Here is a 144,179-nt window from a genome sequence, read left to right on the forward strand (position 1 = left end):
CAGCAGGTTTGTCCCCAGCTCCTCTTGTTTTAAAAGCTCAGAGTTGTTCTGCTCCCAGATTCCACACTTTATTAACCCATCTTCATGTGAGTCTTCACATGTACAGAAGTGTCAGCAAAGCATGTTTGACTCATTATGGTGTCGCCAACATTCAATACTCAGACTTTTAAATTTGGTAATAAAAACCAAAGACATAGCCAACACTGTTGAAATGCATCTTAGACCCGTGCAGCATGAAATTAAAGCCCCTGGGAAGTTTATGAAACTGAAATTGTCTTGACAGGATAAATCATGGATGTAGCGCAAAGCATCAAGAGAGGCAAGGCTAGGGTTTTGGGATTTTTTTGTTATTATGCTAATTTTCGTCAAGATCATCGTTATGAAACCGTTCCAACCATTTCTAAAATGCAGTGTCATTTAGCAGCCCTGGAGTTTCGTCGAGTGGTTTCTTTTCCCTGTTCTCTTTCCATCCTTGCTCTTCAACAGTATTGTTGGTCTCTGCTTGTGTCATGTGGGTGCGCTGCTAATTGGCTCCTCAGATGTCAGGCTCAATAAGTCTCATTGGGGATGCTCCATACAAAACAAAGCCCACCTAGAAACTCAATCCCTTTGTTTTTCTCATTCTCAGTCCACTCCAGCTTGTGTTGCAGATATTTTGGAAACTTCAACCTACAACAGTAAAAAGGAAAAAAATAAAACAACAAGATTGTACTCTGCACATAGATGATCATTCTAGCCAGATCTCAGGCCGCCTTGTGGTTGAAAACATTTTGAAGTCATAGTGTTTCAGGGTAAACACACCGAAAAACCATGCTATTTGATATTAGAGGTGGAGGCAAAAGGTATAAAAGAGTTAATGAGTTTAAACTAAACTCTTTTTGCATGCATATTGTAGAATAACTATAACTTAGTTGATATTTGAAAATCACATCGTAATATCTGACTGCATTGGAGAACTCCAATTTCCTTCCTCTTCAAAATCTATTGTTTGAACCCCACTTTCACGTGCATCTGGCTCAATTACAGGTTGTGAATTGGAGTAAGGCACTAGTGGTGCCAAGCCTGTACGGCTGCGGCGTCCACTTACAATTCAGCTCAGCCTCCTCACTCAGGACAGCGGTCTCTGCAGGGACATCACAGTATTAAAGGCTTTTAAAATTCCATAGAAGTCTCAGCGCTTGACGCAGAGTGAGACAGAGCACGCAATGAGAGGGGGAAGAGAAAAAAAAACACCATCAGGGAACAATAGTAAAAGCAGATAGAAGGGTACGAATGAAACAGTGGATGATTTCTGAATGGTGGTGACAGATTGCGGCTATGTTTTTTGTTTGCGTTAAACACAGCAAAGCAATCCTCCTCGCTCCCGCCTGGATCCTCGAGCCGTCACCCCACACAATTAGAGGGTAAAGAAGATTTTTAAGAGGAAGAAAATAGTTGTGGAGTGCAGACTGAATGCACGGGTGAACATGAAGAATGTGCTTTCTGTCTTTATCCTGCCAGTACCACATTTCTTTTCAAGCAAGTTAAGTGTCGTGAATGACAAATGGCATAGCGGAGTACAGATAGTCAAACACGTCTTCATCCAGATCTGATACACATTCAAATTCTTGAACGTGACTATCTGACTGTGTTTGTGGGAAGCATGATATAGCTACACAAATTTATAAAATACACTTTAAGAAATCCAAGAAAGGACCGATGTTAGCATCACATAATTGTGAAATTTTGAATATCAACAATTATTTAAAGTGGCATTTGAAATGCTTTCTCTCTTTGAGACCATTTCTTGAAATACTTAAACTGCAGTCAGAAAATGTTGCCAAATAAATAAGCACACCGGAGCCGTTAGCAGCTAAAGAGCCAGATGTTTCTGCAATTAACTTCAAAAATCGCAGCGTTAAACCAAATTTCACAGCAACCTGATGTGTAGGTGAAAGCACAAGGAAGCAATCTGTTGTTGAGGTTTGTCATATAGGGTTAGTCGAGTCTGCTTTTTCTGCAACGCAGACATCACAGAGCATTCCCCTCACTAAAATGACGTGGGCAGCCCTACAATTGTTCTCTGTTCTACTTTTAGATCTGTTTTGCTGCTGCTTTTGCCTTTGACTGATATCTAAAATGCATTGCTTTGCTTCTTTTAACCCCGTTTCCTATCCAAAACGGCCTTTTACAGGGTGCGTTAACCCTAATGTGGCTCTGCATTTGCGTCACAGATACGGGCCAGCAGCCAGACTAAATCCCCTCCGGTCATCAGTGTCTATCAGCTGTGGTCACCTCGCTTTCGTGCAGACAAAACTCTGTTGGGATATTTTCTCTGAGATCTTTGGCCTGGGGAGCAGCAGCAGGCTCCAAGCACACACTGTATCAGTATTTAAAATCATATTAAACGCCTAATATAGGCTTATCGGCTGGCCAGAGGCAACAATGGCTCAGGCAAAGTGATTGTATACTGGCCTTTCCCCAGTCCCAACTGGCTGATTAGCATTTCCTCAGGGCCACAGTGTGTTCAGGACCTGGGATGAGGCCACATACAGTACAAAGGGACGGCTGTTTATTTTCAAAGGTCAGCACTCACTAGGAAGAGAAATCTATTCATTACAATCGAGAGAAAGGGGAAGTAAGCATTTCCTTTCCAGGTGAATTATGAACAACAAAAAGAGTTGTTTTGAATTTAACTGTGTTAATAGGTTATATTAGCTAAAATCCAGGAATCATTGCTTGCCTCATTATTTCAATTGTTTCTTTTCTGTGTCTGTCTCCCAGTTGTCCCTGCCTCGCCATAGACCCCTGAGTTTTACCTCTCTATCTTCCCATTTCCACATTTCCTTCCCTCTCAAGAGACAAAAATCAGCCTCAATGTGTCTGAGCCTAAATTTGCATGAACAAATCACACCAGCTGCTGCGACTTGGGCGGCGGCAATGCTTTCTGGATGATTCAGCTTCGGCTGGGGGTGTGCGTGTGGCTCTGTCACATTTGTAAGGGTGTTGTCATCTTCACTTTATTGGGGTCCTATTTCGCAGCCGCCAGACATACCCACACATTCTTACGCATCCCCAATGTGCTTGAAATATTAATGTTTTTGGAAATATTAGCAAGGTTGCTGCCGCATCTGCCAAGGATTAATCCATCCGCAAGCCGGGTCCTAATGAGAATTCATGTTACATTTGGAAACAGCTGAGGAGCTGCTGAATGCCTCGCTATCATCCCTTTTCACTCCTTTCAGCTGCCTGTTTCTATTCAACTCAGAGGTACTAAATTTAAATTCTGTAATGGGAAACGTACATTTAAAAAAAGAGAGAAAAAAAACACCTACAAAGCAAGAGAATGCACTTAATCCAGCTGTGTTAGCATTGCAGTTTAATAGAGCACCTGCATTATTTAGATAGGCCGGTCTCAGGGTTGCCACTAATGAGAACCGGCAAATGAGCATAAAGCATGGGCAAGTCGCATGACAACTTAAAAGTCCCCTCTGCTTTGCAAAAGAAAGCCATGAGAGGCTTTGATTATGAATATTAGTTTGGGAGCGCGTGCACTAAATGTGCAATATATGCACTGACTTAATGAATAGTAAGTGCTCTTGAATTCCCGGTGAATGTGACGAATATTAAGCCACAGAAGCAAATGTGAGCATACATTTCTGTGTCATAGTAATATATGCGTGTATGGTTCTTTTAGAACTTCGAATCTTTCAGGATTATCTGGATATCGACATGGCACGACATCAAAATCTGAGTTTGCAAAGTCATCTTCTACATATTAATGGTGGATATAAAACAAATTCAACTTTTCCTCTTCCCTCTGAGGCCATGTTTTCATCATTCTTTTCCTTTATGTTGCAAAGTCACTGGCAAATTGCCAGCCAAATTGCTCAGCAAGACAGCAAAAAGGACATCTCATTTACCCGATAGGGTATTTTATGCTTTTGAACCCTGCTGGTTTGGATTTTGCTCTGCTAATGTCACGAAAAAAGTACTGCCTATCATATTATGCCTTTCTGTGCCAGTAGTCATGGATCCTTGTGAATCCAATTGTTGAAATTACTATACAGATTAATTTAGCTTGAGAACATCACAAAGGTCCTGGTGTCCCTTCTTTTATTCTGGTACTCCTCCAAGCTCGCCATTAGTTGCTTTCACAAGAAATTCACCACCTCTGTTTTGTTTCTTTTTGTCACAGCTCAGTCTCACACTGAGCACTCTAGAGATTGACAGATTTATGTTCGGCCTATGGCCACAAGGTATACTCCAGATGTGCAAACGGTTTAATGCGCCAGTCTTTGAACAATGTTGATTTCAGTTCACCAAATCACGAATATAATTGTCTGTTTGAACGCCTGTCTTCTGGTGGTTTCAGTGTAGTTTTAAGTTACAAACAAATGGGCCCACCAAAACTAAAATAATGGGTGTTGGGTTAGCACAAATGATATATATGGATGGGTGCCTTTATAATGTTTTCTCACTATACACGGAAAACCTTTACCGCCTATTGCTAAAGTTAGATCTATGGATCAGAACCAGATGCATTTAAACAAGTTTAGTGTCAGCAAACTGCTGTCAGTGTAGACACGTCAGGCACAGCTACACTGTCTGATCACACTTGCATCTCCTCAAACACTTAAGCTTGGTCAGGGATCACATTATGATGTGCATAAATATCTGTAAATGTATGGAGGTTTAACTTTATAGTTAGGTTCAGGGCATTCAAAACTCATCACCATGCACACATTATGCAATAAAATTCACACGGCTAAACTTATAGACCCATGCTGATTTCTACCAACATATTGAGATTTAAATGGGGACCTGTGTAATCACTATGAAACACACTGTGACAAACCTTTATCGACATTAAAAAACAATGCGATGCCACAAGATTGAACATGTGCAAAAGTTACATAAAAAGACGGATTAGCATTGTTGTCAAAAATCAATAGGAATCTTGGTCAAATACATAAGCGCCATGAGAAAATGTTTCTGACAGTGTTCAATTCAAAACAGATTTTATAGTATAGAATCAAAGCAAACCACATAAGAATAAAGAAAAAAAATCATTCCAAAAGGGCACCCATTGCCTGGGAAAAATACTGTATATTCATGAGGCAAAGAGCATGCAGGCCTCTCATTAAATCACATTAAAAAGGCATTAAAAAGTAAAATAAATGCATCCCTTTGACGTTATGCAAGTCTTCACCATAAATATCCAACACAAGTGCCCTTCATTGACTTTTCCAACTGATCTTCAATTCAGCCAATTTCCTCTGATCATCGTTAAAATGAATTTCCCTGCGCTACACTTGGGACAAATCTAATTACCGAACGTGGTTTAGGAATGCACATGGTCGTCTATACACAAAGGCCACTGTGTACGAAAAAATAAACAGCCTCAAAACCCCCACGATAGCATCCTTTGAGGGTATGGTTAAAAGGAGAGATAGAAAGATTTCCTCTTGCAGCATTCCCATCATCGCTGCCTCTATTGTGTGGACACAGAGGCTGGGAAAAGCACTGTGATTCAGATTGTGGAGGTGATGAAAAACATAATGAAACCTTTAACCGAGCTTCAGAGGCCTTCTTTCTGCAGAGATGGAAGAATCTGCTGGAGGGAAACCCATTGTTATAGCTCTATCCATCAGAACTTAATGGCACAGTGACCAAATAGAAGCAACTCATGAGTGAAAGGCATTGCTCAAAGCCCATAAAGCATCTTCACGTGGGAGACAGTGACATTTTTTGCAGCTATTTCCAATTTATTTATCTGCACAATGCATGCTCTGAATACCTTTCTTGGATAGTAGAAGTTAATTACAGACTTTTTTGTGCACATGTGACACGAATATTGGGAGGTGTTAGTTTTGCCGCATTATGTTGCCTGAAAGTTTTCATGTTCGTCTCCTGACAGGAAGACACTTATTTTTTCAGGTTTTACATGCTCCGGTGCACCCACGACCTCAGCTGGTCTTCCAGAATAGGATCAGTCTGACTAAATGCTGGTGGTCTGTCATAGTCGCCTGCAGCTGATCCCAGGTGTTCTGGGGTCACCACATCAACAGTTAACTACTTGCATATGTTTGCTTTTGCACGTCTGTCACACTACCATACTTCTGGGTACATATGTCTGCAAATTTGGACACTTAAATGAGAAGACGGACAGTGAAATAAGCAACATAAGGCATTACTGCAATGAAAGAAAGAAGAAAACAGCATTTATTTTTTGAGCTACATCAATTCTGAAGATTTGGTTCAAAGCCGTCAATAACAGGAGAGGGTTCAAGAGAAAAGGAGGGCGCACACACACTGGTTTCTTTAGGATTTACATCCCTTTGCTGGCTGGGCTCGTTGATACACCTGAAGAACACAGTAGATTTCTCCTGCCTACATCAGAGAGAGGAGAGATCCTCTTTTCTCACAGGTCCTGCTTATTTAGTTTGAAACAAGTTGGATTCAAACTTAAAACAAGGCAAATCTCATTAGTGCAAACATTCTTGACAATGTCTGCCACTTCAAAATGGCTGTGAACAAACTTTTAGTGCTGTTATCAAGAGAATAAAAGAGTCCTGTGCTGATTATACAGAAAATGGGATTATTTACAACATCAAAAGCAATAAATATATATGCCCTTGAAATATCCCCACAGTAATCTACATATAGGGCGTCTGTGTGGCCCCGGCTCCAAGGTTGATAAACTGCCTTTTGTTTTTTCCAGCTCTACTCCAACTTTTGTTTCACATAAATTAATTAATGACAAACTCCCAGAGGAGACCTCCTGCAGAAACAGGAGAATCAAGACGGAGAAAAAACAAAAACAGTCTTTTCAAAGCCGTGGCTTTTGACAGCTAGAGATGAGAATGGCCCCCCTTATTTCATTCACCTCGACTACTCAGCCTCCCCAATTGGACTTCTTTCTGATCTGTCTCTTTTCCGCCATCTCCTTTTCTTCTCTTCACAGCATAAATGACCCTGGAGGCTTGGCAGGGTTTGAGCGGAGCCCAGTCAGTCAAGATTGGAGATGCGAGAGAGGATCCAAGACCATCATGCTGGATCTCAGGCCGGCAAGCCGGCACGTTTGTGTGTACGTGTGTGTACTCTAGCAGGGGGTTGTCAGCGCAGGGTGGACTGACACAGGAGTCGGTTTCAGAGGTTGTTTCGGAAATGAGGCGGAAATGAAGACGCCTGAAGACAGCCGGTTAGAGTGACTGCAGGGTGGATAACCAACAGGCTTGCAAACAAAAGAAGTATTTTTAAAATAAAAAAACAAGGTGTCCATGATTTATTTGTTGCTCTTCTGTGAGAAGCAGTCTAGGTTTTAACATGATATTGTAATTACCATTAAAATTTGGTGTTTATCCCTTTAAACCACTGACTGCACTATACATCCTGGAGATAAGGCAAATTAAAAATACGTTTTCGGTCTTGAAACAGTTACGCTTAGTTGAAAGCCAAAGGAAACTTTAAATAGGAAATAGGGACTCTCGAAGTTATTGAAGGAGAAAAGATGTCCAGGTTTACTCCACCGACATGAAAGAGTCTTAATCAAATGAGAGTAACAGCTAATTAAACACACCATTAAATCTGCAATGGATATGCTAGATATGCGTACAACAAGGTTCATACATCACAACTGGGCTTCAGTCGGGAGGCCCTACGTTCACTGAGGCGTACCTTCATCATTCTCTGGAATACTTTGACCCACTTTTTATTTATCTGGTTTGCCAATGCAACACAAAAAGACACAAATTTACCCCAACAAATCGGTTTGAACTCTACATGTGCTCAAATGTGGCACCCCCAGCATTTCCCAGGAAAATTCCTTTCACCGGCTGCTTTAGAAAAAAGTTCTTTGACTGCCTCCAGAAAGAAAAAAAAATCAAATAGAAGCTTACCAATTCACATGAGTTGCGGTGCTACATACAAGTGTTCGGAGGTGGTGGGGCTTTTGTCTTCAGAGAAATATCTGAGTGGAATTCCTACCTGCCTCTGCTGTGCAGGGAGTCTTGACAGGTGCCTTTTATAATGTAAAGCGCACAGCATGCTGGCTTTTTAAAAAATTAATAAGATACAGTGCAAGCTGTTCTGTACTGCTCTTTTCATGCAACAATAAAGAGGCTCTTTTAGATGTCACCATTCAACAAAACTGTATATTTGATCATGTTTCTTGGTGTATATTTCATGTACTGTAAAGTGTAACCAAACCAAGATCAATTATTCAACAAACAAACCGGGGTGTACATTATCATGGGAGGTGTCCCCAATCTCAACCACTTGCATTTTTATTTAAATGTACCTTAGTTAATATTATAGAAGCAACAAATGAGTGAAAGACACTTAATATTTAGGTTTTCAACAGTGGATTTCAAACATTTTCAAGTCTATTAGGTTATATTAAATGCACAGATCAAAAGCATTTACCAGCATATCTTTTTTTTCTTGTTCTAATGTGCACTTAGGAAAAATCAGGGGCAAAAGTATCATTAAAAGGTCCTATTGTACTTGTTGGGCTTTTTTGTGAACAATCTTTGATTTCAGTGTTTAAGACGTTTGTTACAATATAGGCTTCTCGTGTTCACTATTTCTGCTTTATCATGCAGAACTTTCTTTCAAAATAATGCACCTTTATGCTAAAAAAACAGCTTTTATTATCTATCCAATTTAGAGTTTGAACATGTCAGTATCAGTGCCAGAAATTAGGTTATAGAGCTTGTTAAAGTAGTGTAATTCCCTGTTCCACCAAATGGCGGCACATGTGCTGTGGCTACCCTGAGAGCATACAATCATCCAACTGACAACTCCTGGGTGAAACACTAAAAGTTGATGTGGTTTGAGAAGCACCTGTCAGCAGGCCTTGGCTCCACTTAAAATGCTAACGTCATGGTGACTCTGCTGATGTGATTTTTTTTTTAAAAAAAGGGGGGGGGGGGTATCGAAGCTGTGTTAGTGTTACTAAAGATCTGACACTATGTCAGTAGAGATCTTTCTGGAAGAATAGTTGGAAAAGTTTGATTTTCATGCCACTATTACTTGTGTTAAGCTACTTACACTTTTAGAGCTCTAAACTGCACATCAATAGGTACATTATACTTGTGCTGCATTTCTACTGACTGTATTCAAAAGTCTTTACACTAAAAAAAAAAAATCTGGTATGTGGTGTCACATTTTGGTACCTTCTTTTTAGGGTTCCAAAAAAAAAAAAAAAACAGCCGGGTACTTTTAGATACAAAAGGAATGTATGCTGATTGCAGATGTTTTAATTGCCAGGGGATTTACATCATTGGGGAGTCAAGAGAGCAACGGGATTCAGAAAAACTTATTCCCGCTATTTTAAAAAGCCCACTGTGGCAACATGAATGTTTTTAATTTTACAAAAAAAATAAAAATTAAAGGCTGCAAGTAAGGCGATACCATGGTCCAACAGCGAGGTACAGTTGCTTTTGAGCAGTATGGAAGACAAGAGAAGATGGAGCTACATGAGGACACCAGAAATGAGCTCTCTGAGAGTCTCTGATGGGTGCTCAGAGGAACCAGCAGAGACAAACGTTGTATTGAAAAAAGCTAAAGCCAATGATGATTATCACCTAAGGAATGAAGTGGAAAAATTGGATTTTTCTTTTGTTTGTTTTAGGAGAAATTAGTGTTTTGGTATTTTTAATCTCTTTTTTTGGCCCCATTTATTGAGATGTTATGAACGCTAGGAACCTGGCTTAGTTAGACGGAGTCTATGATTTCATTTTTACAATGTTGTGTACAATACATCCAACATACCATCCCATTGGATATGTGCCTGATTTCTCTGTGATTTCTCTATGCTTACAATATGATAATGTGCTGTATGTATTGAAATATTATACAGGAAAAAAAATAGCATATCACTTGGACCCTGTGTAATTAGTATGCAAGAATCTTGCAAGAAGTAAATCTATTTTTAGTTTACAGTTTTTATATTTAAGACAATAATCACTTCCTTCTGGCAAATGTCTGCTAAATCCTCAATTCTATATTTTTTTATGGACAACCCAAACTCACTCAGAGGAAAACCACCACTTCTTATTCAATTTTGTTTGGGAATGTATGATGACATTCCATGTGTTACTATTTGATCAGTAGAAATTAACAACTTTCTTTATGTCACAGCAGCTCCTAAATTTGAGCAGAAACACACATTTTGATACAAATATTATTTCAGATTAGAGAATCTCCTGTAACATCATATGTTAAATAACAGGAATTTTAGACCCAACAAAGAAACCTGTAAGTGTTGCTTTGTGAGTCATTGCTCATATCTGTGTGGATGGTGGATTCCACCATGTTTGCACCTACCGATTTATCTTTACATCACCATGATTTTTGTTTATCTATACATCCGGACAGAGCAATCAGTCATGGAGCATCATTCAAACAGTCGAAAGGTAAGATGTGTCTTTCATGCTGCGGGGCAGAGTGGTGAGTGTGATGGAGACAAACTGACCTGCTTTGTTCCAAAACCAATATTTTCATTTTCAAAAGATGCTCATTCATCTATAATATAATAAATAGCTATTTGTGTCTCGACACTGTTATTGTCAAGTACAGAAGTACAGAACTTTTGCTACAAAACTGAATGTCAAACAAGAATTATAATAGAATAATTGAAGTTTAAATGTATACCAACAGGACTGATAATTTAAAAAATATATATCTGGAATGCAAAATATAAGTCATTTTGGAGTCCAGAAGTTGTATTTAAACAAGCTAATTGGCAATGACAGGTGGGACAGAAGTCCAAAACCCTACTCACATTTCTTTTATTAAATCACAAAAAAGGAAAATGCCTGGGAATGTACCGCCATGGTAGAGGTACAAGATAAATGCCAATATCAGCACGGTTACATGCACACAATAACACTTTGCAGTGGAGTGGCAGAGTGTGGCCCATAAAATTGCTTCTGAGCCCATTACTTGCACGGGTGTGACGTTTACATCAAATTCAGAGCCGTCCATCCACGACTGAAAACACATTTCAACATGTCAGCGACTGAACTTGTCTGTTATGATGGAGGACCCAAGCAAGCGTTGTGCTTACATAGCATGAACTTAGACAAGATTCAACTCCATTCGTCTGCTTTCTCGGCTCGGAAGAAAGTACCAGCTTAACTTTTTTTCCCCCACCAAAAATAATTTCTTATGCATCCAAGTATTGTGCAAAGTCAATAAAACAATTGACTTCCATAGATGCTTCTGCTTTAAAGCAGCTGTATATTAACAAGATGCAATTAGAACAATCATCAAAGAGTTCTACTCAACCTTTTGACCATGTCCTTGGTGTGAAAGGGTTACAGAAATCCCTCTGTTCATTAACAGCATTGGAACATCCTTTGTGCATGCTTTGGCCACTTCGCTCTCTGCTGTTATTTTGGAATTCCCTCTGGCAAAGAAAGCCCACACAAATCCGAATTTTAAAAGGACTGCGTCCACACATGTGCCTAATTACCCCAATTATGACACTGTTATGCATCTGAAAGCAAACTTTTGTTCTATGCTTGAAAAGATACATAATGTATGAGTGCAGCTAAAGCTAATTAAGTCTTTTTTTATGTGTGTTTTTATGGAACTTGATTAAACTTGACGGTGCTGAATCTTTACTTACACGTACCAATCTTGGACATTATGCATGCTATTAATTGTTTTAGGGTGTTTTGTTTGTGTGGCTCTGAGGGACCCTATAATTCACAGGACAATGCTGAATAGCAAGCACTAGTTCTCTTCGATTGTGTTGTAAGGTCTTTTATCCCCTTGGTAGCCATGAAAGATCATGAGAGGGAGACGGAGGCGGCAGGAAGCGAAGGCAAATAATATCAAGCCCCAAAGAACTACAAAGAGCTATTTAAGACCACAAACAAATAATGTTGGTGTAAGCGTAATGCAAGCAACACATCCCTAAAGATAATGGCCTTGGACACACCTCCCTGTCAAGAAAGATAAAAGTACTGCTTCATCAGGTTGTTCTTTCCATTATCAGTTCTTGGCATCGAGGCGGGTGTACAAGACAGCTCCTTATTGTATTTCCTGATCTTATCCTTTGCCCCCTTTCATTTCCGCTTGGCACCTTTCATTTAGACTCCAGCACCTCACTTTGCCAGGCTTCGTCAAAGCCTGAGCTAAATATGCAGCGGCCGCAAAGGTGGTCTTACCCCCCCTTCCCTTATCTCTGTATTGCTCCCTCATTTTCACCCACTCAGTTTCTGCCCATCTTCTTTTTCCCATCTTTTCACTCAAAGCTCAAGAGCAACTGGTGCTCTCAGTGGAAATGCAGGGCCTTGCCAAAGAATTCATTGAATTTGTTGTACAATTGATCCCTTGGAGGCAAGCTGGGATTTAGAGTGGGATAAGGGGACGTAGAGGACCTGGAGGTAAGGAAGGGTCAGGAGAACAGGGATGGAAGGTTAATGTGAAGGGCTGGCAGACTGCACTTGGGGGACATGATTGAAAAGAACACGGAAAAGTCTCAATTGGAAAAGATCCTGTTCAAATCTGTCCACCCAAATACTGTGGAGTTATGAAAACAGGAGACTGCAAACATTTAGGCCTTTCTCCCAGGTTAAACTATATTCAATAGGTGTGGTATTGTATGACATGACAACATCAATTGTTAAGTAGCAACCCATTTTACTGTATGTCACTGTGTTTTCGCAGCTGCTTCCTACAATATATCAGATGACTTTTGCAAATAAAACACTAAAATGGAAGCATTTTGGCAACTTGTCAGGGAAGAGGCCTGTTTTGCACAGCTAACACCCAGAAAAAGTAATACACACATTTATTTCCTCCAAACATGACCATTGTAATGACTTTTATTGCAGCAAAGACTCCAGTTAGTGTAGAATGTGGCCACAAGACTATTAAAGGAATAGAATAATCACCAGCCTCAGCTCCCTCCTCAGCTTTCCGAGGAGTTTTACAGGTTTAATTTCAAGATTTTATTGCTTGTTTGTGAAGATTGAAATGGCCAGTCTCGGTCTGTATTTTTCAACAGGGGGTTTTCTAACTTTACAAGTTATTAATATTTCATTTTTAATTCTCCTTCTGTTGCAGAACTTGCCGGTAGATTTCAGGCACACAAACTTTTTTTGCTGGCTGTTGTATGTACTGAAAAAAAGCCAATGGTTAACCAGACGAGGCATTTTTGGTGCATTTATGTTAATTTACTTAGACATGATGCTGACAACAGAATCAAAGCACCCGTAAAGGAACACATCAAACCTGTGAAAGCAAGAGACAAAAACGAAACTGCAATCCAACGTCAAACTTATTCATTACTTATTAATTTTACACCGTCACAAGTCTTCCCTGGTTATCAAACATACCTAGTTTGGTATGGGTCAATGCAGTGATGAAGTTTGTTTTATATAACAGTTTTCTTCCTCCAGCTGCATCAAAAACTCACAAATAAGAAATTGCAAGTCAAAGCACAGCTGTTAATATCAATGGTTAGCATTTTTGTCTTCCTTTAATTTGTCTATTTATTACGGATGTACTTTGTAATGAATCTTTGTAATGCTTACTTTGTAAAAAGTTCTCATTTTATCCAATCAGCTGGCTATTATACTTACTGTTGAAATCATTAAATTATGTTCAAGTCTTTATTTCATGTACAATACAGCAAAACCATCTTCCTGCATCCATGGACCCAGCTCCAGCACAACTGGATCGAGAACAAAACTACAATTTATAGTACTTTGGTGTCTTGGACGGGATATTTTAGGAGTTGAGGAATAGCAGCATAATGGCCATACCAATTTGATCATTAGAGGCTGAAAGCTATGGTTGCATTTGGAGGACACTGGTGATTACCGGCTGTTCCATTTTGATTTCAAGAAAAAACAGAAATGGGCTTGTAATTTGTATGAAAGGGGCACAATGTCCTCAAGGAGTGTGAAGTGGTACTTATTTTGGTGTGACGACACTCAAACCACATTGGTGGACAATGCAAAATGAGGGCAACTGATAATTACACAATTTATACAGGGTTTTTGAAAATAATCTCCACATTTTGGGCAATGCATTTGGTCCTTTTATATACTTGACAATTTTTAACAAGTAATTACTTACCATAATTGTAAAGCATTACTTTTTACCAAATGTTAAACCTACTGTCCACTTTTTCTTTTATGTCCTTTCCTGGCCATACTCTTTGAGCAAAGAGCTGTTTTCCTAAAATCCAGAGTTCTTTGTGTTTTGGAGGGGAGATAAAGGAAAGGATAGATGATCCATTTCATCAAGGAGGGGATTCCACAACTTACATCCTAAGGCTTCTAAACTCAGCATATTTGGAGAACAACCACTAAGAGCAGCGGCATCCAGCCTTTACGAATTTCAGAATTCAGGAGACAATAGCCCAGAAAGGTCTTTCTGGCCTACATACTTGCATTTCTATAAGGTTAGATTTACATTATTCTGATAAAAACCAATCTGGCCATCAGCAAACAGAAGCATTTTATTGGTGCATTTGCAACCAGAGTGATGATCGTCGTTTTAACTGTACTCCAGTAACTAATCTTACTTATCTCTATCTAGTGCTCTTTATTTGCCAGTTTGTTCAACTCCTTGAGACAGAACTCTGCTTATCAGTCCCCCAGACTTTCCATTTATACGTCACTTACAACATGCATTTCTTTTCAAAAATTTAATGTGGGACATAAAATGGTGAATCCTACTGGCAACTCAATCAACTCTTGCAATCAGCATGGAACTTAATAGTTCAAATAATAGATAAAAGATGAAATAATTCACTGTAAAATTCCCTTTTAGAGCTTTTGAATTGCTGGAAATTAGTTTAACATCTTGCTGTGCTTTGAAATCTACACAGACTATCTTGAAGTTTTACTTCCAGCCCGCTGCTGCAATTTATCCTCACTTCCCCTCAGTAATATTACTGTCATTACACAGATGACTATTCCTTCCACTTTTCAGCCTCTAATGCTCCTGAAATTCCCCAAATCTCTACCTTGAAATATACTTCCTCCGTGCTATGAACCCTACGCTGCCTAACCACAATCCCTCCAGGCAATAATTTCATTACCATAAGGAGCATAGCATATAAGGGCATTGCTTCTGCTTCAAAACATGCGTCTCACTGCGTGCATTACTCCCACAGCCATCAATCCCATGGCAGCATCTCAATGCATTAGCTGCCACACTTGCATTTCAGAAACGTTTGGGGTTGTTTTTTTCCGTTATTCTACAGATACATTTGTGAAAATGTATCTGTAGAATAATTTTAGATGATTTACTATTTTTTGAAGGAATCCCTTCTTTTTATGACCTGCTAAAGCTGTAATAACAGATTAAGAATCTCAGATAAATCTCAGTCTCCATTGATTTACACATCTGAGGTTTTGGGTTTTTTTTCCCCGTTTGATTTATCTTTGACCTATAACATCCATTGTCTTTGTGGATGGACTCCAAATACTTAATAGAAACATAGATGCACAAGCCATTAAGTCTGTAAGAATCAGAACAAGGGGGATGTTTTTTATAAACATAATCAAATTCACAAAGTGAAAAACCACCTCCATTTTAAGATCTTTTGCATGACATCCTGGAATTGCGGTATCATGTGTGGTTCTTTTGCAGTTATTCACAGTCTGACGTTGCAAAAGTGTTGTGTAGGCTGTATTGAATACAGGATGAAGCTGTATAGTCATTGTGGGTGACATTGTTAGCCGCTACTACCTGAAAGCTCCATGTTATGTGTCATATGGGATTGTGTTTTTCAAAAATAAAGTAACAAAGAACTGGTTGAAAATCGGCAACATTTTCCCATCCTGTCATGCAGCAAGTTAAACATGGTTGGAAGCAATTTCTTTGAATTTCTTTGCTTGCCACTGAGCTGTTACACTGACTGTGCATATTTGCTCATATTTTGTAGAAATTAACTGGAAGACTTCTGAATTCCACTGCAAAATGGCTACAACAGCCACTCTATGTACTGCTCTCTAATAAATAGACCGTAATTAAATGGTCGAAACACCGGAGTTCCTTTTACAGGCCTCGCCTGGCAAGAAATGCAACACTCCTGCTGTAACATGTGCCCACCTTCAATTACCCATGAACACACGACATCCAGCACTTAAAAGGTGTTGCCAGAGCATTTATGTCCTTCCTCTGGTGCACAGTTGACTAAGTCAAATGGATATTTGACTCAAACGACACCCGGGGATGTTAATGCTGCACTCTAAAATGGCAAACAGGTTCAAAATTGCCCTGAAGTAATTACAGGCATATCCAAAAACTGCTGCAGCATAACCATGTCGGATCTTTGAGATACAGAGGCATATCTGGGATGATTTGGAAAAAGGACGGCTGGCAAGGAATCTCCATGGTTACACAAATCTGCTCCTAGAGCAGTGTCTTAGGCTGGAGCAGTGGGTGGAAGAGGCTTTTTCAAGTTGTTACACACAGGCACAGGGAAATGATCTCAGGCATCCTGTTTGCATTGTTTGGAGTGGCCTCCATTGTTGGTGAATGTCAGCGTGAAACTTCCAGTTCTCCAGCATGTGTGGAGAGGGCTAAAGCTTAACGCTATCAGATACACACGCGGACATGCTGGACACACACGTGCATGCAGATGAAGTTTCAATTCTATTGTTTATGGTTGGAGATGAAGTACTAGACAATTCCCTCACAATCCCCAGTCTGGAAGGAATCCAATATAGTGTGTCTATTACTCTCTCCTGGTGAAATGAGTGAACTGCACCTACACTTCTTAATTTTATGACTGTTCTAAAAGGTTCATTGTCATCATTATTATTAATCTCTTTTTTTAGTGTCGTCAATTGAAATCATTGTCAGTGTTTTTATTAGCCATGAATTTTTGAGATCAACGATTTAACGATTTGCTAATCTTTATTTTACAAGTGCTGACAAAGAGGTTTCAGGAAGCATGGGGTTGGATGAATTTGGTTTTATGATGTATGGTATCTGTACTTTTTGTTGAAGTTATAGCATTTTGTGAGACTTTATTCTGACCTCTTCATTAATTTATATCCAATTTTACTTTCAGACGAGACCCACCCTGCCAGTGATACAGTTCAGTTTAGTGCACAAACCAACAGAAAAAACTCACATGTATGAGTTGTACAGTGGATCTACACCCACCCAAATCATTGGCCACTGTGTTGACTCTTCTGAAGATGTGACAAATTCTACAGTATGGCGTGGGATCTTATAGATATTTAAATGTGTTTCGAGATAAATTTGAAAAGAAATCATGTATTAAAGCTGAAAGACAGAGGTCCTGCACTTCAGTTGGTAATTAGAAGAGCGCTTTTTGCAGCAGTAATCTTGGGTAAGCTGTCGTACTACACACAGAAAATTATTGATTCACTGGGTAAATCAGGAGCCTCCAGGGGAAGCCCTGCAAAATAGGACTTTTAAAGAATCAATTGCAGATTAAAGGACTTGAGTGAATTCACTATTGTTTCTTGTCTACAAGAAAAATGTGTGCATAGGAGCATTCAAGTCTCACATCTGAATCCATAAAAGGTGATTTAAAACTTTCAGTCGTCATTTATTACCCAAATTGACACTGCAAGCACAGACCGGTTTCCATCATGCACCCTGGAACCTGCAGAGGATAAGCCCTGGAAATACAAGGACCAGTGAGTTTTGAGCTTATCACTGTCACCCCTCATCTACTCCCAGGCCCACCATGGATCAGCACGCACTCTGTGTACAGAGGACTATAACTGAATGCTACCTTTAACTTTCACTGCTCACAGGTTCCCTGCAGACGCTGGAACATCATCACACACGACTCACAAACAACCTACCCAACCTATCTGTCTGCTTCTATCACCATTAGCGTCATTCTGTTTTAATCAGAGATGATTGCATTAGGTTTCGGGCTCACAAGATAACATCCTTGTGCATTTCTGGTCCTATTTCTGGGTCTATAATCTATTATGTATCCTGTCATGTAAACCAAAAAGATTGTTGCAAAACATTTTCACCCACTTTCTGCAGACGTTCCTGTTCAGCTTCTTTAATGGCTACATTGAGGTTTGCAGCACAGACTAAGTAAATGAGGGATGATGTTTTAATGCGGTGTGTGGACTTGAGGATAACCTCACTGGGAAATTACACATTGTCATTCACTTCCCTATCTCACCTCACAGTTAAGGGGGCATTTATTTAAGTCTAGTCAATTTGAAAAGAGCTAGTTTCAGCAGGCTATATTTCAGTGTCAAATCAATAAGTGTCTCAGTCAAAACACCTCCATTTCGCTCTTTCATAACAAGATGGATTGTGCTTTTGTTTTGGGGCTATTGTGCAAAATAGTTTTATTCAAATAAGGAGACTTACTTCTCAACTTTATACATGGGAATCTAGTGGGATATCCAAACTGCTCACATGGCCCTGCTGTGAGAGAACTGACAAATTTTGAAAATCCCAAAAAACTTTGATCAAAACAGATTTTTACTTTTTCCGAACAATAAATGACCGATGTAAGAAAATGCTTTTTCTTTTCTTTCTTTTCAAACAACCTAGACTTTGTAGGTAAGAAGGAAAAGTACAATTTTCTCCAGAGCTCTCTCAGCCTAAATCCCAAACTTGGTTTAAAACATCTTCACGTTTGATGCCATTGGCAGCTGTTAAACTTTCCAAATGCTCGAGTTGAACTGAGAAGTGATCAGTTTTTCAGTGATCAGCACAGTAAAATTTGGTATTCTTAGGTCGTGCTTGTTCCTTGCAGATTTGTACGACTGTTTCGTCCTTCTCTATTAGGTCAGAGTTTTCTATATGTTGCCAATAGAATATAACCATTTTTTTCTGGCCATCACATTTGAAATCTTACAACTAGAGGTCCGATTCAGCCATTGGACCCCTGGCTCTTCCATGATGCTGCTAGAACTCCATACATCCACTCCATAATATCACTGTCAGAGGTCAATGGCTGCCAGTCATCAGAAATATCCTTTATCACTCCAAACCCAACCAAAAGCAGATGAATGACATTCAATTGAAGTATCGTTATTTCATCACATTCCTCTCTCATCAATTTATGACTGTTTTAAAAGGCTGATGTAGCTGGAGTTTGTTTTTTTTTAAACTAGAGGAAAAGCTGTCTTGTTTGCAAAATGGGAAATTGCTTAACGACCACAGACACATCTAGCATTAAGTGGAGAAGTGGGCTTTGGCCTTCATAGCTGATTGTTTGGACCATTATCAATAGTGTAATCAGGTGTGCTAAAGCTGGCGTGTTGTGCAAGGAGAAGTGGGAATTTCCGATGTAGTTCTCCACACATGCAGTCAGACCTAATGTAGCATGTATACATCCCAACCGCTTCTCAAATACCCCCTAAATACAAATGACCTTTAGCAGCCATGGTAGAGGGGCCACTGCGCTCACACTGCCAGACATGATAGAGAAGCTCTCTGTAATGGAGCATCATCATTCTGGCTTTGATGGAGCAAAATGGAGTTGAGCGTTACTATGGAGTTAAGTTCATGCCAAAAGATTCTGAAATGAACTAAATGTGCTTTGCAAATATAAAACAAGTTTTTAATATATAAAAATACCATTTATACATTCTGAAAAACTAAATGTGAATCCAAAATCTGCAAGTGTACAAAAATCTCAAGTACAAAACAGCGCAATATTTGTACCAAATTTTGGTTTTGCAAGTGTCTTGTAGTCCAACCTTCACACCAGGTGGTGTCAAATACCAACTCCACATAAACGCTGCAAAAAAAGATGTAGATGTCCGAAGACGATCGGTCATTGAGCCACAATGAGCAACCCTCAGGTGAGAGAGTGGATTTTACATTCTGCTCATTTCTGGAGTTGGGTTAACAAGGCATTTTTCAGCACAAACAAACACTCACTTCCTCGTGAGCCGCTCATCATGGTTGACTGGTAATCGTTCAGCGACGTCTTTTATTGCCGTGTTCGTGTCCAGGCGTTATGCACCAGCGCGTGCGAACGCTAAACTTTTAGCAGAAATATTCCACTGTAGAGTGTTTGCTTCACATTTCCCTATTAAAACGTTGTATTTTGTGAAAGGAGTTTTACATTCGAAAACCACGTTTTATATCTGCAAAACACATTCAGTTTATGTGCATGAATTTAACTCCATAGTTACCGGCTGAAATTAGGCCGAGTCACTGATGATGGATTTAGAAGTGTGTGTTTGCGTGGTGTTTCAAGGGTCATGCGCAAGTCCCTTCGATGGAGACAGCATATCAGCCTGGATCACCACACAAATAAACACACACACAAATACAAGCAAAATAACACCCCAACCGGATATGAACATGATTCAGGGAGTCACCTGGGAGTGTCATTTCTTAGTATCTCCAGCGGGACTTGCCTCAGGTAATCCTTAAGCAATTATTCTGGGGAGACAAGAGACAGGCCTGTCATATCCGTTCTCCTCTGTGCAAGTGTGCTCAAGCAAGACCAAATGCAGTCAATACTGTATATATGCACACCCACACGCAGCAGGTTTTCATACCCAAAAGTGCATCTTTCTGTTTCTGTCACCTTCCCACACCTAATATCACACATATGTATACTCTCTGTTGCCTTCACCTTGTTCACATTTATGTTTGTTCCTGATATTTTCCCCATACTGTCACTTTCTCTTATTCAAACCAACACATTTTATACTCATACCTTCTTTGTATCATGAAAAAAAAAACCCTCAGTACTGTACACCCACCTCATCTAGAATGCTAAGCACCCCCTGTATCCAGTCAATGTTCTGCCCCTCCTCCACAGCTGTAGCTTACCAGATCTGCCAGTCCCCATCTAAAAATGTTAACTGAGGTTCTCAGAAAATGTGGCAAAGGCAGGACAATGCTATTTCCATGGCAACAGTGATGCCAAAAGACCAATATCTCAATAGGCTCTATGTGCAAATATGAAGGCACATTATTATGAGAGGTGAGACACATGAAGGTGTTATCTTTTTACATGCCTTTTAATTACCACCACAAAACTAGAGGGGTTACCAAGCTTGTTAAATGTAGATAGATCAATACGAAACACATAAAAAAATATATGGTGCATACCGTACAATGCACACGTCGTCAACAAAGTGGGACAACATGCTGACAAGTCAGGTCACACCACAGAAATCTTCCACTCAAAGGATTCAAAAATTTGCTTTGGTTGTTTCTGCAAAATTGCAAAAATTCAAGAGAGCACCAGCTGCACACACAAAGAAACACAGCTCTTTGTTCTGCCACCTTGATGGGTCAGACACCCTCTCTGGTTCTCTCCTTATAAAAAAAAAAAGGTGATGTGTTGCTGATACACCCGCTGCTGCCCTGAATTTCAAAAGCTGATACAAAAAAGTCTCCAAGTCCTCAGATCACCTGTGTTGCATTTTGCCCTCGAGGATTTCTTGGGAAACATTTAAAAATTAAAAAAAAGGTGTGGACTGGCTCAAAAGGAGAAAATGAAGAACACTCAGCTCCAGACAACAACTGTCGGCTACCTTTTAATTAATGCATTTATCATTTCTTGGTGGCTACCTTCTTTGTGGTTCTTAAATATATTTATTTAATTTCCCAATTACTTGAGTGCAAACTAGCTCTTGCCCATTTGGAGTGCAATAAATTACTGTCCCTTAATTAGGCTGCTGGATGATAAAAGCATGTCTGTCCAACTTTGTTTCAAACTGACTGAAGATTTTTTTTTCTCTTTTTTGATTGAGCGGTGCAGACTAATTGGATTCTTGACTGGCGGTTGGAATGAAATTATCAGTCAGAAAAAGGAGTTGATTGCTAAGATGGTGGGAGAGATTGTTTTTAGAATAGAAAACAATGAAATGGGGAAACACGCCAGACTGGAAAAGAAGAAGAAAAAATAGCCAGCATTGCTCACAAAAAGCTGGAAATAATATTTCATGATTTGAAAGTGATGCAAATAGTTGTGACTACCTTGTTTCACGAAATACGTTTCATAGTAGCATCTGCCCATTTCTGATTCTCCCTAAATTGTGCTCATTACTTGAACCGCTGACTGCGACTGTACAGCAGTACGAGGAGGCTGCTGTCATGGATAAACCAGTAAAGTTGTGGAAGGCAAGAGTCATGCGGAGCCTGCTGAAACATCTGAGGGAGGAATTCTGCTCTCGTCTGTGCTGAGGTGTGGCCTTGATTACGGTGCAGGCTGCAGCTTACAGCTAAATGCTGCAGTCCTGAGTGCACCCTGTAAGTCACATGACCAGAATATAATTACCTCTCTCAATTAAGTCTAACATTTTCTCCTTATATTGATAATACTGCCAATCGATAGTTGTGTTATAGACTTTAAGAGCCAAATTAAGATTTATAGTACTGAAATATGAAGTAGTTAAAGATACATGTTATGGTAGATAATGTAATGATTCTCACTGTATAATTGTTACATAAATGTGCCTATAAAAGAACAGACTTAATTCTTCTGTTGAAGCCAATTACAATTCAAGACGGGTGCCTGCAAGCGCCCTTAAAGTCCCACTATGTGGTTTTATTTTCAGAACTATCAAGATAGAGGGATGAAACAACATAAACCAGATCAAGCTTTACTATTCCTAAACCGTCAAAGTAGGACCTGCAATTTCCAAAATTATTGTTACTGAAAACAGGTTTTAAGCCCTTTTGCTTTTTCATGCTAATGATGCTGAGCTGCTAGCTGTACTTGAGAAGCTGAAAACCATGAAAGAAAGGAAAGAAATACCTTTTGTAATCTTGAAGCCTCCCAACAGCTATACCGTGTAATTAGCATAGCCTAATTGTTGGCTGAAGAAAACAATAGTATTTAAGCCTCCCACCATCAATATATGCAAGCCGGGGAAAAACTTCCGGGATTTTGTGCTTTGTGAGGTCATAGAGATGACAGTCATTAAGCCTCCGTGGCTATATTAGTCCCTTTCCCTGTAAGATTCACTGTTACAGATTAAAGCAGCAATGTCATGTGACCTTTCCTGACATCAACCAAATTGCCAACAGGCAGGAGGTGGATCTCCTTTAACCACTCCGAGTCGGAAACGCACGGTTGATAACCCCTTTGATTCGCTGTTAGGCTGGCATGCAGCTGATCCAATCACCTACAGTTAAGAATCTGAATCTGTTAGCCACGATAGCTAATGAAATCCCAATAATAATTGTAATTTCATCCTCACGCGACCAATTGTTTCATCACAGCGGGTGTATGATTTCTTCTGTGGTGGCTATGTTACATGCAGTGTGTGGCAATTATCTAATTCACCTGATGATAAAACGTATGAAATATCATCTCTGGGGGTAATTAGGCATCAGGGCTTTGCTCAAGGGTATTTGATTGTAAGATCACAAACAACTGATTTTGCAAATGGTGTTGTGTAATTATCTTCTTATAACCCTGTCCCGTGACATTTCAGTGTCTCAGTGTCAGTGTGACGCTTTATGAAGGATTTTCTTCAATACTAATAGTGACACCTGCTGGTTAGTTTGGGTATTTATCCTCAATACTCTGCACGACACTCCACACAAACCTAAATACATCTTTGGGTCAGACAGACACATCTAAATCAGTATGATATGCTTATAATATGATTTGGGATTATAAAATAGATGATTTGTGTATGTATTTTTTTAATAGACCCATGTGTGTTATGTATCAATACAGCATTACATTTTAGCCTAAAGGTATGTGAATAACTCTAGAAGGAAAAGGTCAGTGATTCAAATTTCAACTCAAAATATAGATCAATAAAACAGAGAAATAAAACAGGGAAAAATAAATGAAGGCTAATGTATCAGTGAGTCCATTTTACAGATCAATAAAATAGCCAGCCCTGAATGTTTGCAATACGTTTTGGTGAAGCTCAAACTCTCTAGACAGCACAAGTAACCATATTGATCGTTTAAAATGCTTCGTAAAGCCTTCAAAAAAAAGAAAACAGCAGAAGGGTCAATAACAACGTTTCAAGTGCTGATATTGGCTGAATTCACTCAGAGGAAAATGTCAAAGTTCATTATGGGACCACAGGTGTTTTATTCTTACGGTAGACAACACCTATAATAGCTGCTGGACTGGTGAAAATGTGAAGAAAATAGCATTTAAAGCAGCCTGTCGGTAGTTTCTGTCTCTGATGAAGCCTTTCAGATCACATACTAAACCAAAGGTTGCGAACAGCGCGGCAGCTGTTGTCAACACTTGTCATGTTGTCAACACTTGTCATGGCCAGCTTGTCAATGATTAGCACAATAACACGGTGCAGCCCTGCTATCTTCAACATCCCCTCTCTGGACCCGGTTGGATGATGGATAAACAGGCACATACCTCAGTTATTTACCAACAGTGACCTGCAAACTGCCTCTGTGTCCTTTCATTGTGTACCAATCGAAGCACTGAGTAAACTCATTTTTGTTCCCGCTTATGCCACTAAAACTTTTATTTATTTTTTTGAAACACCCAAAGCTCCCTCTCATGCTAGCAGTTTAGTGGCAAGACCGCCATCAAGGCCCATAAGCTGAAAGCAATTGCTCCTGGAAGCTCAGAAGGAGGCAACCATTTCCACGGGAACCTTTACAGAAAACTCAACTGTTTCCTCTTGTTGTGGGAAAATCCTAAACTGGCCTAGCGATGCTGCACTGAAGAAAAGGAACATTTAACACTGAACACAAAGCTAATGCACAGTCCCATCTTGAACTGACTTTGTGGCTGAAGTTTGGGTTATTATTTAAGGTTGGGAACCATTTATAAGCCAGACACATCCTGTCTCGCATACTGAAACTGCACTTCAGACAGAAATATTGAAAAATGAATGAATATAGTTTTGAAGGTTAGGTGTTTCATACCCTTGTTAGAAGCTTTTCCAATCGGTCCCTTTTGGTTTACACACCTGTTAGTGTGGATTTTCTTGATGCGGGCGAAGCTTTACCAAAAGATCTGATTATGGTGTGTTTTGGGGAATGGGAATTTAGAAAACACCTTCATAATGCCAAACCTTGAATCCTTGTCCATCTAAAAACATGTAGTTGAGTTGTTTCGTATTAAACTGCCAGAGTCCCGAGTAGCTAATCATATTCATGCCTGTAAAAAAGGCTGCAGCAAGGAGACTTCACTCTTAAACACATCAATATTTTACAGTTTCGATAACTGGACTTGGGTTCATGAACCCTCCTTAAACTGCTCTTGTGTTTATATTTCTCACAATGAAGCTCGGAAATGGCTGCAGGCACGACTTTGCCCTCTTGGGTAAAAGAAAGACAAAACCAAGGAAGAAAATATGGTTTCATGTGAAAAGGAATTTTTATTTTTGAACTTCTCATGAACACATCTCAGATGACAGTGAAACAAGTGCCCACATCCACAACAAAAAGGTCTGCAGACAGTACAAACAGTATTACACCATGGTCAGAAAGTTAGGATGGAAACGTTAAATTAAGAAGTGCACGTTCGCATTTGTGACACAATGAAAATGCACAGTTTGAATTGGAACAGATAACAGGTTATTCCTTCTGTTACTTTTAAGTGTACCAGGTATTGAAACAAAGCAACAATACAAAATACCAAACAGATTTTTATATTTACAGTAGGAAGCATCATATATGGTTACTTTAGTAACTATTTTATTTGTTTATCAAATCGCAAATGGACTATTCTGGCAGGTTTTTTTGTTGCTCTTTTTATGTTTTGTTTTGATTTTTTTAACTAGGAAAACATGAAATTAAGAGTCAGAAAAAGAATAGTGAGGTCCTCTGTGCTGAGCTGTTTTTTGATCCACTGAAGTGACTCTGAGTGACTTTTTTGTCAAATACCAGCTGCAAGTGTTTAAAAACCAATTTTTCAAGTAAATGAATCATTCTGGGATTTTAACAAGGAAATGTTTTACTCAACAGCTTGATTTATACAATAGTGATAAAACAAAACCAAAATGAGCCATTTACACCCCACATTTAATTATAACCTGGGGCCGCAGAAAGAGAAAAAACAAATCATCATGTACCACATGAAATTATAACGGCAGGCCCTGTCAAGCTGCCAAAAACAAAATCAACATGCTAACTCATTAAGAACACAACACCTTCTCAACATTGTTAATTGCACCAACATTATTTTACCCTTTTGGGCTAGAGAAACTCTGAATAACATATGACCAACATGTGCAAAAACAAGGTCTACCTTTTAAGGGAGTTTTGTATTTGATTCGCATCTCATTAGCTATTTCCTTTTTCACTTCCAAAATAATTCTGCAGCTCTATTATGTTTGTAAAGACACCAGGACAGACAATAATGGCTATTTTGGTGGCTTTGTCATCAGGGAAGTATAATCAGTAGGGTGAATTTACAAGATTTACATTGTCCGGCACTTTCCTGTGATTATATTTGTCCAAATTCCTGCAAAAATGTAATTCTTGCATCACATCTGCATCCTTGGCTAACCACAGATCAGGGCATTCAGAATGACATCAATTATTCATCATCAGAGAATCATTATTTGATGACTCAAGGGTAAGAAGGAACTTTCTGGACAAAATCCGAAGCTAGCATGTGCTAGCTGGGCTCAATCTAACCAATGCCTCGTGGCTGGCTGACCTGGTTCTGTGCAGAAGATGTGATTCAAAGGTTTTCAAAGTGCTATGTCTGATGAGATGAAAGTTAGAAACTGATTTTGTGCCCCTCCTGAAGTACTAATCCGACGCTTCACTGGCATCTCAATCGCATGACCCAGCCAAATGTTTTTGCTGTTGCTCCACTTTTGAGGCATAATTAACGATAACCGCTAAACATTAGCTCTTGTCTTTGTAATTTAAAGCTGCAGGAGGCAAACTTAAATAAAACTTCATGACCTAAGAAAGAGAAGGTAGGAAATATGCAGTATGGTATCATACAATTGTGCCTCATGCAGCTTTAGGATCGCTCGTCCTAGCTGGATTTATCCCTGATTCTCTGTACTCTCTAGTCTTGGGGGTCCAGTCCTTCTAGATGGTCAGGGATAGGAAGGCCAGTGAGGATTGTCAGACACCTGTTCCACACATTGAACACAGGGCAGATAGGTTGAGCAAAGGACACGTGGAATGTGTGCAGGTGCTGGGAACCCACTGCATCGTAGAAAGTGACGCAGCCGGCGTCATAGTCCAGCAGAACCCCCACGCGTCGCAAGTGGGGCAAGGGCTCGATAGCAAACTCTTTGCTGTTGTGGCGCACTGCCCAGGAGTTGTTGCAGCGGCACAGCACCCAGGAGGCCGAGTTTTTGCCGATCCACTCATGCTTGGGGCATGATTTGTAGGCTATGCCCACAGCGTACCTGAAGAGTACACAGCACATTTACACTTCTATTCTAGATATCAACATTTTTAAAGCCTAAAATAACCAAAACCCTCACCATGTGCTCCCGCCAATCAAAGCCTCCCAGTAGTGCCGACCACTGTCAATGTAGACATTTCCAACCACTCCATAGCTGCTCTGGCTGCTGAAACGCTCCTGGCTGTGGCCTTTTTTGGAAGTGGTCTCATCCCGCTCCACTGTCAGGTTGTCATGTGACACCTTCAATTTCTTGTGCGCAGATTTTGGATCCAGTTTAAAGGGTTGACCTGGTGAAACAGAAGAGCAATATACATTAAACAGGCATAACATGTAAAAAAGTCACGCTTTTAGTCCGTTTGTACTGACTGTTGGTCTTCAGAGTTGCAGGTTCGCTGCTTCTGCTTCCTGCTTGGTTGATGGCCTTGACAACAAAGATGTACTTGGTGCCGCTCTGCAGACCATGCACGGTGTAGTGGTTCTGCTTGATGTTGGGAACAATCATCCAGCTGTCCAACGAGTTACACAGACCTGGCAAGTCAATACAAAACAGGCCCAGATGAGTGGAAAATGAAAATCCAGTTCATCAGTTGTGTTGGACAGAAATTGGGGTTCCAAGCGTTCGTCTTGGCTTCTTCCAGCAGAGAAATTAGGTTAATTTAATAGGTTTCCTACATTTTATACAGCTGTATTTCCACTGTCCAGGCTGTATACTAAACCTTGTATACCCATGAGGAATAAGCAGTGGCTAACAGAAACCAGAAGGGTGAATATTTAAGACATCATAAGGTAGCAATTTTGAAAGACGTGTTTATTAAAAAGCATGTGCTTCAAAAGATGTGTTGAAGACATTGAGGACTTTGACGATGGCAAAAAGCCAAATAATGAATCCTTCAGAGGATGTGAAATACAGCCGTGTGAGATTATTATTTAATACTTATGGGTAAGCCTGTGTTGGAGAGCACAGATGAAAATGTGTGAAAAGGCATTTGCACCTTTGCTGGCTTCAAAGCGACAGTGTTTTGGCGTGTGCGTCTCTGTATAATCCTCAGGCGAGTCTGAATGCCCGCGTGCACGCATTTGCCTTTTGTAGCAAGGCATTTGTTGCTGCCGTCGCCCTGCCTGTGAAATCTATGCAAATTATCCACCGCCTATCATCATCAGCGATCAAAAATACAAACAAAATGAAAATAATCCTGGTTTAAACTTGAATGATTTTATGACATTTGCAAACCAAAGCCAAAGTCAATTTTCCCTGGAGGAGTTTTGTAAAGGCTGAGGTGAACAAGTTAAGGCTGTTGTCTTTGTGTTGACATTGGAAGACTTTGTGAACAGTGATTCATCTCTCCACGGGGGAAGCGTCCAACTCGTGACTTGCATGCAAACAGCAACACCTCTCTGACATTATCGTGCGTGGAAAACATGAGGTGAGAAAGCCCCGGGGTGTCTCGGTGAGGGGAAAGACAAGGGATCAGTCTCAAGTTAGTCTTTAAAGTGGTGAGATAGCGACAAGACACAAACAACAAGTGAAAAAGTACAGCTGAAGGAAAGTAGATTAAAGAGAACAAAAAGGCAATGATTTAGTGCTCTGATGTAAAAGTTGAAGAAACATCTGATACCCAGACCTCAGTTTTCATCCAGGCAGGTGTTGCTACATCTTATTATGAATCTAGGTTCGTGAATTTAGTGAAGTCTTGAGGCACCATTGTCAAATCTTCCCTCTGTCATAAGCTACTGTTGTTTGATGCTAGCATAAAGGCCTCCAGGTGTCCCTTCAAGAGATTCTGCTGCCGGAAATTTGTCATTTCTCAGAAGAAGCATGTCATAAATTCGAGACACCCAAAGGGAAGTGTTGGCCAGAGGAAAACGTCACGAAAGCTCTGAGAGGAACATCATAAGTTATTGTAGCCCTGAGTGACAAGAAAAGGTGGAGGAATAAAAGGAAGGCTGGTATGGTTTCTAATATTTGCTTCAAAAAGGTTGTATTGCCATGAGCGAGCATGTGTCATTTGGTTTGACCTTTGAGCTGCTTATATTGTCACGATCTCCAGTCGGAGCGTGACAGCATGCTAGCATGCCCATACTCTCTGCAAGGGGAATTCAAACCCATCAGCAATTTCTATGAAAATAATGGAATAATCTCCAGTGGTGCTGCATGTTGCTTCCACTGATTGGGAAAAGAAAGAACGTCGGTGTCAACAGTGTCAGACAACTCGAGCAGTCAGCTCCAGCAGCTGCACCAGAGGAGAGTGATGAGTTCATCAAACTACTCACTGGCGATGTTGGACTGTCCGGTGAAGATTGCGTACTGGAGTTCGTATGACACCACTGTGAATTCATCGTCCGATGTCCAGTGGACAGCGATGGTGTCGTAAGATGCCGTGCACAGCTCCTCCCTTATGGACGGAGCGTTGGGAGCTGCGGAGGGTGAAAAGTGTCGTCAGTCTCGGTTTCCAAAAGATATGAACATGTAATCATTTTAAAACTACACTGTCAATTATTTTGACAAACTGTTGCCCCAATTAACCTTGTTTTTGTTTATGCAGTTTGGTTTATGAAGTCAATGCTTCGTTACACAGGGGATTGAACATGTTCTTTCCAGTCGAGTGGTGCGTTGAGCAATTAAAGCAATACGGAGCAGATATGATAAAATATTCAGCTGAACACATTATCACAGCAGGAAGAGTAAATATCACAGTCCCTTTAGCAGTGACAAATGTGGGTCATTACGTAACCACAAGAGATGCCAAATCAGCGTTTTTGTACACTTTTTTAATAATAAGCTGCATTGCTTAAAGGGGGAAAAATAAGACAAACGCGTCTTTGCGTTCAAAGCATGTAGCCGTTAGCAAAGCGAAGGGGAAAAAAGACACAAAGGCACAGCTTGAATTGATTGTAAGGCCACTTCCTATTTTTTTCTGAGTCTGTCACTCTACCCCCCCCCATCTCAAGCCTTCTGCCATGAGTGGCTGCACATAGTGGAGTGATTCAGACTGATTCACTTAGTGAAAAGGCCCTCCAGCAAAGCCCTTGTCCATTACAGAGAATAAATATGAGCCAGCTATTTTTCACAGGCCTTCAGGTCCTCCTCACATGATGTTGTGATGCACTCATTGTTGATGACACCTTGTGATTGGCTCCCGTGAGAAATAGTGAGAAATAGTTTTCAGTAATAATTGGTTGAGTCGCTTATATGTTTCACTTTTAGGAGACAGCAAAAGTTTTACCAGTGAGATAATCCAGGTTTTCCAACAACTTCTTCTCTCTGCCAAAGTCCAGGGCAAACGTATCAAAAGTGTCTGTCAGGTGAATCTCAGGGATCAGTACTTGGGTTGATGCAGTTGCCATGGAAACCCTAGAATGATGGAAAAAGAGCAAAAAGAGGCATTAATGTTGCATTTGTTGGATTATTCTAACTGATTTTACACCTACAGATACAAAAATGTTAGAGCAAGAAACTTGCAAATGAAGGATGACGTCATTTTCTTGAATGATGGACTTTTCTTAAGCATTGATATTTTGGGATGGAGACGACACACCAACAAGCTAACGTGATGCACTAAGCAAAGTTGTTTCTCCTCTTACACATGACATGACCATTTCATTTAGCTTCTCTGCAATCATTAATAGTCTACATAGACAATTTGATAATTTACAAAAGATAAATCATTTTCAGTTATCAGCATTTAGGCCTTGAAAACTCTGTTATGTTCTAGAATCATCCAAGGAATTCTACACATTAAATAGGTTTGCATTTGATAAGTAATTGTCTTGATCACGATGATAATACAAATCTGTGTCTTTAAAAAGATTCTAATTATCATTTTGACACAAAAAAGATCTTGAAACATAGCGAAGGATAAAGTTCTCCAACAAATATTGAATAAAAAACACAGTTTACTTCCTGGTTTTGAGCTGGAATGTTCACTTAGACTGGCAGAAAATAATCCTGTCAACATAATTGTGGATTGGAATCAAAGTAATTAAATTTATTGTTGGAGGCTCTTTTCTTTTTCAATCACTGTGTTCTGTTTGTGCCTTGGCACACTGTAAATATCTCCATCATGTGTTTCCACAGCGTGATGTTGTGTGTGACCTCTCGTTGATGCTCTTGGCAGTCTGCAGGAAGCGGGCGTGATCAGTCTCTTTCAGGGTCTGGTCGGCCTGCGTGATGAGGGCCGACGACCTCTCGATGCACTGCTTGCAGTTGGCTATTTGCTGTGCGAGCTTCCGAAGACGCTGTGACTGAAGAGAATGACAAATGGGGAGAGAGAGGTTTCAGCTGAGAGTCGCTCAGACAGATCGAGCCCGGGATACCTGAAGATTATCAAATCGTGGTTAGCATAGTGGGGATTATTAGGGGTAAGAACGGAAAATATACTCCATATGGTGTTTCTGTGGTCCAAGAAGATGTGTTTCAACTGCATTTTTAGACACATCAGGGATTCTGTTTGAACAAAATCTTCCCTTAGTATCCCCCTTGGTTTCATGCCCTCTCCTAAAGGAATGAGCAGAGATTTTAGGAGACAGATTGAGGTCAGCTACTGAATTGAGGGCAAAGGACATTTCAACAGAAATTTGGCTTGGACATAATCCACTCATCTTCGCCTGAATCCATGTAAATTAGCAATGAACATAACAATAAAAAAAAAAACATGAAAGTGGTTGGAAACACTTGTGTTGTCTTTATCTGCTATGATAGCTCAATCTTTAGAAATCTGTTGGTCTAAATGTAAATGTAGCTTTACATTATTTGAGTCAATCCTCATTACAAAGAGGATCCCTTGTGGCTCATTAATTCAAGCTGGAAAAAGAAATCACTTGGTTTTAGAGTGCAAGTAAACATAAATAAACATAACCTCGTCCCATATGCTCGCAGGCCTACTGTACTACTGGCCAGTCTGGCTGTTTTCACTGTCCCTTCAGACTGGGCTGAGAACCAGGCTGTTCTCAGATCAAGAGGATGAATCAAGTTTTTAAGGGGAAAAAATGCTCAAATAATATGCAATGCACCAAAAATTCAAGCTCTAGAATGTGTCTCGCCATCAAGTGGCAGGGAAGCAGAGTGACATTAGCCTGTTTTTGTGGAGGAACGTCTATTTTTCAAGATTTTCAAAAACTTCAGCAGAGTTCTACTGAAATTACAGAGATGAAAACTTCACGCTAAAACTGCAAACAATGGAGCAAAAGAGGAGAATCTATGAGAAGCGGACGGACGATGAGGTCTGAGGACTTTGAGTCGGCTTCTTGAAATGGACCAAATCTATAAAAGAATAGCCAACAAGCTGGCTAAGCTAATTTGGAGCACACACTGAAGAAATTCCTCAAAAGGTGGAGCATCACAAGCAAAACTCTAAGAAGCTGAAGGACCACGGGAGTCGCAGTGGGTCTGAGTGTGGCACTAATCCCCATAATGACATCAGCCTGATACGCACATCACAAATTCCTTCTTTAAAACCAGTTAAATAAATAGCTGGAAGCAACAGTTCTGGAAACGTCTTTGGAAATGGGGCTTTTGACTGCAGCCACCCATATTTGAAAAATAGTTTTGACCTCATAAAACACATACATTAATCAAACCATCATTTGCAAGTCCATTTGTTTGCTCTTTACTCCTAAAACCAGTCTGGACCTCATGAGGGGGACCCATGTTAGTATTTATTTACCTCACATGAAATGATGCCTTCATTTCAGTGATGAAGGTTCACCACAAAAACTTTATAATTTATGTTTATATTTGATTTCTGACAAGAATATGTTAAAAACTCTGAACTTGAATACCGTAAGTTAAGTACAGCACTTGAGCAAATGTCTGTCGATTGTATCAAAACACCAGCAAATTCTTGCAGCAAGAAAAAAAATCTTCATTTAAATAGGAGGCAACCTTGAGCAGGACCAGGCTCGTATGGGGAGCTGATGGCGGGTAATCACGTAAAAACGGGATGAAAAAAGGAATTGACCTGACCTTCCCTTCCTTGATCTTGCTGCCGATGAGCTCCCTCCTCCTCTGAATGATGTCAATGAGGACGTCGCACTCCTCCATGAGCTTACCCTCCTGACGGGACGCATTCACCTGCGAATTCATTTGCAAACAGAAGATTGGATAAACATAAAGACTGATGGATGATGGTGCATGTGTGTGTGTGTGTGTGTGTGTGTGGTGGTGGTGGGGGGCTCCTTAGGGACATCCGGTATTGTCAGTGGTTTCATATCATGTTGACAAAGGGACAGGATGTCACATTCATCCATCAGCCTTCCCTGTCCCCACCAAACACTCGCGGAAGATGAAGCATGTTGTCCAGCCATTTTACCTTCCAGTGGTTTGGGAACAAGTGACAGTAGCATGAGCCTCTGACCGGGACCAGTGGATATTTCTGTTATATTTCTGTGGTGCAGTTGTTTGGCGGATGCAGGACTGCATAGACCGTTACACAACTTGTGACATCATCATTGATGGCAAACCAGAGACAATGTGGTTGATGACTGTTCTTAATCATCAGCCAACCTGAAATCAGACTCAGTAAAACTAATTTAAAAGGAAATTAAAGTCAGAGGATATTTTTGAGGATAATGACACCGTTCAGAGTCGCTCGAACACAACAGCCCAGATGAGATGTTGCTCGGGGGCTCTATTCACAAGGTTATTCTTTTTCTCCTTTTATTTTTCATCCTGGCTAAGTCTCTAAAATCCAATGGAGTCTAATTAAGAGACTTTTAGGCCTCGCAACAAGAATAATTCCGCCGAGTGTGTCGTGGTTCGGTTTCTGGACGGCATCCGGGGGCAGGCCAATCTCTGCAGAGCGCGGAGCCTCCAGCGCACCTGCGGCTCGTTGCGCACTAATTAAGGCCGCGTCTACTTAAGGCCGCCCCTCCTAGCGGCCGGTTCTGGATTGTTGCTTTTGTTCGCGCATCTAGCTCCAGCTCCCCGAGATCGCCCGTCCTTTGCCTCATTGTTCTCTAGTTTTGTGGGTTTTTTCCTGTGCTTTGTCACCTTTGTTCAGTTGGTTTCTTCCCGTCGTTTTTGTCCCATTTTGAATTGTGATTTTTCGTTCGCTCTTTCAGCTGATACTTTTCCTGAGTTTCGTTGTTACTTTATTCGATCTTCTTGGATATTGTGCCAATAAAGAACCTTTTGTTTGGACTCTGCGTCTGGGTCCTGGCCTGCCAAACCGTTCCGTAACAGAGTGGTCTCTTCCGTAGGGCCTGATTTAGCCAGTTGTAAAGTGTTTTGTTGCCGGTTGAAGAGGAAGCAATAAAAGGGAACGGTGCTATGCCTGCAGCACTCCCACACATGCACGGGTTCAATTTTGACATCACGAGGTCTTTTGCCAGTTGTTCTATTCTAAATCACACCGTCAAATCAAGAAAAAAGCCACACACTCAATAAGAGTGAAAGTTTTCAGTCAGTAAACTAGTATTAGAAGTTCCACAGAAGCTCTGATTCAGTCCCTGACATTTCTCAGTGGAAACAAAAGTGACGCTGTCTGATCTTGCTCATCTGAACAGAACCAAGTGCCCATGAGGCAGGCACACACACACACACACACTCCAATTTAGATTTCAACAGAATTAGATGGAATTTTGTAGGCAGAATGTTAACTATGCAGGCACGCACCATCACGGTTCACACACGCTCTGTGATTAAAGTCATGTGTAGATGGAGAACATCTAATAAGTGTGGGCAGAGCTCTTAGCATGACAGATTGTGCCCTTCTGGCGAAATGGAGTGAATCATTCAACCAGAGGAAAAAAACACGCAAACATCTCTATCCTCATTAGAGTGTGGCAAATTTGAAACAGCGGATGCAAACAACACTTTCATGCAAATTAATATGCGGATGATATTTTTCTGCATTAGCAACATCTTAGAATTGTGTCCAGTGCTCCAGATCCAACAGTTTCAGCATCGAATTCCAAGATGATCCAGAGTGACCCTTAGAAGTTCCAAGGTTTAACATGTTGTACAGACTTTGATGCAACGTGCTACATGTGAGCTGAACAGATCTCTGAATCTGAATCAAGAACAAATTGCCAAGAAACAGCTTCATTTCTAAAGTAAAATGTGTGCATCCTTTATCTGAGGAAGAGCTTTGGAACACAAGAACCTGACGTGAAATATTCAGCAAGCTGCCAGCTGGTTCTCTCAAGTGACCTTCCTGTTGTTTGGGGAGGTTTTTTTTGGTCATTTTCACACCTCCCATGTGCATCTGCACATCAAATAGCTTCATTTATGGAGGCATGCATTCACTCTGGCTCCAGATCACAAAGTTCCATCTATTGCTCAGGCAGCATTCTCACCTAAAATGTACCATTGCTGTGCACTCTGAAAGCTATTTCAGGGGTTGAGGATTTTTAAATCCCCTATTCCACATTGTTGTGACTTAAATGTGCGAGATGCGGGCAAAAAAGAAAAAAAACCCAGAAAAAAGAGTCACTTTTTATATGCTGTATTTAAAGTTTTCATTAATTTTCACTTGAAAACAAAATATCCCATAAAAGGAAGGGGGGAAAATGAATTAATCCAAAACCAAAAAGACAGTACGAGTGTTACAAACGTGACTCGGATACAGAGATTGTTATTCCCAAAGAAACATGAGTAAACTGCCTGTTCAACCCAATGGGGTCAAACGTTTAAAGCTTCTTAATGGACCAACACAACACGAGCTAGCAGAGGCTTAGCACCAGACCGCCTGGAGGATACGCAAATCCACGTAAACCTTCTCTGTATAGTAAAATTATTAAATGGCCCAGTAATGCTCTCAAAATATTTAACCAGAATTTCTGTACGTACGACCTAAAGCACAACAGCTGACACTAGAGTTCAGTGTTTAGCATTTATATTGCAACAAATCTCTGAGATAATATAATTACAATGATGGACAATACTCAATTCTATAGAAATGAAAATTCTAAATGTGATAATTTCCTAAATTTGAAAAAGCAGTATAGATGTTATATGATCAATATAGAACTATGTTCACTGTAATGGACAGAAAAATAGACAATATATGTCAGTATTGGAGGACTCACCTCAACGTGTTGACATGTCTGGATTAGTTTCCCCATCAGCGACTCCAGCTCGTTGTTGCGTTTGATCAAATTGCTCAGGTTGGAGTCCAGGGCTTGCTGTAGCAAACACAGAAAGATAATATGTATTTTCAGGATTTGAGAAGTACTCTGAACCATATCTGGAGGATGCAGGAGAACCCCATGAGCTCAACCACCCAGAAGCATAAAGTTCTAAAACAACTAACAAAACAAGACAGAAATGCTGCAACGCTTCCCCCTCCACCGGGCTGCGAGGCTTCCTCGCAAAAATCCTCAGGAGTCGGAGGTTTCTCATGAAAAAGAGAAAGCGTTTTAGCCACATACCTCGGTGCGAGGGTGATACCCCTCGTCTCTGTATTGCCTCCTCATCCTGGCCAGTCTGAGCCTCCAACAGCGGATCCTACTCTAGAAGAGGATGTGACTGGGACAGCCACTCCACTGAGCAGCAAGCCATGCGCAAACCCAGCCAAGCAGCAAATTAGGCATCAAAAGCTTTCCCTATGAAAGCGCACAGCAGCACTCTCGGCTAACGAACCGGCAAACAGGTGACGGCACGTCAGCTCCCCATCCCAGAACACTCCTCCCCACTTTTTCTTCCTCTCCTTCTGCTCCTTATTTTATCCTCTTTTGCTGCCTTTTATCTGCCCCTGCACAAGCTGTCTCCTTTACTCCCAAGACCGTCGTGTTATTGCCAAACCGAGCGTGTTTAAGCCGCTCTGACGCTGCGTCTCCTACAGGACCCTTATTCCCAGGTGGGTCTGAGCTCCTGAGATTTCCTGACCAGGCACAGAGACCAGAGCTAAATCCAAAAACAAGATTTGCTGCAACTCAACAATGACAATCCTCCAACAACTCCCAGCAGTGTGGTCGGAACACAGGATGTGGCCTCAAAAGAAGCCACCCTGGAGGAAATCTTGAAAATACACAACCAGTGGTGGGATTTCTGCATGGCTTGTGTGTGTGTGTGTGTGTGTGTGTGTGTGTGTGTGTATGTGTGTGCGCGCTCTGTAGTTGAACTGGAGGGGCTTAATGGATGACCTTAATACAGCGATGACACAAATGCTAATGCTGCATAAAGGCCTCCCCCCATCCCCAGGAGGAAAAACATAGGATGCTTCTGAAACTGTGGCATTAGAGGCAGTAAACTAAACTTTAAAAGGATGCAGGTAATTCAGCACCTGCATCGCATGCAGGCTCAGGGAACGCAGGGAAATCCGCGGAAGCTAACATGTGGACGGTATCCAAGCTGCCCAGCTAGCGGTGATTGCTCAAAGCTGAACATCACGGCCACCTGTCAGCTGTCAATTACACACCTTGTTTGTCTTTCTCTTTCAGCCAGTCTGAACTACGTTTGACCCCACCACCCTTCCCCAGACAGCCCAAAAATCTGCCATCGAGGCTAAGCCAGAGATTTGATATGCTTCTTCAGCTATGATATAAACCGATAGATCCAGATGGGCCCAAACTAGACGGGTGGAGACTGTTTTTACAGAATTAAGCTGAATTTTAAAGCCAGCTCTTCGCATGAACGCTGAGGCCCCTCAAACTTTCTTACGACAGCCTCTGAGAGTGGTGACAAGGCCATCAAAGCAAATCATAAGTGATTGACCCAGTTTAAAAGTACTAAAATGGATTATTCATGTCGCTTTGCTTGTGGGCCTTCATGACTCAGCAGATTCAGTCAAAAAACCAAAATTGCTGAGTCACTTGTGTTTTTCCTATTGATTACACAACCTTGCCCGAGAATGCCATCATTATAGAAATACGATTTTGTGACAATAAATACAGTTGCACATATCCTGCCAATATGTTTTATGGGACCTAAAAGGTCAAATTGTGTTAAACACGAGGTTTGTACAAGGAGGGCATCACTTTAGCATTGGCAGAAGATTTAAAATATCTAACAAGGTAGTGGAAAATGCACCAATTGCTCACAACATATTGTGTTTTATAGGTTTAAAGGTTAAATCTTTGTGTCATGTGTCAACATGAGACATCAGTAAAAGCTCTGAACCTGTCCTTTCAGTCTTTCTTAAAATCTTTTTTCAAATAATTAAAAAAAGACTTAAAGAAAACTAAAAGTTTCAAAAATATATATATATGCAGACATCATTTTGACATTTAAAAAAAAAAAAAACATAAATATACAAGTACTTACATTTCCACTGCAGGAGATTAGCGAGTCAGTGTCTTCACCCTGGAGGCAACATGTTTTTATATTTCACTTGTGTACTTTTCAGCAGATATTAATAATGTATTTTAAACTGTGCTGATGATTAATAATTCATCAGTGTAAACCAAAGTAGGCCTTTTTTTTGCTATCAACTGCACGTTAGGCCTTCTGGCCCAGACAACGTGCCGTTATGTTGCAGTGCAAGCTGTCTGAAAAGAAGACAGCAGCGTTCCCTCTTGGTGAGCTGACGCTGATTATGTGTCGTTGCGCTTGTAACCCAAAGCTACAGTGATAACCTGGTGCGGTGACACCCTAGAATGTCTACACTACTGCACAAGAACAGCGTTCAGCTGGTGTTGCAGAAACATAAGTGCAACAAAAGTAGAATAGCCGACCAAGACTGACTTTTACCTTAATGGAGAGGGTGTAAAACCACTAAGCTGGAGAGTCACCAGCAGTAAATCGAATACTTTAAACAAGGAGCGTTGGCAGAATTATTCAAATAATTATTAAAATAATCTATTTTGCCATAGCAGAGACTCGGAAACGTATGGAAATACGTGGCAAAGTCTGGTGGACGTGTGCCATTTCAAAATAAAAGCATGGCTTCAAAAGATGACAAGGTTGATCCGTTTGATTTGATTCTATTAATGTGTGAGGTAGTTTGAAACTTACTGCAACAGTAAGGTACGCTGCCTTGTACACTAGTCGAGGTTTTAATGACATTCAGTCACTGTGAGCAAGTAATGCAGAATTAGGATTAAATAAACGTTTTCCACAGAGGCAAACTTTTAATCAGCTGACATCTCTTTGTCACTTTGTAATTCCTACTTTTTTGAATTATACATCATGCACAGGTAAAAAACGAACTCGTTGCAAGAGGATCTCTGTCTTTTTGAAGATCTGGGCCACTGAGAGCAGGATTGTGTGCTGACAAATCCTCACCCAACTGTCAAACTGAGTATGACTTTTCCCCCTGTTGCTTCTCTATGGGAGAGCAGGAGAGGGAGATGAGCCGCATACATGACACGTACAAAGGAGCAGAAATGGAAGCCTGCACAGCAGAGGCAGACGCAGAGAGAGGGGAGTGGGCAGAGCAATGTTGAGACAGGAGCTGAGAACGAGATGAATCATTTATTTGTTTACCCCTCTGTGTTCAGCCGTCTTTGCAGACACAAGGCAGCATTTTATCTGCTCGGTCATCATTGGATTGGGATCTTCAGTTTTTGATGAAGAGGTACCGGTCTGTTTACCTGACATCTAATTTTGCGTGACAGGGGCATAAATAAGGTGGGAAAAGAAAATAAAAATGTAAAGAAGGAATACAAGGAATGTTGCTGCAATTGTTGCTGGAAGACGTGAGGGCCCCAAGCTAAAAGAAATGTTCTCAACAGATGGATACCTAGTCAGAGTACTTGTAATCTGCGTTTTCAGGAGGATTTCCTTTTACAACGGTGAATACAGACTTGATGACACTTCAGGGTCTGTCTTTCTGCTGTAGTCCAAATCATTTACTTCAAAAAATAACAGAATTTCCTGAAGAAACTACATATGAAACACCCTGAATAATTTCTTGATACACACAAGAGCACATATCCCACAATATTTCCTCTGTTAAATGAAATATGATCCAGAAACATCAGGGAAATATTACACACGACTAGATTACTCGAATGTATGTAAGAAACTGTGTGTAAGGTGCATTTAACAACCTGGATGCAGCTATAAATATCTTTTTAGATTAAAAAAAATAACAACACAGATTTCCATTTGTCTTGCATCTGATTGTTTTGTTCTCATTAATCCTTTTGTGTTGACACTCTTAAACCACATACATGTTATCTTAGCACATTCTAACATTCTAATCCCCTTTGCTCACCGCATGGGGTAAAAAGAAATCTCATAACTTGTGAAGGCTGCAGAAGGGTCATTCGTCAATAGATTTAACCATGTTTGAGCCACCACAGTGTGGTATTTATTACTATATAATAACAAAGGTCCTCAAGTCCTCCCACAAAACCAAATATATACCAAAACATGCTGAACTGGTGACGTCATTTGGAGGATCGTGACAATACTTTATCTGACCACCAGGGGACGCTTGAGATGCTTTAACATGTATTTCTCAGAAAACTCATATTCATCCATTATCTCATCAACATTCATTTTTGCTAACATGCACGTTAGCAAACCTTTAGGCATGTTTATGAATCTAAATCAACATTTTTCCTGCTTAAGGGTCTGTAATCAGACCTGCAGTCAAGGACTTTAAGAGCTATTTCCAGCTGTCTTCACAATCAATTTCCTGTGACAGGGGTAATTTTATCTGCAAAAATGGACGGGTGTTTCCACAATAACCTCCATGTTTCTTATCAGATGCACCACCTCCGCCTCTGTAAAGAGGAAGCTAAACCAATCATCTGATATCTTGGAAAGAGTGGGAGGATATCTGCAGTTCTAGTGGAACAGAGAGATGCATGAAATGGTCCAGAAAATATGAGCAAAATATTCCCAGGCTCCAAAAGTATGAGGAAACAATCCCATTTGAGTGAAAGGGGAAAATAAAAGAACACCATCATTTCCTAGTTTCCACCATTTGAGTTGGCTGTCAAATAGCCTTTCAGGCTTGTACTTTGTGACGCTCATGCAAACATTTCTGCCTGTATAAATTAAAACTTCAAAGAATTATCCAGCATCATTGCACAGCAGATGAGGCCATTTAAAAGCTGCAGCTACATTCAGTTTAGATATGAAATAAAAGAGACATCCTTCATTAAGAGGAATTATCTTAATTAGCTTTCAACAGATGCGTGCATTAAATCATCTTGAAAAACACAATTACTGCTGCTGTCGGGAGGTTTTCGCTGCTGCTCTGTACATTTAAAAACATAACAGGAATACATTTTGCTGAGAAATGAAAGGTTAAGTGAACTGACATGTGTGCCGACTCCAGCTTTCTCCTTTGAAAATGAATTTTGCCCGAAGGCTGCGATAAATTTAAAGCCTTGATGTTACGGAAGATGCAACAAAACAAGTCAGTGCAGTGAGGATGCACAGGGACCTTATTTGTTTCAGCTTTTAGTTTAATTTTGCTTGACTCACAAAGCTGTTGCTTTTTTCTGAAAGTAGTATAACACTTGTAGTTTTAAAAAATCCTAAAGGAAATATATGCACATTTAAATACAGTTCAACGCTGGTAAAAGATTAAATTAAAGATGAAATAGGACAATTCCACATAACACAACAGCTAATTTCATCATATATTGTCCAATCTGAGGATGTATTTGGGGGAATCTTGAAGGACAAATCTCCTTCTGAGAACAATTAGAGATACTCTTGGTGGTTGTTATAGCCAAAACAGTGCCAGGATTCACACAAGGTCAGAGCTACCATGGGGTCACAACCTGCTGTTCATAGAATGACAGATTATGCACCAGCTGTGTGAGATATATCAGGGCACCGGAGGTGTGCAAATCCCCACTAACCTCAGGCATAAAGGGCACATTTGCTTGCTGCGTGTGAAGATAAAATATGGCCGCCTGCATTATTGTCAGCTTTAAGGGAGGGAGGGCATGTTGGAGTGGTCTCTGTTGATGACTCGCATGTAGGAAAACTCCCCTGGAAAATGTGGGCATGTAAGGATGAGAGGCAGCCATACGTGTTTTTATTTTTCCACTTGCTGTCAAATTACAGAGATCCTGAATACTTCTGCAATAATTAGCCTGCAAAATTCCAGCTTATATCAAACTAAACAAGCTTCCAGCAAGCAGATTCCTACATTTAGCCTTCCTATAGGATTTGTTTATCGAAGTGTTGACAGATTTTTATTTTTTTTCAAAAGGCTTATCATCTATATAACTACTTAAAAATGTAGAAAGCAGTGTCTGGTGAAGCTGAGAAATGTTTCTGACAGTTTAAAAAAATGGGGACGGATTAGAGACAGATGCAATATGTTAGCTAATCAAAAACATCTTCTTTTGCTAGCATAATGTAAGCATAATGCTGTAATCAGTTCGGATTGAGCAAGTAATGAAGCGCTGCCAGAAAATCAAACTGCAGAACAGGTCAGCATCAGAAATGCTGCAGAACCGTGAAACTGATTATGCAAATTCCCTGTGATGATTCCTCTTCAGGTGCCAGCGGATAAAATCTTGTACTTTCCTCTGCCAAGGCTGATTCGTGAGGAAGCAACATTTGACTTCTTGAATTACAATGAATATTTTTTGACCTCAGCAACGTTTATGAAGTGACTTAATGCCCAAGAACGTGGGAAGCGTTGAAAAATGTGACATTATCTGAATGGTAAACAGACATTGAAGGAAAAATAGCAAAATAAAACAGACACTTGGAGATGCACATCCATTGATTCATCTCCTCCCACTATATCCCTCAACGGGGCACTTTAAACAACCATTCACACTCATTTTCACACCTTAGCTCAATTTTAAATTAATCTATCCAACAAATGTATGCTTTTAGACTGTGGGCGTTATCCGAGTCCCCAGAGAGAAACCCCACATGGACAGGGAAGATCTAGACTCCACAAAAAAGCCCCAGGCCCTTGGAACATTCCTGCTGTGAGGGAACAGTGCTAACCCCTGGTTGTCTTGCCTCCGGTTCTATCTGCACCTCCAGTGGCAACAACGAAATACTGTAACTGAACCCGCAGCATTTCTTCTTGACTAAAATCAGGCTGCCTATTGATTACATTACATTACATCACTAATATACAGCCGAGCAGCAACTGGAGTTGAATTTGAATTGAATTTTAGGTTGTTATTTGAACATGTGGTTAGTATTAAAAAACAAACAAGACAAAACACACAAATGTGAAAACACTTGAAACAAAATCATACCAAGATGTCCAAAAGGAGTAGGAAGAAGTATAAGCTTCCTACCCTTTCTCCATATCTTACACTTACCGTAAATTCATCAGATTTCCTATCTTTATTTACCTCCTTTTATGAAGACAAACAACCCCACCAAGTCACCTAATCAGTTCCCAGTGTTCCCTGTATTTAGCTGTTCCCATCACTGGTAATTGGTATCATTGTGGTTTAGACAATGACCCAGAGCAGGAGCTGAATGGTTTTCTGAAATGTTATTTTGGAGCGGATTTAATTCCCCTTGTGTTTGTCAGCTTTGAGTTGGAAAAGTTGACTGAAATCCAAACTTCCACAAGGAAGGAGGGATTACGTGCTTCTTTCTCCCTGTGTCCTGGCACGATGCCGATCGGGTTCAAATACCGCACATGTGAGTCGCACATTCTGCTGTGATGTTTCTTCAAAGGGGTGCTGTGGGTGGACCATCAGCTTTACTTTCCACGGGCGCTTATTAGGAGGGAATGTGTGTGGTCATAGCTAAAGTAGTGAAGATAACGAGCCTTCATTAGAACATTGTGTTCTCTGACCTGTGATATGCAGTTCTTACTTTTCTCTCATCCCAAATGAACAGATCAGAAAGAGGAGCCTGGTAATTGGACGATGCGCTGACGTGAGGATGCACTGCTAATTGCTCTTAGCTGCCTAAATTTGCTGAAACAGGCAAGATGAGGAGGTGCAGGAACATGTCTTCTGCAATTGGAGGATTGGAAACTATGGGCTTACGTTTATCCACCTCTTACGACACACAATGCCCTGTAGAGGAGTTTGGTCGGGCTTAAATGTGGTCATTTTAACACTAAAAGATATTACCCTCCTATGAGGGGCTTTGGCCGGTTTTGTTATTCTGCTCCACTGTCTCAAAAGTTAAAGAAAATCAGTAGAATTTCGTATCAGCATGGGATCGGTTGGTGTAATGGTTTCCTTCATTACACTGAAGAAAGGGCCTGCCTCCTCCCTGCGGATGTATTACCTCACACTCAAGCACTTGCTTCAAATTTCTTTTTAAAAGGAAAAAGCTCCTTCTCATAGGAGAAATGCCTCAATGTTTGATTCTAGGACTCTTAAAAGAGCTGCGTAAACACTGCAGATTGTGCAACAGGGTACTGCTGAAAAGGTTCCCTCGGTGAACCACTGAAAGTACTTTTTCACTCGCTATGTGATTTGTTTTGCAAAGGTTTGCAGGGAAAGGATCCATTTATCGACCCGCTGCTTGTAGGAAACCACTTATTCCAAATCAGGGTCACTGGAGGTGCTGGGGTCCATCCCGGCAATGGCCGGTGAGTGGCAGGAACACAAAGGACACATTAAAAGATTAGTCCAAAAACATCATCCCCTGAACACTCTGAGGACGAGGTCCAACTGTGTGAGCTCTAATTTTACCTACACACATACAATAGACGCCGCCTCCGTGGCCATTAGCGGCAGACTCTAACTGTCTAATAATCTACGCTCAATTAATCGCATACCTACACCCCATGGGGCAATCAGGACTTGTTAACCTGCAACCTCATTTACAGCACCGCGCCTCGCCACTAATGACACCTCACATATCCGTTCCCAGTGCGTGTTTCGGACTAACCCTCCTGGCACGCTGGTGTTTTTGTTGTGCTAATAACTTCAAAATAAAAAATGATAAAAAGCCAGACTGAGATCCTTTACAGATGGAAGCATAGCAGCAAATTCTGTACATGAGATCCCCTCTTATTGAATCAACCTTTTGCATTTGAGGCCTTTTGCATCCTCAGGACTAAAAAGAAAATAATCAACAAACAAAAAATGATGCAAGACAAGTAAACACCTTTGCCTACCTTGAGCTTTTCATAGCGGTCGCTCAGTGCTGTCACCTGGTGGTCCCTGTGCCGTCCGACTAATTTGCACAGCGAGCAGATCAGCTGATCGTCTGTGACGCAGTACATGTTGACCTTCTCTTCCTCGTGCTCGAGACACTGCAGCCCTCTGAGGTGCGAGTCCGGCATGGGCTCGATCAGGCGGTGTCCGGTGAACGGCTTCTTGTTTGGGTGAGTGGCCCTGAGGCACTCCTCGCAGTACGACACCTCGCAGGTCACGCAGGTTTTTACCGCGTCCTGAGGAGGGTCCTGCTCGCAGAACTGGCACTGGACCGGTTCGGGTGGCGTACCTGGGCTGGACATGGCGGCGCTGACAGGTACTAATGCCAGTCGATTACTCCCTTCTTCACCGGGAGAGTTGGGCCCGCTGTGGGGCAAAGGCAGAGGTAGAGGCAGTCCGGCCGAAGATGAGGCCCGTTGCACTCGGTCAATAATGTTCTGCAAGGTCACGTTTCTCTTAAGGCCCTCGAGTCCACGCTCAGGACTCAGGGAAATGACATATCTACAGGTAGGGCACTGGAAGGCACCAATGCTCTGAACGGATTCGTTGGTGGCGCAGTGGGAGATGAGAATGCGGTGGGCGCAGCCAAAGCACAGGCTGTGAGCGCAGGGGAGCAGCAGCGGGTCTTCAAAGAGCTCCAGGCAGATTGGACAGGTCAGCTCTGACTCCAGAGTGTCCATCCTGCTCAGAAGAAACCAGGCGGGACCAGGCGCAGTGTCAACAAAATCCAGAAGAGCCGCTCAGCCGTCTGTGAGACACGAGAGATGGACGTCAGGAAGCACAAAGAGAGTAGAAAGAGAAAAGGGATTTGTGATTAAATGGCTTGAAACAGCTTTACTGCTTCACGCTTTCTTCAGGGGGTTGATATCTCAGGGGAGCAGACCACTGTCTTAACTGACTAACTTAAAAAAATGCCAGAGCATTTCAAGCTGGATTTTCTTTCACAGACCTTCTGAGAGCTGAAGACAGGGACAAAATTAAAGTATCCTAAAACAAGAAAAAACACTGAAACTGAGACAATAAAAGTCACCGGGGCTTTATTAAAAGTGCCAACAATCACTCTGATGATTATAGTTTTCATCAATTTGAAAATAAGACACAGGCTGTTTTATCACAGGTTGCAGAACCGCTGTCATAAAAGAAGGTGCTGTTTTCATTTTCTTTGTTTACCAGCATCATCAATTCAAACTCGGTGCAGTTTTCAAGGGAAAGGTGGCGCAGCACTGATAAAAGGAGGTGCGGCAGGAATAAAACAGCATCACTGGTAAAGAGCAACAACAAAACAATCAAGTAATATGGGCAACATCCATCACTGGTGTCTCCAGAGAAGCACAACAGGTCTCCAAACTTTTGGTCTTTGCAGGAAGTTTTGCAACAAGGTCTCGTAAACACGATTGCTTTCCCCTTCATCGGCAATGATTTATGATTGATACTGTTCTCAGCGAGATCTTACTTTATCTTAAAAACACGACCTTTAGGTTCCTGCTGCCACGCAAGGAGCTGTGTCTAGTCTCCAGAGAGCAGCCTGGAAAACAGCCACAGATACAAATGCCACGCGTTCTTCAGAGGGCATGGTTTTTCACCTTTTCTAAGAATCTTCACAAAGGACGAAATTAATTTTGAGCCCACGCAAGCAGGTAACTCCAGCACTTCAAACAGCCTTCAGTAAAGGGGGGATATTTCTACAAAGCTGCAGCTCTTTAGTGTTAAAAGCTGCTGCTTAAAGATTAATGAATGAAGAAATCGCCCGGTGTTTTAATGTGTGTTTTCAGAGGCATAAAACATGAATTCTTCTTTTACTTCCAGTTTTGCTCGTTTTTATATTAAAGCCGACGTGCTTTGTTGAGCCAGTGGTGCTGACCTTGACATCTTTTCCTTTAATTCTACAGTCATGAAAACCCATTTTTCCTTTTTGATTCCAAAGATCTTGAACAACAATTTTTTGGGCAACAAACCTAATCAGCTGCTGGTGCTGTGTTCCTTGCAAGCTTCATTAGACAGTAAATCTCATTACCCACAAGTTTCATCAGTTGGACTATAAGTTTAACTTTCGACCTGTGGTTTCTCTTTTCTTCTGTGGGAGAAACAAGATGGTTCGTTTATGGTTACGTAGGGATTTCACAGATTCTTCTTTAAAAAAAAACAACAAAAAACAGACAGGCAAACACATCTCCACACACACACACACACACACACACACACACACACACACACACACACGAGGGCATACAGAAACTCTTCACAAACCCTCCAGGGATATGGGATCACTGAAGAAAATGAATTATTGCAAAAACAACAGATAAGACCGGCATAAATGGATTTTATTAAACACTTAATTATACTATAAAACAAAGCATTAAATTAAAAAGTTTATGTGCATGCATTAAAGAAGAAAATCTGAATCTTATCTTGATGCATATTTATGCAATCACTTCTTATCTAATTAATGGTAAGTCTGTTTCAAACCTCTAGATTAGATGTTAGATGAAGATAAATGAAACGCGTGCATCTCTGCAGTGGCAGAAGTGAGGTGTTTTCAGTAGATGTCACTGTTCACTGAGCTTAAGGCTTGGGTGCCTCTGAATGGACCGCTGCACTGAGAACTCCCCCCCCCCCCCCCCCCATCTGTTTGCCAGTTTTCTTTCATTGGCTCAAAAAAAGAGAGGGGGTGGGGGGCAATGCACCAGATAAACCGAGTCACCCGTGATGACTGACGTCAGATGACATTCATTTGCAGCCCAGATTAGCGTATATTCAAGAGATAAGGAGGGGGTGTTGTACACATATGGTATTTTTATCCCCCATACAAACATTCTCTGTACAGAATGAATAAAACTCATACAGCTTCAGCATGTCTGATGTCTGAAGTTCCAAAATAGGATCTGCGTTTGAAGACAGAAAGGTTTGGATGGAGGAGAGGGTGGAACCTAAGTAGCAAGGGATTCAGCAATCACACGCTTCAAATGACATGACATGAGAGTGTTTGGAAAGATGCGTAAACACGAGTCGTCCCGGGATACGGACCACTTGCATTTACACTTTCCTGCACCTCTACATTGTCTCAGAGAGCCTCTCAGAGGAATTTGTGTCTCCAGTTATTTTGTAGACAGAGACTGAGGCTTGCCTCATGGAACATGAGCAGATTTCAATGTATTATGATGCTATTGACATCTTTCCCGTCCAGTCGTAGCAGGGGACCATGATTAAAAGCTTTAAAAAATTACAGCATTCCTGTGCTACCGTCATGATATTAGTGCACAAGGAATAAAAATTGTTAGCAGATAAATGTTGTGAATTATCAAACCAGCACACATTCACCAAAGCTTAAACAACCAACAGATAGAAAACAAAAACTCTCCTGGGAGACAGTCTCCTCAAACATCTCTTTATTCTCTGTCAGGGAAAAGACCAAAGAAATGCAAATTCACTGTTCCTTTGGTTTATTAATGTATTGTAGTGACAGGGAGGTGTTTATAGTATATTTTATTGCCTCCTGGTGGCCAAAATGTCAAATTACACATCTCTGAATTGGAAACTGGGGGCCCTAGCCCTGATTGATTAAGTTGCTCCAATATTAAAGTTAATGTTTCTCAGTGGACAATGAAGGTCGAATTGCAAATGGTTCAAATCATTTCCCAAATGACAAATCTTGGAATGATTTAGCTCTAAAAGTCAGAGCTTCCACTCAAAATTCACTCGGGATTTTTGTTTTGTTTTGTTTTGTTTTTTAAAAAATGTAACACTGCCTGAGACAAACACACACTGACTCACACCCACATGAGCAGGTGAGACAGGGTGCGTTGTCTCTGTCCCTGCCACGGGTGACATAGTTGAACCGCGTGACACCGGTGAAGCGGGAAGACAGGCGCAGGCGGAAGGAATGGACGGAGGCAAAAAAATAACATCCACTCAGTTGTTTTTCCTGCCATTTCCAGGCTAAGATGTGTGAACATCAGAGGTGCCAAAGTGTGCAAGAGAGGCCCACCTCCTCTCAGTGAAATGTCAGTACCGGCAGAGGGGGGCCGCACAAAGATGATTGAAAGAAAAGATTCTTCCTCTTCTCCCCCTTCAGCATATGTGTGATAAATACCCCCCCCCCCCCCCCGACCACAAACTGATTACATTTGTGTTCTGTTTAATACATCCTGTTTAAAATGACATGGGAAGAAAGAGCTCTGACAAGTGTACATTGTTCTCCTTCCCCTTCTTTTTCCCTTGAATACACCTTAGGGGTCATATCATGTGTACATACATTTTTTCCGTGCCCATTCGGGCAAGCACTGTGGATTGCTAAACCTATATTTAAAGCACATTCTAGTTGCATTCTAGAAGTTACACATTTTACTCCTTATATTTTAATTTACACTTGGGATTCTTTGCAAATATTACGATCAAGGAGTCTGCTTGACTTGGTTTTGCACTTTACTTCAGCCTTAAGGACAACATCTGCTCTTAATCTGGATTCACTTTTTTGTGTCAAATGTGGAATAAACTATTATAAACCGTCAGTGGTGGATGTACACCTCCAGCTGATGTAGAGAAGCACCGAGAACATATTTTAGATGGCCTTGGAGACAGTAATAGAAAGAGCAAAGAACAAGACAGATGATGTGGTTAGACTCTTTTCCAGTGTCATCTTAGGGTCAAACTGAAGATGTCGCTTCTATTTAAGAGCTGCAGCCCATAGAGAGACAATTATTCATCCAACAGTGCAATTTCATCCATCAGTAAATCAGGGAGTGACCTCACTTAACTGTTGTTCAGCCAAAAAAGGTATTAAAAATATAATGAGTGTGGACGGGTTCTTATCCATCCAGGTCGTGGAAGGTGTCCGTGTTAAGGCAAACGGACCTCTCCAGAAGACTTATCCTCTTATCGGACTCTAAGAGTTGATACTTCACAGCACAAGCATCGTTCCTGGGTCAGTGAATGAGTCTCACCCTGACAAAAGTGACCATAAAGACTCCTGATGATGGAGAGGGTCGCCAACTCCTTTAACCACCACGACACCAAGTGGAATGCCACAACTCAGCGTGTCAGTGAGAACTTAAGAAGTCTGTCAGATCTAAAGTGATAGACGTGGTCTCTCATTCTGTTGAGGACTGGGCTGAGAAGCGGAGGGTTCCTGGTTCAAGCCCCGGTGTGTATAAAACATGGAAGGTGTTCTGGCAGTAGTGAAAGGTGACATGATGCCTCCAGAGTACCACTGAGGTACCCATGAGCAAGGACAGAACCCCCTCTAGAGCTCACATAGGGCTCTGCAATGAGCTGGTGATTCATTCAGGGTGTACCCTGCTGTTGCCTATGCAGCCGGGATAGGCTTCAGATTGTCCCTGTTACCCCGAAAGGAATAAAGAAAATATATAATCTCAAGATTACAACCAGCTAGGACTGGCATAAACTGGCCAGAGCCAAAGCTGGTCCTGCATGACATTCCCGAACAGGTATGAACACGTCTTACGTCTGGGCAAACTCCGAACTCCCGCTGAATGTCCCTCTGAAAAAGGTCACTAGCCACCGTCATGCAAGAAGACCCTCTGGTTAGTGCCTGAACCTTGAATCACAGCTAGTAATGCTCCACTTTGGAGAAATGTCAAATTAAGGAAGCAATGAAAACTAAACCTGGATCTCACCGCCTGTTTATACGCAGCCAGACTCTGCCATTAGTGTGCGCTCCACTTCTAAATCTTTTATTATTGTCAGGGCCCCAGCAGCTTTGAGGCTTTCCCTTCCACTCGTAGTTTAACCTGTTAAAAATTTTATGACAGCTCTCTCTTTCCATTTTCTAAAAAACGATTCGACAAAAGTGCAGATGCGGATGAAAAGCACAGGCTGGAAAGGAAAAATGGGATGAGCGCTTCTAATCCATGAGGGGCGTCTATAATTCCGCAGTACAATCAATAATTTATTTTAAGCAGGAATCCTGTGAATTTCATTGTTATATTAAATAAAATTAATTTGAAAAATACTTCCAGGAAATGTTGGGAGGGGGAACGCATCGAAACAAGTGATCTTCCCAGCCAAAAGCTATGAAAAACATTTGGCTGTTTGACGTGAGCGGCTGTGGCAGTCCAGGAGCTGAACCAGAGGAAGTAGGTCAGCCCCATTGACCTGGCTCACACAATCAGCATACACTTCTGGAGTGCATGTCACCACATAACTCAGCACCACCGGAGGCAGAAAATGGCAGCAAAAAACAGCAAAAACTGACTAATTCACTCATTTGTGGAGTACAAACCCACTACACTTAGCTCTTAAAAGGGTGGGGTATTATTACTTGACTGACTTAACTCTGACTTAAAAATAAATAGTATTTTTCAGACATGAAATATGGACTACTTTTCCTTAAAAATAAAATAATTAGGTTTATTATTAGTGATACATGTTGGATATTTGAAAGTCCAGATTGACAGGAACTGCATTACATAGAATACACCCCAACATGTTAGTGGTTGTGGTAAAATAAATCAAATTTAATTTCATGAGTGGTGCTGAGTTATAATTTCATCAAGGGATTAAAATCTATGCTTCTGTGTAGTTTAGAGGACAGAGGCAGCTGCAAGAAGACAGTAATGGGGGAGTGATTTGCCCTTTGGTTTTATTACTATAAGAAAACTTACCCCACACCCCACTGGCTAAATAAATTTGGATGAACTAGCCTTTTGTATTGCTAATAATTGACCCTTTTATTCATGTATTTCTGGATTAATATGGGAGCTTTTCATACTCATAATATTTAACATAACATTCACACCTTGTTCACCTCCATCTGTCAAAGAATTTTAAAAACTTCTTCCACATACGCTTATGGGCTTTGCAATTTAGACACACCATAATCTGCTCATCAAACACATCCTGAGATTAGCCCCTGACCTGAAGCAGTCAATGACACAAAATTGTCGCATCAAGGTCATGGTATTCAAGTCAAAGTCGATACAAACTGCTTCTAGGGGAAAAGAAAAAAACATACTTTTAATGATTCTATCTTCTTCCCTGCAGCGATGAGATATGCGGTCACTCCCAGCTTATGGGGAATGTCACAATATTTTACTTAAGTACTTTCTTGCCAAGTATTTGCAGGAAGTATGTGATAAATTCTGCAGATGCTGGACAAAATCCATGTTCATTGTGTCTATTTTCCGATAGCTTTACTTTTTAATTCATTGCCAAGGAATTATCATGTTAAGGTCATAGTATTCACTGTCACAACCCATAATTTATATGCAAACCAAATACCGATGCATATTATTAAAATTAAAAAGTAAAGAATTCTATTTCATTTTATGGAATGGATTATAGGGACTCGCTTTGGTAAATTCTGTGAGTTCAATTAGGGATGCAAATTTATTTTTAAAGTGCCCTGAGATGATAAAAATTTACTGAGATATACTAGCTCAGAAGGCCAAACGGCATTTTGAGATGACTGATAAGGCGTCAGATTTCAAAATCAAAGAAATGTTTGATTTGAAAATCTCTCTCGTGTCTTCTCATCTCATCCCATTTCTCCCTTCTCTATTTCCTCTGCTCCGTGGATTGGACAGCTCTAACTGTTGCCACACATGCATAAAGTCTTTGTCCGTCTCCAGACACCCTGCACTGTTGATCCCTAATCCGCTTCCTACCACACTGGCTGTGACCAATCACGGCCTTTCATGTTGTGTAGCGGTCAGTCACACCTAACAGGATTGGCTGCTTGTAGTCTGGGATGCCAGCGCTATTAGTGATTATGATAAAGAGTGACATTTGTGTATGTGTGTGTGTGTGTGTGTCCTTAACAAGGCCTGTCTGTTTGTATGACCCAGATTGGGTACAGTGCTGCTCGTGAAATTAAATGTGACGCTCCGAAGGGGGCAGAGATTATCAAGACAACAACAGGTCTGCTTCTGTCAAGGACACGTTTCATCAGGACAAATATTTACATACACACATAAACACACACCTTCTGGGTCAGTAATCAGAGCAGATGCTTAAAGCTGGACACGAAATGCATCAAAACACATCACGTGTCTTCATTTAATCCTGCGCACTGAGGGAAAAAAAACAGGATTACCTTGATTTTTTCCACGCATAATGTTGCAATTGTGTCTATCGTGCAGTGATGCCGACTCTAAAAATGTGCTTGGAATTCCCTGGAGGACTTTGAAGTGATTGTTCCCAAAAGTACTAAATATGTCATGGCAGCTCCTGCTTGATAACGAAGTGTTTTTGACTTGAAACGGGCTGCTGTAAATGATGTGGTAGCTCATTTGTGCGCAGTTGCAACACATGCACACATCACATGTGCCAGAAGGGAAATGGCATGAGCACAGTTGAGTCTGTGGTTTGAGTGCATGACAAAAGGTAAGAGGGCAAACACATTTCCACTTATGTTGGACATCAAAATCAAAGAAAAGCCCCATGTGTTTGACAGAAGTCAAAAGTGGACCTGGTCTACCTGGACTGTGTGCCTGAAATGACCCCTGCTCCTCACACTGCACACGTTTGCCCTCGACATCTTACAACATCTGGGAAGGGTTAAAGTGCGAAGAGGGAGGTGAGACTGGACATGATCTTGAGGGAAGGAATGCCACGAAACTTCCTGAAATACTTGAACTCCAGGGGCCTCCCAAATGATGTCGAAACATCACGTGAGGTTTCAACATCTGCTGATCCGGAGCAGAATATACAGAAGCATCTGTCTCACGGTCTTAAAACAAAAAAACAAAGGATTGAACTCAAGCCGATTTTACAGAGAATATGGTTGTAAATGAATTTCCATTGAATAAGATGAAACATTAAAAGGTCAGACTTTATCAGACACTTCACAGGCATCTGCTTTGCCTCTGTGTTTTTTTAATTCCCGCCTTTTTGCTGTGAGATAACAGGGTATCAGTTTAAATATGGTTCCAGCTTGTTCAACACTTTTTTTGTCCTGTAAGAGCTGCAAGCCCCCATTGATTTGAACTTCATTAAAGCAAATCTGGTGGTCTGACACGTTTTGTCTCCAGAATATGAGATTAAAAAAAGGAAAAAGCATCATCTAAAAGCTCCTGACAAAGTTTGATGAGGCACTCATCCTCTCCACGGGGCTGCCCGATATGTCAAGTTTTACCGAACCAATGTGAGCTCATTGTCATGTTTCTATGGCAACAAGGCTCTCATCATATTCAGTTGGTGATTAAAGAACGCACCGGGGTGGACAAAATGAACTGAACTGGAGTGGAAATGAAGGGAGATTGAGAAGGGAAAAAGTCTTCCAATCTGCCTTTGTCTCTTTTTTTTGTTATTTCTGAAGCAAGAAGTTAACAGCTAGCCCATAAGAGGATTTCTAATTAAAGTTTTGAAGGAAAATTTAAGCATTTAAGTGTTAAATAGTTATAACTCTCATTTGCTCATGTCATCAGTAGGCTCAGTTGTCCTCAGGTTCTAAAACATGAGCAAAGAAGTTCTACTGGCAGTAAAAACATGCTGACAGATGTGTCCCAGTGCAGGAAAAGGATAACAACACCGCCGCTACTATGTTTGTCCACACGATTCCCACGGTTGATCATCAGGTTGAAAGAGAGAGATCTGAGAGCCGGGATTCTTTTTCACGAGAACCCAGAGCTGACTGACAATGCCACTGAAATGTGTAAAGGGAAACAGGAACAGAGGCAACAACAATGCCATTGTTGCTATATTTGTCAGCATCACTGCAAACCCAAACATCCAAAAAAGCCTGTTGTGTGGCTGTCTTACACTTACTTTGACAAACTTGTATGTGGGAAAAGTAAAATTTATTTCTTAACTTAGTTCAGACATTTTCAATACTTTATAGTATGTGTCTCACTTACCGATTCACATAACTTGGATCTGAGAGGTAATATGATTACTTGAGAATATGCAAACTTTAATGTTGATGTAAATAAACCCAACAGTTATTTAAAGCATCCCTGCCACTTCTGATCAAGCTGACCTGATGACGTGCAATCAAATTGCTGGAAAGACCCAGAAAAAAGAGGGTCAACACAGGGTCAAGTGTCTAATCACAACTTCTTCCCGCTCTAACAAAGAAAAGGCTTCTGTTTCTGCTCTGGTCTTCCTTACAGTGCACACTTGTAACACTTGAAGTTAGTATTGTTTTCTGAAAATAGTGTAGGTTTTCCCTAAATACCAAAAACTACACTCGTTCCAATTGAAAGTATAATGTCAAGATCTTGCATGGTGCCACAAGAGCTTTTTAGAGACCTTAAATCAATTTGGTTTCAAAGAGCTCCAGATCCAAAAAAATTTCAATGCCCTTATTGGCGACAGAGTTCTTCCATTAAACTTTTCTCTAAAATAAATTTACTGTAATTGTAACACATTTTTCGGAAGAATGCTGTTAAACTTGGTCTGTCTTTGATTAGGACTCCAGAACAAAGACTTAGTCATAATTTTCTACTTTGGTCGTTCATTAAGCTTAACCTCTGTAGCCACAGCACAGTGGGCCCAACACAGTGGCTTATTGATCTAACGCAGAAACTGGGTTTTCCTTGATCCCCCTGACCCGTAGCAGGTGAGAAGGATCAGCCAAGTTTCACTGGGCTCACGCCTGGCCAGCTGTCACATACACACACTCGGGCACACATCATTGCACAATATGAAGTAACCATGCCTCAGCACATGGGTAATGCTGTGAAATCCAATAAGCTAACATCTGGAAGCAGAAAGCATCTACTCAGTCAAACACAATCACAGACACACACCCAAAGTTTAGAAGTTAGAAATGCCCTCATTGTCAACCATCCTCACACAAAAGTGTGAGGCAGATCAAATATTTGGGCCCGACAGAGCCACAAACACTTAACGTGACTCAAGTACCCACACACTTTATGCCTCCCTCAAGGCGCTGCCTTTATTAGTGCTGGGCTTCAAGCAACCAGCAAAATACACAGAGGCTCTTTGAAATTAGGTCGCCAAAAAACAGACTCTCAAGCCAGCGCACGCAGGCGTGCACGCCCCCGCACACACACACACAAACACACACACGCCTGCCACCTCCCACCAGACACATACACACCAAACACATTGAGTTGTCCACTCTGCATATATCCAGAGCTAAACTTGGAAGAGTCGCCCTCGAAGTTGACGAGAAGCTGAACTGCTGAAAGAAATCTGGAGTGGGCCCAGTGTAATCAGACACACCCCCATGAAAATAAAGAAATCAAACCAAGAGTTTCCCAGTTTGGACTCAAGCGAGTTCCTCTTGGATCAAGACATAGATGTCTCGCCAGCACTCATTGGTTGAATACCAGAGTCCCTTCTCTATCATTATCATTCCTGTGATGCTGGCAAGTTCCACTCTATCCACAAGAAATACAGAGCGAGATGGGTGAAAAGTATGTGGGAATCTCCCGGGACACAGATTCAAGTAAACTAAAGGACACAAGTCCCACGGATGAACACGCCAGTTATACAAAAATGCCCCCTGCCCTCTCTCAGCAGCATCTTTTTGTCTTACCTTCCACATGATTAAAATCCCATCATCCACAGACTAAAAAGTAAAAAAAAAAAGAAAGAAAAGACCGGGGAGAGAGAACGGAGGCAAATTTAGGCTCTTCTCTACTCTGTCGGCAGCAGCAGCCAGAGCAGCAGCGGCAAACTTGGGAAGCAGTAAGGATGTGGATGCGTCTCTGTGTCTGTGTCATCACCTCTCATGACATGTTTCCTCCCCAGCCTGTGTAAGCCTTTTCCATCCCTGACCCAGAAGAGAGAGAGAGAGAAAGCGAGAGAGAGAGAGAGAGAGAGAGAGAGAGAGACAGAGAAAGCAAGAGAGCTAGCAAAAAGTAGTGCACGCCCACTTCTCCACATCCTCTGCCCAAGCCTACCTCCCTCCTCTTTTTATTTAAATCTGCCAGTAGGCTGCAGAAGGCCAATCACTGACCCCCGTGTGGGCGGAGCCTGCCTTTCTAGTCCGATGTGTCATGCGGACATCTGCAGAGATCAATGCTTTCCAGCTTGCATGCTCTCCTGCATGTAAACTCATGAGGACAATGGTGCAAGTGCTGTATACATGAGTTAAGCAAAAGTCAAGACTTGTCTTGGGCTGGACAAGTGAGACTCCAAATCCTCAAATAAAAAAAATGAAAGGTTGGGATTATTTCACGTAGGCTACCGCTCATATGAACACAAGATCAGATTGAGTCGATTTTAACAGCAGAATTGATTTCCCAGCTACAGTATCTCCTGGTGGCTGCACTGAGCACAGAGGGGAGGAAAGAGTGGCCATTTTGGAATGGCATGCAGGGTATTAGCTTAGCTGTAATTCACCGAGAGTTATTGAAAGTCTCCGAAACTTCAGGATCTAGCACAATTTAGCTTAACAGAGATTAAAGGGTTAAAGGACCAGCCTGTTTGATGATCCCTCGCTGCCAAACCCTGCTTACAGCTCAAAGGGAGCACTGGAGATGAGCTTAAGACCGGCCAATGTTCCAGTGAGCAACCTTCTGCACAAATGCATCCCTTCTGAATTAGAAAACAAAGCCGCTGGCATGCAGCGCATAATTTAATTGTCAAGTCCCATAAGAAGAAATCCTGGAGAAGGACTGTAGCACTGTGAGATCTGTATCGGGTCGCAGCGATGCTCTGTTTTGTTTTGGTTTTAAATGCTGTCTTAATCGTAGTGGTTAGTTTCACAGAGCCGTGCTTTTTCCTGCAGGCACTGATGGAGTGTTAAAGCTGCCAGAAAGATTGAACACGGCGCTTTAACAATACTTCTTCGACTGAACTGTTTCCAGCGAGATCACAGATGCGAAGCTGGTTGATGGGAATTCCACAGCTGCAAGTGAGCATATCCCATGTTGCAACATTTTTAAGGCCGGTCTGGAACATTTTGGATGGAGGGTGAAGGATGCAAGCTGCTGATCTGCGTTCTTTCAAAGAAAATCATCTGATTTGAGTCATACTGACTCGTGATTTCACTCGGGTCAGCAGACAATCGTGTTTTCAGACAGTGAATTCCGAGCTGGAATGAGCTGGAGCGTCTGATGTTGCTGATAACTGTCAGTCACGGGTCTTCTCGCTCCACTGCTGCGTCCACAAACGTCTTTGATCTGTGTCGAGTCTTGTGTTTATTTCATTTTAATTGTCAGAAAAGGAAAACCGGTGGTTTCTTATCCCCTCCCGGGGCCTCCAAATCCTACTCACGCAAAACACTAACATGATGTCACCCTAACTCAAACTGGGATTCCAAAATATGCACGGATACTGGTCCGACTGAACGCATACTGGCAGTGGATGCTGTTGTAAGATGAATGACTCCTTCAGATCATTGGATGCGCTGCACATTTACTTGGCTACAAATGCTACACAAGAGTAGGTGTGAAAGAAGAAAACGATGAAGAAAAAGAGCAATAAAAATTACACAGCGGTATGCAAGCCAAGGTAAGGACTCAGCTGTCGTTCACAATGACTGCTTGAAGCCCTACATCTGCTGCTAGCCGGCTCCAGTTTTCCAAAAGTTGGGGTTATTTTTATGTCTCACATTGAGCCAGAGATATTGGGAAAATAAAGTTGTTGGGGAATCTTTCCAGTTCATCTAGGTCGAAGTGAATTTCAGCTCAAGAGAATTGAATTGGACTTTGGTTAGTTGCTTGAAACCGGGAAAAAAACGGGAAAAAAACAACAACAACAACTTGAATTCACTTAAGCCAAGTTAAATAAAGTTAATGGTGACTTCAAGGATAGTGGGTTGACTTAACAAGTTTTGCCCTTGCGTCATACTCCTCTATGAACTTTTGCTCATTTAGGTTTTTAGTTGTCATTTTACCCCGCATAACAGTGGGTTATGATGAGATCTTTAAATATTTAGATTCAGAGATTGAGTGGGATCAATTAAGGATTGAGTATCCTTAATTAAACTGTACGAGACATTTTTATCACATATAGAAGTGCAGATCATTAGAATTAACTTAAATACTAATTGCTATATTGCTGTATTTGTGGATCTAAAATCACAAACCAATACACAGCCTCCCGCTGCCAGTCTATCAAGATGATCTACCAACCCTATTCCAAGAGTAATTTGTGGTAAAACTCACTACCTGAGCCACTTTACGACTTCTGTCAACAGTACACCGGTACCGTCTTCTCAGTGTTTCCCTGCACTCTCTCCCAATATTCATACTTGAGTTGTTTTCGGCCTCTAGCCACAAAGACACCACCCCACAACCCTTTATTTTAGCAGCCCACGACGAAAGCGGCTTAAACTAATCTGCAAGATGCAAGTCAGCAATGCGGTCTCCCAAACCTCCCGGTTGGCACTGACTGTGGGTTGCTGTTTGTTCTGTCTTCCTCACCTGCCTCATTTTAACAGTAGGGGGAAGCTTTAACGTGCAAAAATCACAAACCCTGACCGTTAGTCAGAACTTTTAAAGCGATGCAATGAACCAACCTCACAAGAGTCTCATTTGTGGGTAAATCCCAAATAATCCCTAACATTTTGCCCTGGGGAGCAGGTCTTTTTTTTGTAATTCCATGCTGTAACGTGGACTTTAGAAGAAGCAGAAACAGCATTTTCTTTTAAGTTAAACACATCAAAGGAAAAGGTTTATTCATCTTCAGTTCATTCCAGGTGTCCAAAATAATTGTGCCATGGAAATTCCCAACTTAAAGGTGGCTTTAGAGAGTTGTGTTGGAGGTGTTTGATGAAGGTTGAATGGTACTATAGGCCCCAGCTGTAAGTCTGAATGCCCAAAATATGTTCACACCGAGTTCATGTGTTGAACTGAGGCTGCGATTCAAGAATGTTGTTTCTGGTAAAGGACAAGAAAAGAGTTTTCCATCTTCTCAGCAAGACCAAGAGGTTTTGGGATCTTTTCAAATTCCCTCACAACAGCAGGAAGAAAAGTCAAGACCCATGGAAAATAGTATGAATAATAAAAAGTTATTATATATATATTTTTATACCTTTAGTCATCAAATGAATTGTGAAATTTGGCCAAGATTCTGCTGTGAGGATGGCTCTTTCTCCTCGATGACCTCCTTTAGGTCCTCCAAATCATAGAAAAAACATATTTTCCCAGGAGACATCTGGAACTTTATATGTCACTTAGTAGTGACCCAAAGTAGCAACGTAGGATGAGAAACAGTCAATTATGTTTTCTGTCTAAGTTATCGATTTCATGTTGTGTGTGTTGTGTCACCTACTTTGCAGTGGTATCTCATACACACTCTCAAATCAAGTCTAACACTGATTCGCCTTTACATAGTCATAACTGAGTCAAACTGAAATGTAAATAATCTTTATATAAATTCTGAGAGTCGTCACTTCAATAACTTTTTTCAAGGTGATCCCATCTACGACCATTTGGAGTTTAATACTGTGGAGTTGGGAAAATGCAAACTTCTTGAACTGCATGTTTTTATCTGTTTGGCCTTGAATGACATTGTGCCGGCTCAAAGAGGACGATGAATTGAATTCTGTCACCTGGATTCACTGTGTACAATCATTTCTTGTCAGCACACATGAACAGAATAACTATACAAAGCCCAACCTGCAACCTTGGGTGCAATTTCCTTCCAAAGAGAATAAAAGCTCACCTCGTGAGGACTGTCCCCATGACAACTGTCTGAATTTAGCAAACCGCGCCTCCATCGACTCGAGAGGTGGGTGACTTTTAGGGAGCGGGAATGAGGGGAATGCAGTGGAGTGCATGACTCCTCTCTAGGGGTGGAGACTATTACAAGGATAAAGTAAGACAGGGTTATGACCAAGACCTTTCTGAGGGCACTGGCGCCAAGGGTACCCAGCAGCATTTATATAATGCACACACAGCTCGGCACGTGACTGCAACACTTGTAAATTTGTCTTTCACAGACTCCCAGGCCATTCTGCATAAAAAGCACTCTAAAAGTTGACAGATCATCAACTTGACATGCTTTGATCTTGGCACCCATATTTTACAGATATAACACCACACTCACGAATATATTATTTTCACCAGAGGCATCTTTACAACCTGAATATACGGTGTCTTAAAACATCTCCTGTCAGTGTGATCTAACCAGTAAATTAGATTCATCTTGCATGACTCATATGAGGAAAGTGTCCCAGTTGCTCTTCCGTGCCTTTTTCCCCTGAAAAAAATATGTGTGACCCTATTGGTACTCGCGGCTAATGGCCCTTTGCAAAATGTCCAACACATTTCTTTGTAACCTGACCTCTGACCTCCTAAAAGCAGCACACATGCAGGCAGTAAAGCTTTGCTTTCCAACGGGAAAGTGAGGAGGGATGGATGGTAGTAAAGGAGTCGTGGCACAGAAGCTTCTTCGGAGCACAGTTGGAGGAGAGGAAAGTATGTGGAGGTGGGTTCTTTTTTTTCCATTTGATTCAATTGTTGAGCCATCTGTCCCTGTCGAGTGACCGTGAAGTGGCTTAAAATGAAATAGTGGAAAAAGAAAGAGATTATAGGAGACTGAAGGAAAAGAAGAGATAATGACGTCGTGTAACCTCCTTTTCAGATGAAGAGTTTTGATCAACAAAATCAGCCACTGTGCCAACAACGTTGCTATCATGCAAATGATGTTTCCCACAATCCCTTGTGTATGAAGGTGTATAAAATTGTGCATGTCACGACTGCACGTTTTTAGACATGTTTGTGTTTTTTACAGCATGTGTTTGAATAGAATTTTCAAACATTTTTTTTCAAAAAGTGTTCACGACTTGCACGTGTTCTTAATTTGCCAGAACATTAACTGTAAGCTCAAATTTCTTAACTTTTCCCCCAATTCCACATGATAATAAATCAATTTTCTTTATCACCCCCTGGTGGCTATGAGAGCTGTAATGAAATATTGGGTAGTTTGTAGAAATAATGTGATAGTACCAACCAGTTTATTAATGCATTAAAGATTTTTTTTAGACATTTTTGTTGGTTTGGACAATCTGGATCCTATATAATGCATTGATTTCTGCTTTTAAGTTATGCTTGCCTTGAAATGCCAATTAATGAGATGTTTGACATTGACAATGAGGTGTTTAGGAGGCAAATCAATAAGCTCAGGGTGAGGATTTGTGATAGGCATGTTGACGTAAATGCAGGCTGGCAGATTGACCTAACAAATACTCCCAATGGGTGCCTCAGGTCTGGTATGACTGAGATTCTCTGTATAAGGACTAGAAACTTCACTCATATCCACTCTGAACATCAGGATGAGTCAGACAACCACACAGTATTTTGATTCAGTGCAGTTTTGCATGTTCGGTGAAGGAGGCACCAGAGGTCAGAGTGAGTAATCACGCATTGTTGTTGGTGAGCAGCTTTGCCCTGCTGGCTCCTTTCAACCACAACACGAAAGTAGACGTGATTAAACGTGTCATTATTCTGGATGGGGAAGAAATCACGCTATTTGTCTGAATATATAAACCTGCCACAATTGTGCATGCGCATATTTAGATCCCTTGGCCAGAAGCTCAGACACTTTAGGTCATTTCCTGTCACTCTGAATGCAAATAAACCATGCAAACGCCTGCACCCACTAACCTACCCGAGATGCTACTGTGTAAACAGGCTAGCATGCTCTTAAAAACACGTGCATCAGCATCAGGTGGAATCATCATCAAGTCAGCAGGCCCAGGGTGTCCTTAAACTGTCAAGGACAGAATTGTGTCCTCACTGAAAACCCTCAATCCATAGACCCTGACACCCCACTGACAGCACTATGTATAGAGAAGAAAGAAAAAACAAACCATACTGCTTCTAATAGGAATGTTGTTCAGACTCTTAAAATGCACTTTAAGTAGCTCGATTTTCAGGATAAAATTTAATTTTCCAAGATATTATAAAATAACCATTCAAAGTGACCCAGTATGTGTTTGACTGATGTGAACAAAAATATCCAACATTTGGTAAATATTAGGTTTCCGGCTCCTTTTGAGGTTTTAGTTTCCCTTAAAACACTGAAAACTGGCTCAGTGGTTGGACAGAACTGGGGCTGAACCTGGTTTTACTCTGAATATTAGGGCACTCTCATAACTACAGCCTTTAATCCGGTAAAAGAAGGTGGTCTCGATCGGAAATCATGCAGCATCAAGTGTTCCAGATGGAAAGAAAGTGCCTCCAAAACTGCACATCCATGTACGAATGAAGGCCAAAGATTTCCACTCAAACTGACTTTATGAATCATTTTCAATTATTGGTAGAAATTTAGAAACAGCAGCAGGATAAAGAATTGTCAAACAACAAACCCACATATTTGACTTTTCAAAAATATTCAATAGCCAGCACACAACACTGCATCTTCTAGTATTTAACACCGCATCTTCTAGTATTTACTCATCATCATTACCCACGTCAGATGCTTCTCAGTCTAGGTTTATAAGTTTATAAATTGATCCAAGAGCCAAGGCTATTAAGATGGGGAAACTTGGTATAGTGACAACTAGTGGAAATTCCTGTTAAATCAGGTCACAGTGGATATTTTTAATAGCCTCTTTATTCTTCCAAATAATCCAAATAAAATTTCATAATCTGCAGTCCAGTACATAGGTCTTGTTTTATAGGTGTTTGATTTGATGAGAGGTCATGTTTGCAAAGATCTAAAGGACATAATGGCTGGTAATACGCTGAATTTAGAGGGAATCAGTCGGACTAAACCTGACTTAACATTCAGCAAACATTCATGGTTACTATTAAGGCAGACAAGCCTCCTTCCAAACATGGAAATGACAGGCGGTGGTTGGTGGGTGGTAGAGTTTTTCAGTCTGACCCTGATTCCTTAATGTTTACAATGCAATGCAATGCATGTTTGATTTGACTCATTTTACAGACACATTTTCCCCTCTTTGTATGTTCCCAGGGCCAGTATGCTCCATATTCATCACTGTTGTATTCCCACTATCCCCTTGGTATCAAGACGAGCTGAAAAATGTGACCAGATTGTGCACTGAAGCATGAAAATGGAGCCATCTTCATAACTCATTTAAGACTCACCAAATTGCATTTTCTAATAAAATGAAACTTTAAAATGTGCAAAGTGGGTGGTATTTAGCCTTCCTAAAAAATTCCCAAACTTGAAAGAGTTGATTCTTCACAGCTAGAGATTAAAAAAAGAAAGAAACAGTGCTTATCAACCACATGTAATAAGTCAGTGGATATTCTGCATCACTTCACCACAGCATCAAGCAGCTCTCAGGCGGTGACAGCAGAGCTGAGGCTAATGTGCTATTTCAGGCGTCGCTACATTATCTATTTAAGTTCTCGAAGCAGAGCAGAGTGCAGTAGCTATAGTTGCTGTCTTGCATCCAGTGACATCACGGTGTGATGAGGCATTGAAGATTTTCCTTCTCTGAGTCCAGGGTTATAGCTAAGCTAATTTCCAATATACAAGGTTTGAAATTCAAAGCGAGAAGATGGAATATTGGGTTACATTCAAAATCTCCTCTGCGCACTGCGTTTAGAAAGAACGTCCCAATTATGCTCCAATTATTGCATTGTCATGCTAAATATTCAAATAAAAGTGCTATAGTCACCTTGCTGTTGGTGCCTTTGGAGTTTGTTTTCAGTGACAAACAGAAGTATTTTTTCAAGCATTCTATGAGAAAGTTAGAGTAAGAATGAAAACTGGAGCACAATGAGACCAAAAACAGGCTGACCGTCGGCACCACAGGAAAAATCTCTCCAACCAAGGACCAATGAGTCAATCAGCCGAGCCTGAAACTGCTCCAGCAGGGACGCCAAACCCTGCCGTCAGCGCGGAAATGCTTTGGTGGCGCCGTACCAAACTTTGGTTATAACACGCAGCCCTTTTCCCTCAGAGCCCTGAGAGGAAAAATCTGAGATGTTGTGCACAAATGTTACTTTATAGTCATGCACTGCTGTTGGAGAAGAGCCCCCGCAGAGTGAAAAGAAATTGACTTTTTCCTAAGTGTCTCAAATGACAGCATGAGGCATTAATAACTTATAAGTAAAAGCCAGGCACTGCGATCTTCCCCGCGGTCAATCACCACCATGTTTGCACTGCAAAGGTCGATATGCCAGAGTGAGCCTGGCAGTAGGAAAATATTCTGATCGGTGGGTTCCCCCGTATCAGGGCAGCAAGTGGTGACGTCTCACATTGCTCCAAGGATATAACAAACCTACTCAAGTACCCTTGGTGGCAGTAAAGGTAGCAGAGATGCCTACAGGAGATGCGGAGGGGTATAAACTGTCATACGTGTGAGAGGAATGAGGGGACGCTGCGACATTAATCTGAGGACATGTATTTTGTATGAGGATGGAGAGGAGGCCCAGTATGGTATGATGACATGGTGATTACAGGATAAGACAGCAGTAAATAATAAATGGAATAAATGATGGTCTCAGTTGGATCATTAGTGGCTTGAATAATTGATTGAGTTTTTGAAATGCAGGGATTCACAGGTGACAGTGGCTTGGTGCGGGAGATAAACAATTCCTGGTGAAAAAGTTTGCAATGACTCAGCAACTATAGATGTGGTTGCGAAATCCACCCCCTGAAAAAGAAAATTATTAACATATGATTGGAAATGTGGATGCTGAGATGGCTGTGGCAAATATTCAGGAAAAGACTGTGAATTCCTCCCCATGGAGAAAACAGATACTTACTAAAGCAACAACAATCTCTTCCAACGCAGTTGTCCGCCCTTTTTGTGTCTTGATTTTATTTCTATTGAGCTCCAACCATTCCCTCAGGCAGAATCAACACTTTACTCCTGCCAGCACCGTAGAGGCCCAATCACACACACACACACAGACACACACACTGACCGCAGAAGTTTAATCAATACACAACCTGCAGCACTTTTCCACAGCGCTTTGTGTGTGTATTTGTCCAACTTCTGTGGCTGTCTGACTCGAACAGGCCAATCTAGCCAACCATTAGTCAGACTGCATTTCATACTCCTTGAATGGCACTAAACACAATCTCCATGTTTTGTTTGTAACTTTAATCCTGGCGGATCAGCTTATACTGTATTCTGCATAAATCATGAAGTTGTGGTTTAGGTCATTTATGAAGCCTGTACCAAACAAATCAATCACATTTAGCACTGGTGGTGGGCAAATTTCTGTTCGATTATCAGATAAAAGCAATTTCAGATGGACTAAACGTCACATTAGATTTTTTGTATGCAGTCCTGACTTGCAAAATAAAAGTGGTTTTTACAAGAATGGTAAAAGGCTGCTTAGTGTTATTCAAATCTAGTTGGAAATTTTAAGATTTTAGTTTATACCTCGCAGGCCAAATATGTGATGTTAAGTGGTAACTACAAAGAGTAAAATTCAAAGAAATATTAGACTTTAGAATGTGATCTGCTTCCAATAATTAAAGTCGGTCTGCAGGTTTGACCCTCTGGTCAAAAGGGTCGGTGCCAAAAGACTGTGAAAACATCAAAACGTGTCCCAGATGATGTGAACATACCAAATATGCATGAAAAAAAACTTTAAACATGTCATCCTTGCTTGAATGAAACCTTGCTCCAGAAAAAAGACAGATAAGGACAGACAGTCATGTTTTATAAAAACAGCAAAAGCTGTAATAGCTGATAGCTTATTAGCATGCTAAATTAGCAGTGTAACCTGCTAACTCTTTACAGGTCAGTCGTAACATCATGTCTTTTGAGCAACTGAAGTGACCAGAAACAAGCTAATCAAGTAATTTCTAGATATTTCCCATTTTGGTTATGTTTCAATCCAAAGACAATTGACACTTTAACTGTGAGATGCATTTAGGAAGACAGAAAAGATTTATGATGATGAGGAAACTTTCAAAAAGTGTGTTTTTGCTTGTCTCAAGTCAACCAAAGATCACTTTTCCTGTGAACATGAGAGAGCTCTCCTTGTTTTTCCTCCAACGGTGCGACCAGTTCTTCCAACTCTGACTTCTGTATTTTGGTATTTGACAAGGCTCCTCCTTGGATTTGTGGTCTCACAGTATAATGTTGTATTTTCGCCACTACATCCGTTGTCCTGGTAACAGCATTTGCAGCCATATGGTGACAGGCACTGTTTTCAGATGTAGGCAATATTTTTGGGAGCTTGATAGCGTGACCTTTTTTTTAACCCTTTTTTAAAGGCTTGTTCAAACTGAACTTATTTGGGCTGTTTCCGTTTTTATGCAGTGAAACAAAGAGCAGCGTTTCTTGAGTTTTGGCAGTAAATCCAAAAATAGCTGAACTGAATGAGAGTGTCCTGGTATGCACTGAAGCTCCCACCAAATCAAAACCACACCTGGACAACCCCTTTTAGCCAATGTCTCTTTCTGGGCTCACATGGGAGCCCGCAACTGTCACGTTGCTCCTCCAGCTCTGGGCACATCTATTCCAGCAGCACTCCCCCAGCTTATAAATTCACCACAGGGACACATTGATTCACTTCAGCTTGCAGGCCACACATTGACTCCAGGCTTCAGCTAATCAAATAGAGAATTAGCGCAGACAGCAGCATTAAAGCCGGGCTGCAGCATTAATCGATGATGTACTAAGCCACACAGGCTCAGAAACTTTGTAGAGCAGGAGATACAAATTGTGTCTCGTTTCGCGGTGGGTTGGTTTTATCTCTCGGCTGAGTTCGGACTAGGCAGGGTCTCTTTGATTTATGGCCGCCCAGTCTTGATTTTTCAGCTGCTCCTTTGAGTTTAAATGGAGCTGGCTTCGAGCTGCCTACGGCGATGTTTTTTCAGGCAACGGGCAGGTGGCAGCGACAAACAAAGTGGGCCTGACCGGCTGCTCCCGTCCGTTGTATCAGATGGTGCGACCAAGTCCAGAATTCCCTGAGATCCTCATTTAGTTCAATGTCTGCACCTGTGCAAAAGGGGGAAATGTTTCCAAAAGTGGAACAGAGAGCAAGAGAGCGTGTGAGAGGGGATTTACCCACTCAACTGTTTCGTGTACACACACGAGGACAAAGAAAGCAAATGAGGCATCTCCGTTCCAGTTTAGCTTTCAGGTAGAAAACGGGGACAGGTTTAATTTTCCATTCACATGGGATGTGTGAAGTCCTGGTATGAGACTTTACCACTTGAACGTGAGATTATTTAGGTTTAATTTTTGTGTTTGTGTGTTTTATAATAACCCTGCAAGGCTTCCAAAATCTTATATGATTATGCTGATATTCCAGGAAGTCAAATCCAAACATTGACACAATCATGCAAGTCAAATTTGTCATGCTGATACATCAGCAGATTGCTTTCTCTAATTTATTTTTTTTCCAAGCTTTCTTTAAAAAAGAGATGTCTGGGATGTCAGAAGGGTCACAACACAGCATCATCTCAACTAGAGTCCACAGAGAATGTGAGTATGCTTCGAGGCGTGGGGAAAAAACGCAGCTGGAATAGTGTTGAGTTCGATAAATAATCACTCACTTGCTCCAAGAAAATTGGATCTTTTTTTCCCCATTTTCTTTACTGGAGAAAACCGTTTGAAATTTTCTTGAACTTAAGTATTAGATGGGACTAAAGACCAGTGAACAACCCATAAGATTATAAATACACAAAGGAGGACGTAGTAAAATGAAAGAAAGCAAGATGAGCCCAGGATAGCACCTCGCAGATATTATCCATCTGCCAGGAACAAGAAATAAAGGAAGTCTTTTCATGAACCTTTAGAACTTTGCTTTAAAAGTTCAGTGAAGAAGAAAAGGACATAAGCTGCATGCATAGGAGTGTTAAAATATGTGGTTCATCAACAACAACAGAATGCTGCCAGATTTTTCATAAACAGGAAGGTTGCATGGTTTGAACTTTTATTTAACATCTTTGGTGGTTTAAATGCAGACTGAGTCCTTTAAGGAGTAATTGGATAGTTGAGACGTTCTGGTGGGCAGCTTTGGTCTTGGACGTGCCAAAAATGTGTAGGTGCTCACTTTACGAAGGCGATTCCTCATTAAATGACTGCAGAGAAGACAGAAAGCTTGGAAAAACAAACGAGAGTCCCCTTGGAACACCCCATGAAGATGGTAATTTGATCACGACGGATCAGAACGCCTACAACCACGCAGTGTCAGTTTAGCTCATTATTTTGGAGCCCCATCACCTCCTCATACATACCATTTCCCTGCACTCATCGGCACTCATCTGTCTCTGAGTGGGAGTTCTCCTGCCAATAGAGTCTCGACAAGGTTCCCAGCGATTTAAGACTCAACTATTGTCCTGTAGTGGTTGGCACAAGCACGCAAATGAATTGGGAGCAACTGGATCCTCAACAAAGCTGAAGCTGTATCAGAGCCAGAGCTCTGTATTTACCAGAGATGGAACAAAACAGAACACTTGACTGGTTCACGCTCCATCTCGTTACCGAGTGTCTTTGGCTCACTCCGGCTTCACCACTGCGCAGATGAAGGTTCACCTGCTGCGTCTGGTCGCCTTCGGAACAAATCGTCGCATTCATGTAGCCCAGCGGCGATGGTGGGGGGGTGTAAGGGGGTTATTGCCAGCAAAATGCCTCTACGTGTATTTAAGTTCATCTTACCTCTTTCCAAACCCACCCCTCTGGCTTTTCTCCCTATTGCAAATCTTTCTAAGCTTCGCTGTAAGACTTCAGCTGTTGGTGAGCTGAAGCTTGAATGCCAGGCCTTTGAGTCCTCTACAGAGAAATGAGGATTTTATAGCTGGAATGCTCGAGGGGGTGTTGGCTGAGAATGAAAAAGATCGGACATATTGGCGGTTGCTGAAGCCAAGGCCCCCTAGTATGATACCCCACTGGGCTTTAAATATGGCAACAAGGGTGGTAGGAGTGGAAACAGTGAACAGTTGTTCTTTGTGATTTGAAATAATATTCAAATTTAAAAAAAAAAAAAAGGTTTTGGGGGCAATAAACACAATTACACATCATTAGCTTAGCAACAGCTGTCGTGTGTGTGTGTGTTTTACTGCAAAATGGCTTCTGAAAACCACAATACCAGACAAAAATGTATGCAAATCTAAAATTTGTAGATACTGACTTCATCGAGCACCTGGGCTCCACACAGACTTTTCCCCGCTCCCCGTATTTATGACTCCAGGTTCATGTCGTGTCTCCCAATCGTCCCGAGCAGACACTTTTAATTCATTTCAACGGTGTGTCAGTAGCTCCCGGGAAACAACTGTCACATCACGCTGCATCCACCTTTGCGCCTCCTCCCTCCTCATGTCAGGAGTGATAATAGCAAGCAGTGTGTTGTAAAGGGGAGGAGAATAGCGCGACTGGGGTTTTGAAGGAGACCTGAAGAAACCACAAAGGCTCAATACTGCTTGCTAACCTTTTAAATAATCTCTGCCAAAAACTTTTTAAAGACGGCAGGTACTTAAACCCCTCTGCAGAAACTTTAAATTTAACACTTGAATGGTGCACCATTGCTGCTAAAACAGCCATGAAGAGGTCTCGCTGACTGCTACAGCCCTGCATATATTTTGTATCCTTCTTTAATATTTAGGTCTGTGTATGTTGTTTAAGAACTTTGAAGGAAACAACATTGTTGTGTGAGACTTGAAAGCAAGCAACAGCTAAAAATGGTATGCGGCTAAAGATGCACGTGCAGTGGATGGAATCGAGTCAGGTCTGAAGTGTCCATTATTGATGGGAGCATGTATTCACTGTTTGTATTATTCATTGACCATGTCAGTTGTCGTTCACGTCAAAACACATACCATAGCAACGCATCATGGGGATTAATGATCCGTACAGGGAATGCATTTGCTTGTTTTTGAACATGGTAAATGTGTGCATTTCAAAACAGGCTCCTTTAAAAGTTTCCCTCCAATATTCCACTTCAACAACTTTGTAAGGTTTCAATTCATTATTTATAAAGGGCATCTAGATGAGTAAAAACCTGTTTTTATTTACAATACAAACTTGGAATTCATCATATATACGATGAAGGCTGGACTAAAAGTATTCCATTGAAGGCTACAACTAGCTAGGTGACCAAGCTAAACCCAAAACACGGGGAAATTTGCATGTCTGATTCAAATTCATAAACTAAGTTGAGTCTGTTTAAAAATGTTCACATTATATTGTATATTTTCAATGATCTGCCACCAGATTGCTACTATCCTCATCCTTTTTTAATGATCCTTTTTTAGATCTGCAGATGTGCTTAAAAGAAGCAAAGAATAGAATAATCCATCTACCAAGAGTTTGTGTAAGGTTACGCCGAGACAAAGCCATTAAACTGCAACACCGAGACAATAACAACCGCAGACACGTGGACTAAACTCTTAATCTGAGCCCACATGGAGCAAACAGACTCCCCCCTACCAAAACACCCACCCACCCGCACGACATCCCGATCCACTCTAGTTGTATGATGAGCTATTGTTCAGCTTCTATGATGGTGGAGGGGGGGAATAGCCTCGCTGTCTCTAAAAGAATGCCGCCAAAGAAGTGACCTGAGTAACAAAGGAGGTACTTACGTTGAAGAGCCTCACATGGTCCTCCCACAGAGAGAAAGAGCGTGGTTATTCCAGTCCGGAGGACAAAAAACAGCAGAACAACAGCAACCTCAGAGAGGACGAAGAGAGAGGGTAGATGGAGAAGAAAGGTGAGGCAGCTGATTCGAGCATCCACACATGCACTGCACACACAAATGCAAACACTTAGGATCACTTTTAGCATCTCCCCTCCTCCTCCCATACCCCCATCCCCCCGCACCCCCCCCCCCCCCCCCCCACCCCCCCCCCCCCCCCCCCCCCAACCCCCCAACCCCACCACCCAGCCCGTGCCGCCAGGTTTTACTTGTCATGTGTTCAGACTCAGGCAAGCGTGAAGCGGGCTGAGGAATCCGCCACTGCAAGTGCTTTGTCCGGCGGTCGGGAAACTTGTGCTTCCATTACGTGCAACATTGAGCTTCTTGGCCACTTCTGCGCATCTGATCCAGAGCAGATGGATGGCGAGACAGCGGGAAGACGCTATCCAGCAGCATCTTGGCTCATCCACACACCTTCCATGGGAGGACGTTCTGAGGAGAAAAGAAAATCTGGACTCAGAATCCCAGTGGAAAATATGGCTAAATCCCTTTCAGAGGTGCAAAGTCCAGTTTCCAGAAACAGTTGGAAAGAAGCACATTTTAAGCCGGTTCTAAAAAAGGAAGAATCCAGGAAAAAGTGCAGTGCGAGTGGAGATGTTGCACCTCAAGGCTCACTTGAACAGCACGTTCAGACTGCAGTATTTTCAGATGTGTTTGCAACTTTGCCGGGCTTTGAGGGTTTTCCTTTCCTGCACCGTCGTTGCAGGAAAAGAAGACGCAGCATCAGCAAATGTTTTCAAATTCAAGCTCAACACTTTACTGAGTGGGACGGGGGTTTTCAACAGGATTCAGGAGTAATTACTTGATCATTTTCTTGGATAGCTGTATCTGTTTTAAACGCCTGAATTTTAAACTATTTATATTTCAATTGCAAGCTATAGCTCGAGAAGAAGGGAAAAGGTGAGGCTAAGGTCAAGGGCTAATTAGTACATCTATCTACTTAAAAGCCGATTGTATCATTTGGGCAGGCACAGATTTGTGGCTGGCTGATGATGGACAGCTGGGAGGCTTACAGCAATTTATTAATCAAACAGATGAGCCACACAGCTAAAATCTCCAAATGACATATTCTCATTTAGATCAGGGTCATCCCTGATGTACAAGGGCATCATTTTGGGGGGTTAAATCAGGATATAAGGTTCTTTTACACCCCAGAATTGAAATGGCACCTTCATCAGAAGCTGCCAAATCATCAAATACTGTAATGAGATGAACTACAGTTAGAACTAGGACTCGGACCCCCTTACCCAGGCTTAGGGTTAGGGTCTGCCTAAATGTCATTAACCAGGATCACTTTTCACTTTAGGTTTTTCACATTTTTTCTGATTATTGCTGGAGTTTGGGACTATGTGGGGTGAGAATAAGCTTCAAAATGAAGTAAATCCGAACCTGGCCAATCAAACTGAACTCGCAAATAGCTCAAGGAAGAAAAACAGAAAGACGATGAACTGCGAGTTTACCGGTTCGGAGTTAAATGAGGTCGGCATGAAAAAAAATCAGTCTGAGAATTAGTGGTGGAGGCCAGGCACGAGGAAAAGAACACTTAGATGGAGTGTGTTGCTTTCCAGGGCAATAATGCTGGCAGCAGGTGATAATGCAGTGCAGGGGCTCAGGTGAAGGTGTTCAGCCTGATGATGCGACAGTGGCATGAACGAAAACAGGAAACAGGACACAGGAGACAGATGAGACAGGACACAGCCTGGAACAGCTCCGGTATTTGAAGATCAGCACCAGAAAATACCGTCAGTGGATATTCCCCAGCCTCATACAGGCTGTAATGGTGTAAAAGCCTCATCTTCTGTCCATGTATGTTCCTGTCACACCGGGGACTGAACTGTGTGTACAACCTGAGCTATAGTGTCATGTGCCTTGATGATGACATCCAGGGTAGCAAACAACAGATCAGAATAAAAGATGCAACAGCTAGAAATTCTACAATTACTTGAAAGAAAAACAAAATCAAGCTCTTACCACGTTGGCTTTTAATGGAAAAATTCCAGAGTTCCCTTAAAATGGAGGCCAGTTTACAGGATTGAAGCGTCTTAAATGATCATGCTTATTTGTATGACCCAGACTATTTTCGTAGTTTTGCTGGAAAAAATATCCTGAAAGAGATCGATATATTGTATGTACTGTATATACCGTGGTATGAACAAGAGGCCTTTCATGTAAAAGGCTGATCAATGTACATTTTCATGCATTTGGCCACAGAGGACAGCCTTGATTTGGCATCATTTTTTGCTGGAGCAGGCTGCAAAAGCAAAAGTGCCTGGAGGGGGGAGGATAATCACACCTACACACTCCCTCAGCTACTGTACGTCAGGCCCCAGACCTGCTGACAACGGTCAATGTGACTGAATAACCCAATCACCACTATTGAAATACAGATTAAAGGCGATATTGCCCACGTTGAGCTTCCGATTGGCAGCTAATAAAGATTACAGCAGAGCTGGTGCTGTATTCCGTGTCATCATCTACTTTTCCCTCATGCCTGCAGACATGTGGAGTAGACATAATCTTGATGTTCTGCCAGTGAAGTGGTGGAATAATCTCATAAGCCGTGCAGAAGATTGCTCAGACACATCCACCTTTGTGTTTTGCTAACTTTAGCCAAAACTGAACTATTGTTACCTGTTTAGCCACTGATTCTAATCCAAAATTAATGCTGTACGAAGAGCCCTGAGCGCAGAAAATCCTGTTACCAAGGGCATTTTCAAGCTATGCTGGTTCTGTTGTTGTCCTAGGCGTGTGGCATCTTGCATTACCTCATCGTTTGCTTTATGTGCCAAATAGCTGTGTCACAAACCGACCTCCTGAAGATGGAAAACATGACCTCAGAAAACAGACGTGAACACATGGTTAAAATAGTACAAAATGTTGATCATCCAAGGAGCCTGTGATATATAATTACATTTTCCAAAGTTCAGTAACAAGCAGTGGCTGCAGCAGACAACAGAGTGTGCATAGAATTTACAGAAAGGGCCTAAAACATGACGTCACATCTGTGTGGAATGAAATGCCAATTTAGTCTGCATTTACTTTTGAAAAACCGCCCACTTGTCTATCATTGTGATGTTGACATTTGGACTCCAGACTTGCAGCAGGGGCTATTCCTCATTATGTCCACCAGAAAATCGAAGGGATACATGGAATCTGCAGTTTCATCTCCCTGTCTCAATACGCAAAAACCACAGATGGCGGGAGTTTCTGACCTCTAAACAACCTGCGCATCAAAAAGATTCACTCATGCTATGGCCTTTTCCCAAAGTGAGTTCACTTCAGAGCTCGTGTCCCACATATTCAAATTCCAGCTGTGTGGCGGTTTCAAAAGCAAACAAGGACCCCACATATGAGAGCATCAGCAGTTTTCTTTTTCTGCTGAATGTGTTGGCAGGGGGTCATCTCTCAACCAGAAGGGACTCACTGACGCGCATGCACCGGCTGTTGACCCATTTAGCCCATCTGGACAGCAGTGAAAACAGAAAGAAAGCATGTTACATGGAGGGGAATTGACTAAATTTACAATAAATTTGAATCAGGATCATGTTGCCGCTCCCTCTCTGTCTCTTTTCTCTCACAGGCAAGCAGAGCAACCTCGTCTTTGGTTCGAGGTGAGAGTCAGATTACCAAAAAATTGCAGCCTCGACCACCTATGACCACACACTCCACAAAAGAGCACAAATCCCACGAGATGGACCACGTTTGAATTATAATGCTAATGTTTTGCGATAACAAGCATTTGGCTTCCAGTTGTAATATCTTTTATTTCTTTATATTATTGAACTTTTTTGGATGCAGAATCTTAACAAATGCAACACTTTTCAATTCCAGGTTTTCCCTTCGCTACACTAAACCCAAGTGGGCCACAGTAGCCGAGTGATGACACATGCGCATGAAGCACGCACCTCACAGTATCCTTCAGGGACAAATTATCATCGCAAAGGACGAATGAGAGGAATTCCCAGAGGTGCCAGCGACTCCGTGGCCTGAAGCTTTTTCAGCATGGTTGACTTACTTGCTCTTGCTCATGTTTTACACTGTATATAGTCTGTATATAATGACCTTTACTACTGCAATTACAAGCTCACAACACCATCATGCAGCACCAATGCACAATGTCTCTCATATTTTGAACATGTACTAATGGCATGATAAATAAAACTGCTGTTTTTAAATCCTAAATGCAACTTTAAAGCAGCACAGTTGGGATTTTTCAACTGAATTGGATTACAAACACAAAGAAATCACATAGAAATCTAAACATAACCCAAGTGTCAAAGTGCAACCATGTGTACATGTAAACTCAGTGGTTCTGCATTAGAATTTATTGTGTGGGTGTGGGTTTGTCTTACTGTAATACATTTCAGATCAGTGAGGTGATGGTGTGGCGGCTCCTCTTTAATAAAATGGAGGTTTCATGTGCAAAATGTGATTGCGTAAGTTTCTGACCTCTCTGTAGGCACAGCGTTTTGGTATCATTGGATCCTCCAGGGGTCCTGGTGCAGCCTAAACCTGATGTCACGACACAAACTGGCCTTGTTATTCCTTATGCATCTGCCTACAAGACCTCTGGAGGCGCCCTGGGCTGCGTGACATGTGGTGGGGGAGGGGAGAACATCATAACTCTTCAGTGCCAGCTTCTCTTGCTCAGCTCTTCTGACCCGTGGGCCACCATTAATTATCCTATATGTGCTATAATAACAGTCGGCAGCGGGACTCAGCTGTGAGAGACCAACAAGTGAGCTGACCTGGAAAAAAATGCCTTTACTCTAAAGGACCCAGAGGGTTTAAAGGGCACCATATAGGAGGCTGACCAGCTGTGCCAAAAGCAAGACAATAGCTCTCCCATCAGCTCCAACTCCAACAGTAACTGTTTTTAAATTCAAAAAGCACATACAGTATATATTTTATAACCTCTGCCAAATCCAGACATTGTTATTTTCAGAGCTGGCCGAGAAGAATTAAGAGGACATTGAAAGACCTCTAAGGACTCCTGTGCCTTTCAGAGATAAGGAGTGGAATCTGTTTTTTTACAAACTTTCTGCCACATCCTCCTTCAAGCTAATGCAGTAATTTAAACTTTAAACTTAGCCCACTGACTTCTCCAAAGGGCACCTCCTAAAATCAACACAATTAATAAAATGGGTGACTCCTCTGCTCTCTGTTTCTCTTTGTTCTCCTCCCTGTATTTGAGGAGTTCAGGCCAATCCCCTCTCGGGGCCGGTCTGGATTTGCATTTTGAAAAGTCAAATCTGGCCTCTATCCTGTAATTATTCATAAGCTTTCACAAAGAAACTTAGTAAGCAGACTTCTGGCAAAACTTAAGGAAAAGTTAGAAAAGTGTAGGAGTCAGACTTACATGAGGATAGTTTTAGAACTAAAGAAATGTGGTTTTTCAACATAAAATGCGAATATATTGATTTTTTTGTTGGTTTTTTTTTTGCATAAATGCTGGTGAGTCACATTCTGCTGCTAACAAAGGCCCTCTGACATTTGAGGAGAAAATTATAGAGAGACATGTCTCTAATGTCTCCAGGGGCCCATAAGACAATCCAAAAGATAACAGAGTCAATTAGCAAGAATCATGACTTGGTAGTAAACTAAGCATGATACATAATAAATAGATGATAAAATATGTGGGTGGTTTCATTGAAGTTTAACTGCAAACTGCTGCGTTTATTGCATATGAACTTTTCACAAAAAAGAATCAAGCCAGTGCATATTTCACCAGCTAATGTTTTATCTTCATAATTTTTAAGACAGATATGTATCATCCATCCTGTCATCAGAACAAGATGCCTTGCTTGAAGCCTTGATATGAAGCCGGAGCCTCTTGGCTGCCCTCTGCTGGTAGGTATTAGTACAGTGCTAAGCCTTTCCTCCAATAGTTCTCATGATTTGAAGCAGGCATGTCAAACTCAGTCCTCGAGGGCCACGATCCTGCCGGGTTTTCTATCCCAATGAATGCATTTTCAGCCTGGTAGGACAGAAAACCCGGCAGGATCAGGGCCCTCGAGGACTGAGTTTGACACGTGCCCGCAGTTCCCTGCATTCCAAATGCCAGAGTGGAACCAAGATTTGCTGCCAGGGCTGCATTCCCAGTATATGTCTATGATTGGTTCTTCGGCATGTGCAAGGGGCAACCGTGTCTCTGTGTCAATGCAGACTTGTAAAGTAAAACTCTTCAAGGTCAGAGTTTTCCATGCAAAGCTTTACAATCATTGCTCTGGTTTAGTGCATTTTGTAAATCCTTTCAGCACTTCTGACCTCCCAACAACTGAGTACCTGCATCTGTTTTCCAATGCATATTCTGATTTATTGCTGCATGATTTATTTATTTTCTCATGTCTTTGAATCATCAGTTGACCCATTAAAGCTCTCCATTTTTAACCTTAAAAACAGATAACATTGGTTGATAAAACCATTTTCAACTTTGATTGATTAAAGAACTCCTGGGATTGCAGATGCATCGAAAAGCGGACAGAAACTGTCAAAGAAGAAACTTTCTTCTATAATCTTTTTTGGGCGCAGAATAAGTTGGCATTTCTAAATTTGCTTCATCATCCGCCTCGAAATTCCCAATCGAGATCATGTTGAGAGCTTTTCAAATAGAAACGCAAACCATAGCAACCACTTCTCATGCATATTTCAAGCCGTCTGATTTTTATTCTGTATTTCTACATTTGTATACGTCTATATTTTTGCTTCTGCCGAGCAGGTCTTGCAATGTAGCCTTTGGCTCTCAGGACGCATTAGGAACTGTCAGACGAATTGGGCAAAAAAATCACACTCTAAGAGGAAACTCAAAGCTCTCAAAAAGCTGCATGAAATCTTAAACACCTTTCTTGCCGCTGTTTTCTGTTGCTTTTCATTTGGCAGTGTTTGGAGCAACTGGACACGCTCAAAGGTTACACTTGGGGGATGCGTAATATCTAGGTGCTTGCTTGTTTGGCCTGGTCAAATACTCCAGTGGCTCTTCTCTGAAACACACATAAGCGTGAACATTTTCTTCTCATCCCTCATGTTTAACAAAGGGCGTTACTTATTGCAGGTCAGATTTGAACAGGAAGTAAATCCCGGAATAAAATAAGTAGAAATAAATATATTTTCTATAACCACTAATAGACTAAAGCAATCCTTGACAAGATATGAACACGCATTGTAATTCTACAGTTGTCTTCTCTTACTGTACTGCTACTCCAGTAAGGACACTACACGAAGATGCGGTCAGGATAGTGGGGAAACTGAGACACACACATGCACACAAACAAACACACAAAGGTAACGCTCCCACAGCACTATCTGTTTGATGTCAATGTGCCTCGGAAGTAAATGTGGAACTGATGTCAATCTGTTTGGAAAGAGGAAAAACATCTGCTCATTAGTCTGACCAACCAAACACAAACGTCCTGCTGCAGCCGAGCACATGGACCCACAGCAGAGGGGACTTAATGAAAGTTCTGAAGCCACAAAAAGCAAAGCAGATTACTCTACAACAGAATGGTGGATCTTTTAAACATTTTAACTCCGATCAGATCCAACCATTCATGGTCACGAGGAACTAATCCTGTTCCTGGGACTGATCCTAAAGAGGGACTTAGAAATGTGGTTCCTTAGGCAACACATATACATTGTTAGTCACTTTTTCCACTGAATTTCCTCGAGTCCTTCCCTAAACTGAAGCCCAACTTCCTTCTATCTACATGCAGATCTGACTGTCAACACATTTTTATATTTAACCTTTCAGTTTACAGAGAGTCAGAACAGACCACCTGGTATTTGCATGGATTTTACATCTTGTGCATCGGCCCCTTTTGTAAAACTAAAATGTCAGCCCAACTAAGGGCAACCTTATAATATTACATTGCAAGTTTTAAGACAACTCCAAATAGCATCAAACAGTCAGTTGTTCTGCACTCTTGTCACAATGAGGAAAAACTGTGGCCAGCACGCTGTGGTGAATGGAAAACATTAATTCAGAAGCATTTTCATTTTGTTGTCATGAAAAGCCAAACGACCAAATATGCTGGGTTATGTTTATGTGCTTAGATGATTATGTATGTATATTATCCATATACAACTAAAAGCTGCTTGGCAAACCTTAGTAAATTAGCAAGCATAATTCTAAATGCTGATAGTAAAACAGCTGTTGTGCAGTGTGTTATTGTATAGGAGCAAAACAAGTATAGACTGGAGTTGTTATCTTACTAGAGCTGTGTTACCGGACATGGCGCTACACTTCTTTCCCTGGGGATAGAAAAATTAGCTGGCAATACCTGCAGTGCTGATGACCCCTAATTGTGGTTTGTATAAGAATACAAAAAAAAACAAGCGGCAGAAATTCTGTATACATCTGCAATGCAAAGCTAGTTTCCTCAAACAGTCCAGAAAACAGCAAAGCTTTCACTAACATTCCATTCCCATTTTCTCAGCATGTATATGTACGATTTGCAAAAGCTTAAATTATCACAGTGAAACATTCATTTGCATGTAACTGGAGACACTGTGGGAGCCCACAAGCACAGGTTCTTGTTCCAACCTGGAACAGAATGACATAGCAAGCTGGGTTCTTGGGGAAGGGAGTGACAGAAAACTGAAGGAGCATTTTGGGTTCACATTGCCATCTGATGGAGCAAATGTTTGGCCTTTCACAAAAATGTAGTGTCACACAAAGACAAATGCTTTCTGTTAGGAGCGGGGAAAGGTCTGCTGGATCCTGATGCAGTTATTTGATTTGGATAAAGACCAAAGATGTGGGTTGACACACCCAGGTCTCAGGGAACAAATATGAGGCGTTCAAATCGGGAGGATGGACGTGTTTGACCTTTCCCGCAGGCTTCTGTTATCAAGCATGAGCTGTATGGTGCTATTGTCAAAAAAAGTTAAAAGTTAAACACACCATTGAGACATTTAACCCTGCATTATTCACCATCCAGAGATAATACAAGGTTAAGCTGTAAATATGCACAATCGCCCTTGAATTCTCTCTTTATCCCCTTTTGAAACCTTCCATCCAAGGCCTAAATAGTTCTTAAAGCTATAAAATAAAAATAAAAAACAGAAAATGAGATTTTAACAGCTATGGGAAGTGTTTGCAGTGTCTTGAAAGATTTTGAACCGGAGCTGAGTCATTTAATTCTGCTATTATGCTGTTAAATCTCCCAACTTCTCCACACAGTGCTACTATGATCTTGTCAGACTCACAGATAAACCACTAAATGGATGAACTGGAACATTATCTATCCTTGAATATTTGTGGCGCTGGGTTGGTTTTTTGCTTAACGGTTGCTGATTTATAGTTGTATTGTTTTGCTGCAGAGAGTCGTATCAGGAGTGTCCTTGGAAAGTCATTGTTCTTTGTATTTGGAGCAAAGCAAATCAATAAGGCAATGCCTCAAACTCTGTATTTAACATTGTTTCCATTGATCTTTGAGGGGGCATAGGAGAATCCTGCAAATCCAAAATCTGTATTAAATAGATATTAATAGGTTAAATCGGCATGCAAAAACCAGCATTGCAGAATAATAGCCCCCCTCCAACTGGCATTCACATCATATCGATATTTGCTCAAAAACATTTGAATGTTATCAGGACAATTGGAACAGCCTAACCCTAAACCTCAGCTGACAAATGTCGAGACCGCAGTGTAACCGGCTTCTAAATATAACAATCCAAAGCACTCCACAGCAATCCAAAGCAGCGTTTTTGAGGGAAAAGAGGAAACGTAGAAGTTGAAAAAGAGCATGGATGAAGCAGAAACAGAGGATATTAAATATTTATACAACCAGCCATGTACTGGCATTGCTGTCTGTTTCCTGGCAGACTCGTTTCCTGCTGTAAAAAACGGAACCGTGCTTTTATTGCACTGTACGTAATCAGTTACACACATTTGCACAAACCTAAATCTTTACTGCTGGCACGTAAATCTTTCTGCAATTTCCTTCTGCTTCATAAACACATGGCCGACTCGCCGTGGGACAATGAAAATGTCAATAAGTTCCCCTACTGACGAAAAGCAAAAGCAGACACCCCCATTTAGAATTAACATTCCAACACGTGTGGTGGAATTCTCTGTTGGTTTCCAGGGAAACAATTATTTTCTGATATGCGGGGCACACAGAATGAAAGGACTTGTACGAGGCGTGGGAGGAAGGTGTTCCAAGAGGTCCAGTGCTGTGATACAGATGTGTGCCAGGTGTGGCAAAAACAGAAGCAGAAGCCACATTTTTTGCTCCTCAAAAATGAGAGCAGCACCTCTCCTTGTCCATCTTAACCTGTCATTCCTCATTTTTAACCTCACTTCCTCACCCCACAATCTCCCTCCAGTTACACTGTCAGCCGTCATCTCAATCCCACGCGTTCTTTTTTCTGCCTTACAACACTCACGCCAGTAATATCTGGGCCACTTAGCGGTTGCTTTCGCTCGCAGGAAGTGCTCCACCGTTTGTTCACCTAGCAGGACATGAAGAGGAGCCCTATTTGGTCACACTTGAACAAGATGCAAGACGTTCTGTCGTAATATTACAATGGTTCGGATATGACACAGTGGTCTTCGCCACCCGTGCGTGATTTCAGATATTTGCTACGCTGATCACTCAAGTTCCACAGAGCATTTTCCCAAAACAGATTACTGCAAACAGATAAGAAGAGCGAGTGAGGTTCCAGAACTTTTTCAAGTTTTCGATCATCACGCGGGTGCCTGGCAGAATATTTCGCGTGGATTTTCGCTGTCGATCTGGAATTTTCATTTCCGGAACTGCGCTTTAGGATGACATGGCCTTGTTGACAAAGCCGTTCATGGAACGTGATTAAATGCAAGACAGCAGGAAAATCGCCACACTATCGGGCACAGAAAGCTGAGGTCATATGATGTATGGACAACCGCGTGTCCCCCACAGTGGTAGAGCAGCATGGAACTACTTTGCCCAGAGAGTGAAAATCCATTCCTTACACTGAAAGGTATCCTAGCCAGGTATTGTCTATCCCAAACACAGGTAGGGACAAGGGGCAAGGCTTGGCATCCATCCCCAACATCAATGAGGGGCCTTTGACAACCATAGAGGCACCTCTAGAACTGGCCATTCTCATCTGCTTGGGAGAACAAATGGAGGCCTACAACAGACTGCAGATGTTAATGTGGCTCTCATTGGATGAAGCAGGGTACTTCGCTAACATTGAACGGAAAGCTCCAGAAAACTGGAAGTTCTTTTTCTTTCTGGACATGTGAAGACATCTTTGACCAAAGCCTTGCCAGCTGCAAATATTTCACTGTCCTTTGGAACTTTGATGGTTCTGAGATGTCACAAAGGATCAAAGTTTTTTATATGCTTGGTATACAATCCAGGCAACAACCAGTCTCTGATGATGCACCTTAGCCTGCAGAGGCCCTTCAACAAACAATAGGATCCTGACCTGCATTATTCATCCCTCACTCATTTGCTCTGGTTCAAATACATGTGGGAATTCAGCTTTCACAAACTGAACTTCAACAAAGAAAGCCTTTCAGCACAACTGCCCACTCCATCCTTCAATCTCTGTGCTACTTCGAGTGGCTCTAGAACTTGTCAAGTAATGCTGAACCACTTTGAATAATGCAGGAGTCTTATATCATAGTCAGGCTGCAGCACAAACCACGAAATCTGACCGCTAATCAGTGGTCAAACCAAATCTGAACAAGCCCCAGATTAACCAAGGTTGTCTAAGTGTTTAAAGCCTACTATCAAAGGTCTATATTTAGAAGTACTCCAACATTCAAATCCACTTAAGGGATCCAGAGTGCATAGCTCGCTTATTAAAAAATGGCAGCAGCATCGTAATAAATTTAACATTCACTGTTTCATGGCATTTAGGTTTCAGCTAATGTCTTCACTTAATGCTTAATTAGACATGGATTTTAAAGGATGTGTGTGCAAAGGTTCCTAATGGTGGAGATGAGAATAGCTCAGTGTCGGTACAGATCACCAAGCCTCGAGAGCATTACTGAATCAGGCCATTTAACCACCTCTGAATCCGATGTGGACCTGATTGTGCATTGATTACAAGTGAACAAGGGCTCGGGGCGTGTCGGTCACAAGAACCAAAGTGGCACTAACAAATGTCTGCTCACGTTAGATAGTACCCAGAATGCATCATTTGTGAGTGAATGCTGGATCATTAAGAAGATAAACTGCATTTGTGCCTCTGCACTGTTTCACATTTGCAGAGGTACATCGCTTTCTAAACATTTAAGAGACTGTTGAATATGCACAACTGTGGGCTGTGGCCTCAGCTATACCTGCATTCCTCTGTTTTTCAGGATCACTGGTTACAAGTAACAAAAATGTTGACCCTTGTAGCATAATGTAGCAAGAAGGCCTGCTTCAGAGTGCTGTTCTTCTTTGGGAAGTCTAGGGCTGATGTAGCTTTGAAGATACTGGGCTTAGCGAGCCCAGCAAGATACTGAGAGTAAAACAATGCTTAAAATAAAAAAACAGTCATCAATATTTGTGCCACAATGTAGAATGTGCCACAATGTTGATTAATCTTTGCTAACTTTGCATTTTTAGCTTTTCAGGCTAGACACATCTTTACCCCATTACTGTCTCTCAGGTTTAAGGTGGAACTGCAACACAAAACAAGAGCACGGGGCACCCTCAGTGTTATGGCGCCCTGGGAAGACCAATCAGATTTCAGGGGTGGCCTGTGGTGCATAAAGTCTTGCGAATATGTCTCCTGGCTGCCCTCTAATGGCTGGGAATGCTACTGCAATTAACTCTGGCGTAATGCAGTATTTAGTTTTCGATTTTCATCAGATTTTCTGTGTTTCATTCACAAACACTCAATGATCTCACTCCACCCCATATAGCAAACGTCAGGTGGGAGTCGAATAGTGCAATGATTTGGAACTAGCACAAGAGCAGCCTAATGGACGAAGTTGATTTTGGTTCTTCTAGGAGGCCTGCATCATTCATTGCACAATTAGTGTAGAATCATAGCCAAACATCCCCACTAATGGTGAATAATTTCAGTGATAATATTTCAGTGAATAGGTCTCAGCTACTGTCATCCATTCTCCTAATGACCCTCATGATAAATGATGGTCATGAGCACCGAGCAAAAACATAAATGGAAAGGATGGATTTTCCGAGGCACCGAACAACAATGGAAAAACTCTGAAAAATGACGTAGTTCCATCAGTGCCTCGATGCTCCTTGCTCAATCGCGTCCCGCTTTAAAACCTAGAGGCTCAGAGACTGCAGCAGGGATCCTTCTGGATTGGAGTGTATGGACACTGGTCCAAATCAAACCCAAATGGTCATCAGAGACTTTGGACAGATGGATCGTCTCCACAGAGCATCTGTGCGCACACAACAGTGGGATTCAACAGAAACCAGCTGGCAACAACACTGAGAATCCCTTCCATTAAAAACACACTCGGCCATTTTGGAGATTCATTGCCCGAAAACCATAAAAATGAAAAAAAAAAAAGATATAAAAAAACAGACCCAAAAAGCCAAATGGCCTGAAGCAAAATCACATGTGGATGAGATCACACACACGCACACCTCACTTCATTTATCTGGTCACGCTAAAAATAGCCCCACTGCAAGGAGTGTCGCTTTGGCTAACATCAGTGCGGAAAACGCCGCAGCTTGCTGCTTTCAAGCACTGTGGAAACTTTATGCTCGCATTCCTGAGGCTCTCAGGAACATTGAAGAAGTATTTTATCGAGTTTGTACACATTCACGGCCTACAGACCAGCAGCTGAAGCTTAAATCCCACTGAAAGGGAACGCTAACCTTTATAAACGCTGCCCCTGGTCTTTTACAAAAAATTGAACGTAATCTAAAATTCCCCACAAGCGAATTCCTCATGTCCAGTTAGACTCTGAATGTTTTATTCAGCCACTATCATTTATTCATGCAGGTTTATGAATGACTGAGAATGACCCTCACGATGGTCAGTCAGCAGGATGTGGAGCAAAATTACAACCCTCAAGGACGTCAGTGTGATGCCTGACGTCCTCCATGTCTCTCCTTCAATTCTGCACAAATGTCTGTTGACATTTTCCTGTCAGAATTATCCAACAGCTTAAGAACCCTTAACAAAAAACAACAAAATACGCCTCAGGCGCGTTATGCTTGTTTTAACACACAGCGGGGATCAGACGAAACATCTTCTGACCGATCCTTCGGGCCTGTTTGATACTGCGCCTTCTGATATATAAAAAAGAAATTTAAAGCGTAAAACATGTCAGAGTTGTTGTGGAATCCAAGACTGCCGATTCTAGGGCAGAGAAACAGTGAAGCGTTCTTATGTTAGCGGATTAAAGCTAATCAGCTGATCACTGTGCGGATGTCAGCATGGCCTTCTTGAAGGCTGCGTGTTCGGAGGGAGCGTTGATGTATGTGTGCAAACATGCTTGCACGCCTGCGCATTTCCACTCCGGAGGGCAGATCCGGAGATGTCAGACTCGGTTGGACGCTGCCCTCCTGTCATGTGAACACGCCAGCATCATTTCATCGTAGAACAAACAGAAGGGCCCGTTTTCATCTCTGGTTTTTCTTCTTGTCCAGTTGTTTAGACGTTTGGATCTCATTCTTTTTTTTCCAAGGGTCTTTACTCATATGGGTTTGGGAAAAATATTTGAATGTCATCAACATTAGGTCATCGCTGAGGCCTTTGAAGGCCGCTCAGCAGCTTGTCGTTTGACAAAAGAGGCAAAGGCAGAGTTCCAAGTATTGTCCCTGCAGAACCTTTGTGCTCTCTCAATTTTGTCAGCTTTTAATAATCAACAACTCTTTGTAAGTAGAAAAACAGAAATATGAGGTTACCTAATGATCTGGGGTTGGATAATGTAACACTATTTTGTTAGCGTTTGCTTGCTTAGCTTGCTGCCATTGGCATTAGCATTAACTAGCTGCCGCTCAGTTCAGTTACTGAACGGAGCTGGTTGTAGCTTCGCCATACATCAGCTTCAGTTTGTTGCTATTTGTTCGATTTCTTAAAATTTTGTCGCCATTAGATACATTTACGATACTCCAAATGCATCAACAGCTAAATCATCCAGTTTCTAAAGCACAGAAAACTGTTGAGTCAGAATATTCATGAACATTGTGTTCAGACAATAAATCAAGTTGAAAGGGAATTCCAGAGTTTATGAGCTACAACTTCAAAAGGATTGTTTCCATTTTTGTTTTAAGCCTGGAAGACTTCAAACCCGTGATCCATGGACCTGAGACGGTGGGTCACGTCGCACTGCGCCAACAGTTTTCTGGTGTTTTGGCTTTACATCTGAGGTGCAGTAGAACGTCTTTGACTTGATACAGATCTTTGCACTTTTTGGGCATTCTCAGGCAGTGATGTGACTTATTAGATGATTCACAGATGGATTATTTCGGGACAGAAACAAGTCTCCCCGCAATTCTATGATCCGGTCAGTTCTTTTGGCCTGCACGAAGCAACACATGGAGAATAAAGCGACTCAGTCTGCTAATGAGGACCTGGTGGGTGCACATTCCTTTGAGGATGTGTATACTAGAGGCAAAAGAAAAAGCTTTGTTAATCGCATAACACCCATCCAAGAGATGATAAAGCAAACAAAAATCCGCATTTTGATGATTGACATGCATGAATTCTTCATGAGCAGCAATTACAAGTGTTGTTGCGCAGGAATCTATTTGTTGATGCGCATTTGTGTGGCATGGTGTCCTCTCCCCTGGCTAACTGAATAACTCCAGGCCAAGTTATTAACCACTGAAATAAAGCCGCTTTGTTTTGTTGTCATGGTCCACAAAATTCTATTTAAAAGCAGGCTGCCTTCCAGAAACTGACAAACAAAAGGAGACAAATGGAAAATCTCTTGGAGTACAGTATCTGAAGCAAAATGCCCATACGCCTTCACTGATGGCAATTAATCAGAGGCGCCTGCAGCCAAAACTTGACAGTCGTAAACAGCAGAGGCGAGCAGTGGCTTTAATTGGTGTTGTGCAGGACGAAATACAGAATAGAAATGTGTTTCTCTAAATTAATAAAGGGAGAGTTTTGCTGAACGAGAGCTGGAGACGTTTAACTGTAAAAAAAACAATTCCTTTGGCAGCATAAGACAGTTTTAATGCTGCTCATTAACACTTTCAAATCCTGGAAGATAAGTTACAACCCCCCCTAAAATGCATATGTTAGTAAAAAGAAAGAGGAAACCTAGATTATTGAGGGATAATCATTCCCGCTCGACTTCAACGACATAAACAAGGCAATCGACTGACCCCTTGCGGTAATACTGTGAAATTACACCCGAACATTTCCACAGCCTTGACGTCAGCTGTCTCTGTTTTTCAGTTCCAAATTAGCTGATGGGAAAGAGAAGCCCAGTTGAATTCGCTTAAGCCAAGATTCTGTACGTCCTGGATGGATGAGAACATTCACTGACCTTTATATCGTGGTCTACCAAAGCAGCTCATATCCATGAAGTGGGAATGCTTTTATTCTCTATTTCTAAATTCAAGCTGAACTTCTTTAATTTGCATTTAAAATTGAAATGCTTTGTTCAATACTTTGTTCAATATTTCAGTTACATTTTCAGTACTTTGTCATAGTTACAGCTGATTTATCTCCTTTTTTAAGATAGATAATTTTTTTGAAATGCCAAGATTTTATTCTGTCAGAAGTCATCCATAATAGTTCCATGTGTGAAAAGGAGGTCTCAAGCTCCCTGATACACTCTTTCACAATTTGAGTCCAATATATCCTGGTAGTGTCATCTTGGATTATACCCGTGACATAAGGTAAGAAAAAAATCCATCACCTGATCATCCATCCAGGTAGGGAGTCATAAATACTCTTACTGCGGGTAATGTCACAATATGGAGAGAAATGAGCTGCATGGCAGAGCTCTGCACTCGACAAGTGTTTTTTTCTACTTCATAAAGTTGAGAATGAAACTTGATTTAACATTTATAGGAACTTTATAAGGGCCTCATGAGCAGACCTGTAAAATCATAACGATGGTATATCCCTGTGAAAGGGAAACCTATGATGTAGATTAATATTATAAAGAATGAAAGGCCATCTGTCTTTATTTGATTTGGCTGCTGTCTCCCTGTCTCCTCACGCACATATTAAAAACACACTTCAATGCTCGCATGTAAATTTTATCACCTTTAATTCCATTATAGCATATTGATAATGACACATGGTACAAAAGCAATTACCAGATATTCCATTACAACTTGGACCCAATAAACCTCACGAAGCATAACAAGAAACACCATAAAACTAAGCTCTTCTAAGCCTCATGAAGTCGACAAGACAACCAGGAGTTGGGGGAGACGAAGCTCGGGAACATTGGATTTTCTATGCCCACCAAATAATGTTGACATTGTATGTTTATATTTTACAACAATCAACAGATAACAGTAATACAGATTAATAGCAGGTGAGCTGGAGTGATGGGGTACCGCCGACATTTCATTTCAAACTGAGCCCATGTAATGCGGGTAGTCGGACGATAGATGGCGCCAAAACATTATCAACGACCGAGGTTCTTATATACGATGGGAGAAAAATATGGAAGACGCGTAATCTGGGTCGAGCGCAGAGAGCGTCTTCAGAAGGATCAAATACCACACCCATACCTTAGAAAACGTGAAATATTTGCCAGCAAATACCCACTTGAACAGAAATGTAGCTGAGAATTAAAAAGGGAGGAGATACTACAACACAGGGCCAACTAAGAATTATCATCGCCTCACACACGAGCAAGGAGTTTGGACCCAGTCGTGATATTTAGTCAGGAAAAAGAGGTATTAGGATAAAAACCAGCCAGTCAGACAATCTCACGTGTAAAATGGTTCCTTTTCATACATTCTAATCAGGAGATGGAGCGCAAGCAAAACAAATAAGTTCATACTTTGTTTACAAAAATTTTAGAAGACACACTCCTGTGATTATTTTGACAATAATATCAACAACCTGTTAAATGAGTAAAATTACATTTCCAGATTCTTTTCTATTCCAGAAGGAGGATCTAAAAATGAGCATTTTTTTCTATGTTTACCACATAAAAGTATTGCAGTAAAATTGCATTTCTGAGACCAACTTTTAGCAAATGTGGCCGTGACACTGAAATCCCGTTTCCACGCTGAAGTATGTTGGGTCAATTACAAAAACAAGACCACATGATAAATACTGAGTTAAAGTAGAAAAACGAAGCAACTTTGGCACTTCTTGCGGGTTGCAGATCATGAGCAGTGCAGGCAAAGTCACAGCAGAGTGCTTTATAGTTAGGGCGTCGCGTTTCTCTAGGTGTGATGTAGTTTACATTCAATATTGACAACACATCAGCACAAAACAGCATTTAGGGGCCAGTCAAAGGGTAATTTTAGAAGGTGAATTCCCCATCTTACATTACAATTCACATAAATGCTTATGTATGCTTGTATTATATATAGATATATACACAACCATACATGATTGGTTTCAGAAAGATGTGGCTGAGCGATGTTACCAGTACACACAGAAATTCGACATTTAGCAGCAATTATTTGTCCATAAGTCATAGTGTCTATGCAGGAACTTAAAATGTGACAATAAAAAAAAAAATGTGGAAATCAAAAACATTCCTACAATTCTCCATTGAGATATGAAGACTGAGCTCGCTATGAACAGGAAACTAGTGCCGGGACATTCCTAAAGAGTTCGGAGAGCATTACGAGGTATTTTTTGTGGGCATAAAAAGCAACGTCTTAACATCCGTACTGAATGAGAATTAGTGGTTCTTGGACAAAAAGGTCTGCGAGAAGCAGCAGCTGCGCACGTAAACAACAACACCGCGTTGCTCGGATGCAGGAGAAGTGAGAGGACAAACAAAACGGATGGAGTCTTGGCTCCGGGGTCACACCAGAGTTTCGGGCAGCGTGTCGGCGTTTTCCGAGGACAACAGCTGCCAGATCTGCCACCGCTCCCTCTGCCAGTCCTGCCACTCCGGGCCGTGCGGCGCCATTTGGGCCTCCGTCGTCGAGGCGGAGTTATTCCTCCTCCCTTGCAGCAGAGGGGGCTGCTGAGCTGCCGCAGGGTGAGGGGAACTTTGTGTGGCAGCCAGCTGGTGGTGGGCATGGTAAGGGGGAGGGGAGTGGCTGTCACTGAGGGCAGCGGGGCTGCTGTCCCCCTGCTGGAGTCTGGAGTGCGGGCTGGGTCCGTTTCCGCTTGCCCTTGGCAAGGCTTTTATGTTGAGCTGGAGGCGCGGCTGTCCGATTGGCACGTGAGGGCTTGTGTACACCCTGGTCACTGGTGGGTGGGGTCGGCACTCGGAGGGGCCAGAAGCCGACTGCGTCCACTGGACCGTCGCCTGTGGCCTGCCATCACCGTGGAATCCGTCAAGGCCTTCCTGCGAGCTCCGTGAGCTTCCCTCCGACATGTTACCCTGGGAACCTGAACACCAAATAAATGACACATGTCACGGGACACTCGAGGCAGTAGGTTCCTGGTTTTCTTTTTGCTTATTAGTAAAAGCAGAACTCCAGGTTCCAATGAACTGCGACATTTTTGAGACTCGGGGGCTCTGGTCCTTGATTTGAAGTGCATCTTCAAGTATCTGTTCTTTCTGGATGAAACCTTCCAAACTAGTGTGTGTTACCTGTGAACTGCTGATCCTTGAGGATTGGTTTCAGCGTAGTGTGCCACGTCCCCCAGATGTTTGCGTGCTCCTCGGATATGGTGTCTAAAGAAAGCAAGGATTTGTCCTGTCATTTCAGAGCTCCACCCTTGACTGACTTTTGACTGAAAAGTTCACCTTTGGACCCCCAGCTTTCAGCTCCAGACTCTCTGTTCCAGTTGGCCACCTGCCCCACCAGACCGTACTGTCCCGGGATGCGGAAAGTCTGCTCACCGTCCAGGCTGTCCGGTGCGGCTCGCCGCTCGCTCATCACCGGCGAGTTGTTGTCATAAGGGGACACCTCGCCGCTGGACACCTTGTTGGAGTCGCTGGAGGAGCGGCGCTCGCTCAGGGTGTAGGGCTCCTCAGTCGGCAGCAGATCTGAGCTCCTGTGGTTCATCAGGAGGAAAACGCCATGCCTTTATATGCTGTGGGGTTTTGGTTTTGTTTTTTTACGCGATCCACTCACTGTGATGCTTTCCTCCTGAGGAGGTAATCCACCACATCTGGATCGGTCTCCAACAAACTCATCAAAACCTCGTTCTGCAGGTCAGGAGGCACCTAAAAAAATCAAGTAAAACTGTTACAAATAGAAAATCAGATAACGTACTGATCAATACTGGAGAATTTATGAATTCTCTATTTTGACCCAAACATTGAACAAACACATGCAACATGAAAAATAACAGAGGAAAAAAGTAATGTTACAAGTAAAGCTGTCATATTAAAGCGTGACACCCCTCTCGCATGTTGAACTGATCCTTTTGTGGGTTACTGCTTGTTTATATGACAGTGAGAAAGTTGAATTCATATCTTCTTAGGCTTGTTGCCTTCATTTACTGTCTTCATCTGATTTTAAGGCAATCGTGTGGGTTGAATCCTCAGAGATGTGGATTACGGAGCTGCCTTGACTCTCACGTCACAACAAACGTCCCTGAAATGGTTCTCATGCTTTAAAATGAAAACAGATTGAGGTGTCGTTCCACAGGGTTTGATCCGCCTACAAACTTGATTCAATGAGCAAGTTGGACCGATTCAACACGTCCAATTAAACGGCCGACACCGGTGTACTGAGGGAACGTAATCCTCTGCAGAATGATGGTGGAAGATTACAAAATAGTACGCTTCCAGGTTTGGGTCCTGAGATGACCTGAGCTGTCCGGCTGCACTGTTTGAGAATCCGAGGAACAAAAAGGAACAAAGCAACTGATGAGACACTAATCCATATGAGCCCTTTCCTGACCCACTCTAAAGGATTACACGGTGGAATTTTCTCATTTTCTTTTGAAAAGAGACACTTTTTCAGTGAAAATGTCTGTGTTGGTGTCAACTAAATGGTGATGTGTGACTTTCTGGTTAGATCTGCTCCAAGAATTCCCTTCATGCACATCCATCTGTCATCTCCCACACTCTTTTTTTTACCAGGTTTGCCTTCTGTTTTCTTAAGCTAACACACATCCATTGTCTGCTAATCCCGGGGGGGATTGTCTTACTCAAAAGGCTGCGCAAGAATGTGAAAGCAAGAGTGTGTGTTTCGAAGAGGAGAAGAATGGATGCTGGAAATGCGCACAACTGACCGTGAAGAGGGTTTGGAAGCTGGCGATCATCCTCTGCAGCACGGCGATGACTGCCGTGCTCTCCTCGGCCCTGGCCGAGCTCTGCACGCTGAACTCCTTGTCCGAGCTCTTCTGCTTGTGGAGAAGGTTGGGGCCAAAGATCGTGGCCAGATTCAGGGACGTCATCTTATTTCCTGTGACCTGTTTTTGTGGAAAGATGCAGAAAGTGTAGTTTTGGTACTTTTGGTACTAGGAAACAATTTTAGCTGTATGAACACTTTAATGTTGCTATTTTAACTCCTATATGCCTCCCATTCTCTAGCGTTCATAGTTGAGCGACTAATGCGGCTGAAAAAGATGCTGTGATGTCAAAAGTAGGGTGCAACTTTGCTCTGTGAAGATGGACTGAATGCAATGTTCTTGTCTTCCAGGCACAGTCTGTCCACATTCGCACCTGCAGAAGTGCACACTTGGAAGTCTGTCTTGCTTTCACTACGCCTCCCTGGCTGCGGAGGTTCAGTCGTCAAGATTACATCTCTGATCTCGACCGACATCATCTTTTCTTGAATAAAATGGCTTCCACAGCATGAGAATTTTATTTTCCCTGCTAAATAAAGAGTGACATCGGACAAGGCCAACTGTTTGTGTCCATCTCTGTGGAACGACGTGGCCTTCTCCTCTCCCCATCTTTCATCCCTGCTCTTTTGTGTATGTCTCCTCTCCCTCCCTTCAGCCTTCGCTCTCTCTCTCCCCAACCGCCACTGCGCTGTCACATGAGGTTTGTTAACGGTCAAACTGTAACAGCTGCAGCAATGAGTCTATTTCCCCCTGTGACAAGAGGAAAACGAAAGAGCAGGCCAGAAGCATTGATATGTTGCACCTGCTCTGACTTCCTGTCTCACTCTGGAGCCACAAAGTCTTTGACAAAGTCAGTCAGAGGAAACCACAATAGAGCGAGCACACACAATAAAACACACTTTCTTCCGTGCATACATAGCTCACCCTTCACTATTACACACACATACACAATTGCTTCAGACTTTAAGACACTTTCAGTCAGACTTTCAGGCTGATTTGAGTCAAAATTGAGTGCTGGCTGGAAAAGAGTTGATTATCCTTACAAAGGCGCAGAGTTCGCAAATGCTATATTATGACTCATTTGTTCGCATTATATAGGTTTGGGGCCCACGTGTGTGTAGATGTATCTGAAGTTGCTATGCTAGTAGGGTGCAGCAAATACTGAAAAATACATTGAAGCTGCAGCTTTTATAGGATCTAGGCAGAGAACATCTTTCAGTAGCATGATTATTGTAGCATAGACTGCCGCTGGGAGGCATTTTAACTGTGCATTGGCCAATTAAAGAATATCCAAACTTTGTGAAACAAGGTTTCTCGAACTCTGGTACAAATCTTTCATTCCAAAGACTAGCAGAAAGACATCAATTCATCTGAAAAATGATGTTAAACTCTATTTAAAGTGCACAATATGTTTCGCAGCAGTGCTGACACACCTACTGCCACCGTACGTGTAGCGGGCACATGCTACAGCATCGGGACCGCCGTAAGAATGACACACTGCTATATATCTAGCAAAGCAGGGTGATAAAGTTGCTTTTGTTTATCTTCAACTTTTTTTCCTTCTCTTTCTCGTACTGTACTTCTAAAATGTGTAGTCTTTATCCCCGCCTGTTCTTTCTCAACACACTTGTGGTAAATCATCAGATTTCACACAACTCCCTGGAGCCATTTTGCTCAGACTCCCCCACAGCAACACACACCACTCACGCTGTTTCAGGCCTGACAGGAATGTGGACACATACCAGCCACACAAACTGATTCCTATCACTGCTTTGGCTTTATCCTCCCAATGATGCAGAAACGAGGCAAAATGCAGTCTGTAAACTGTTGATGCACGCGTGACTTATATCAAAGCCTTTCAGCATCAAAAGTATATGAACTGCATCCCAGCTCTTTAATACCTCCCATTACACACTGCACATTTATTTGGAGCTGGTGAATGACTTTAAGTTCCCTCGGATATAATAGGAGGCCCACCTCCTGTCCGTCTTTGTCCAGCTTGTCATGGGCGTGGTCAGTCACGGTAGACAGGAACTCCAGGAGGCGGTGGAGAGTGTCACTGTTGCATGCTGGGAGCAGGTAGATCAGTAGCTGTGTGACATGCTGCTGCTCGTCTGCATCCAACACTGTCAGAGGATGAGGAAAACAGAAGAAAAGGTACATGAGAGTGAGGGTTAAAAGGATAGCAAGACCTACTCACTGTGCCCACGCAAAGGTGATTTCATAAAACCACTTTTAAACACTAGTGCAACCATATTTAACACAAATGAAGCTAATGGTGGCCACTTCTCTACAGCACTTACATGTATTTATACAATCATAAGTCAGCTAGCTGAGCTCACATTAAGGCTGAAACCATGCTGTAAATTACTAAAGTTCAGAATGATTTACTGGTTCAGTTCCTCTCCATCAACACAGTGATGAGTAGATAGGCAGTGATCTGAAAGGAAATATGAGTTAAATAAAGAAAAACACAGCTTACATGTCGTGTTGATGAAGGCTGTGTAGAGCTCCTTGGTCAGAAGAGGGTCAGGCATATCCCTGAGGAACTCCTTCAGCAGCGCCGCCACATCATGGACGCTGTGCTCCTCATCCAGCTGCACGTCGATACCGCGGTCAAACTCCTCACGTAGCTGCAGAAAGAAATGGAAGGAAGAGAGGGACTCAGAAACATCCTTGCCACCTAACAATGGGCATTATACACGCACTCACCCACTTCCTGATGTTACCCTCAAAATGATTCAAACTAATTCTGCCCGTACGTTAATCTTTAGAATCTGACCCGTGAATGACTCTCTATTGAAGTCTATTGTTGGTGGTGATGAAGGATATGGACTGAGCATCCATTTCTAGAGTGGAGTTGAACGGAGCAGAATATGGAAATAATCGAGAAGTGCTGCCTCAAATTAGGCTCACATAAAGAACAAGAAAAGCTGTATTTTATTACATTTGGTTCATCAGAGTTTCCTTTTCGGCATGACTTCCACATAAGGACGAGTCTGACTCACGTCAACAAAAATTGAATTGAAATAAGTGCTTGTAAGCGCTGTTTAAGGGCTTAAGTAAAGCCCAGAAGAATAAGAGAGAACAGAAGTTTGTCTGAAAGCAGACTCTTTGCGGCAGGCTGCCTAAACTGTATTGTAGTCGCTAAGCCAAACACTTCTGAACCACCACACCATCTGTGGAGACAGAAACTGTATATATATAAAAAAGAGTGGCATGTGGCTTTCTGTAGCGGATTCGTGAAATGTGCCATCTGTTTGAAATTCATGCAAGTTAGAAAAATCAGATCATGACAGTTCAAGCTGACAAAAACCAAAGTTTGGCATCTCTTTATTGAGTTCTAAAACTAGTCCCAAGGTGAAACTCAGGAGGATGGGAACACGCAAGAGAAAAGATTTAAAAACAGACTCGGCCTATGCTGCTTGTTTACTGGCATTAAATCAAAGATTAATAAAAGGTAGGTGTGGGTTGAATAAATGACTGAATGGACATTGTGTACTTTGAGGACGTAGCCTGATCCTAATATCGTTGAGAGTCTCTGAGCCATCACTGTGTTTTTAAGAGGATGGGCTTTGCGCAAAAAACCTCGCTGGGGTAAGTTTGGCACCAACGATGGTGTTATGTTTGTGCACCATCACGTTTTTGGTTTTTTTTCGCACAATCTTTTCTTGGAAATAAAGGTTTTGTTTATTGCTGTTGACATTTGCGGAAAGGTGTTAACAGTGATTTGCTGAAATTGGGTTGAGAGAAAATCGGAAGGTTTTTCTTTTTTTCTATCCCTAGAAAACAAAGGACCCTTTATATTTCCTGGATGTTGTTCTGGATGTGTGAAGACATGGGAGATCTAGGATTTCTGCTCAGTGCCATGGCAACCATATGTGCAATGCAGCTCAACTGAGGAATACAAGTTAGTGTTTTAGCTCATTTGAGGGAAAAAATTGGGGGTTGAACATATCAAATGAGTGGACAGAGAGCTCACCTGTCTGACCCTCTTTTTTGAGCTTCCCACTCGAAAGATTCCCACAGTTTGCAAACCTGCACAGCAACAAAAACACACCATTGCATTAATAATTAAACTGGTTCCTTAAAAGTGCAGATAAGGGATAAACACTGGGTTGAGGTGTTGAAACAGCAAGATCACCATTTTTTTCAATGTGCTGACAGCAGCTGTCGACCACCCGGGGCACCTGACGGTAGATGGGATTGAGGCTCAGCCTTTTGTCCCGGTGCTTCTCTTTTTTACTCGGCGTTTCGGCCGGCAGGGAGAGCTGCAGCGCCTCCAGCAGGCGGGACTGGTTGTCATCCAGGTCTGTGATGGAGTCCACTGACATGCCGCCCTGCATTTGATCGGAATTCTCAGTCAGTCTCATTCAAGTACAGCTACTCTACAATTTGTATCCCACACAGAATTCCGTGTCTCTCACCCTCCTGCGTGCCCGGGGTGCAGCCTCGGGCGTGTTGGGGGATGACTCGTTGGCAGTCTCTGATGTAGAACTCAAAGAGGAGTTACTGCTGGATAGCTCCTTGTTGGACGGCCGCTTTGTGGCAAACTACAGAAGAGATGGAGGCTTAGTTTAGGTCGCATAAGTGCTGCAGCTTGACTTAAAGGAACCCCGATGTAAGAGGGGGCATAAATGTGACAAACCTGTAAAATAGATGAGACCAGGTCAGAGGAGTCCTTTTGCTCCTCCCGATGTAGATGGTCCTGCCGATAGCTATCCTGACGCTGCCTGTGTGTCCTGTCATTAGCAATAACCTGGGAGAGTGGTATGCTGAAGGCCTGGGGAATGAATTCTGGGAAAACATGCAAAGCGAACGGTGAGACATGGAGAACTAGAAGAGAAAGAAGAAAAGCTGAAAAAAAGAGTGGGTGGTCAAGAATAATTTCCTATGGCTCTGAACTTTGCAGAGCAAACAAGTCTGAAATAAAATAATGCCATCAGAGGCTGCATTTAACATATGATTAAAGCCCCAAAACACATTTACTGCTCAATTAAAAAGTCTTATGTGCACTTTTAAAGTAAGACAGCTGTTTTCCAGAATAAAACTTTACAGAAATCGCAAAATAAGCCCACATGCGGGAAAGCGCATGCTCATAACATCCTAGCTAGTATGTAGATTCCTCGATTCCATGGTCATGATGCTAAAGGCTGTTTGGAGTTTTGGGCTTCTGCAGGGCCTTTCCAAATACAGTAAAAGCTTAAAATGTGGTGAGGCAAACCAAAAATATTGCTTGATGGGTTTGCTGAAGATGCACAGGGCACACTTCAGAGGAAAATGATGTCAGAGGAAAATGATGAGCCCACAAGTGTCAGTGTGTGTGTGTGTGTTTGTGTGTGTGTGTGTGTGTGTGTGGGGGGGGGGGGTCCAGATGTTTAACTTGATGAAAGGCAAAGTAAAAAAAAACATGTACAAAAGAGCAAAATGTATTCCACAACCATAAGTGAAGGGCTGTGGTTCACAGGGGAACATGACTGTGACACAATCAATTTGTGCTGCGGCCTCATAGCCTTACGTAACACACATGCGCACAAACATGCACAATCTGGTTTGCATATTGTTACAGTAATGCGTAGCACTTCGCAGCGCGGCCCCGACCGGCCCACATTTATCAACTGACATCAGGTTTTCATAAATCTACATTTTCCAGACCTTTGAAGCACATTCAGCCTCCGGTTTTTACTCCCTATAATTTCTTATTCATCCCTCTGCAGGGTGTTTGTATAAAGAGCAGGTCTTCAGGGAGTCCATGCTGAAGTTGAGGAAAGTTAAAAATAGCCTTTGGCTTTTGTTTGAATGTACATGAAGCGTGACATGATCGGCGTTTACCACACACAAGAGCTTTGATGGTAAGAGGTAAAACACTTCCTCAAGTTCAACTACAACAGTTGTAAAAACCACTACTGAGCGCTATTTACAACTCAACGGATAAGTGACAAGTATTATCCTAAAAATCACCACTGTGCAAAGAAAATGCATCTGTTTTATGTGTGTTTTAAAACAAAGCTTGAGCGCCACAGTGCTGCACCAAAGCACCATTTGCTCTCTCAGTGTCTGTGTGAAAGAGAGGCTGACAATGGGAGAGCCCCAAGAGAAATTTAAAGCTGAAATCCATCATCTGAACCTTTAGCGTTAGCTGGTCACGGTTAACAAGAGTACAGCTGCTAAACCCCCATAAACCCAGATTATCATATTAATGCTAATAACAGCTGCTTATTTGTACATATTATTCACCGGCAACTGGGGAGCAGTGGGTCCTGTTGCTGCCATTCCTCAGTGCATGTGTTGTAAATGAGATGCAGGATTAAACTCGACACTCTTTTCGTGTGCATCACACATTTCAGTCAGCCACCGCAAAGTAATCTTAAGACGGTTTAAGAAACCGTTTGATGGTGAGATGACAACTGAACTTCAGTGCTGAGAGAAGTCAGCGTACCTTTGTCTTTACTCTTCTCTTTTGCCAGAGAGTCCAGCTTCCTTCGTAGGGACTTTTTCCTCTTCTGTCCATCTGGGGAGTGGCGAAAAGGAAAATAAAATCAAAGTCATAAACACAAACGCTTTCTGTTTTTCACTTATTACATCTAATAAGCTCATAACAGGAATGCAGACATAGATTGCCCTCGGCCTGTGACCTTAAATCCCTTTAATTGGAACATAAGAGGGGCATTTGTCACAAAAAAACAATACATGAAATATGTCAAATCACTCGTATTATTTATCCACGCTCAGCAGATTTGGAAATATTCTACTGCATTCCTCAATCAGTGAAATATACACAGGTAATTTAAGACTATTGTTAAGGTTTGGGTTTTAACAGGACCCGTAAGCAGGCAAGAAAGCATTGATAAAAAGTCCAAAAATAGGTTTTATTTAACCAACACAAAAACGGCAGTCATCCTGGACTGCAGGGAAGATCTAGTTCAAACTTCCGGGGCGCACAGAGAGCTCCAGCGCGGAGCCAACACAGAGTCTGGTTCTGCACGTTTCACAAGTCCAGCCGGACAGCATGAAGACCTCAAACAGGCAGGGGAACACACCATAGACAAGACACAAAAATACTCCAAAAATACTCTAACACTGGTAGGCAGGCACACCCTCCCCAAATAGGTGGCCTGATGGAAATTGCCGACAGGTGCACCTGCCTTCAGCCTGGACCCAAACAACTATGACAGGAATAATTAGTGGAAGGTAACATTATTTGCTGTTGACATGATAGATAACTCTTAATCTGTGAATGGATGGAGGTTATAAAATGGAAATCGTGGCATTTTACAGGTCATTCATTTACTCTAGTCTGTTGCACATCTGGACTAAAAGCAGCATAAACTACCAAAAAACCAAAAGAAAAAAAAACTCTGGTCAGATTATTTACAACATTATTTATTAACACTTGTTCTGTAATTCTAGTTTAGCATAAGTGTAGACATAGCCCATGGTTGATGTTTGGGGATGCAGCAGGGAAATGCTCATGAACCACAGCAGTAGAAGTGTTCCGTTTCAGCCCTTTCTTGAGGTCAACGTGTCTAAAAGTACTTGTGCAAGATATACATGGTTCCTCTTGCTGCATCATGCAAACCCTGCATGTCCACAGTGGCTACAAAGCACAATATAAAAAACTGGCCGTTTACTCACCACCACATAAACATGTGGGAGGAGACAAAGTGGTATTGGGCTCTTTTTCTGATGGTGATATTTCTATACAAATATGCTCTCTCAAATTTTGTGACTATGTCATCGCTGAATCGGTTCTGCAGTTTTGACATTAGGCCCCAGACTGTTTCAAATCTGGATTCCAGTATTCTTCTTGATCTCCAGCTTTAGCAAACTCAGTTTGAACCCTGCAGATGTTCCCTTCTGAATGAGTCACTCTCGGGTATATTATCTACCTCACTGCATTAGCTTGTTATGTTAGTGAGCTTGTTCAGCCCCCCTCCCACCCCCAAGTTCCCAGTAGTCTGAAACATCTGAACAAGTTGCTGCCGTTGTTGTATTTGGAATATTATTAACATGGTAGAGGTGAACGAGGCACAAAAGTGTGCTTTAGGACTGGGCCGGAGTCAGGAGGATAAAGGTGGGAGACTGCGAGAGGAGGTCGTGAAAAGGGAGAGAGAAAGCAGATGTGATGAGGAGTGAGGCCAGGAGAGAGAGGGTTAGAAGGGAGAAGCAGAAATAGGAAATAGTTTGGATTTTTTGACAGATGGTCCCAAAAGCTGTATGGAAAGCCCCCAAACCTTCCCCGTTTTACTCTGCGAAAGTGTCCGATGAGCTTTTCTGTCCCATCACACCCTTGTCCAAGCTCTTGGTTTTCCCAAAGAAAAACTGGAAAAATAACCCCGGCTCTGGATAAATTTGAGAATCACCAGGTCTTTGTACCCTACTTTCGAAAATTGGAATAACTCCCACAACCTCTTACACACAGGTCGAGATATTTCTGTTGAAAGCCCATTACAGCTGTTACCTTGGCAGATATACCTCTCTTCATCAGTCAGAAGAAAGAGTTTGGCTGGATGACGACATTGGCCACTGGGTTGGTATGGTATGAATTGATGTGGCTAATTGGCAGCCTACTTCAATCAGAGTTTTATTTGAATGGGAATGTAAAAAGGAAAGACTCCTCAGATCAAGAAGCTCAATTCCAGGTTTATGGTGTGTAAGGTGGTGACCAGATTTAAGTTTGGTCTAAAAGAGGACCCTTCAGCGGGGGAAGGGGGGCAGGCGCGAGGTCTTTGTGAACGACACAGAGAAATGCAGTGCGATGTAAACATGGGAGCGGCTCGAGAAATCCTGGATGAGTCTGCTGGGACACATTTTGGCAAATGAGGACGTCTGGTCCCCGTAGTGTTGTGTCCTGTTTTCCTCCCAGGCCTTTGTGGGTTTCCACTGGGCTCTCAGTCTAAAAGCATGCACATGAGACTAGAGATTCTAAAGGTGTGAGTGAATGTGTATGTCGCGATGATCCCATCCATTGTGTAGTATTGTCTACTGTCCTAATCAAGATTGTCTGTAGTTGCTATACATTATCCCAGAGCCTGACACCGATTTGATAATGTACAAGTCCAAATCGGCAGAAGGGGAAGTTCAATAAATCGGGGGATCCCACTTGCAACTCTTCCATAGACTGGATTTTATACCCCAGCTTAAGACAAGAGTCATCAACAGGTTGCAAACTCCACTTCTTTTTTTAATGTGACTCAGACTTCTTGGTAGGCTTGAGGGCACTTGTAACTATATTTCGGTGGTTGAATTAATATTTTGGGGGTCTTTAAATTGCATTGGCTCCTGTGTGACACAGACATTAACCAGAGATGCAGATTGTTTCCAAAGTGTACTTTCTATTTAGGATTCAAGGAGAAGGACGTGATTAAACGTCAGCCAGATAGGGTGCTGCAAATAACGTTAACGCTGAGCTTTACTCCTGGATCCTTCTGGCCACATTTATTCATCTTTGAAGAGACCATGTGCAGTACTACCTTGTGATGTGATACCATCATCTGTTATTAATGCATCTGTTCAACTGAGGAATGCTACAAACCTGATTTCATCCATTCCAACCCTTTTCTTTTGTTGCTGCTATCTCAGCTGGTTTCGAACACATTGTTGGGGATACATTAACAACTTCAGCTAGCTGAGATGTTGACAAACCAGAACCATTTGAAAACCCTCTTCGCCTGATCTATTGGGACCATCGTCACACAGACTGTTGTGGGATCTGACATTACCCAGAAGGTTCTACCTGTAAAAATATGCTGGGTTTAACAGGTGTGCGGCGACCGCATGCTGCCGGTTCAGATTCAGTGTGGTTGCAGGCCCACTTTTACATTACCGGTACATTTGATCTTTATGGCAAATTGGCCAAGTCGGGCACAAATGTCATTTTGTGTTCCTCTCTATTTATAGTTCAGAAGTTTCAAAACATTTACATTTAAACAGGGAACTGAACTTTAAAATATTCAACCTTTTTTGATAGCAACAGTGAGTGTCCCCTGACATGACTTAAACTGAAAGAAAATTACATGTAATAATGAGGCCATATCAAATCAAACAGGAAGCACCCGATTCCAAATTGAACTATGGTCTATATCCAAGTTCATGTGTTGTCAAACTTTTCCAAACAGAGGCCATGTGTGACTTGTGTCTAATACGCTCAAAGGCTGAGAGGAGGATGTGGTCGGGGGCTTGAGTGTTTTCGCTTTACTTTATGGGACACTTGAAAGTAGCTGCATGAAGCAGCGAACCTGACTCAGATCACCAAATGAGCATCATTTGCCACAGTTCCGGAGGCAGTCACAGATGTGTTTTTCCACTCTTAGAAGTCAAATAAATGTCACGGTCTCACGGCTGCAGCAGTAAATCCCACCCGACCGGAACAGACATAAAACTTGTGTAATGGCGTTAAACTCTGCATTACAGCACACGTGTTCACTCACCTTTTGGCATGGTTATCTGGCATCCCAGGTCGTAGTCCTGGTGTAAACGGGTGAAGGCCACTTCCTGCAGCCGGGCCCTCTCCAGCTCTGACAGACTCTGGATGTCAACAGGTGCCAGACGGACGCTCCTTCCCGACAGGCTGTTCCAGGTAAAATCACCCTGATTAAAGTTAACAGTAGCAGTAGAGAACCATCAGTGCACTGATCAAATTGGAATGAAGCCTCTGTGGTTAACAGATATTAACTGTAAAAAAAATACTGAATAGCAACGTTAGCACACTGTTGCTATTAACAAGTATATTCCCTCAGAAATGATGTTTATCAAATGACAGCTGCATTCACACCTTTTTATGCACAAAAATAACAGTAGAAAACATTTAGTTGAATTATGTGTAATTTACACATTAGAGCCCACAAAATGATACAAGGTGCTCTAATTAATTAACTTGAGTGCGTCCAGATTTAATTGGAGTACCTCTTTTAGGTTCAAACTCTTTATTTTCAGAATTTGGATTCTGTTTTACTTTCACAGAAGTAAACTGATGAAAAAGCTGAGATATTAGCTAACTAAGAATGAAAACTGCAGATTGTCTTTTACAGAGATACTGTGGCGTGTGGAAGAAGGGGGCAGGAAATAGACCCTCGCTGATGGATTTGCAATATGTTCACTGTAGACACAAGCTAACAATGAGGAAAGGGAGAGCAGGGGATGGTTAATGCAGGTAGACGGAGAAGGCGGTGTTCATTTTTCAGCTGCAGACAGGTCAGTGCTGCAGCCTCGCCGCTGAGATGGTGAAATTGAATTTGAGCAAAGCGTAATGAACTGCCCAAAACCCCGGCTTTGATGAACATCTGAGTCACTCGAAACCCTTGGCCATGCATTCCTCTGTGGAGAGGAGAGGTCAGGAAGAGGGAGCGGCTAAGGAAGAATAGACATTGCCGCAATTTATCTAATGCCTTATCCAGACAGACAGCTTACAAGCGTTCTCTAATGTGTCTGTGTTTACTTGCTCTTGATTTTACCTGATAAACGCTAAGAGCAAATCTTTTTTATATTGCGGTTGTGTCAGAAGGTGTCATGACTCGGCCTCCATCGCCAGTATTTTTTGGAATGCTTTATCCTGCTGTCAGCTCACTTGTTATCTCACCCCACTTAGTGCAGTGAAGCAGCAGAAGCATCCTTCAGCCATGGAAGCCAAACAACATGCGGACAACCTGAAGAGCCACCATACCTACTATACCAACCCAGTGGCCTAAACTTTCATTTGTGGTTGAAGAAGCCCTTTCTGCCCCACTAACTCCACCTAACGTGCAGCTGGAGGGTCCACGAGGGTCCACGCACTGCTACGAAAAGGCAAACATTTGGACACAGGAGGCCCTTCCCGCATTGTGCCCAACAGGGATTCTGAAGGAGATGGATGAGCCCCGCTTCTCAAGTGTCAAGCTAAGAATCTTGTGGAATGCTGAAAGGAGAAGCAATTGGGGAAAAAAACTCCCAGTATTACTGACTGAATCTGGAAACAATGAGCTGAAAGCCCATCATAATCCACATGGATGTGCATTCCAATGCACAAACAGATAACCTAATGCCAATAAGCCTGCTAAAACCTTTGACAAGAATAGATTCATCAGTTGTCAGCAAATTACCCTTAAAATAGTCTAAAATAGGTCGATGAAGTGCCAGATCTCTGGGTAAAATATTCGTCAAACTCATCTTTAAAACTCCCACTACAGCTTTCCTACAGAGCACTAGAAACAAACTAAAGACATAACCCCAGTGTCCTCAAGAAAAACAAAAAAAGAGACCGTCTTTTTCACATGGACAAAAGGTTCAAACTTCAAACACATGGAACATTTAGGACTCCAACTTTAAATAAACCTGTTACGCACCAGGAAATCACTTAGTGGAGGAAAGCAAAATAAAAGAACACTGCTTCGTGATTTACTTTAGCTGTCAAGCCTTTCAAGCTTTAAACAGACAGCCTTGCTAGACACTCAGGCACAGACGCAAATGTGTGTAAGAGTTCAGGATTAACTCGTCCCTCTTTCTTCCCATACAGATTCCAGTTTTGTCCACTTGTCCCTTTAGACTTCAAGTGATAAAATCATTGGCCAAATTTACTCTCCTAATAATGACATTCAGCTACAACTACTAAATGCAAATATTTGTGCGCTTGTATTCATAGAGATAATGGGCAACAGACAATGCTGCAATTTAGCCCATTAAAGTTAATGAGATCACAAAAAATACACAAATCTCACCACACAAATATCAACATATGTTGGAGAATGGAAAATAATTCCTTTGGACTATTCAAGCAGAACAGCGGATTTCAGTTTATTTTGGGGAGGCGGACGCTTGGTGAGGTGTAACGCTGCCATTGTAGTCTGGATGAGACAAACTGCCAGGCAGCTGTGAATCACCGTCCTTTACCTCCAAATGTTTGTCTCCAAAATAAAAGTGGTTGCTAAGTTTTACCAACGCTACCATTATTCATTCTTTTCTGTTTATGAGAGGTATTTGACCTTTCATCAAGCATAATAGACAGTGTGGGTCTAGGGGAGCGTATCAGCCAAAAAATGCATTTACAGTTTTAATGTCATCATATATCGACAGTTTCTGACCTCCTCTCATACATATACGGTTCAATAAAGGGATGTGTCAATTATTTTTCCAGATGAATGCAGACAAGACATGTTTGGCCCTAGAAATGAAAGATCAAAGATCAGCGATCACCTTGTTAAAGGTTTTCTGTCCAGAGACAAAACAGAGAAAACTTGCTCATGCACTCATTTTCATTAACTAGTTAATTAATTAGCTAACATCAGGAAAATGGACCATGTCACACCTGTCCAGTGGCTTCATGTGAGTCAAAGGATATATTTCCAAACCTAACTTTTGGTCTACAAAGCTCTGAATGGTTCAAACTATATCCTGCTTTTGTTCGCAAGATATGATGCCCCTCAGGCCAGCAGGGATGAGTTTGTTGGGTGTTTCCAAAATCAGAAGCAGTGAAGCACACCGCGCTGTAGCAGAACATCATGACAGTTCCAACAGTTTCCTCTTGAAATATATAAACTTTCAAGACAGTTTGCCTCATCTTCTGTTCCGTCTTTTAGCATCCTGGCTCTCATAATCTTCAGAGTGAAAAGTTGTGCTGCACAGGATTTAAAGTAAAGTAAATGATGCCAGAAGGCACTTTGCATCATGGGGGTTTACAAGTTCCTCCAAAAATTCATAAATTGTCTCTTAACGGACGCTGGGTCCACAGGGGGCACTGGACCTTGTCCCATCGATAACAGCCTCTGGTGCATGTTGCACAAATGAAAAGTACATACAAATTATTGTTTTTTTTCATTTAAAAGTTACAATTCTGACACATATCAATGTGATTTGTTGTTGTGGTGAAAACTGTTGCTTGGTAACGTTTAATGCTTTGCTTGCAGAAGTGGAGCCAAGTAGCTTGATGACTAACGCTATTTCCCTATACAGCATGTGGTTGCTGCTCTATTTCTGACAGATATATATATAGTTATTGAATACACCTCTAGGTGCTACTTGGACGCATCATCAGTGATGAACCCGAGGTCATAGGGTGTTTCGGGTCTTTGATCATCAAACACCCTCGCTCGGGCGACCCAGCCGGGGGTGATCAGCTCCCGACTTGCGTCCAAGTGGCCCACTACTCCACGGATCCCCCCTCCGGATCCATAGCCATTTTGAGGCTTTCTCCGCAGCCTCTATGATGGTTTTGATGGCTCGTCTGCACAGCTGGCCTTTTACTCCAAGGACTTTTAGGGTGCGTGGTAGTGATTGGCCAGCAAAACCCCGACACCCCACCTCGACTGGTTCGCAGCGGGCTTTCCAGCCTTTGTTTTGGCACTCGATTACGAGATTGGCATATTTGGCCCTCTTGCGCTCGTTGGCCTCCTCCAATCTGTCTTCCCAGGGGACAGTAAGCTCAACCAGGACCACTTGCTTAGTTGACTCTGATGTTAGCACCATATCTGGGCGGAGTGAAGTGGTCGAGATGTGCTCTGGGAACTTGAGCTGTCTTCCCAGGTCGACTTGCAGTTTCCAGTCCTGTGCCGTGGTGAGAAGCCCTCCAAAGGAACTTGGTTGTTGTGCCTTCTCCCCAGCTCTGACGAAGGTGATGGACTGCTTGGGAGTGTTCTGGTACTTGCAGTTGTTGATTGCTGCACTGACTGTGTCTGCCAGAGTCCTAAGCACCTGATCATGACGCCACCGATACCGTCCGTCCCCTGAGGCTTCCGCAACTGAGGATGTGTTCAAGGGTGGCTCTCTTTTTGCACAGCTGGCATGTCGCAGTGGCTGCTCAGCCCCAGCGCTGCAGATTGGTTGGTCTTGGGAGAACGTCGTATACTGACTGGATGAGGAACTTGATGTGCTGGGGTTCGAGTCTCCAGAGCTCTGGCCAGGTGAGTTTTTGCTGTTCGGCGTGCTCCTACCTTGCCTTGTTGGTACATAGCCACCATCTTGACCCTCCGATCTTCCTCCACCTCTGCTCTGATCTCATCCTGAACCATACTATATATAGACACATAAATATATGCCAGTTTCCACGGCAGAGCATACTCATAAAATCAGCTGGATGAGGTAGAGAGATAAAGACATTCATGTGGCCACACATCTGGAATATTTTGGGGAATGTAATCAATTTTATATCAACTAACTGATAACACCTTCACAGACCCACGGGAAAAAAAGCTCTGTCCTGAAGTGTGAACGAGCCAGATTACTTTTTGACAGCACCACAGACGCACATAAAAAAGAAATAACACCACGCTATACCTGCCATGCTTATGATTTCATATTTAGAGGACTGCACAGCTATCATTGACCACAACTACTATAAATGAGTGCATATTCCACTCTTCGCTCCAGCAATTTCCACAGATAAATGCAGCCTTTAAAGCTCATAATAATAAACATTTCACAACAATCTCCACAGTAAAGGCAGATAGAGTCTGACAGTATTTCGACATCTGCGTTAGCAGCTCCTGAATAATAAACCCGACAATGACGTTGGTGACCAGAGGTGAATAAAATGACATGGAACTCTGTGCACATTTGCAGCCTGCGTTCCAGACACACCTCTTTTCTTTTCATGTAAACTTTACAAGGTCACATTCTTTACTTAAACTCAAGCAGACATCTTAATAAATCAATGGTTTAAGTGTGTTTTCTCTATGGCGCCGTTTCCAATAAATCAGCAGGTTAAGATGGTTGAAGTTAGCACAGCCATAAATGCAGGTAAGCCACATGCATAATAGAGAGAGCACAGGTATCACTGTATGTGTCATTCCGGGGCAGCACTTCCCTCTGCTCTGTGTTACATACTTCCAAATTGATGGGGGGAGGGGGGAAATGAAAAAACCAAACACCACATTCTGTGTGAACCAGAATCATCCATCATAGGTTTCAGGTTTGATTGCCTGGGATTTCCACTGATATTTTTTGTGTATGAGTAAATGTTGTGTTCCTCCCCGGTGGCTGCTGGGATGGGACGGAAGCACTGCAATAACTTAGCAGCCAGCAGCAGTTCTCAGAAAATGGATGCATGATTTAGAGTGAAATGCATGAAATAATCACACAAGATATAAAACATATTCAGAAATCCTTGACTGGGGGAATTCCACGAAACTGTAGCAGAATGTGGACAGCAGAACTACAAATAGCAAAAGTAGATTAAAGCATAAAAAATGATTCTTTAACAAGTCTCGTTCCCAGAGCATCAAATACCGCAACGCTGGCAAAGCTCTCAGCATCTCGCCCAGGCACAGAAGGTTTTATTTAGGGCTGCAAAGTATTTTCAACATATGTGCATCTTTCCAAGGCAACTGGAACCGTTGCGGAGGCTGGAGCAACTCAAAAGGGAGCCTGACCGTTTTCTCAACAGGTTGCTAAACGTTGTACCTGCACCTAACCACTCGGGGTATGTTGGCAAAGTGTGACATGTTGAACGTAGTTGCTAAAATGTGCCCAAGTGTCTTTAAATAAGACGGCACGTGGCAAGTAAAACCCACAAGACACTCTGAGAGGGTAACAAGTTGCTACTCCTGCAAAAGTCCTTCCCTGTCCTTTGTGTTGCAGCTGGAATGAGCAGATCTACCGTACCACAACGCTGCTCCAGAGGAATGTCCAAGTACGTTTCAGCACTTCTTCACCACCCCCTCCCCTGTCTTTTGCATGTTGGCTCAGTTCACGCATGTAATAGATTGCTCTCGCTAACCCGAAACCTCCACAAGACTCACATCTGCTGGTAATTACTGACCACCCTTGATTGTCGGCCAGCGCTGCCGGGTGTGTATGTCTGCGATTGCACATGTGTAGAGTATGTCATTCGGCTTCTTCCACCTGTTTCTGGTCGTCCCTGATGCTGCCCAAAGGGGAAAATAACAAGTAAATTATGGATGCCTGTTGTCCACACGTGTTACATAACCCGATGGAGACTTTATTCACCAGTTTATCAGCAGTTGTAAAATGTGAGGTAATCATAGGGGGGGTGTGAGGAAAAAAGATTACGAGAGGTGCTACTATTGAAACCGCACCCATTGTAACGGCAAATAACTGTTTCTTAGATTTTTTTTTTCTGTTCCAGTTTCTGAGTTTATTATTACGCAAGACTAAATTGAGAAATGCTTAACTAAAGGATGGACATTAGATGTTGTGGCGTAGAGGACTAACCTATTAAACAACTTAACTCATAAAACACACTTCCATAAAACCTGTAGAGGCAGATTAAATGAGATGCAATATATTATTTCTATTAGTTTTGGCACATCATTAAGCCAAGTGAACAGCTCTGACAGGCATTGTCACTGAATAAACTGAACAGCTTTATTTGTATTTCCTCCCTCCAGACAGGCTACCAATATTTGCTGGTAAATTAGCATGTAAAATTAGCACACAGGTCCCGTCTGCCTTTGTATTTAATGAGGCCTTTCTGGCTTGGTCACAAGAATGAGCAACTTTGAGTGCAGGCTCCAAATATTACCCCAAATCATTGGCAGGCACATCTAAAACCCTGGGAGCACTTCAGGCAAATGAAAGACAAATTAAAATGAAGGGCCTGCAGCAATAATGAGGCCCCACCTTGAAGATTTAAGGAGCTTGCATAAGGCTTACATAACTCACAAGGGCAAAGAAAATCAGGTACCAACACCATGTCTGATTTTTGACAAAGAAGCTATGCTAATCTATGCTGTGTGTGCATTTGTGGGGGTGGGTGTGTCTGTGTGGTGAATGATAAATTTATGTTAGAAACACTGCGCTGACATTAATGCACACTGGCACTAAATATATTGACTTTATGTGCGTCAAGTAAAAAACAATGGCTGTGTAAATTCTGAGTAAATTCTTCTCTACTCTCTGAGTCCAGCTGAGCCAATGAAGCTGGTTAATCATTACAAGCCTAACATGCATTGGTGGCTGCCTACTACGCAGTTCTGGAGACAGAGTATGTGTATGTCTGCTTTGGTTGGTGTGGATGGTGGTTGTGGTTTTGTGGGTGGGGTAGTTTAGTACAATATGGAAAAAATTGATTGCTCTATTTAAACCAAAAGTACCTCATTGTTGCCTGACAGTAGCAGCACAGTCTTAGATGATCTGCAGTCTGTGTGTGTGTGTGGGGGGGGGGGGTATAAACATCAGATTAAGGTCACAACGCAGTAGCCCCACCAGTGCCAGACAGTAAAGCAGAAGATGGTTGCTTTTGGGCTCCAGGGGTGAACTCGATTTTTGGTCAACAGACTTCTAACTCACCCAACAAGATGGAGGGATTATTCACAAGATTCAAGGAAATAAAAAGTTTTCTGTTTCACTTTTTAGCTAGCTCTTCCATCGCTGCTGCTTATTTCACTGGGCAAATTTACTTTCACAGACGGCAGGTCTGTTTGCTATTCCACATTTTCGTACCACTGGCTGGAAATCAATCCGGAAATAACATCCGTAGAAAGTCAAACTGCAACTCATTATAGAAATGATGTAATGACTACATTCCGATTTTTTTTCTTCCCGAGGCAATATCGAATTCCAAAGGTGATTGGAGGGAGAGAGGGAGAGACTTGCTCCCCGCCCTCACTCTGCTCACTAGCAAAATCCCCCCAATGACTTCCCAACTGCATCTAATTATTGTCTTTAGCTCATTTATCCACACAAACACTATAAACGTTGCCAAGCTGAAATAGTATTGCACCACATGGATACTTTTCTCCATATTTTACTGGAGCTATAGTGTTTTGCATTAATAGATTCATGACTGCTTGGCTGCCATTATTCAATCAGTCTACATGTGTGCACATTATATCAGTCAGTCAGTCAAATTGGTTGCGTTAGTGGCCCCTTGGGCATTTTTTTCCCATCCAAGATTTTGCAGTTGGAGGGCTCAACTCTATCAACATCGTGGGAACTAGCTTGCACACAACCGCGCTTCCCAGAGAGCCACTGGGCCACTCCATCACTCACAAAATATGAAACAGATAAATTCAGAGATTAGAATTGGAATTTATGCCAAAATGCCACAAGACGCCAAGCCTCAGATGTAAAGGAGAATGCAACTCCCGAGGCCTCGCCCCCTCACCCTATCTGATGAATGTCTACTGTTAAAATCGCTCCAGTCAATAATGGTCTCAAAATCCATACATTTGTGCTTCACAAGAGTCACATGGCAGCTATAGGATGAAAGAAAAGTCAGGAAGCCTTTTATAGAATTGTTGCTTTGATGCAACCTAATGACCAAAGCGTTTCCAGACATCTCAGCCTACACGATGAATTCAAGAATTTCTGGCAATTAATTTCAACCCCCCCAATGTCCTTGGTCTGTCATTGCTCCAACAGCTGCCGTCAAGACGCTGTTGTCAGCTTCTGAACAGTGTCCTGTCGTTGTGGATGTTTCTGCAGGGGGGAGCCCAAAACTTCCTCGGTGCAAATATCCACGCTAACGTGCGGGACACATGAGGTGAGTTGGCATTTTTAAAGGAAGCTTCTGTCGCTGAGGATAAGAGGGACTTCCTGACCGTTGTACGAACAGAAAAAGTGCGAACAGAGTTTAAATGCATGGATAACTCATTAAACTGTGTGTGTGTGTGCGTGTGTGTGTGTGTGTGTGTGTGTGTGTGTGTGTGGCTTCACAGATCACACACTCCCCAGGCTTCAGATGATGTTTTCATGAATGTAAGCGAATAAGCTGATCCTATTAGGGAATAGTTGGGGGGTTTTTCAAGCCAGTGGCGAGAACATGAGCCGATAAAAGTAAAGCGCGTCGCCTTGGATTTTCCCTTGCTGCGACTTGTTCCGTCATATCTACTCAACACAGCAGGATCACAGCAGAGTCTCTGTAAAACTCCCCCGTTAATCCTGCACGGTAGTTAAAGAGCCGGGATTAGAACCTGACGGCCCGTTCCCCGTTGCTGATGGAGATGACAGAGACGTGGTCGCTTTGTGAGACACATGGTGGAATTTACAGGGGAGCTCAGATGTGCGTGCGTGGGTCACATATGCAGCTGCTTCATATGTTCAGAAGATGTAGTCCACAGGTGGAAAAAGAAAAAGACTGGGCATGTGGAACAAGTACAGTATGTGCAAATGCAGCACGTCTGCATGCATGTACCTGCTGCTTTCCTACATGGAAGATCATGTGGAGTGTGTGCGGATGTTCATTCATGCACAAACAAACACCCTCTGTGAAATATGTACAAATGCCCTGTGACCGTGTTGACTTTTCCAGTTTGGATCAAAGATGACACTTCTCTGTTGTCATATGGCGTTACTGCGTTTGCGTCTCAGTGAAGAACAACTCAAGGCCCTCCATTCCGCAACCCAGGGTCTATTCGGGAAGGTCAACAAGAAGCCCCCTTCCCCCCTCAACGTGCAGCTTCCAGTGTTGAGTGAGTCTTCCATGTCTACGCTGGAATGTTTGACCAGCTGAGACATGGTGAAACGAAAGCCTCCGGGGACCACCGGTGGACCAGCAACTGCTCAGCACTTACATCATGTCGGATGAATGTGCACGCACAGAAAAGAGGCATTTCTGCACGTTCCTTTTTTAATCTCCACTGGCAAACCTGGTCCTCTCTGTTAATACTTGGATTGTCACATGTGCCTAAATAGACCACAGAGCAGCCATTTAAAGAAAGAAAATAAGAATGCTGAAGGAAACTAGTTAGGCTATGCTTACTTTTTGAATGCAGTGAAAGCTAAATTTACCATTTAAGATGTTCTAAATATGGCAACAGGACATGCCAGACCCTCTTGTAGGAGGTTCAAAAACAGAACAGACAAGAACCTGAAATTGTCTACTGCAGCAATATGATGTAAATCAGCAACAACAAAGCTTCAACAATGAAGCGTGTAAGAGAAAACCCTTCAGAAGTAATTAAATCTCTGTTTAAAGCCATCGGCCTTGTTTCAGCCCAGGAAGTTTGAGCCAAGTGTAACTTCCTCGCCACGCCCGCCGCGGCCCAGCATTGCTTTGTTCTCTTCCCCGGCCAGTGGATGTGACACTGCGTGGGTGTGCGCACGCCGGCCGTGCATGTGGAACACAGGTCAAAGTGGGGTCGGCCGGTCCATTATTGATTTCCTAGCGGAAAGGGAACGAACAGAAGGCTCGCTCCGGTGCTGACACCCAGCCCATTTTAAACTGACCGAGAGCGCGAGTGTGGAATGAGTGTGTGCCAGTAAAGAACTCTGTAAGTGTTAATGGTAATTAGTAGGTCAGGCCAGTATGTGATAATGTGGTGTTTAATTAACATGGCAAAGCACTTATCACCTTCCCACTAACACTTATCCATGAAAGCAACAGATCGCGTTTAAAGTCAGTCTTGCACTTGTGAGCAAGAACTTGAATAGCTGATCACAACGTGTACCAAAATATGAGCTAGCAGGCAAAAAAATCCAAAGCTACCCCACAAGATTCTATGTTTACACCCTTACAGGCCTTCTCCCTCTACACTTCCCATTTGTGTTGATAAAAAAAAAAAAAACTTTGACGTTTTATGAATTAGCATGTTTTTATTTATCTTTACCTCCAGCTGGTCCTCAAGGACCAGCAGATTAAAGAAATGCTATGCAGGAAACACATGCAGAACAAGAGGGCGGATCAGAGCACTTCAGGTCTGTGCTTCGGTAACAGAGTTATGATTTTAGGCAGGTCAAGGTCAGGCGACAGCGCTGGAGTCTGCTTAAGGTCTCAGCAATGTTGTAAATAAAAAGCATGACTTGGCTTTAGGATAGTGGTTTTCACTTGTTTTAATGGGACTTAGTTCCCTGATGACACATAGTTGTCCCCCCTTCTGTGCTGAGCTGTTGGACATACGTGATCCCAGATTTAATTTGGTTATGGTTATGAAAGTTTTAATGGCTCTCAAGAAGCAATCCTTTCTAGGCCTACTTTTGCCAAACTTGGTGAAAGAAGCCTTTCATACAATGTGCAGGTACCCACCAGCTATCATTCAACACCATTTATAAGGTCAGCAACTGTGCTAAATCACTCCGAAACGACACGGAACTTCCCGCTCTGTTCGACCCGTTTCTGCAAATATAAAAGATAAATGGAGCCTCACATGGTGGCTGCAGCTACATCAATGAAAAGCAGCATTATGACATCGACAGGATTTCAATGTGAGGTCAGCTGAAACTTCTGTTCATTCAGGACCCAACGGCCAGCATCACAATTTCTATTAGACATTACGCAACCATCCATCCATCAGTCAGCGTATGAATTCCATGTTTCCTGTTATTGCTCTATTATTCACCTTCCAGCACACAGAGGACTTTAATGTTTTTACTCATAATGTTGCAGTTGATTCACATTGCTGCCGATTTCATAATCACTTTTTATCAACCTAGACGTTTATTACTTATCATTCACTCTGAAGACATTCTTTCCTGATAAAATAATGTAAATTGCAAAGAATAAAACTACCAAATGTCAATTTAACTGACTGACGAGGATTTAAGTATCTGACATATATTGAATAAACTTAATTGAAATCAGTTGGATTTTGTCATCTTTAAACACATGTGTTCACAGAACTGTGGCTACTTTTTACAACTCTGAATAGAACAAACTTTTTTTTCAGGTAGTGCTTCTTTGAATCGTTCAAATTAAGTCCCAGAATTAAAACAGACGTGAGGACAGGAGGAATATTCTTGGACTAATATATCGGAAGGTAAACAGTGTGCGTGTCATAATGAAGTGTGCAGTACTTTCGTGACACACTTGTTGATCTTCACATTCCAGGGCCAAGTCTGAAAGCAGCTAATCTAGTCTTAGTCAAAGGGCCCTTGAACTCCAGGGTCTCAAATCTGCACACAACACACACTCACAGCTTAAATACCTGGACACACACAGAATGAGTTTGTGCCATTTGCAAATATGTGCATACCAGGCAACTAAATGCACCCAAAATATAAACTGTGCTTGGTATCCACTGCATTTGCGTGTGAGTGTCTGTGTGTGTGTGTGTGTGTGTGTTATTCTTGTCACGAAAATCTGTTTTTCCTGGCTTCTTTGCTGTTATTCTTTTCCTGGCTCTAAATATTTCCTTCATCGGGACTCTCTGAGTTGTCACCAGCATGAAACTTCAACTTCCACCTTCAGTTCAATCATCATTGCCTCCATCTCCCCGGCCTTGTTTCTATTAATTCATCACTTGCCATGTTTGTCTTTCATTCCGATCATTTTTTTTTATGCTCTCCACATTTGGAAAACAAAATCAGTTATGATCAATGGGGCGATGTGAGCTAGTCACGTATGCTTATAGCTCTGAGCATCATCTCATCTGACAGGCCAAGTGACTAAGAACGAAGGTATTTATTCTAAAGCAGGATGTGCCACTTTTCACCTTGTGGTGACTTGTTCACCTTCATTTATACTCCGTATGAAGGCTGCCTTGGATAGATTGAAGAAGCAAACTTGCTTGAATATGCTGCCAAAGTTGTGTAAACCCATTTAGACATCTTAGCAGCAATCACTGTTATTCTGCCATGTTTGGGGGCATATTTATCTAAATTTCATCTGTGTAAAAAAGTAAAGTGTTCCCTGCACCTTAATCCAGGACTTTACTCATCAAGCTGTAAAGGTCACTTTACTGCTAAAATATTTCCCGCGCTACCATCCCATAGCTAACAGTAGCCTTTGCAATTTGAAGTTACAAGACATTTTCTTCAGACTCTAAAGGCTCATTTAAGCTCTGCCCAGGGAAACAGAGGGAACTTTTTACCCCATCACTGGGGTTTCATTTCATCCCTGTTTCTGCATGAACAAGTGTTGTAATACCACCAAATGTCACAGGAGGCAGCGTTGTGCACAGTTCAGGTAAAACATATTCAACAAAACTGGTGCACATAGAAACAATTTTGTTTCCTCTTTAGATAGAGATAAACTGCAAAAAAAGAACTGGGTGGAGTTTAGACCAAAAGTAAGTTACCTGCATGACAGAAAATGGACAACGGTTCATTGCATGATCTATCAAAGTCAGTAGGTTGGATACGAAGTTTGTTGACCCCTATGATACATGGAAAAACTTAATTGAAATCCAAATGTATCTTTATTTTACAATAGGTGAGAAATAACCAAACATAATATATTTAAAAGGACAAACAAATTCAATTTCTGAGACAGAATAGCAGTTTTGATGTTAAACAGAAACTAGTAAAAATCCTTCTTCAGCTATATTGTATCAACCTATATTGTATCAAGCAACTATCCCATGGTAAGTTTCTAGATAAATTCATTTTATAGACAGAACTTAAGTATTTAGTTGCACTCTTTCAAACTGAAGTCATCTTTGTTGATATTACGCTCAAGCAAACTCTTGAGAAAGACATATTCCTGTCTTTTGGTCAGTTCTGAAGTAGCTAGAGTGGATTTTTGAAGAACAGCACAGTACATTCTTGTGATTTCGTCCTAGTTCTGCTTTGTGTGCATCATTCATTTACGTGTGTCCCATGTGAGTGCGTAAAAGATTTGTTGTTTAGATGGATTTCAAAATACCCAAGATGCCAAACTCAATTAGCGCTGACCTGATTCCAGATTGTTACATGCTTCAGCTTCGCGAGCATCAAAGTACATACTTTTAGAAATTCCCAAGCTCTGATGTAATAATTCACATGGCACTGTGGTGAATGACATTTACCTAAACAGTCAAGAAATATGCCTACCCTTTTATTGAACCTGATCACCAACTCCCTCAACTTTCTCTGCAGAAAGAAACACCTCTGGGTGAGGTCATGAAGAAAGCAAGCGCTCCAGCTGTAAATCAAACTCCTTCAGACATCTACAGCCCATATTTCGCTCAGGCCTAGCGAAAGAGGTATCACACCTCCCCCGGCAAGGAGATCAGATCTTGCCAGAACTTTCCCTACTTCGTTTTCCTACTCAGCCCTCGACCATCTCCATAAAAAGACAAGTCTCAAGGAGGGCGGACTTTCTCTTTGGTTGTTGAAAATAAAACAAGCGCCTTTTTCCCCCTGACAGGGCCTAGAAATAAAAACGAGGGACGGATGCAATTTTGAGCGTTCCCTTTTCCCTTGCCACGTTCTGACAGCTCTACGCAGGCATTAGATGACCGTTCGGAGTGTGAGGTTCATGAATGCATTGGACTGTGTGTCAGAAAAGAAGAGAGGCATGATAAGAGGTCAGAAAGCCCTGATCCACTGAAAAAATAACAGCTGAACTGAAGGAGTTTTTATCTCAAAAACAGCAGAGAGAGAGAAGAAAAGACAATAATTCCTAGTAGATTCATTGTTACGAACAACACACCTACGTTACTCTGTCAGGAATCGCATAAATGCTCGATGCCACGCACCCCCTCGTGTGCATGTAAGCGTGTTAAAACGGCTAATTATTTTGCTCTGTGGAGTGCCTCAGGGTTGTGTGCATTGATGAAAATTGTCATTTGAATAGACCTTCAAATCAATAAAGTCTTTTCATTCATCAATTATGCCGTACAATAACTGACAGGGCTCTATTTTCACAATTAGCTCTCCGCCAAGGTTGTGCGGTCTGTCGCCGGAGGGTGCGGCAAGCTTAATTACACTAATCTGAAAGCAATAATAATAAGTCTTTTGCCAGGTGATTTTTACAAATGTTGACACAGTGGCTTAGGATTTACCAGGAAGATGTTAATACTGGAATTCTTGGAACTGTCCTGCACATCCTTGTGTCTATGCAACACAGATTGTCCCTCACTGAAATGCAAAAGGGCTGATTTCGGTACAATAAGGTATACCCTTATTTATGTGGACACCCCCATGTTCATGTATGTATATTGACAACATGGATACTGGACACAGAGTCTTGTCAGCACTGTTAGCAGAACAGGAATTGCAACATTCAGGCCTCGACTCCACACATGGGTGGAAAATAGAGCCCAGAGATGAGATATGAAGCTTTGTGGCTTTTTGTGCCAGTGCTGTTTGTTCTAGGAGTGGCACGGGAGTAAAACAAACACACCTAATGCAAAAGAACAGGTCACCCACCAACAGGTGTGGAGGTTACAGTGGGTCAAGACTTGTGCTGGAGGAAGAAGCGGGGGGGGGACAGGAATTTCTGGAAAACAATGATTTGCATAGATGCAAAATACGATGATCTATTTGGGGGGGTGGGGGTGGTACTCGCTCAACCAGGCTGACAGGAGTCCCTGGATGGTCAGTGATGAGAGAAGTGGACTGATGAGAAGTGTTTTTATCTTGTTATGTGTTTCGCGATCCAACAGGACAAAGGGAGACACAGGAGGAGGACGATCAATCATTTTGTCAATATTTCCTTTGTGTTGCGCAGCGGTGGCACATTTGTCAGTCCTGCAGGGTTTGAGTTGTGACCTGCAGCAGCCCTGCATTTATGGGGTCGCTTACAACTTGTGACAGTTCCACCTGTACAACAAAGTCTTGAGACAAAGACGTTCATTGTTCAGTCACTCAGACCTCAGAGCTGGCTGCTTTCCATCCAGGATTACTTCACTCATATCCATTATTGTAAAACACACTCCACTGTAATTATATGACATCCAGGTTTTGTATTACTTCACCTATGAAACTATACAATTCTGCAGCTGGCAAGAGCATCAGCAAAACAGCAGGCTCCTTTTCCCAAGAGTACACCTTTGAAGGGTACATGTCTTTTACCTGTCAGGCTGTGGAAAAAGCTCACAAGAGAAATGTAAAAAAAGAAGAAGGGGGTGGATGGAACAGGTTTTTTTAACTGTTGTTTACACTAACAAAGGTGCACTTTTGTCAAATCAAGACAGCGCATGTATGGAAAATATATTAAATATGTGCCCTCACATGTACTGACATTGAAGCTTATTCAGGCAAGTTTTAGCATGCTCATTAGAAATAAGCAACGTTACAATACCTGAATAAAAAGATATGAATCCTTTATTAATTTTCTGGGAAAGTAACAAAATAGACCATGAAGAATTTGTTATGAGGAACTCTGCTTCAAATCAAAGGAGAATTATTCAGTGTTGTGTTAGCATGATGCCACAAGGAGGATACATCACGCAACATCAGCACAGCTTTCCTGGAGTGGAGGACAATTAATGTTTACACCATGGCAACCATGGGCAGCTGTTGCACACCTCGGAGAAAAATTGGTCTGGCTAAGCAGGTCTGTCGAAACAATTTGGCCACCCTCAGCACCTGGAGGGGGCATAATTCTTGAGTAACAAGAATGCATTTTGCTTTTGGGCTGTGCTTCATTGTCATTATCTTTTAACTGCATTCCAGTATGATGTTCAACCTCAGCATTGAGGATTTATGAGACTGCAATGAGCAGTCTGGCTGAGAGTCCATTGGTATTTAGTTATGATGCACTGGCAGGGATATAACCCTTCGCTATTTGTTGCTTTTGTGCAATAAATGTGCGGTTTCATGGGGAAAGATGACATATATTTACAATCATCAAGCTTTGTGAGCATTTTGTTCTGTTTGTTTTTCATCCATAAAGCTTCTGTGGCCTATTTGATCAGACACACAGGGGAAAATGTACTTAAGGGTGTATCTAATTTTCTATCCCAGGTTAATCAGACAGCAAATAAAGAAAATTCACCTCTTAGGAGTGGCTACAAATGCACTTAACTGTCAGATACCATTTCAATAGAGTAGCACATTCCAAATAGATCTTTCTTTTAACAAGACTGTAAGGGTCATCCCTTCACTCTTCTTGGAGGATCACTTATTCCCGACACAAGTAAGGAGTATAATCCCTGTATTGTTTTCTTAGTCTGTGCCAGGTAGATCTAGCTAGACTTAAGTAGAATACCTCCGCAGAGTGGTGCCCAACAGGAACCATAACCCTATTGATTCCAATACCTTAACTGACTCTACAGCTTCTGTGTGTCTGAGCTCTTCATCCTGACCCTGACCCCCAAAATTCCACTAGGCACGTCTGCTCTGCGCTCCCACCATGCCGCAGCCGCCAAAGCTTATCATAGCCATGAATATAAGTCCGCCAGGTGTGGCAAAGCATGTTGGCAAAGCTATGTTTGATAGAATAGATCTTATTTTTCACAGAATCTGCAGTCAGACAAGAAGTTGGATGCAGCAACAATACAAGAGTGACATCGGGGAAAATCCAAATGAAAACGCTCGCAGATGCTCAAAGATATCCAAACATTGATTTATGTAGCCTATGCAATGTAGTGGTCCATTGCAGAGTCTGGTATTTAACAAAAGGCTTGTGCTTAGAAAAGTAGCATGTAGATGATACGGTCGATGGTACAATATGTTTGCACCTGAAATAGCTTGATATGCAAGAAGAAAGGGTGTGGCAATGTTGTAGCTGTTGTGTGAACTATGCGGGTACATTCCATGAGAACTTTTCCAGCCGTAAGCTCAAAATCCAGTACAAAATGCAATTTTTTTTGTTTTTTTCAAAACACAAAAGTGCATGCTGTAAAGTTAAAGGTGCACTATGGAATCTTGAATGACACCACATCCGTTGACATTTGAAATTAATCCAAAACAAAACACTGTTTCCATAACTCTTGAATGTGCATCGAAAGTGAATCTGCACTACGTTAGCATTGCTAAAATGGCTGTTAACTCCAGCTGTTAGGTGTTGAACATTTAAAATTTTTATTTGTTTTATATCTCTGCGCATACTAGCCCTGAGCCTCTACCCCAACCATCTCGTCAGTGATTGGCTGGATGGTGGATTGTTCTGTTTTGGTGCACCGCCTGTTCCCCTGGTATGTTTTTTTTTAAAGTTGACAACCCCCGTGTTGTTTACAAAAATTCCTACTTTCTCAGTGTATTTAGGGGGCAGGCAGCTCAGGGATCAACTGGAGATGCCAACAATTTTGAGACAAGCTGAAACCACATAAGATTGCACCTTTCATGTGTGTAGGGGCGCTATTGATATTCGGAATATTTTTGAAGGTTGAAAGTTGTTTTTCTTGAACTAGGCACCAAACCCACAAATGCTCACATAAAGGGCCATGCGATGAACTGGCAACTCATTCTAGGGTGGACCCTGCCCTCGCCCATATGTGGACCCTCCCCGTGACCCCGAAAGGGATAAAACAGTCAAGAAGACGAAGAAGAAAAACTGTTTTTGTGACTTATGTGTTCGAATTGATCAAATGACACGCTGGCAAACACGTCTAATTTGCATTCCCATTAACTGCGGCAACATACCACCAAATTTAAAACCAGTAAGAAGTATTGTAAAACACTGCAAACCTATCGGAGTAGGGAATTTATCTGCTACGCCATCTCGGCTTGTGGTCAGTGAGTATTAGACACCATCACTGTTGGCTGTGTGGTGACAGGTCGCACCACCACAAGCACAAACCCAGACCGCAGTGTCCTCTAGCTGAGCCAGGGAAAGAGTATTGTTTTCCAATCACAGCTCATAGTTTTATGAGGGTTTCCAGCCACAGTAACATTAGTCATAAAGATGGGACAGGTCACTGGAACAGGCGGCAGAGAGACTCCTCATGGGAGGAGGAGGAGGAGAGGGAGATGCCAGAAGGTGCATGGCAAAATGCACCACGCAGTGGAGGTTGCAACAGTCTTTGGCGCTTTTATGTAAGCTGTTCTGCAATGTGGCGACTGGTCGCTTAAGATCTCAACCCTTCGCCGAGCTGCTTTCTAAGCAGAAGTCCCCACTTCAAAACCAGGAAACATGTGCGGTCGTGCGCACCACATGTCACTTCAGACGTTCCATCACATGAAGTTGCGTTCCATTTTCAAACACTGACTGTTATTTTTGTCAGCGCTCACAAAGGTCCAATTAAAAGAAAAGCTAAACACAATAATGCAGGTATGCAGTGCTGGAAAAAATGAATAATTCTATGTAGAAACATCAAACTCTACAAGTTAACCTAAAATAAACATCTCTCTCTGTGGTCCAAATATGAGCGCACGCCAGACGTGTACACAAGTGCGCTTAAGCTCTCAGCACGCCATATCAGCAGCATTCAAGTGCTTCTAATTAATTTATGGCCAATAAATCGAGTACTTACGAGATAAGAATTTTGCCTGTCAAGAAACACGGAGTCTCCCATGGTCCACAATAACTATCCACATATAGCACTCAACCAAAAGGAAAGGCAGCAAATAATAGTCCCGTAAAAATAAAAAATAAGTATAAGGGGGGAAAAGCCTGTGCGTCGCGTTGGAGACGGAAAACGAGGCTTCACGATTCACTTGTTCCTCTCAATCACAGGCAGACTTCGACTGTCTTTTTCCATTAACAGTTGATGTCTTCACAGCAGCCAGAGTCGCGGGTCACAGAAGCCTCTGTGCCTGACAGGACGGTGCGTCATGCGTAACGGATCCATACTGCGCGCTGCGCGGACTCTGATGCTGCTGAACCGGGCGAGGAGAAGCGCGAGTCGTCAAGTCCGTGACGCCGTGGAGTTTCCGGCAGCAGATTTTCAAAATAATACGTTCAGTTCAGAATTCAATTGCGTAAATGTATTCCGTATGCTTTCTTATGCTTTGGCGGGATTTCCTAAAAGATGCCCCCAAAGCATAAGAAACCACGGGGTTTAAAACAATGTGTAAAACGCCACTTTGAATTGGTTTCTGCAAGTCTCTGACAAACATACGCGGATACGCATGCAAACAAACACAAAGCTGTACATTCAGGCGCGCGTTTTAGTGCATGCACGTTAGATTCAATCATCAACGGATGCTGGATTTGTCATGAGGAATCAAAGCAACAAGTTTTCTGTCAGACACTAATATTTAAGGTTAGATTTGAAGTAAAATAAAGGATGTGCAGGATGTGTGAATTCCCAAGTGAAAACGGGAGAAGCGGAGGAAGTTTACTTTGACAATCTGAGCTGACAGAAGTATGAATTCGGTGCTTTCAATTACAGGACACAAATCCATCCTAAAACACCCCAGAGTATAAAATAAATTTAAGCTCTATGATAGTTGACACAGAGAAACAGATCTAGAAGAAAGAGAGGCGGCCATGAAGGAGGAGAGCTTAGGTTATCAACAGTCAACAGTATGGGCAGGGCTGCTAGAATACTTCACTATAGTGACCTACATGGATCTTTTATAGATTACATTGGATCCAGGGAGTTACTTTTAGGGAGAATTCGATTTTTATAGGTACATTGTTGCTTGTTTGACAAATAAAAGAGTAGGAAAGTAAGCAGTCATCTGAAAATAAGTGGACCAAAGCTGTAAATTATGTGAAATCTCCCAAAACCCCCCAAAAAATAGTTTACTGAGTTTCGTCAAAAATTGAGGTTATTTTTAATCAACAGCGGTTTTAGTTTTTCCGTGGTGTTAAGGAAACCATGAAAGCAAGCTGCCTCTGCTTGTCTTATGCAATCATTAATAAGGAAGCACCACTGAACAGTCTGACATTAGAACACATTCACTTCCAAGATTTCAACTCTTGTTTTCCAAGGACCCAAACAAAAAGTGCGAGCTAATGTAATTCATTTGCTGTTCTCAGCTCTTTTTTTTATTGCGAAAGACACAAGTGCTGTACGCTTTCTTCTGCAAATTTCAATAACCAGACAGAATGAGCCGCGGAGTTAATAATTAAGAGAATAATCCTGGATTCCTCACTGATAGTGCTGTGACCATGTAAAGAATTACAAGAAGTCGAGAGAAATGTTCGCTTCCCTTTCAAATCTGGAGATAACAGACTAGGGAGTGACTCAACCAGCTGAGTTCTGCTCAGAGCTGACAGCAAGTGGCCTCCAGTCAAGCTTCACCAGATTTTTGAGTTGTTTTTTCAATCAAAATGATACGTAGCAGTAGGAGTGCCTTGAGATTGTGTGCATTCAAGTGACCTGTGAGAGAAGGAAAAAAAAGAAGGAATGTGCAAACATCATGTCAGCTTTTGATTGTACGAAAGATGATTTACACACATTCTCAGCATTTGGACGCAGGTAACTTTGTCTTCAATCTGGGTTAAAAGTAACCACAAAGCAGCTGGCAGCTTTATGCCTAGGCTTATATTTCTTTAATGATTGCCTTCCAGGGGTTGTTGCTACTGTACTTTTTTTTCACTCTTTAAATGGCCGCACGTACGTGCAGTGTCTGGTTTGCTTGTTTTCCTGGGTAATTAGCTCCCTATTAAACCATGGAAAAGGTTCAAGAAAAGCACATGGAGAGAATCACGTCCAAATCCTGATACAAAATGACACAAGTCAACATTTTGATAGATGACGTGGAGGTGACTGGAGGGAGGCAATGGATGTAAAGGCTGTTTTCCCCCAGAAAACACAGACTGGACCTAAGCTGCAAGGGTAGCTGCTGTGTTTTATGGTCCTGTAGGAGGAGCCCATTGTCTCCTAAAATGGTGTTTCACTGGTCCCACTGTGACCATCACACATGCACACACACACCCACACCCACACACACATGCACACACACTACACAGCCAGTCAGAGACGAAAGAATTCCTGGAGATGAGGGAGAGGAAAAACAAGAAGTTAATGCGCTAATGTGTTCCCGCATGTGGCAACTGACAGGATATGAAGCAGCACTGCATGTTCAAACATGATATTCAGGTTTGCAGAGACCAGTGGGCAGAATCTGCACCTCCTTTCAGCTCACTGTCACTTCTTCTCCCACCCTGAACTGATGCTGAAGGCCTATCATCAATTTCAAAGCCCACTCCGGAATTTCCACTGTTCCATTTGGCACGGCTGGTGTGTGTTGATAAGGCAGATCCCTGCTATAAGGTGCTGAACTCTGTTAGGGGCAGCTCTGAACCTGGGGTGAAAGACGTATTTATAGCAATATAAAATTCAAGTGAATCCAAATGAAGCTTTCCAATATTTCCACATCTACCTACATTTCCAGAGCAGTTGAGAAGGCGAGCTGCAAACCGCCAATGTTTACATCGTTTAGCCAGGCGGCGCGGCACCCTCCTTTCCAAAGGCCGAATGCCTGAGTTGTGAAATCACTCCATCGAATGGAAAGTATTTGCTTAAAGGGCTTTAGGACCATCCAATAAATGACAGGAAAAAAAATCATGCGTGTCCTTCAATCTGTTTAATAAACACTCGTAATAGATGTCGCAGGGCGCCGATCAAAGTGTGTGTCGCCAAAAAGGCAATCTGAGACAACACTGGGTGCACTGCACATGTGCAGCCATGTCTGGGGGTTGGAGGGGAGACCTTTGACCCCATCAGCAGCTTTGTTGCTACTGATAAACATGGAAATCTTCAGGAAAACCAAAACGTCATCAAAGGCTTTCCCCAAGTTCTCTAGAGTCTGATAACAGTTTAGACCAACTTCACAAACTATGTTGAAAAAGTAAAAAATCAGTCATTGCGGGTAGGTTTTATGTAAACACTGGCAGCCAAAATTGGGAATTAAGTTGAATGAAGAAGAATAAACATTTCAGTTGACGTCATGATTAATTATTCCCAGTAGAATGTGGGAATCATTGGGATTTTATTCAAGCTTATTTCGACTTTTAAAGCATCAGTTAGCATCTTCTCATACTTTGATCAAAGATGGTGGAATAAATCATTATTTGATGCCTAGATTTGAATTAGTACTGGATGCAGCAGTTTCACTTCCTGGCTGCTGTCTGACGTTCAGTGAGCATTTTAAGATGTCTGCATTCATAATCTGCAGATGAGATTGGCTCATCACTGAATATCACCATATCAGGGAATGTGTTGCAGCAGAAAAGAAAGAGAAATTTGCTACAACAGCTGAACACTCGGTGGCTCGTGCTCTCACTGTCTCCAACCTATAGGACCACATATGTCACTCAAAATGAAGACTGAGCGCCTAAAGTCAAACACAGCTGGTTTGGGCTGCAGACTGACATTCACAGATATCTGGACCTTGTATTTGTCAATGAAAAAGAAATTGAATGTGGCCAGTGAAGAGGAAAAAATATAGAACCAACTGACTCCAAAAGTGATTCTTCCTGTTTTTCATAAATGTTATTTAATACAGTGAATGAAGAAAAAAAAAAAAGCTCAGTGAGATGTAGCGTTACTATCAGTTTTTCTAGTGTTTTTCTTAGTTCACACCAAACACACATAAGAGCCAAGTGTTTCACAAAGAGATAAATTCTGGACCTAACTGTTTGACATGCACTCTTTATTCCCGACGCAAATATTCACTAATAATCGGTCCAAATCTTATAAAAATATTTCAAGAATGATGTCACAGCTGTTCCCGATCCAGTTTAAAACTCTAATCAGATGCAGCTGAAGAAAAGCCAACACAGCGACAAAACAGACTTCAATGCATGGCAGTTGTGCAGCTGATAAAAGAAATGAGAGCAGAACCTTGAAGTGCGGCCCCCTGTTTTTCTGCTTGGGTTCTTTGACTTTTGCCCCTTTTTTTCTTTCAGATGACAAACTCTCACCTAGGCTTCACAAGTTCATTTAAGAACGGGTGCAAGAGATATAAAATGAGGGACAAGAAGAGGGTTGTGTGTGTGTGTGTGTGGGGGGGGGGGGGGGTAAAACCTGGGTACACATAAATGAATTTACAGCAGAAGTTGAACAAAATGGCTCAGAGGAATGACCTCACAACTGGGGAATGTGTGTGTGTGTGTGTGTGTGTGTGTGTGTGTGTGTGTGTGTGTGTGTGTGTGTGTGTGTGTGTGTGTGTGTGCAAGAGACAGTAAAAGAAAGACAATTGGTTACCCTGCACTTGGGAGGCAATCTATACAACAATATATATCTTATCTGTCTCCTTTAAGCGATAACGTTACCCACATGAAAGATTTTTTCTAGAGGAACCAATCACTCAATGTCCAGCAGACAAACACACGCGCGCACACACACACACACACACACACACACACACACAGACACACACAGAGTGTTAAGACCACGTAGGTCTGGATTCAATCTGGGTGCTTCCATCGTCTGGCCATCCCATTTGGTCTAAATTCCCCATACTGTGTCCTGTAGGCCTGTATGGAGGAAACAGGGGGTTGGGGTCCGGGTGGGGTGGAGTCAGCCCACGTGCAGGCACCTCGTCTCCACACCAGCTCCGATCGACTGAGCTTACTGAGGGAGTCTAACGCCACTTTGGTCCAGAAGTAGCTTTTATTAGTCATTTCTAATAGTGTTAATTTAGTAGTAGTAATTTCTACCACATTTTTATAAAACTCCTTGAAGCTGAACATCTACAGTTCAATCATTGCATCATGCATCGCTGCATGTTTCATCATTATCTTATTATATTGGGTTTTATTATTCTTACCAGTCTGTTTTCTATAAAGTGCATAGGTCTTTCTAAATAGATATTAAAAATCTACATTATTTTAAATCATCATTTCATGTTGCAGTAAGTTAATTGGACATGTGTTAAAAAGTCGACTGTTCTTGTGCGTTTTGTTGTTGTAGTACCATGTAGCACCAGTAGGCGATACATGTCGTTTTGTTTTCATTTAATTAATTGTATGTCTTTTTTTAAGTTATTTCCTGGAATATGGTTGATATTTTTCAAACTAGTATGTAAGAAAAATGCAAACTTGGTTTTCCTTCTTTTAGCACATAGAAACATGTGTATAAGACTCTCTAATGTTTATTTCAGCATATTTAACATATAAATGTGTGGGATTTAGATGTTTGTTGAAACAATTAAATAGAATCTATAAATAGATCCTGAGTGGCGAAAAATCACTCTGAACCAAAAAGGGTTTTTTCTGTGTGCGTGTGTGCACAGGTGCTCTCCATGTCAACAGGCGTGCCTCTCAGAGCCACAGGTTTTCATCACCTGACTTTAACTGACGTCACTTCGGAGGAAGAAATCAAGTCCTGGGTTTATCAAGTCTACCCTGTGTGTCATTCCTTCCACTCATCTCTTTATGTTTATGTGTGCCTGCTCTCGTCTTCCTCTCGCCACGCTCGTGTATCTGCTGATCCGTCCGTCCATCCATCTTGCTGCTCTGTCAGCTGGTTTATCTGACTGTTTGGTTGGCAGCTTTGTGAATCCCAAAGTGCTGGCTGGCACCTTTAAATTCTTGTCTTTGTTTATTATGTGTTCAAGACCTGAAAAGCTGTTATTTTGCTCACAGGCCATTTTGCACCAGTAACTTGCAACCCAGATCCTTCTACTTTTATTGATATCACATGTGGTGGTAATCCATTTTGTATGCATTTGGCCCAAGAGAGGAATGTTTCAGACATTATAGAGATAAATGGTCCCAAAAGATAATAGTTTGTGCTAGTTTGCTACAAATCACTGCACAAGCGTATTATCTCTGGGTGTTGAGATGTCGGAGTATCTGAATATTCTGAGTTTTACACCAAAATAAGTTAAATATTGTTAATTTTGTAACTTGCTGCTGTCGAGTCTCGCCTGACACTGTTTTGCAACACACCTATAAATTTGTACATGACGTGCTGTGTTATTGTGCTGCACATGATGCAGGATAATTTCTTTCTCACCGAGGTCACGTGCACAGCAACCAACCCCCAACTCCCCGGACGTGCACCCCAGTTCCTCAGTCATCATGATAAAGGCAGAGTTTTACAAATAAGCCCTCGTCTTTCAGCTCCGTCTCCTCCACTTTAATGCACATGTGCGTGCGACTACGCCTGCACACCAAGTGTCCTTCACCTCCTACGCCTTCGTAATGTTTTCTGCCACAACAGTTGCCATGGCATCACAGCCGGCCAGCTGTGCCAAACGAGACAGTAACAAGGACGTGCGCATTTGCGTGATAGTGCCTGTGTGCATCTGTCAGCACATATGATACTGTACATTAGTGCACCTGCCTTTTTAGCCCCTTTGATATGCTCCAGCTATTTTAAACGGTTATTTTTTTATTTTATTTTTTGCCATGAAGCACTTGCATGGTGTCAAACCCTGCTGAGTAATTGCAGTCATTTTGGGACTTTTGTGCTGCATTCAAAGCCAGCAGGAAAGTAGAAAATGGGCTCTACTTGTTGCTATAGCACCGCAGTGAAAGATTCTGGGTCATGATGGGGAATTGGGGAGAGTAATTTAGGCCAACACGCATGCAAGAGAGCAGATCTGGAGAAAAAGTCAAGGTGTCCATGTCTGGAGTCCATCCAACGCCAAGAAGACAAAAACGCTGTTGACAAAAACGTGCAAGGATCAGCGAAAAACGCAACCGAGTCTGCGTCGCGTAAAACAGCAAGGTCAATGATTTTCTCCGACTTAAAACACTTCCAACAAATTTGGACATGTGTCCTTCGGGAAGAGTGGAGGTAGCTCCGGAACATTTCATCAGGTCTCCCCTCTCCTCTGTGGCTGATGCTGTCTTGCATGATGCAGTGAGTTTAGATTGACTCCCAGCAAACCAAAACAAAAGGCCACTGAGGAGTGTTTCTATTCAGCATACCTCCAGAGACGGGGTGAGCCGGTGGGGGTTGGAATGGCTCAACTAATAGAATAAAGTGTCAACTGAGTGATTAGATGTGAGTGTGTTGAATTTATCATCTCAGCCCAGCTTAATGATTTTCTCTTTCTCTCTCCCTTCTCTCTTATCCAAACATTCTCTTTTTGCACACAGGCTAACATCTGCCATCATGGATATTATATGTCGTTTCCTCCTTTGTATCACCGCCAGGGTACGACAGACGCCTCGTTTCTAGTAAGACAATAACTTGCAAAGCAGATCCTTTAACGTTTGTGCATTTTATCCACATTACATGTGGTGGCATTTTATGTGCCTGTGGCCAAAGAGAAAAGTGTTTCAGACATTATATATGGTCCCAAAAGATAAGAGTTGGCACTTTCAGTATTTTTAGATCAGAAGCAAAGGTTTGCAGCTATATTTGTTGAATCTTTTTCCTCGTTACCTCAGGGGAAAAAATATTGAATAACGGTGCAAATGAGCTCATGCAGGAGTTTATTATCAGTGTGTGTTGCATTCTGTGATGTCATGCCTTGATTTGCCTTGTGTTTAGGCTAGGCTATTTTCTGTATAAATGTTTAATTTGGGGCATTTATGCTCTTTTTCTATTTTGTAAAACAAGGAAGCTGCCGCCACAGTGAGTCATATACTGTGCACAGATGGACAAAAACAGTGGCACATTCTCATTATCTTTTTGTTTTGTTTTTTTATGCAAATGCAGTAAAATTAAACAGGATGAGGATGTGCGGTGAGCCGGCAGAGCTTCAAGTGCCTTTATATCGGCTTGTTTCGATGATAATCAACTCAACCCGGCTGCCATTTTGGTCGCCTGCAATGCAAATCAAAGTGCACAATCTTTTCTGCGTCAGGTGTTGATCAGTGCACATTAGTTCACGTTTAATCTGAGTAAATGCGTATCTGACCTGTTTCTGGGATCTGTTTTTGAAACAACGTCATGTAGCCAAACATGTGAATATGTTACACGGCCAAAGATATATCAAACGTTCAAATTTTAAGAGAATATATTTTATCAAAGACTGAGCCAACCGGCCTCAGAACTTCTCAGCTCAGAGCATAAATATTTAGGCAGCAGTGTAAACACAGCAGCCTTCTAGGAATGCTGCCTTCTCTCATGACAGTGATGCTTTTATTCTTGAGCAAATGGCCTTGATTGTGATCATGATTATTGTTATTATTATTGCTGATAATAATAATAAAAATAGTCCTGCCAATTGAAGGAAAATATCGAAATCATGTCATTATACAGTCACAGGAAATGTGCTAGACAATTAGATTGCTAATAATCTTATGCACTATATAGGTCAGTTTAGGGTGTGCAAGTGTTGCCTTGAAGCTTTTTTAAATGGCTCAAAACTGAGGGGAAACATTGTGCTGTAGTTTTGTGTGTTTAGTTGGATTGAGAAGGAGGAGGAGGCCCACACATCCATCTCATCCCCTTTGCTGTCTTTGGAATGCAGCCGGAATCCAAGCTTGACGCCCCTGTTGGCCACGCCCACACTTGGAATCACACTCCACAACACACTGGCTCTGCTCTTGTCCGTCTTCCTGCTAGGTCGAGTTAACCACGAAATAAGCAGATGCCTGCGCAAACACGTCCAGTTTGTCACTTTTTCTGGCCAACTGAAGGAGTACTCGTGAATCACACAGTCACCGCGCTCGTCCTCACACACCAATGCAGTGTGAAGTTTTGTCTGACTTTAAAATGTGGACCAAAAAAAAAGGTTTCCAGCACTCGGGACTAAATATCAATGATGCTAAAAAGGTTATTTTTGTTAAATCTATGATACGTGTGCGACAAATAAACAACTAATGAACCAGCTCCAGCAGGCCTGGACACATCTATAGCCTGGAAAATGGGTTTTTAGAAGTCGTTACTCAACAACACAGAACAACACAGATAAATCAATCTTTCCATGACTTTGAAATGATTGTTTTGGATAATTTTGCACTTTATTTGTCACCATGGCTTCATGAGGTTCTTCTCAAGACTTCAGTCCCCATTTAAGTTATTTGGGGCATCTTAATTCAAACCAAATTTTAGCAAATCTAAAGACAGGCAGATGGTGGTGTTCCTTCCAGGAAAATATGACAATGTTTATGCCTTGCAAGGATATAAAGTGAGACTTATGCAGATGTTCGGGTGTTGTTTTTGTGATTTTTTTGTGATTATTCCTTTTATTGGCTTTTCCATAACATGCACAACCGTATCGGGGGTCAGACATTCAGTCAGATGTCAGTGTTGGACCTGCAATGTGGAGTTATTCACAAATGTAAATACCTCTTTCACGTTACAAGCAGGCGTAATGTCCAGTGAGGTACGAAGAACACCATAAGTGACGCTGAACACCTCTCAATGTCTTGGCCACTATTTTCAGTCCCATTTATCATCAGAGCCAATGTTGTTTTGCTCTTTTCCACTGCAGAGATCTCACGTTGGCTGCGTCATTTCTCTTAATGCTGACGCTCCAGGACGATGCTTTCTTTGTTCTAGCCCCCAGAGCCAGGGTCCGCACTGTGTTTACATCGTCATGTTGTTGTCATGGCAACAGACAGATCCTCGGTATGAAAGTCAGCAGAGTTGGCTGCAGATATTTCATTTCAATGATGAAAAATCATGAAATGGAATTGGGGGTATTGATGATAGACTGAAGTATTGAAATTGCAAATAATATATGTATTACGGATTTTTTTAATGAAATACTTTAGAACAACATTAGAACATAAGCAGGGATGTATAGCTGATGTTTAGCCCCAGCATCACCAGATTTAACAGCTGTTGTGACTGCATGACACAGAGGTTCTGCTGGTCCAAATCAGTGTGAAGTGACTTAAATGACTGCATGGAAACGTGCAAAATGTTTAGAAATAAAAAGTGGAGCGGGAGCTGCACATTGACTCTGGCACACATGCTGGATGACTGTGGTAACTCATTTCAGAGCCTATTAAATCCCCATTAACACACAGCCTCCCCGCTAGTCTGTGCTAATATAATCCAGGTGTGTGTGTGTGTGTGTGTGTGTGTGTGTGTGTGTGTGTGTGTGTGTGTGTGTGTGTGTGTGTGTGTGTGTGTGTGTCCTTGTACTTGGTACATACTGAGTACTAAAATCCACATTCTTCTAGCAAAGTGATGACATTTGTGAGGAGGAGGAAGTGAAGACATTTAGGCTGGTCCTCACAACATCAAAGGTCTGTTGGAGGATTAAGAGGAGGCTTTAAGGTCGCGGTTAGATTTGGGTTTAGGATGGGGTTAGAGTCAGGGTTAAGGTTGGGGGGTTAGTTGGGATGGGTAGGGTTGGGTAAGTAGCTTGGGAATGCATTATTCTTATGAATGTCCTCCCAAAGATAGAACTAAACAAACCAAAGAAACACAAACATGTGTGTATGTGTGTGTGTGTGTGTGTGTGTTACTTCCACTCTATCTTTCAGAAATTTTCTCATTTGATGACTTTCCCTACCCTCAGTATACAGTATATGGTGTATATTTTTTTATTGCAGGTAAAACTATATTATCAATTGCAAAAAGAAATCTAAATTACCTCCATCTGTGTGTGTTTGAGAGACTTACACGCATGTGCACCATGCTGGACACACGTCCATCCACATGTCCTGTGTGTATTCCTGAATTATACCCAGTGACTGCTGGGATGCCAGCGCCATACAGACATACGTTCATCAGGTGAACGTACCAATGCATGATTCAGGAATCTCAGTCATCTTTAATACACATCAGTTCAGGCTCAGCGCTCCTAATAACGCCTCTTCTGCCCCATCCAGCCACAGTATTTCTGCAATATAAGCCATTTGTTCACAGGAGATACCTTGAAATATAACTGTACAGTTAAAAATAATAAGACTGATGATGAAACTAATCAAACACAACAGTGAGTTAAATTGAGGCCTAAAGGTGCTGAGACTGATGCTTGCGTCAGGTTTCCTTCGCCATGGGGGCCATCTCTGATCACATCAGCCACCCACACTTTTTCTTTATTTCAATCAAACCAACTGTTGCTTCTGCTGGAAGTGTAAACGGCATCACTTCCTGCACTGGTGGAATGTTTCCAGGAGAGACCTCTGTGACTCCAGGTTCTGAGAGGAGCTCCGGAGCAGATGTGCTCTCTAGACGAAATCCTTTATGTGTCTGATAACTGGAACCAGCTTTGACCCTCTGGATTAGAACATTTAGTCTTAGAAATTATTGCTCTCTCTCTCTCTCTGTTGCTCTCTCTCTCTTTCCCTCTCTCTCTCTCTCTCACACACACACACACACACTGATGTTCTGGGAAGGTACTCTCCAGGAGAGAATATGATCTGTGCTTGGAAGTGATGCTGTTCCAAACTGTGTGTGTGTTAGTTAAATATATTTTGTGACAGTACAATCAGCCCCAGTGGTCTCATATAAGAATATTTTGCAAGTGTGTAATAACAACATTGCAGGGCCATATTTTCTTCACTATTTTTGTTGTTGAACGGCTGAAACTCTGGGGGAAATGGTTATTTAGAGTTGATTATATGTATGTTGGGTTGTATAAATGCGGTCACCAACATGGCTGTTATGTAAATATTTGCAGCCTCACATATTTTCAGCCTGTAAAATCTCCTTTTAAAGGGTTTTTCGGGAGAAACGGCGCATCCGTGGGCTTTAAACAGTTTTCCTTGGCTCCAGGGCAGTAAAATTTGTTCAGAGCGCAGCTGGTATCAGCTATTGTAATGTTTTTGTTTGATACTTATGACATAGAGTCGGAAAAGACAGATGTGCACAGCTGTGACTGGCCATATTGCAGACCACCCACCTTTTTTGCCGTGACTCATCGTTGCGTTTACCAACTCATTCGCTCCTTCTGCTGGCAAGAATAAGTTATTACGCTCACACACATTAGGATGATGCAGTTTTCCATTTTTAGCCTTTTCCATACATATAAACAGTTTAATCCATTTTTTTTCAATATTGACAGAACTTGTGGTGTATATTTGAATGGTTATAGTGTCTGTGGGAACTGCAGCTACTTTATAATAATGTAAAATTTCAACATTCTGAGTCCAGGCAGAGAATTTCTGGTTCTTTTTTTTTTTTTTTTTTTTATCAATCAGAAGATCTGGCAAAACCCTTGCTTTGCTTCTCTGACTTGCATGCTCAATTTTAATTCGCACCTACCGCTTTGGCCTCTAGGTGGAGGCAAAAGCGATTTTACTCATTTATTCTCAACAATAAGGGTCCATTAAATGTCTGTGTATGCTAATTTAAGTGTTTTTCTCCTACTGCTTCCATAGAAAGAAAGAAACTTTACTTTACTCTAATATCACATTTATAGGTCAGTACATGCACACAGATAAAGAGAGATGCGCGTAAACACACGATGCACGTAAACACACATACACACACACACACCACACACACACACACACACACACACACACACACTGAATCCAATCCAATGTCTCTCTCCCTAGTGGAACTCTCAAGTTCCACTGCTGTGTTATGTTTCTATTTATAGCTCCAGTCACTGTCCCAGCTGGGTCTCAAATGCCTGCTGCCTGATTCTGTTTTGTTTCTCCCTGTATGCAGGAGGATGGGGAAGAAGAGATGGCTGGTAAGAGCTTCTCTGCTTTAATTAAGCCAGGGAATCATTTGATGACAGTTAGAAGTTGGTCATTGGTCCAATTTTCATGCCAACCAGATGTTGGAATTGCAGCATGACCATTAGACCAGCATCGTCGTTCCTCCGATGGAAACCTTTCTAATGTTGAGTGGACTGACTTCTTAAACTCGATTGTATTGAGGGTATTCAGCAAGCTCTTAAAGTTTACAGACCATTTTCTACTATGTGTTGTTTTATCAAACACAACCAACACAAACAAAACCCAAATCCAAACTTTATAGGAACTTTTTAAGTTGGGGATGGGGAAACTTTTGATGGGGTTTTTTGACGCGCTCTTCTGCCCCCTCCTGGCGACTAGCGAAATATCGCCATCCTGTCAATCAGTTACCAGACAAATACGCGCTCCAACGGTAAAAACATCAAAATCTTAAACACACCCGTGTGCTACCCTCAAGAGTGGATCCTGTCAATTCTGTGGTTCTGTTTGCTAATATTTATAAATGAGAGTAAATAATCCATTCATTTCTGCCACAATAAAAAAAAGCACAGACTGAATTGAGCATTACAAGTGAGTGATGATAGCTTTCTTATCATCAGGCATGTAAAAATATCCATATTACTTTATTATTACAAAACTTAACTAGGCAATTGAGATTGTAAGAAAATAAGATACGTCAATGATTCTTGAAGACCAAGAATACCAAGAATATTCCAGTTTTCATCATGTTTCTATTTCTAATCATCAAATATGGTGGTCCAGGTATGCTTACAAGACTGGGAATTTAGAATACACATGTAAACACAAATAAAAGAAAGCACACTGTATATAAAAGCATTAAAGATGACTAATTTCACTGCTGAGGGCACCACAGACATGACTTCCTGCATCGATCCTGAGCTGGAGATGAAAACAAGCAAGGATTTTTTCAGTCAGTAAAGGTGACAAAAGGTTGGATGTGTCTGTAAAAAAAAACAGGCTGGGTCAGGAAGACAAAGGAAGTTTGGGGGTAGAGTGTCAGTCAGCTTCAGCAGGAGCCCTGGGGCCTCACCAAGATGCTGACCTGGAATTCCAAATAAATAATTCCACAAACCTCAAGACGCTCATTCACTTGCACACACACACACACACACACACACAAACACAAAATGGGGTTTATGTCCAAAGCTGTGGCTTATTTAATATGGGTTCACAAGAATTTGAAGGTATATTTAACCAGTGTGATCAGTCGGAAAAAACTGCCTCCACGTGCAAAAGTCTCCTCACTCACTGCCAGGTATTAATTCTCAAAGCTTAGTACTCATAGTGGCCTAAATCCTGCATGTGTGAGCAGGAACACTCAGTTAATCCTCACTAAATACAGCACAAAACAAATTGATTTAGTAATAAAAGGGAGGTGTGACACGGGGGTCAACCTGAGCTGCTTCTAATGTGACCAATTACAGCTGCGCCTGAGCTATATTTATTAACAAAAGTGGAGCTTGCACACATGCATTTGGAAGCAACTTGCCCGCGAGGCACGAGAGAAAGATGACCTCCGCTGAAGTCCAGGGCTTGATCAAAATAAAACTAAAAATGAAATTGGTTTTTATTCCTTTGGGCTCATATTTTAGCAGTGAAACAGGATATGAACGCTCGGTGTCCTCTCTGTGTTCCCAATAAAGATGCACGCAGAGACTTTGTGGAGGAAAATTGAGAAAAAGCGAAAAGGATTAGGGACCAAATGCAGAAACGCTGAAGTCCAACTGTAAAAGAAACACTCTTTCTGTCACTGGCCTGTGAATGAGGAGCAAGCCACGTCAAATGTCCCAAGCTGGGATTCAAACCCAGAACCAGCTTGCTTCTCCATTTGTTATCTTGCGTATTTGGCTGGGAGGGTTACCTCAAATGACTTGATGCAATTTTAAAATAAATAGTTTGGAGAATGGGCAAAAAGCAAAAGAAGCATTTGAAGAATTATAATTAAAGGGATTCTGGAACAATGGACAAAGGTTTTGTTCTCTGTGGGTCCAATTGAGAGTGTGCCCTGGTGTTATTCACCTTCTGGCCGGGTTGAATGAACGAATCCAGAGCTAGTAAGTAAGCTAACATTCGAAATGCTAACACACTTTCACCATTATCCATTTCTTGAAATATGGACCCACAGTATCAGAATAACTCCAAAAATTATGGCATCACTGCTCCAAAGTGGGCACATTTGAGATGTGGGTAAAGTTTGAGTGAGTGTCACAGCAGAACTTCGAGAGATTCAGAAGGCAACATAAATGTGCTAAATGAGTAAAATGTAAAGTTGAAGCTCAACACCCTCCGGCACATTTGTAAGGAGATCCATGTTTTCCCTCTGTCCACTGGCAAACCACATTAGAGGGCCCGCTAGGCAACACACAGGTCACTCAAGTGCACATAAATACTCAGAGGGACGTATATTCTGCCATCCAGAATGGGAAAACGGTGTAACTGGATCATCCACCTTCTGCCTCTGGATCCTCTCCTCCGCATGGTACCTCTGCATGCAAAATGGTGTTTTCTCACTGGCGCTGAGGTTTAATCTGCACCAGACACACAGAAAGAGAGACAAAGAGAGAGAGAGAGACAGAGAGAGAGAGAGAGGTCCTGGCGGGGGAAATTAATGTTTGCTTCTCAGCCATCTCCATTTCCAACTGTTCTCTTTTCCTCCACTGTGAGGAAAAGGTCCTGAAAAGCTTCGGGAGCACGTTCTCCTGTTTTGTTGCATCCTATGGTTCTTTCTCAGCGGAGACGTCACGTTTCTGTCAATAATCGAGACTGGACCCAAAAATGCATTCTGCATAGACTACCGTATTTTCACGACTATAAGGTGCGCCTTATAATATGGAGCGCCTTGTGAGTTCCAAAATCTGTTGTGCACCTTTGGTGAGTGCGCTACGGTAAACGCTCCGCCAATCGATTAGCGGCACACCTATGCGTAAGGACCCCCTAAAATGGCGCCGGTCAAGCGAGACGCATATGAATGAGGCTTACTTTAAACTGCAGGCCATCGAATATGCGGCTGAAAATGGCAATCGAGCAATCTTAGTGTTGTCGCCTTATGAGGAGGCGGCATCTCTCCATACGCGCGAGGACAACTGTTGCACAGCGGCTGCCCGCGGATTACCAGGAGAGGGTGGCCATCTTCCCTAACCCTAACCCTAACCAGGAGAGGGCGGCCATCTTCCCTAACCCTAACCCTAACCAGGAGAGGGTGGCCATCTTCCCTAACCCTAACCAGGAGAGGGCGGCCATCTTCCTTAACCCTAACCAGGAGAGGGCAGCCATCTTCCCTAACCCTAACCAGGAGAGGGCGGCCATCTTCCCTAACCCTAACCAGGAGAGGGCGGCCATCTTCCCTAACCCTAACCAGGAGAGGGCGGCCATCTTCCCTAACCCTAACCAGGAGAGGGCGGCCATCTTCCGCACCTACTGCGGCGACAAGATAACCGCGCCCAGCCACATCTATGAGGCAGCGGCGGGCGAGTTATGCCACCATATGCAGGTGGATTGTAGATGTATGGGCCATGATACCGTCTTCATGTATTGGAAGAGCTTTCACAAAATCAACGCTGAACCACAACCGGTCGGTGAGTCAGATTCAGATGATTAAGAAGAGGAATTCGGGATGTTGGACATAGTGCAGCTGTTTAATTCAGATACAGAAGATGAAAACTTTGATGGTTTTGTGGCGGAAATGAATATTCTGTTCAATAAATGTGTCGAAACTCACTGTTTTACTTCCGTTGTCATTTTTTACTGTATGTTTCAGCATGCGCCTAATAATACGGTGCGCCTTATGTATGTTTTAAATACAGAAATAGCACCCATAACTGAGACTGCGCCTTTTAATACAGTGCACTTTATGGTCGTGAAAATATGGTATGGTATGGCTGGATCCCTCAGATCATCTCACCGGATCAAACATTGATCCCAGATTTCCAATGAAGCAATGAGCTTCCAACAGCATTAGCATAATGACTATAAGCGTCCATGAATGGGAAAATGTGTGCAATCTCGAAACAGGGATTAATACAATGACACGCGGGTAATCTGATAGAGTAGTAAACGGGCTAATTGCACACTGAGAGAGGTTTGTGATATAAAATGACTGTCGATAAGCCCCAGTTAATAGAATTCCCCCAAGCAACACTGGGCCAGGGATCTCACTAAATGGTGGGCACGTGCTTCTTTGAGTTGACGTCAGTAGCTCACTTGTTTATCTGTGTCTTATAAGATTCACCCGAATGTTTAAGTTCTATGATATGATTCTTCCTTTGGGTTTTGAATGGCAAAAAGTATTTTTTTTATTATACTAAAGGGAACCCATTTAGTATGTTTTAACTCTAAAAGAACTAAAGCTGTCAAATATAAAGAAGATAAATGAAATGTTGGGCAATATTTGCTGCTTCTGTAAGATCCACCCTGAACTGAGTGACGTTTGGTTCTCATTCAGCCGCGTTCCATCCAACTCCAGGTGGCCTTTCTGTGCACGCTAACAACCAGGCCCACTGAGCTTAATGAGGGCTGTAATCAAACTACAGCTTCTCCCTGGAGGGGAGCGGTGCACGGCTCACGTACACCATAACAAAGGCTGTTTAGCAACAAGAAACAACAGGTTCAGAGGTATTTGTTAAAGGGATTCTGTTCAGTTGGATCCAGACGTCACATCAAGGACACCCTCAATAAAACAGCTGTATTTGCTCCTTTATGATATTTTATTATAACGATCAGGACAAGACCATAGTTTCAATTATTACAACTGTCCCCTAATTGGATAAAATGAGGTGACAATTGCAATGTAAATAATTCAGGATCATTTGACTTTTGATTTCCGTTCAGCGGCTGCACTTTCTCCAGTTTCTACCATGACTAGACCTCTTTTGCAGTTTGAGGTTCTCCAGTTTTCATAGCAACCTATGATGGAATAATGGCAGCAATGTCTCCATTGCTAAAACCCTCTTGATCCAAGATCAAATCCCCTGAAACGCTTTTTTTTTCAAACTTGAATGACTTTTTTGACTCAGAGTTCCTGTTTTTTTGCCGAGCACTTTTATTCATGCATTCCACGGACATCAAGCCGTCCTGGCCTCGTCCTGCCAACTCAGGCCTCCTCACTTTGACGGAACTTAGGGAGGAAATTGGGGAGGAGAGCGAAGTGTTGCATAGCCTCGCTCTTTCCAAGACAATCTCCAAGACTTAAACGCCCTCCTGCTATTGTGATTGATTTCAGGTCCATTAAATTCAAAAGAGAGTTTCTCAATGATCTAAAACTCAAGTAGAGTAGAGAGCACTGTTAAAACACAGGACTAAACTAATTTCATAGCTGGGAGAGCTTGGAAGAGCCTCTTTTAGGATAGTTTGCTTCATTTGGTTGATTACCGTAGTTAGTTGGCATCAAATCCAAACCGAATCCAAACAAATGCAAACTGAAGCAGCCTCTCTGTAACAACATATAATCATGGAAAGGGGTGTAAGTTTTAAGCTGAACTCTCCTCTTAAAAATCCAATTGACCAATTAACTAGGGAAAAGATCACATCTGCCCCTGGTGGGTGAGGCTGGATTAGCAGTCTCTCCGTTGTCATACTGTTGCTGTAAACACCTCAATTTGGACCACAGCCGGAAATAAATTTATGCATTGTTTTTCTTTAAAACTGCTCCTGGAGGCCGACAGTGATGCAAGCAAGTGGCCTGTCTTATGTGATTGGAGGCATGTGCATGAGGGCCAAGGAAGATGTCAGATACACCGTTTCTCCAGTTTGGAGAAAAAAAAACATTTTAAAGGAGCTGAAAACACATCTTCCCCTTTTTAAATAGATATTTCACAGCCCTATGTGTACGTGTGTGTGAACATGTGAGTGTGTGTGAGTGTGTGTGAGTGTGTGTGTGTGTGGGCGGGGGGGGGGGGGGGGGGGGGGGGGGGTATCAAAATATTTCAAAGTAATGTTATGCAGGAAATTCCCAACCATGGCCAACAAACCGTCTTGAATGGATTTAAGCTCTTAGTCAGGTTCTTGTTTAATTGCGAAGCTGGAGGAGTTGGAAATGTTACCTTTAAAGGAAGCAGAGATCAGACCAGGTTCTTTCACAAACAGGAATTCCGTAATGTTTGCTTCCTATTGTGCGCAATTAAGTGGGCGCAAAAGCATTTTTGAGATTTTTGGGTGGAACAGAAGTGGGCAGTCTATATCACTGCTGCATGACTTAAGGATTCTGGTGTGGAAGAGAAGCGAACACTTTTTTCTTGCCTCGATTAAACCCGTGAAATAATAGGGGGTAAAATTGCTGCATTTTCGGCTCGGTTAGTTCGATCATTCAAGAGAAATCCAGGGCAAACTCTGTGCACGTTGCCAGCTGTTTTGTTGTCGGGTGTGGTGGCAGCGAGCCAAGCTAGTTTGGTATGTTCCCTTCTGGTTACCCGTCTTTTGTCGCTAATAACAGGGTTTTCACTTAAACTCTGGTAAATTCATTTTTGATTCTCAAAATCACCTTATTGCGCGATGTTAATGCACCACATGTAACCTTAGAAAGTGTAAGCATGACAAATAAATTTAAAAAAACCCATCATTACTGTTGATTTTACTAGCTAAAATTAGATTTTCAGTGAATACAAATGATAAATTATATTTGTATTCTCATCTGATTATTTAACATGCAGACAATATTGTGCATCTGTGATAGAAATGAAAATAAATGTGCCCAATTTACTTTTGCAAATATACTTCTGGAGTCCTCAAGTGTTTGGGTTGTATTAGCAGGCTAATATTTTCTCATTTGAAAAAAAAAAGGGTACTGTGATCATATAATGACAGGATTATCAATCAAATATCACTCAAGTCCCTGTTTTCAATGCTCTGGGGGATGAGGAATGTGCCAAACTGTGCAATAGAAGCTAAGGTCTGACCTGTGAGTGGTCCATCAACATTGCTATATGGAGCCATGGGGCTAGCATAGCCAAGAAAACAAATTCAGAGGTCCTAAGAAAACAAATGACAGTGTTTCTTTAGTTCATCTCTGAACTCTAAGTACTCTGATGTAGGTCTGTCTCACCAATGACAAATAAATACGAAACAACACGGATGGTTCAAAAGAATTTCAGGAATGCTAACACCTAAACACCTAAGTCACTGCTCACATGACGCTTCAATAAACACTCAGCTTCTGTTTTTACGTCTTGACTTTGAGGGAGTCCATCCATCCGTCCATACATCCCGCTGCTCAAACCACAGTTCCGTTACAAAGTAAGCAGAAAAATGAGCTTTGCTTTGTGAAAACACACTAAAATCACCACCTACTGTATCATCACCGAAGCCATCGATGGCTTATGAATGATCAAAACCAGTCCTTTAGCTTTATTAGCTTAAGCTTTCTCTAGCTAATCAAGAATTCTATTTTTAAACCTTGACAATTTGAGTTAGCAATAAATGTTTCTGCACCCCCAAAAACCGGCGGGAATAAATGAGCAGATTCCTCTCTGAGCCTCTGTGCGTCCAGTCCATTATCCTACTTAAACTCCAAAACTCCAGCCAGTCACCATTCCCTTGAAGAAACCACTTGAGTTATTTTGCAAGAGCGTGTGTTGATATGCTTCTTGAGAACCCATCAGTCCAAAAGAAGAGTCTCTTCCCATCACTGCCAGCGCGGCTGTAACAACATTTTGCATCATTGCTCTTCCGCTATTGAGGTGGCCGATATCACTGTGGGAGCAACTTTTAGGCCTTTATTGCTCCATCTCCTGCTCTCTGCCCTATCTGCACCCTAAAAGGCATCAGCACAGGCCCACACATGTGAAGGCAACACTCTGAGCTTAAGCTAAATACTTTAAGAGTCAACAGTGAATATCTTTTTCACGCAAGCCGCAATTTTCCATTATTTTTCCCTCCCAAACTGGAACCAGTTACTCTAAATGGTCATGCTCAGACTTACGGCGTTGGGGCCAAGTGGGATAGCCGGGCCCCGCACAGCTTGTTAAAATCATCCAGTCTGTGGCTTCTGAATACTATAAATCTGAAAACAAACAGATGTTATCTTGAAATATGGAACACAGTTTATTGTTTCTTAGTAATGGAGATGAGGTAATAATCATGAGCAGTGCTGGATGTGCAACCACAGCTCTGCAGCCAACAGAGAATCTCGTCGTTGGGTTTGACGGCAGTGGAAAAATGCAATATAACACACCTTGCTTGGGTGTTTCAAAAAGGCAAAACACCCAAACAAGCTTAACGGACCCGCCAAGATATAGAACTGCCCTTAGGACCTTTTAAAATTCACTGAGCAATCTTCCGATCTCGAGATAATGATCATCCACAAGTCTGGAAGTCCCTCTTCCACTGGTCTCAAAAGAAAGGTAAATGACTGAAATTAGCTTTTATATCGGCATTTCTT

At 42.0% G+C, this 144,179-nt stretch overlaps 2 protein-coding genes and 1 long non-coding RNA gene across 8 annotated transcripts in view; 1 reads left to right on the forward strand and 2 right to left on the reverse strand.

The window, feature by feature from the left end:
• Window positions 1-25,239: 25,239 nt before the first annotated feature.
• LOC130522633 (E3 ubiquitin-protein ligase Midline-1-like) lies at window positions 25,240-72,297 on the reverse strand. 4 transcript variants are annotated; one of them, XM_057027196.1, is made up of 12 exons: window positions 71,874-72,297; window positions 71,552-71,639; window positions 45,166-45,953; window positions 38,460-38,498; window positions 36,284-36,379; window positions 33,219-33,326; window positions 31,350-31,498; window positions 30,481-30,608; window positions 29,528-29,671; window positions 27,623-27,784; window positions 27,336-27,543; window positions 25,240-27,257 (listed from the first exon to the last, which is right to left on the reverse strand). In XM_057027196.1, exons 3-12 carry the CDS (start codon window positions 45,883-45,885, stop codon window positions 26,909-26,911), a joined length of 2,103 nt encoding a protein of 700 aa, XP_056883176.1. In that variant the 5' UTR covers window positions 45,886-45,953; window positions 71,552-71,639; window positions 71,874-72,297; the 3' UTR covers window positions 25,240-26,908. The 4 variants fall into 4 exon arrangements, with proteins under 4 accessions (XP_056883176.1, XP_056883175.1, XP_056883177.1 ...); XM_057027195.1 differs by lacking the exons at window positions 71,552-71,639; window positions 71,874-72,297 and adding an exon at window positions 56,667-56,924; XM_057027197.1 differs by lacking the exons at window positions 71,552-71,639; window positions 71,874-72,297 and adding an exon at window positions 56,857-56,875.
• Window positions 69,991-76,091, forward strand: LOC130522635 (uncharacterized). The gene is made up of 2 exons (XR_008949659.1): window positions 69,991-71,679; window positions 75,496-76,091. It is a non-coding gene; the product is annotated as an uncharacterized LOC130522635 (long non-coding RNA).
• A 12,696-nt stretch (window positions 76,092-88,787) lies between these two features.
• The window catches only part of LOC130522304 (rho GTPase-activating protein 6), a 58,413-nt gene continuing 3,021 nt past the window's right edge, over window positions 88,788-144,179 (reverse strand). The window contains exons 1-14 of one of the 3 annotated variants that reach the window (XM_057026485.1): window positions 122,853-123,222; window positions 103,359-103,518; window positions 99,368-99,439; window positions 97,577-97,725; window positions 97,356-97,481; window positions 97,073-97,268; window positions 96,911-96,966; window positions 95,411-95,561; window positions 94,906-95,054; window positions 92,872-93,051; window positions 91,764-91,855; window positions 91,433-91,683; window positions 91,277-91,360; window positions 88,788-91,071 (exon numbers count right to left, since the gene is read on the reverse strand). In XM_057026485.1, coding sequence (XP_056882465.1) covers window positions 90,536-91,071; window positions 91,277-91,360; window positions 91,433-91,683; window positions 91,764-91,855; window positions 92,872-93,051; window positions 94,906-95,054; window positions 95,411-95,561; window positions 96,911-96,966; window positions 97,073-97,268; window positions 97,356-97,481; window positions 97,577-97,725; window positions 99,368-99,439; window positions 103,359-103,518; window positions 122,853-122,894 — 2,244 coding nt within the window. In that variant the 5' untranslated portion in view covers window positions 122,895-123,222 and the 3' untranslated portion in view covers window positions 88,788-90,535. Of the gene's footprint in view, window positions 91,072-91,276; window positions 91,361-91,432; window positions 91,684-91,763; window positions 91,856-92,871; window positions 93,052-94,905; window positions 95,055-95,410; window positions 95,562-96,910; window positions 96,967-97,072; window positions 97,269-97,355; window positions 97,482-97,576; window positions 97,726-99,367; window positions 99,440-103,358; window positions 103,519-122,852; window positions 123,223-144,179 lie in introns of those variants that run through there. The other 2 variants (XM_057026484.1, XM_057026483.1) reach the window with 2 other exon arrangements.

This window comes from Takifugu flavidus, chromosome 3 (genome assembly GCF_003711565.1).
Source record: "Takifugu flavidus isolate HTHZ2018 chromosome 3, ASM371156v2, whole genome shotgun sequence".
Taxonomy (NCBI): domain Eukaryota; kingdom Metazoa; phylum Chordata; class Actinopteri; order Tetraodontiformes; family Tetraodontidae; genus Takifugu; species Takifugu flavidus.

Excerpts from the sequence above, each read along its gene's own strand:
- LOC130522633 (XM_057027196.1), bottom strand. The coding sequence starts at position 45,885 with ATGGACACTCTGGAGTCAGAGCTGACCTGTCCAATCTGCCTGGAGCTC. Across the intron at positions 38,499-45,165 it reads ACCGCTATGAAAAGCTCAAG|GGTGAAGACACTGACTCGCT; the intron begins GTAGGCAAAGGT and ends TGTTGCCTCCAG. Across the intron at positions 36,380-38,459 it reads TAATCTCCTGCAGTGGAAAT|CAAGCCCTGGACTCCAACCT; the intron begins GTAAGTACTTGT and ends TGTTTGCTACAG.